The sequence below is a fragment of the Semicossyphus pulcher genome, unplaced genomic scaffold (assembly GCF_022749685.1).
Source record: "Semicossyphus pulcher isolate SPU_LCO1_2020_fin unplaced genomic scaffold, fSemPul1.0.p SCAF_3, whole genome shotgun sequence".
NCBI lineage: Eukaryota > Metazoa > Chordata > Actinopteri > Labriformes > Labridae > Semicossyphus > Semicossyphus pulcher.
Genome location: NW_027211704.1, coordinates 29,609,485 through 29,710,585, shown reverse-complemented (window position 1 = coordinate 29,710,585; position 101,101 = coordinate 29,609,485). Strand labels below are relative to the sequence as shown.

Here is a 101,101-nt window from a genome sequence, read left to right as displayed (position 1 = left end):
AACATATGATAAACCTTTCTTAAGGACATAAGGATTACACTTATTTCAAGGACCATAATTTAAAGCATTATCCATATTGCACACATTTGCACAATCAGCGACACTGAGCATGCTGCCATTACTTCGCTGCACACCCCAGAGGTTTGAAAATATGCTGCTGACACACACATGGCTTTAAAACCGAGAATAAATAGGCCCCTAGGGAAAACTGCTCGGCAGTGTTATAGTGTGGCCTTCACAAATACACATATTCTATCATTTCTGTTCAGACCACACCCAGGGCTCCAAGGTAGCTACCACAGCTGAAACCGTCATGCAGTGGAAAAAGGTGGTACTGGAGCAGATAAGGCTTTGGGTGCTAATAGGCTAAAAAAACTTTGGGTGTGTATCTTGATACATCTTTGAGCAGCAAAATGTTCTAATAAGGCTAACAGCCTCTTAAACAAACACTAAAGGTGTCACCTCATACTGCACGCAAGCCAGTGCATAATGTATGGAACTAATGATGGTTAGCTACCTGGATATGTCAGCTAGCTTCTTTGTTAAATCTGATTCATCAGTGAAGAAATGATTGCATCCCAAGTGCATCACAGGTTTCACATACACAAGCAGTTAGTAGCAACATTCATGACAGTACCTCTACTTACATGAAACGAACATTGAGCCTATCAAACCGCATTCATGTCGACAGACTTGCCTTGCTACAGTGTTTCAACTCAGTGTGGGGTTTTGTTCCATACAGTGTTAACAGCTGACTCTCACTGCAGCTTTTGAAGTTGCCTTAGTAAAATGTGCATGATATTTTGGCTTGTTAAAAATCTATATTTGATCTAGTGTAGCCAATGTGTTAGGAGGCATTTGCTTTGTGTGTGTAATAACTCTGAGTATGTGTTTGTCTCCTATTTGCACAAACCAGAAGTGTCCTCTGAAGCCTGCTCCCTTCCCTTTGTGTCTTTCCTTACGTGGCTCTAAATATAACCCCCATTTCAAACCAAAACCCCCTAACCCTAAACCAGTAAACTTGGAAAGTATGTCCGACAGGTACTTTCTGGTAGCAAATTACTCTCAGTAGGACTGACCACATTCCCTTACGTTCAGCACGCCTCCACTGCACCTATTGCAGTGTATAAAAGTATAGACTGTAGAATGCATACAAACCGCAGAAATGAAACTTTAAACCTTTCTATCGAAAGTCCAAAGTTTCTACTTACGCTCCCAAAGATGAAACCACCTCTTCCCTCCTTGTCCAGTGCTGCTGAGTGATCTTTATATAAGCCAATGACAAGGGGTTGAGGCCAAATAAAGACCTGTGAGGTGTAATCTAGGTGGTCTATTAAATTAACAGTGCAATATGAAAGAGCTTCCTCCAGCTGTTATTCTTCCAGTCACTAACACTGTACTATGCTTTAAGATCAGCAATTACTCTCCATCATTCTTTCACATGCTTCTTTAAATACGTGGACCACCCAGTTTGGTTTAGTGAGATAAATGGTGGGCTGGTCATAGACTATTTGCTTGTAATCATGATTTGATCCACAGAATCAGAAGTGGCAACTGAAGTTACTGTAGTTTTTTGAAGACATTTTGCCTTCTATCTTCTTAGCTTTGAGGGTGTCAACCATTCAAAATAAAACGCATCTTTAATCTGCTAATCATCGCACTTATAAAGACCAGAAAACACAAAGTAGGTAGATAACGACACACATGGTGTGCAACAGTGGCATACAGCCACTATAAAGGACATGGGAGCTATCATGGTGTGCTTTTTCGGCTTTCTTTTTCTACAGCAGTCCTACTGCGCCCAAGGTCCTGCCTAAAGGAGAGCCATCTGTCACAAGAAGCCATTTAGACGAAAGGCTAAATGTGTTGAAGAAATGTACTGCAAGTTAAAAGCGCAAACTTACTGATCTGCTGTTCCCAACCTGTCTGAGGACTTATGCTGCCAAACGGTTCAATTACGGAAAGAAAATGTGGGTCATTTAAAAAGCTATAAATATAATTATATCTAACTGTTAATAAGAATTAAATGAATAATATTCAAGTAAATATAAAACCTCAAATTGAAATGCATCATGTCCATAACTGTTTGAATATCAGTATGTCGAACACTGCCCATCAGCAGTCACTTACATTCCCTAGGATGCAGTGACACAAAATGGGTAGTTTATCTGAACAAGAACTTGATATGGAAGTCAACCCTGCGCCAGTAAAAGCTATAAAGCTTGTGGTGAAGTATTATGACCCTGAATACATTCAGTTTGGACTCATAATGACAGGAAGTGATGCAGAGCTGAAAGCACTGAGTGCTGAAGGTGCTGAAATCCTGCACAGGCCATCCTGTTTTCAAGTGACAATGTGATTACAACATCAAATAAGATTAAGGGACAAAGTAGAAGCAACATTGCACCATCACCAGATGTTTTCCCTGAAGCATGCCCCAGGGTCTCACTGAGGGTTAGGCAGAATATTTATTTTGGTTATTCCATCTAACTGTGTCGTCACACATATTTACGGTTTCCAGTTTATTTCTTCTTTCTTGTGTATTTTGGAAGGTGGCCCTCAGAAACGTTTTAGCAGTCTGATTTTGGCCTTAACTTACAAATGATTGAGAACCCCTGATCAAGGCTAATGAATCCACAGGATTGAACAGGTCGTACAGTAAGGGCAAAGAAAGCAGAGAGATGTTAGCTTGAGCTTCATGAGCAGAGTTTAGTCATGAGAGTGGAATACAAACAGGTCAGAGGGTTTATGTTTGTGTGTGCATGAAGAGACAAATGCCAGTGAACGTAAATTAGCGGCTGAAAGTTTTTCTACCTCCAAAAGTGAATTAACCTGATGAAGGAATTATGTAGTGAAGCAAAGGTGATGTAGAGAAACCCAGTTCAGACCTGCTGAGACGTCAGAGGGGTGTACAGCTGTGGATGTTCCCCTCCCCCCCTCCTTCCCTCAGTGGCACAAGTATTGCTGTGTGTGTTATAGTTGTGGTAAATTCAGCTATTTTAAATACTGTAATGAAAAATAAATAATATATGTATTTTAACAGATGTTTCCATTTTTCTCAGTGAGTTTGATGCCATAAAATAGAGCACTGTATTTAAAATAAAAAGACTGCAGATGATGTCTAAATGTTTTATATGAGATAAGTTTAGATTTTGTATGAGATGTGATATTTTGTGTGATTTGTCTACACTGTTATAAAATGAGAAATTGAATGTACTGTGACTGCCAACGGGCGTAAAATTGATCGAATAATTGATGAATTAATGAATAAATAAAATATTGAACTCTGGAACATTCTGTCATGTGCAATAGCTTTTTTCCAGCTACTTTCACACATCATTATATCATTATGAGTTGATGTGACACACGAACTTTCCTTTGTAGAGCTTGATAACACATGAACAGAAGATGGCGCTATTTGTCCTTAGATGTATGTATTTATTTACACTTGGTGAGGCATGAATGTACAGCAGAACAATATAATTACAATACTTTGATCCAGTGTTTTTTATAAGCAGTGACAGTTGTGAACTTTGTCTTGCTTCTATTTTCAAATTAGCATAAACACAGAAATGAAATCTTGTACATGTCCCATAACTTAATTTACACTCATAACAGGATGATACATTTCTGTTAGCTGAGCCAACCTCAAATATTGACTTTGTAATACAGTAATAATATAGGAAATCAAAGTACTAAAAAAACAAAACAAAGAAAAACACAGATGTATTTTACGATTTATAAATCCTTTGTGATAATATATTATTCTAGAGCAGCTCAAGTTTGTAATGCTATACACACAATTAAACTAAATATGAAGGAAATACAACTATACTGTCTACTGACATTCAGTTTAACCCAACTTTTTTGTGTGCCCTTTTCATTAAAAATATACGAATACTAATTTAATGTTCATATTGTTCAAAGTTTCATTCAAAACGTGTATGTATGGTGGTCTCTAGACATAAATAATGGGTATTTTCTACTTTTCTTTTTCATTATACGTCTGCAGACTCCATGATACTTCTGTTTGGTAATGAAGCCACTCGCTATTTCCTCTGAAATATTACGTCTTGTCAGGATAAACTGGTCTGAAGCCAGTCCGTAAGTGGGCGTGGCCCTGAGATATCAGCCAATCAGGGTCATGTCCATCGGTAGGATAAGTGGCACTAAAGTGACTCGTGTAGTTGTGTTTACTTTCTCCGTTGGCAGTATAGTTATGTGTGACCCAGCTGAATGAACAGCTGGCAGCCGCTCGGCCCCTGCAGCGCTCAGGAGTTCAGACAGACATGAAGCTCCTGGACGGGCGGATCTGGACGCTGTTTAAGCTCCACTGGCAGCACACGCTCACCTACTGGAGTGTGTTCTTCAGTTTCGGCCTGTGCATCGCCTTCCTGGGGCCCACCATTCTGGACCTGAGGTGTCAGACCCAGTCCACCCTGCAGCAGATCACCTGGGTCTTCTTCTCCCAGCAGTTCTTCCTGCTGGTGGGCAGCAGCCTGGGAGGACTCTTCAAGAAGACGTGAGTGTGCTTAAGGGATGTTAAACAAGAACATTACCCACAGACTACAATCAGTCAACAGTTATTTTGTTTACCTTATCATACCTAAAGAAATCTAATATTCCTTTAATGTTCCGATTAAAGACTAATTATGACTATGGTATACTTAACGGGGTATCGTACTTTGTCTAATCGAAAAGTTAAATATTATTATATATCATCCAATACACTTCGGTGTCTGTAAATGACTTGTCTACATACAAATGGAATATACATCTTATGTGTTCATGCAAAGCTAATTATACATAGAAAACATTATGAGGTGTAATTAGTAATTTTTAAGTGTAATAATATAACATGGTCATTTCTAGAATTTGAACGTGCAGGGAAATGACAAATGTTAACACACGAATACTTTCATACACATTAAGTTTAAAAAAAAGAAGAAGAAAAAAAAGACTTCAGGGAAAATGAATTTAGAATTTGTAGTTTTTTGTACAGGTTTAATATATGTATTAATTTTACACATGAAGCAGGCAGGTCTGTGGGACAACAAACAGTCAACAAAGAGAGAGTCTTACATTCGTAAATGTGCCTACAGTTCAGTTTGTAATTAAAGTCAATGAAATACTTTAAAAAATACTGAATTAAATATTTTTTTTCCTGTAAAATGTTGCAAAGTAAATAAATAAATGGTTCCCACCTCTGCTCAACCTGTAAATTAGAAACCAGGCAGTCAAATATACCATGTATGATATTTATATTCTGGGCAGTAATATGAGTATACTGTAACATTAGTATACTGTACCAGAATCACATTCCTGGCATTGTAGAAAATGTTTTGTTTATTTACCCTATGTTTACATTCAGCCCATTACAGGGAGATGGAAATACAAAGAACACATCACAGACAGAAGATAGAACACAGACTATTGTGATTAAAAAAACTGGACAAAAATTTCATAAAGTTTGGTTGGTGGAAGGTTAGAAGTTATTTTGGTGGGTGGGGTCAGCTCAGGAATTTTGGACTTTCTCAAATTCTGACAGCAGCTCAGCCCCTGGGGTTAAATAGTTAATGTGTTTGACTACAAGTAGGGATTTGAAGTATTTGAATGACCATTTTGAGATGTTTGCTGTAGAGAGATGTAGACAGACGGTTCTAAATTTCTAAATTTGACTGGCAAATGTTGAATATTCAAATGGGCTGATGGCTGCGTCAGGTCTGTGCCTTTACTTCACACATTGAGCAGCCTGTGAAGCTAGCTTAGTTACCTTAGCTTAGTTTTCTGTTAAATGACAACTGGTCCATTACACTTTTTGTCTGCCATCTGCAAGCTCTGTTGGATAAAATTAAGACAAAGATTGCGACATTCTAGTCTTCAAAGCACTTTGCATTACTGCAACATTCACCCTTTCACACGCACATCGAAACAATGATGACAGAGGCTGCCCTACAAGGTGCAAACCTGTCCATCAGGATCTAATCTGATTAATTCACACACACCTATAGCCATACCTTAGGGAGCAACTTGGGTTTCAGTGTATTCCCCAAGGATACTGCATGTAGACTGCAGGAGCTGGGGATCAAGCCTTTAATGCACTCTCATTAAAGGTTTATATTCTCACTATTCTGACCCTAAATATAAACAGGAATATGCGGGTGGCACTGTAACACTGTGGTTCTAGCTAAATACTATGTCATCATTCTCACGCTCACATGACAATGATAACATGCCGTTACAAAGAATATTATGTATTTTATATCAGTTACAGTTCTTCTTGATTGCTTTGACCTGCTTAAAAAAACTGGGATCCACTCGGTTTTCATCATCACTGTCTCAGCAGAGCACAAGACACCTCTTGCAAATGTGTTAACCTTTTCTCATTGGATTGACACATTTTCCAAACCCTTTACAGAACAGTAAACACGGACGTCATTCAAGCAGTCCAAACTCCATTGTTTTAGCTATGCTAACCAAACAGAAACCATCTGTTCCTAACTATTAGAAACTACCTACATCAGTATGAAATCACTGAAGCACCTGTTTGACACTCCTTTACACAAATCTTTTTATTATTTATTTAATTAGCAATCAGTCCGCAGGCCTTCAAAGGTGCAGCGTCTGTGTTGTTCTTTGGCAAAATGGATAAAAGAGGTCTAAGGCAGATGAGAGTGAGTATCAATTGTGGCTATTTCTTATACTCTAGTATAGAGTATAATAGAATAGATTTGTATACTTTATTGTAATGGATTTTATTTTTATTTTCGTAATTTCTTATACTCTAATAGATTTTATTTTGGTTTACATGTATTTTGTGTAATATTTACAGTGTTTCAGTTTTCAGCCACAGTTTGAAAAAAAGAATCAATGGAATCAATAAAATTTGCATCAAAGCATTTCTGATTCTGGATCCAATTCTTTGCAAGAAGGCATATTTGACAACAAATGGCACTGGCATGACAGCTACGTACAGTAATAGGCTACAATGACAAGCAATGGTGCACTGATTCGCACTGAGTGCTGTATTTTGTATTTTGTTGTCCACTGTGTAATGGTTGATTGGAGGAGCTCATACACTTGTTTGCAAGTTGTGTTGTTTGAAGGCAAAATTTGCTTTTGTTGCATATTTTAAATGTTTTGGCACGGTTAGAGCCTTTTGCATTCATTCGACCATGAGTGGAAAAGTTTCGGCCTGTGTGTTAACTGTTTTGAAAATGTGGAGTTTGAGTTGACTGCTGCATAAAAGCAATCAAGAAAAACTGTAACACAAACCAAAGCTTAGGCTGTTGAGAATGTTGTTACTTTTGCAGAAGTATGGCCAGAACCAAATAAGAATTTTAAACTGATGTTGGCGCCAGCTGAAGGTTTCGGGAATCTCTATAGTTGTTTCAATTTATACTAAGGAGGGCTTAAATGTATGTAGCACATTTCATGATTGAAGAAAAGGGTTGCAAAGTATTGTTAGTGTTATAGTATTATAGTTATCCAGGGACCATGGCAGTCTGTACCTGGGAGCTTGGGACCGAACCTCCAACCTTCTGATTGAAAGACAACCAACTCTACTGCTGAGCCACAGCCAACATACATAGATATCAAAATATTTGTGGCCACCAATAAAAAATCGGTCAACTGATATGTCAGCTTCCTCATTGATGCACGTAACAATATGTAGGAACAGCTCTGAAATGCTGTTTAATTCTTTGAAACTGGTTTGATATGTAGCTTAAAGCTTCATGATTACTGCTACAACCTATTCCAGCCACTGAACTTATTATATCCGTGCCCCTATGTCTGCGGCTCTGGGTGAAATGTGCCCTTAGCAAAAGTAATCTAGGACAAGGTTAAAGAGAGTGTGGAAAGTTGGCAGGAAAGAATGATAATACAAGGTGAAGATAATGTGGAGGTGTATTGCTGCTGCAGGGCTGTGATAAAACCACTGGGTAAATAAAGGTTAGTGAAGCAGCAAACCATCAAGGTGACTCAACTCAAACAAGAGGCTGCTCAATTTGGCCTGAGTTCCAGTTCCAGTTTTATAAGAATATGCTGAAAACTAAACTCCGTCTATTTTATTATCAACTCTGAATACAGTCTTTAACCCTGTCTTCTTCTGTGTCCTCTCCAGCCTCCTGTGCTCCCTGTCAGCCCTCCTCTGCTGCACTCTGCTCATCTCGCTCGTGTTTGCCATCATACCATTATGCAACAACGTGGTGCTGTTATCTATCGCCATGGCTGTTGCTGGTAAATCCATGGGAGTGATTGACACCATCGCCAACCGGCAGCTGGTGAAGCTGTACCAGAAGGACTCTGCCACCTTCCTGCAGGTCAGGCAGGGGACTGAGGGAGGGGAATGCATAACTATGTAAACAATAGGTAACATGACTATGTGTGCTGACCTTTATAAGGTTTGTTTTAGTCTCAGTGCTCATCAGCAGAAATAAACAGAATGAAAAGGAGTGTGAATATCTCACTTAAATTCATCAGGTAAACAGAACTCCAATTTAGTGCTTATATTGATTTTTCTCTGCTCAATGTGGAAACAGGTCATAGTTTTCTAGCATATTAGCCATATGAGCCTTAATGAGGCTTTAATGAGTTGGGTTATGTATATTGTACAAAAAGTTTTAAACAACATCGACGTGTTATCTCCTTTATGTCTCCTATATGACAAATATGGAAGCAAACATTGTAACAAACTAACACATCCAGTCATTTCAGAGCAACATATTTATCAGTTTTGAGTGGTGTTCCGCCAGCTAAAGTCCAGTATTCACTCATGTTTAGCTCTGTTTTCTTCTACCAACTCTTGAAGAAAATAACTGGCTCTTTAGTTTCACTCTTCTCACTAGCAAGCTGCCAGCTGTTTGTTGTTTGATGGTGAGAATGTAGCATACAGTTTTTGCTGTATGCAAGAGGGATCAAGAGCTGTAAAGTTTCCGGCCTTGACAGCTAAACACAAACTGAAAGTCACTCTCAAGTCCTTTCAAGCTGCAGGGGAGCTGGAGAGACATCTCTCTAGAGGTTCATCTCTTCGACACGGTTATTTGATAGATTGGTGTGAAAGTATTGATTACAGCCAGTTTAGAAAGGAGTTTATGTAAAGAATTAGCCTTAGGCCTTTTTGACTTGTTAGTTGGTATAACTGATAACATTTAAAAGTAAGACATTTGTCATCTGTTATCTAGAAAATGATTCAGTCTTAAATCATACAAGATGAAACACTAGATGAGGAATATGAAATACTCTTTCCAATCTCTTAAGAAAACCTTAACAATAAAATGGACACAGTTCCTCTTGTAGGCTACAGTAAAAAACATACTAATAAGATGCTTTTCGATCAAAAGTACCAGGAACTTTTAGTTCCAGGAACTTATCTTCAAGGAACTAAATAGTTCCTGTTGCCCATTGTTGTCTGCGTTTCCACAGCGGTCTAAAGTCCCGGGAAGATTATGCAAATCTGGTCAAAGATGTGTGGAGAAACTGTAAAAGTAACTACACCACCAGTCCAGTAGGTGGCAGTCAGAAGAAAGTCGAACAGGCCGGTATCATCATTTGTTCGGCACTACAGTAAGCTTAGCATGTTAGCATGGAGGAGATCTGTTTTGGATCATGCTTTATTGCATTGCAAATGGATTCATTGGATCAACACTGGAAAGGAGACAAGCGCAAGTAGCAAAGCAGATTCAAAACACCCGAAATGCCCCTGGATTAAATTTATACCCTGGCTCTTGCTATCGAAACACACAGCGTTCCTCAACAAGGAAGCTACAAAATTAGCTACTACTTCTATGTAGCTAATATCTATAGTGTCCACTTCTAAATCAGTCATATCTTTCAAATTGTCTTTTAGCTTTCTGGCTTTGTTGGACAGCTCACACTGAAATTAGGAGGAAAGAGAAAGGTGTATGACCTGTAACATACCCTTAAATCAAACCTGGGATGCAGCATTATTAGGATTCATAGTCAAAGAGTTTGTGTCTTAACCACGAGGCTACCAGAGGCCAATGTGATATAAAGTTAAGGGGACCTTTGTTCATGTCTCCTTCTAGGCCTTGCATTTCTTCATAGGCCTGGGTGCCCTGGTTAGTCCCCTGGTGGCTGATCCTTTCCTGGCAGAGGACAGCTGTGTCCTGGGTTCCAACTCCTCCTCTTCCTCAGACCTCGAGCACCTCCGCAGCAGCATGGCCGGGCACGGAGCAGCGCCTCACAACATTTCCCAGTATCCTCTGCACACAGAGGGCGTGGTCATCACCAGGGTAGCGTATGCCTTCTGGATCATGGCCCTCATTAATGTGAGTTTATGTCAATATTAATGTTATATAAAAACTGACAATGGCATATGATTGATTGTCCGTTATGTTTAATATAACAGCTCAAATGTGTATTACTTGTGAACAGGTAAATAACAGTGAGTGTTGTAGCTGCAGATAAGACGAGGTATGAAACATGCTGTGTTGAGTGATTTGACTAAGAGGAACCAAATATAACCAATGATAAGAGGTATCTTCCAACGAAACAGGCTCTCTTCTAATGAGTGATAATGGTGTATTGGTCCAGTTCTCATGTATCTCCATTTAAATATATTATGTGTGATTACACTTACCTGAGTATCACTTTGGAAAGTGACAATATGTTTTTACTTACTGGGGCGATGGTTAGCTTAGTGGCTAAAGTGCGCGTCCTAGTATGAACAGAGGCTGTAGTCCTCGACGCAGCAGCCTGGGCTAACACGATACCGACTCTTGCTGGAGGTCATCGTCGCCCACTCTCTCCTCCCAATATTTCTCATCTCTCTTAAGCTGTCCTGCCAATAAAAGCCAAATCCCTTCAACAAAGTCTAACAGGGAAAGAAAACACGAGCAGGTTGTGAAAAAAGCCAACAGCTCAGCCAGACTGTTTAAACAACTTAATTTGGAACGTTGACCTGAAATGTTGGTCATAGCTCTTTATAGCACGAGAAAACTACACATTACATTATCAAAGTATAAAAAACATGTTAATTTTACTATTTGAAATCGTTTCTTTTCACTTCTTCTTACCTGTGAGTCTGTTTACAACCTGTCTGATCATCTGACAGGTCGCCCTTGGAATGTCTTAGATCTCATTGGTTACCTGGTGGGTATGAAGTGTTTATTAGCGATGTGAAAGGTGGCTAAAAGAGATAGCCTATCTTGTACGCATTCTGTCCATTGGTATTGATAAATCTAATTTGTTTCTCAGATGTTTGTTTCGGCTACACTGATATGGATGACATTGATTCCAAGTGCTTATTTCTTCTTTTTCTGTAAAAGAAACGTGAATCTATCATAAGAACAGCAATTTAATACATTAATTTTCATTTTACAACCAGAAGAGAAAATTTAACACCAGCAGAACTTGTGATAAAAAGTGACAGCCCCACAAGTTGTCACCAAGATGACTCTGCAGCTTTGCTAGCAGCTCTGTGGGGGTTTAATTAGGCACAGCAGAGCTCTGAGCTAAATGCTAACAATAGGACACTCACATGCTCAAATAGACTCAACGCTACTCAGCTGGTATAGATTTTATTACGAAATTCACTGAGCATGTAATCATGGTGAAATTTGCCAGATTGCACAAAGCACAGCAGAGGCCAATGGGAATATATGTAGTATGCTGGATGAAACATTATCAAGGTATTTAAGGCAGTGGTTCTTAACTGGTCTCGCCTCAGGACCCACCACCAATGACTAACCGCGACCCAAATTACTGATTTCTTCAACCACTCAATATATTGAATAAAAACTGGTGTAATTTGGACCTGAGACGGAACGAATCATCAAAGTATGTCAACATCACAAAACACAACAGTGTAATAGTCAACCAAATTGGTGCAGCGGAAAATATTACCTTTACAGAAATATGCTAAAAAGTGCAACATAAATACTATTACTGTAGGACTCATCAAGTTTCAAGAATGTAACTGTAGCTTGGATTACCCAGTTAGCGGGGTTTTTTTCCAAGGACACATCCGCGACCCACTGAAAACTGCTCCGCAACCCACTTTTGGGTCCCGACCCACCAGTTGAGAACCACGGATTTAAGGCATTACAATTCATCTGTTAGAACAGGAATGGCTCAGCAAGGATTAAAAACATTGTCATTACTAAAGCCACCACACTAGCATTACTAAAAACAGCACAAATACTCATCCGGTGTTCACTTTTACATCATGTGTTTTAACCTGAAGACAAGCTCTCCCTCTGTTTACACTCCGGGTGTACTACAGATTGTTCTACAGTCAGTAGAATCAATTGGTTTCATTATAAGATTGAAAGGCAAAGCATGTAATTACATTTAACATTTAAACATCACTGTACAAATATCATGTGCAATTGGACCAGAAGGCCAACGAGTAAAGCTTAACTCAGCAACACTGATGTGTCTTTTTCTGGTTAGGCTTTGAATGAAACACAATGGCTGTATTTCCAATTCAGTGTTTCACAATCGAAAAAAGATACATGAACTTCCTCAGTGCTGCTGCTCCTGAGATGCTCTTCTGTTCAGAGCCAGTGAGGATTGTCCAAGTTTCCAGTCATGTTCTCTGGTGTTTGCTTTTATTGTAATGCAATTATTTGGATTTCTTTACATGCTGTAAAGCTTGATATTGCCTCTCAGATAAAGGAGTAAGCTCCCACCTGATCAGAAATACTGCTGCTAGTCTGTTTGAGCTGGATCTGTTCCAAGCAGAGGGAGAGATACAATGACAAGGATTCTGCTTTTATGAGGGGAATGTCTCAAATTTGAATCAGCTGACAGGAAACGTTGGATTACAAGACTCTTTGTGCGTGTGTGTGTGTGTGTGTCATTATGTGTGACCCGGCAGCTCCCTGTGCCAGCAGCAGTGCTCGCTTTGATGTCCCATGAGAGACTGCTTCCCTGCTCCAGCAAAAGTCCCTGTCTGCTCGAAAAAGACTCTCTGGCAGGCTCAAACCCCTCTGGAGACAGTGATGAGGGTAAAACATTAACTGTAAATGTGTGCTTGTGAACACTTTTTGAACGAAACAAGACCTCTCAGTGTCCCTGTCTCTCCAGGTCATGGCAGTTTGTTTGGATGCTGTACCCCTGCCAAACTCAAAGGTCACAGTTTTACTTTCTTCATCCTCCACGTTCTGGGCGGGGCCATCCTCTTCATCACTGACGGGATAATAGTGAGAATTCCTACTCAAACTATACACTATACTGTATATATACAAAAATATTAAACACTATAATTTATGCCAGAGGGTTTTCAAACTATGAGGAGTGCAGGGAAGTTGTTTTGTTAAAGGGTGTGGAGGATTCTTTGTGAGGTGAAGGCGTGGCATGAGGTAAAATAGATGCCAGTGTGTTAAAAACAAGGTAAAGGTAGTTATTGTAGTTTTTCACAACTTCCGTGAGTCAAAAGTCAGTCAAATCTGAATAAACAGACATGATGCACTTTTAAAGTTCAGTACAGCTGACATGTCAAGAAATTTTGTTAGAAATCAAAGAAAAAAAGTTTTCTACAGTATCAGTAATCAGGAGATCGTAGCCTGTGCATCCATAGATACACTGCAGACAGAAAATGCTAGACTTAAACATCTGTGCTCCGTGACAATATCCTGCTGTGTCCTTGTCCTGCAGGGCTCCTACGCTGGCTTCATCTACACCTACGCGGTGTCCCCTCCTCTCCTGATGGGTCATAAGACTGCGGGATGTCTGGACAGTATATTCTGGGCTGCCATCACGCTAGGAAGACTGGCTTTCATTTACCTGTCCTACAAATACACAGCACCCAGGCTGCTCACCTTTAGTCTGGTAAGTCACAATAGGAGTTCGCACAGTACTTAACCTCACTCTGTATTAAGAAAAGATACTTGTGTGTCACACTGAGCAATAATTTCTTGTAGAGACAATACAGCAGATGTCATATGAAAGTTATGATCAAATATTTGAACTGTGAACGCACATGACGGCATCAGGTGGTGTCATTCAGAGAAGGATCAAGTATGTACACAGACAACAGGATCTTAAAGCATAACTGCTTTGTCACACTCAACACTTAATTTGGGGAACTCAACAACAATAGATTTTTGTCACTGACTGAATATCTCCGTTTTTGTCACTCACTGAATGTTTTCCTTTACTTTCTGTGTGTTTTTAACTAAGCTAGTAATTTTGGCAGTTTAAAATTAGAAACTTATTTTCAGGCCAAGGGTTAACTCATTAAGATTTCTGGTTACTTCTACTTTCTGATTATTTGGGCATGAAACTTGCACTGGTTTTTATAGATGCAGAAATATAATTTTTCACCACTTTTGGGCAAACTTCTTAAATTGAATCACCTTAAAAAAGTTTTTAGCAACTAGTTGACCAGTTTTGGTCTCCATCGTCTCTGCCATATGGCTGCTAACTTTGTCTGTCTGCAGTTTGATGATACACAGCAAGTGTGGAATTGGTTCTTTAAGTTGACAAGAGTATTCTACCAAAACAATAGCTTGATAGTATAACGTTTGGCTGAGATCCAGAGTTTGTTAGTTTAGTGTTAGCCTCACTGTTAAGTAGTGTCACATCTACAGAAAACTAATGTCTTAACAGCCTGTCCAGAGTGCACAATGGACAGTATACAATGAACATGTTATGTGCATGAGCACATAGGTATCACCTTGGTAGCAGCAACGACAACAGGATTGTAACTGAAAGCCAATATACTCATACATATAATGATGCCGGGGCCACAGACTCTGTGCCTGCAGGTTGTAGGTTGTTTGCTTTGCATCTGTATAAAATACTTTGATTTTCTACGTTCATTCATTTCTTATTTCTCCAAATGTCATGACAAAAACAAGAAGTCTTGGTGGATGTAATCAGAATTAACACCAGATATGCTCTAAATATCTAATTAAAGTTAAAAGATAATACACAACATTATCTATAAGCCAATAAATATGTGCAAGTAAATCTAGAGCTGCAATAACAAAACACATTGCCTCAACTTAATAAGAGCACTAACTGTTACAGAGCTCTGCCCTCTAGTGGTATGAAAGGTAAACTGCACTGAGCCTAGATTGAAATATTATTGAGTTTATTTATAATTTGTGACGCGAGGTGGACAATTCAGACCTAATATAATTACTGTGTTTGAGTTTTTTGTTAAGGATCAAGACTTCAAAAGTCCTATTACAAACTAACCAACAAGCAACAATATGTTGTTCGTGCTGTGTGTGATTAGGGCTGTTTAAAGGAAAATGTCCTCAGCTCAAAGATACAGCAGTACAGATCCTGTCCTGACTCATGCTGTTTCTGATTGTGCTCTGAGGTTTCAACACCATGTTTTGTGTGTGTGCTTTGAGGACATAGTTCCATGATGGTTTGCAATGTGTCCTCACAGCTGATGCTTAAGGTGATGGTTAATGGTAATGGTTTTCCTCCTGCGTGATGAAATGAATGCGAGGAGAGTTGCTGGGATTGTTTCCTTTGAAATTTGATGATGCTTTGTTGTTTTGTGTTGGCCAGATGGACTTGGAGCTTTGAACAGAATCTGCTCCACATTTACAGTCAGTAACATGGTCCAACAACTCTCTGTCTTCTGCTCATTCAATGCCATATTTTGTTCTTTTTGAGCCCAAAACTATGGTGAGCAAACTCAACTAACAAAACAACAACAAGTTGTGGGAAGTTGACATTCTCTTAATTCTTTATGCATTTTTACCTTAGGGCTGCCAGACCCTGACAGCAGGTGAGCTATAGTTTGGGAATGGTTATGGTTAAAGCTGCTAACACATAGCAGTCTAGTTTACAGTGTTTTGATATTTCATTGTTGATTTAATGCTTGATTGGGCCTGTCTTCTGGAGTTTCCATTGTCCTATCTTTGTCTGCTCCCACGTGGTTGTTGTGCATAAACTCCTGCTGTTATACTGTTGTTGTGTGGGGGATGAAGTGAACTCACATAGTTGGTGCCAAGAAAATGTAAAGGTCCCTGCAGGAGGTCAGCTTTGTTTTCCAATGACACAATGCTCTGATGGACTTTATATGTTTCCTCCATCCTGTGCAAAACATCCATGCTGGTGATGTAAATCCTGCCTTTACACATTTGTACTTTTTCTTCACTAGTGAGGACAGCCGAGGACAAAGTAGAATGCAGGTCAAAGTGCAAAGTGAGTGTTCATGCTGCTTAGCTGCAGTGTAGCTGTCCCTATAGCTTTAGCCTGTTATGACTCAGTGATCAGGTCCAGTGAACATGCAGTGTTTTGTTGGCTACATTCCAAACTGCAGATAAGCCAGTCTGATTGTGTGTTTTCTCCCAGTCTCTGGATTTAGTTGGTTTACTTTTGCATTCAGGGCCAACATACACACTGCTGCAGAGCCGAAATAGCTCAGTTGGGAGAGCGTTAGACTGAAGATCTAAAGGTCCCTGGTTCGATCCCGGGTTTCGGCAGTGGAAAAGCTGTGTTTTAGGAACACACTGCCACTTTAAGGGTACAGCTGCTGGCTCATAGCCGTCTGGGTGTCTCTATAATAAGTATCCTACTTGTGTTCCAATAGGATTCAATGTTAGAGCTGATTGCGTCCTGTCTTTCTTGAATTTCCATGTTGTCCTACCCTCAAAGTAACCCATCTTGGGGAAGATTCCTTCTGCTTTACTTCTGTTATCTTGAATGATGGCACATTGCGTTGACTTAAAGCACTGTTGACTAATTGCAGCCTGATACGGGGTCTTCAGTTTCAATCTTGTCATCAGAGAGTCATCATGTTCTCCTACCTGTGTTTAAGAAGCAGAAAGAATTGCCAGGTCTGCTCATTGTTCATCATGCTGATCCCTTTGAGTTGCAGTGTTAGATGATAAGTGATGGATCAACAGATTTGGTGTATTTTTTACTTTTTTTGGTGGGAGAGAATTCAATAGAATTCAGTTCATTTAGATCAGGGGATCTCAAACTTTTCGGGGCCAGGGACCGATTACAGGGGAGAACAATTTCCAAGTACCTCCTCATAATCTGAACACAGATTAAGCATATGCTTACTACCATTTATACTCTTAGATGCCATTGTATTGTATTATTTGTATTGTAAAACATATCCACCTAAATACTTCAGACCTGTTTCATAATGAGTAACAGTAAAACATTTTGAATCATGTTAATACCACTTATATTTTATACAATTGATTTTAAATGCTTTCAGAAAATGAACAGCAGCAAGACAGCCGCAGGAACGGTTTGTTGCGACCTGAGTGAGTTGAGTGATTCATGACAGGTTGACTTGATGAGTCACAATCATACCAGTTTCTATTGGTCCAAAGTTAACGTGGCTAGGAGTAATGGACACAATATGCTTGTTTCATGTTTCAAATGGTCCTCATCTTCAGACATGCAGTTTTAAAGATACTGCACAATTTGATAACTTCTTATAAATGTATTATACTTATTTCGCGGACACCCAGGCTGTGGTTCGCAGACCCCACTTTGAGAACCACTGATTTAGAAGTTCTGACCTGGAGTGAACAATCAATCAACAGTCCTGGAGTGCTTCCTGGATTTGCAGAGTTTTTCTTTTGCATTTGGTTTGTGGGTTTGTGCGTTTTTAACTTTGCATCGTTCTGAATCTGAATTTGCAGCGCGTTTCATGTTAATGCATCTGTTTCGGCCCTTTGCAGCATGTTTTTCTTCATTTGCAGCACGTCTCTGTCGTTTCATTTGTTTTGGACTATTGCATGTTTTTTTGGCATCGCTTCTGAATTTCCAGCCTCTTTCTTCTAATAGAAACCATTTTGGCCGTTACAGCGTGATTGCCCTTGTCGACCATCGTAGGAAACCTATTGCATTTTTTTTCCTCAATGAAAGTTTTATTTTAACATCAGATAAGGGATATTTTTGCTACACAAAAGGTACGTTTGTAATTAGAATCATATACAACAAGTCAATTATTGGATTTAAAAAGTAAAACTGCTGCTGCTGGTCCTGGTGTTATTCAGCAGATCAAACCAAATCATGATGATTTAACATACTTTAAACAAGGGGGACTATTTATTTGAGGGAACTAACTGCATGGCACAAATATGAACCTGCAGTCTACAAATTCGACAGTTTACAGTGTTTGCTTAAAAAATGTGTTTTTCTTTGTATTGGATGAATTGATTGATGAATAATAATTGATGTCAGACGTCAGCGTTTAAGAAACAATCTTACAGAAAACATGACATTTCAAAAGGCATATTTTATAAGGTAGACGTGCTATCTGAGTGGTATTCATTGCATGTTTCTCTCACACGAAGTAGAAAAAAGGGTAAAGGGCGCTGAGTGTTCACACTGCTACGCTGCAGAGTAGCTGTGTTTTAGCTTTAGCTGAAACTTTATGACTCAGCAAACAGGACCTGTGAAGCATGAAGCTGTGTTTTAAACCTGCTTTCCAAACTGCAGATAATCCAGTCTGATTGTAAGCGACACAGAAACAGCTCTTGGTGTGTTTTCTCTCAGATTCTCTGGATTAAGTTGGTTTACTTTTACATTCAGGGTCAACATACACCCTGCTGCAGGGCCGAAATAGCTCAGTTGGGAGAGCGTTAGACTGAAGATCTAAAGGTCCCTGGTTCGATCCCGGGTTTCGGCAGCAGGAAAGCTGCGTTTTAGGAACACACTGCCACTTTAAGGGTGCTGGCTCATAGCAGTCTCTATAGTAGATATCCTACAGGTGATCAAATAGGATTTACTGTCAATGTTAGAGTTGACTGAGTACTTTCTTTCTTGAAATTCCTTGTTGTCCTACCCACAAAGTAACCCATGTATCTTGGCGAAATCCCTGCTGCTGTAGTTCTGTTATCTTGGATGATGGCACATTACCCTGGTTTTTAGAACTATTACCTAATTGCAGTCTGATATGGGGTCTCTAATAGGTCACTTTTAAGCTGAAAAAGCTTAATTGGGAGACCCTTGGACGGAAGATATAAAGGTCCCTGGTTTTATCTTGAGCTTTGGCAACTAACCTCACCCTTCACGTAGAGTTCCCATAATGTTTGGGACATAACTTCTGCCAATGCATCTCTCTGCTTTGGGTAATATAATCTAGATGAAGATGTGTATTATATCAGGTTTAACAAGAACAAATTAGGCCATGGTGTGTTCGCTATGTGTTTAAAATCAAACAATCTTTATAATCTTTAATGCTTACAATAATCTAGTTTAAGGTGACTAGATTAAACTAATAATCTAGTTTAGGATGAGAAACAGTGAGTTTCAGTCAGTGACATTATTTGCTGATAAGTTGTGATTTTGATGTATATTTGGTATATTTGCATTGTGGGACAGTGTATATGTCTTGTGGCAAATCAGTGTCAAAACCAGTTGTGTTCTGTCTGTTTGCTCTGAGGGAGGTGTTGTGCTTTGTTTGCTTTGCTATATTATAATTATATTGTTTAAATTCTGCACAGCAACATAACTGTGGTCTGTTTTGTACAGCGCACACAGACTTCCTCTAACTGTCTGTCTGTATCTGTATCTGTCTGTGCGTCTCAGGTGGGGGTCATACTGGTGCAGTGTCTGCTGATGATCTTCTACACCAGCTGTGTGTTCCTCTTCATCGGCACTTGTGTGTTGGGACTGTGCATCAGCAGTGTGTTCCCCTCCATGCTGGCCTTCACAGAAGACATACTGGACTACAAAGGTGAACATGCTGACAAATATGCTCTTGGTTTGCAGTGAGTGAGTCGGCCTCTCCTTTTGTGTGTGTGTGTGTGTGTGTGTTTGCATTAGGGGCGTATTGTTATTATTGAATATTATATTGTTAAAATAGCGTGATAACAGTCAGAGACGGAACAGTTTGCATCCTGGTCATAGTTCACTTCTACAGTCCTGGCCTTGGTATTTACACATTGATGAACTCATTTTAACTTTCTATCTCTTGTGTGTTAAAGGTTGTGCCACAACAATCCTGGTAACATGTGCCAGCACAGGAGAGATGATGCTGCAGCTGCTTGTTGGATCTGTAAGAAATGTATTTGTCATTCAATTCATGCCGACTGCCATGATTTTTTCCGAGGTTATTTTATTTATTTATTTATTTTGGTACATTAATATTTGCAGCACAGGTCTGTTTTACAAACTGCCTCTGTATAGCCGGACTTCCATAAATAATGCACATTTGATAAAATAAAATAACCCAACCAGGATGGAAATCCTGCTGTGGACCATCACTTTAACCTCAGCATTGTTCGGCACTTCATCAGGGCATTATTGTTCACAAGGATTAGTGAACACAGTGACTGCTCGCTGTGTTGGAATGAACTAAGTGTTAAGTAAACATTTTAAACCTGTTCTGTGGCTACATTGCTTTCCAGTGTTGATTGTATAGTTGTTTGATAATTAGAAACCTACAGTGTGTGTGTGTGTGTGTGTGTGTGTGTGTGTGTGTGCGTGTGTCTCTTCCTGCAGGTGATCCACAGTCGAGGCAGTTACGCGTTCCTGTTGTGTTGTACAATAGCGTCATTCATTGGCTTCGGCCTGTTCCTGCTGTTCCTCTATGTGGAGCACGTTCACAGAAACTCTTATGCAGGTAAGGAACAGATGGACACATACAAAGACATTGAATGGAATTGCAATTATAATAGACATTAGAAATCTTTTCTTGAGCTATAGCTTAAAGAAAGAGCACTGGTTTAGCTCAGGTTGTAGAGCAAGTCTCTGACGCAGTGGCCACGGGTTGGACTCTGAGGCCCATCCCAATCTCCACCCTAAAGCCCAAGCACTGAACATTCACAGACTTTAATAGTGTGAGTGCTTGAGTCTGTGAGGGTTTGAGAACTGCATAAGAATGAGGAATGGGACACACTATCTTGGCATCATACGCTGGAAACCAGATGGGCCATTAAATCGAATAAGAAAAAAAGCCGACCTCAAGCATGTATTTGTGTCTTACAGTGTTTACATAGGCATATTTTAAGATAAGATAAGATCAGCTTTATTTACAAAACTATCAAAAGTCAGAAAGGCATTAATGTTAATCATTTGTGAATATATAATTGTTGCCACTTACAGATAAACATATTTGCGGTTCCCGTCACTGTCGATGCTTGCATTGTTTACATTTCTTTTTTTTTTGGGTCAAACTTTATTGAATACTACTTCAGTGTATGAACATTTGTTTACATTAAGTGGGGTCTGGACAATTGCATTTGTATACATCACCAAGTTCTCTATGAACCCTGGGTAAGTTCCACAGGAAAGTCTGCAGATATGTGGACTCACGGAAAGTCCGTAATTTGGCATTGTAAAGTCCCCATCAGAGCCCTGACACACTCTGTGATTTGACAGTGGGACGGCACTAAAAACTCGCGCATTTACCGGGAACGCGCCTCAAAGACCAAGAGTGTGGAGATTGGGATTGGGCCCGACTCCTGGCCCTTTGATGGATGTCTAGCCCCACTCTATCCTCCCAATATTTCATGTTTATCTTCACTGTCCTATCTAATAAAGACAAAAAAAATCTTAAGGAAAGAGGCTGTTAAAATTACTGTAGAAAAACTCACTTCACATGCAACTTAAGTTGACTTAGAAAATTAATCGCTGAATACAAACAGTGAAAAGCAAAGCAGAAATGTGTAAAAAGCAGCAATTAGGAAACCAAAGTAACAGAGTAAATCTCGGATCCCATTGGCTATAGTCTGACGATGATATAGCCTCCGGGGACAGCAGTGAACATGTCGGGCGTGTAGCCAGCGGTTAACTACTAATTTAGCAGTAAACGACTTCTGGTTGAAGAATTCCTTTTCCGAGTGCTGCATTGCAAAAAAAAACCTGTTTTTCTTGTGATTGACTTTAATTAACAGGTCTTAAGTTTTAACATCATGAAGCAGATTAGTAAAAAGGAAAAAATGAAGCTTTGTCAGGTCTGTCCTCAAGAGGAGAAGAAAAGTACTTTTAAAATGCTCGTTTGTTGAACGGAGGTCGGATCGATCTGATGCATTCGAGGAAGTCAGCAAATCTGAACGCTGAACGGCTTTCGTGACACCGCGTCAGGGCATTTATCTCAGGTTGAATTTTAGTTACAGAGCGGATTGTTAGCTGAACTTGCTGCAGATATCCGTTTCGGGCCGCTAGTTTAGCTCAGTTGGTCGAGCAGGCGCCCCATGTACAGAGGCCACAGTCCTCTTCGCACTGATTGCAGGTTAAACTCCCGGTCTGTGATTAATTGGTGCATGTCATCCCCCACTCACCTCCCCATATTTCCTGTACATCTTCAGCTGTCCTAAAAGCAAAAAGCCAGCCACATTTCTAAGTAGAACCTGTAAATAGAGATTACAGAACAGTAAATACGAGGCATTTTTTAATACAAAATAAGAACAAGAGAATGTTTTGGGCCCCTGGATGTTATTTGGTTCACTTCCTTGCTGTGCGTCCATTAATCAACACTTTTTACTTCTCAGATATGTCTAACAACACAGAGATGGAAGAGAAGTCAAAGACACACGGCTCATGATCTGAGGATCAGTAAGAGACTCAGGGAATGATCAGACGACACAAAGGACAAAGTGTCTCTGCTGAGGAGGATGGAAAGGAACCATGGGATCAACAACCTCTGACATTCAAACATACCAGTGTGACAGAGCAGCACCTTTATCCTGGTCTCCTCCAAGGGAACAATTCTGACCAAAAGCCTAATGATCAAGCAGCTCCCTGGATGACCAATACTTGAATTAATTATTTTTTGCACAATCACCTTATGCAGAACACTAGAACTCTGCTATAGCTTGATTTTAAAGACCCTTTAAGGATGAACTATTGTCTTTTCAGAGACACAGACATGAAAGAAACATGACTCATACCAGCCTATTTATGGACTACTGTTGTGATTTCCTGTTGGTAAATGAAGCCATCAGACATAAAGAACACGATTCATGTCAGAATACAAAGCTGTGGTTAGAGGTCATTTATTATTGGTCTCACCTATGTCTTTCATTATAAACACTTCCTCTACACCTCTCACATATCATTACGCCACTTAAGACAAGCAGCTTGTAAACATTTGAAGAAGCATGAAACAAACAGAAAACTGGACAGAACAAAGCAGGAAATGTGTCGTTTCTTTTTCTAACCAGATCTAATTTTTCAAGGTAAGTTGAAGGAAAAAAACATCATAAGAAAATACAAACACAAAAAGTCTGAGACGCCTTGATGGAGGAGAAGTTTCAAATGGGCTCTATGGTTATTATCCAGCTATTTTATAGTTTTCCATCAAAGTTGCTGCAAAAATGCAAAACTGGCAACCAATTCAATCGGGCTCTTCTATAAATTCAAATAAATAAATATAGTATGGTAGTGCCTAATTACAAATCATTTTAAATCTTTTGATATATAATGTAAAAGATTACATTTACTGTATAAAATACCAAGTGCATAAATTTATCCTCCCTTTGGGGAAATATACATTTCTCAGTAAGCAAACATCAACAACATTTCGTCAAAGAGGAAATCTGCGTCTTAGAAAAGCGACACAATCCAATACTACAGGAACCCCGAAAGTTTAAGTGCAAACGTCCCATCACAACATCTGCATGTACAATATATCAACACCATATCAAAACACTTCACATACAAAACATGGATTCAGATTTCTCCCCATAAGGCTTTGATTCCTAAAAACAGCCAACGCCACAACGGGGCAGCCGCCTCCCAAATCCACAAGAGGAAAACAACATAAAGAAACACATGCACAAAGAGAACATTAAATCAGAGAACCCAAAATAGTAGATCTAACTATCTGGCCGTTACAAAAATAGAAATTAATCTTAAAATTCTATTGGAGTTACAGGAAAAATTGAAGGAGATTAAACAAAAATAAGACAGGTTTCATATATATATATATTTATATACTTTGAGTAAATTTGTTATCACAAACATTTATAAGCAGGTTAGAAAGAGACACGGCCTGATTAGATTTACTAACTCCTGTTGATGTATGTACAGTTATGCATCCTGAAGAACACTGCAGCACATTTAAGATCCTGCTGTACAAAGTCGTGGCAGACCACACGAGCTGCAGTGTACTTGCACATAAAACATCACTGTGAAGTTTTACTGCAAACTTCTGGGGCTGTGGTTTGGTCTATGCAAAGATATGGCATAAAAACATACAAGAATGCTGTCGTATTCTGTTAGTCCTGTGCTAACTTTTAAATGATAGAACTCCATCCACTTTTAGGAGATAACCTTGGGCTTGGCTGTGGTAAGGCACCTTATACACCATTGTAATGGACTGCAGGCTGCGGGGGTAAATGTGTGTAAGTTCAGTAAAAAGGAGCATGCGTGTCCCCCTACAAGATTCACTGGTCGTCCATCCCTGGGTTAGAAAGGGACACTTGGGTAAAAAAACACTTTAACATGTTCTATCCAAGTATCATGTAAACATGTGTGATGCACAATTTACATTTTTAACAACATAGAAATGTGGGATCTACCTCTTTAGTCTGTGTTATGGCTTCAAAGTCATTTACAAAACAGGTCTCATGGCTGATCATTTAGAGATGTTTAGGGTTTTTAGGGTAAGGAAGGAGCTTCAACACTCCAGAAGGTTTCTATAGTCCTCAGGATTAAACAATGATGTAATACAAACGGCTAAGGCTAGGCAAAGGTAAAAGCTAGCCCCTACTTTCTTGAGGTGCAGTCGCAGAGAGAGTAAATACAACATTAATTATTTTGCCAGTTTATGTACAAAATAAAAAATGCTGCTGATCTGTGGACAAGCAAGTGATAATCTTGAAGATTTTCATTTAAATAAATGTCTGTTAAGTCACTATCTATCACCGAATGAGGTAACACAATGGTGATTGAGCCAATGGCCCACTGATGAAAGCCTTGCATTTGCAGAATTTCAGACTGGGTGTCAAGCGGCGCCTAGTTAGACGCATTTTCCGTCACCCAGCAGTGGTTGGTCTGCCAGAGAGGGTAGGCCGAGCTAAGCGGCTGCTTTTCCAGTGTCTGCAAGTGTTGCGAGTAAACAGTAATCTACTATGGCTGAACAAACAAAGGTCGATGACTACAGATACAACTTCAAAAATAAGTGAAAATTCAAAGACAAAGGAACTAATTTGACGCTCGGATGAAGGCAAACAGTCAGCGGAAAGCGACCATCAGCGAGGAAAATCAAGAGTTACAACTGGAGGCAACTGTGGACGTCACACATGCAACACTGTCTGGATATCTGGAAGTGTGCTCCCGCAATGGCGGTTTATCGCCATAGGTGCCGCCAAAGAGAACAAAACTGAAATCTTCGAGATTACCACTTTAAAGGTTGTGTGTGATTTTGCTTTATAAGATATATCAGACTGTACTTTCAGGAATAGTTTGACATTTTGACCCTGGGTAAGAGCCAGGCTACTGTTTCACCGTTTCCAGTCTTGTCTCACTTTGGGCAGGAAAGATAACATTTTGTTCGCCAAAATGTCAGACAATTCCTTAAAAATGTCATTAATTCACACTTTTAATTTCAATGTTTTTAAGTGTTTTACATAAAAGCTACCTTTAACAATGTAAAGTGAATTTAAAAAGGCATCATCAGAGAAGAAATGAATACAGGATGTTTTGTTGTTTGCAGAGTCGACACACAGAAAGAGTTATGGCTTCATTTTCTTTCATTCCCACATGAAAGCTTACTGGCTGGAGGCTGACCAGACCACACTGGCTATCTGGCTTATTCTACTGTATATATGCATTAGAACAGTTACAAAAAGGGCATTACTCAAGGTTCATCTTGGCTTATGGCCACATGTCACGATAAGACCATCAAGGTAAAAGTCCCATTTGATATGGCGATACTAAGCCAACATTTCAGAGCAGCAAACAGTACACACTTAGGCAGGCAAGTCGAGGTTGAGAGCTGGGGACAGGATAGAAGTGGTGGCAGATTAATGGGTTAAAGCACTACCCTTCAACAAGAGTAAAATTCAAGGACAGAGCACAAAGGGGGACAGAATCATTGTCAGCTGAGGTTAGAAACAGATAACAAAATGTCTTTTTTTTGGCAGTAAGCCTGTCGCACAAGACAAGAAGGACAGTCTTTAAAAGGAAAGATTCAGATATCTGCAATATCACTGCTCTGTGTGTCCCAGTATGAAGCAGATTGTCGCTGCTGAGGGTCCAATCCACATGCAGCTACTGTTGCCATGGATATTCCTCCCTCATTTGAATTGTTATGACTGAGGATCCCAAAAAGCCAGACGTAATAAATCCATGAGTGCATAAGGAACAATGGCACCAGTGTGTATGAGTACAGGATAGCATCCATGGGGTGTAAATTGCAGATCCTCCCTAAAAACAGGTGATTGTAGTGCGAAAGTTTGTTGCAGTGAGCTTTTAAAGCACCGGAGTGATGAGGAATGGCAAAGACAGAGCTCCAATATAATTGTTCTGGATGTGGGAGAAGGAGATGGAGCAGGAGGGGGGGATTTCTGGCTGTCAGGATCCAAATGCTGTGGGGATTAACCCTATGTCTTCTGAGGGTCTGGGGAAATGGGACCTGGCGTGTTGGTCCCATCCAAACTGTGTACAGGGATCTGGAACTGAGGGGTGAGGACTGATGGAAACTGGAACAGAGCAGAAATGAGTGATTAGACGCTTTAGGCCCTGATCAGACAGGATGCAGTGCATGCAGTGAGAGGTGTCTTTTTCTAGCTGTTTGTAAGGCTGTAAGCATTTTGTGCACAGCTAATGCACCCTAAGCACCTTGTGTTTCGGCAAGAGATGAAAAAACACCAGATCTCATTTGCATATTTGCAATTTTCTATTTGAAATTATTGATGAATTACTTCCTGTGATTTCTCCTCTTTATTATGGGTCCCTTGTAGGGCTGGGCTATTAAGATCATCTTGATGTAGGGTCGTAACCTACAATTTATGTGGATAAACATGATACACTTTGGACATTTTTTCTTAATATAGATATATGTATTATGTAACAATTATATGGGATAGATTTGGATGTCTCAAAAGATACAAAGCTTAGTTTGAGCCAGTCTGCTAAAGGTAACATCCCATCCCAGACTGTTCGAGTAAACATAAATCCCACTGTTACAAGTCACAACACCTTCACTTTTTAGATCCTGTTGGTTTTTTCTACACTATATCTTTTAACGGGATCAGGACTTTAGTCATCAGATCTGTGGATCTTAAATGAACATTAATAATCTCTTTGTCCAGCTTACTATTTGGGAACAGCCTCTCACCTTCTATCAGAAGAAGAGCATGTGCCCTCCTGGGCTCCTAACTACTTCTAGAGAAACAAGTTTATCGATGAGTTTTGTAGCAAAATCACAGTATTCTGTGTTTGCCTTGCAACAGTGAAAGTAAATCTTTGTCTGGTGCCTGTAATAAGTATAAAGGAACACTCGATGAGAGCAAAAACAAGGCATAAGCTCCAATATACTAACTTGGAACAGGTGGGCTCCTTGGCGTCGTGTGGCTGGGCTGAGAGGAGCGACCGGGCTGAGCGTACTCCAGAAGTGGATGTTGGACAGCAGCGGACTTGGAGTAAGCAACAGAGTGGGAGTCTGTGGAGGAAAACAAACAAAACAGACTCAGTGTTATTGCATTAGAGCCTGACTAATGGAACAGCATGGCCGATAGTTTCTGATTTTAGATCAGCATTTATGACAGCAAGTCACGAGAAACTGCAGTAAAGAAATGCCAAAGTGGAAAAATTGTCTCCATGACAAAAGTTTGACAAAGAAAGTTTGTCTTTTAGAGAGCTCTTTTTCATCTGACAGTATCTTTGTCACAGTTCTTTAGAAGCACATTTTCAAGGATCCTTCAAAATCTGGTGATGTTTTTTGTTTCTGTTAAAAAGGGAATATCTGAAATGTTATTGTGTTCAGAGTTTTAAACTCCAAAATATTGATGTTGGTAACAGCCCCTAAAGGCTGGTATCGGTGAAGCTTCAGCATCTGTGAGACATTTTAAGACCCCCCACTGTCCTGGTTCCAGACCTCTGAAGTGTTCAGGAATTTAAACAGGTCTAGTGGTGTTGTGCCCATTGGTAAAAAGCCTGTCAACCAACCAGTCAACCAATTAAGAGAGGGTATGCCATCCTCCCACATAACTACGTAGCAACTTCCATGAAAAATGGAAACAAGGTGAATGAGATCATCTTGGATTATCAGTCAGATTATCATTGTGTGTCTACTCATGCTTATGAATGAATATGAAAAATCCTAAATGTCTCAGTTTGAGACACTAACTTTTGACGATGACAGAAACAGTGCATAGTTTATTAACTATTACTGATTTGGTGTTATATTAAAATGTACTGAAGACGGCAGCTTTACAAGCGATAAGTAGTTTTAATCTATATTTATCTGGATTAACCACTTAACCGATTAAGCGGCAATGCTTAAAGTCAAGTCTAGTGTAGCAGAGAAAGGAAGTCATACATATATGAGTTGACTGGCAGTCAACACAACACATTGTCTGAAACAGCAAATCTCAAAGACTCATAAATTCTATACATCTATTGTAGAGTCATGTAATCTCATCACAGGGATCAACAAGACACAACAACAAAAAAGAACACCTAACCAGATTACTGCTCGCACTGCTGTCACCTGCAGGTCAGAATCAGTGACTGCAGGAGGTTCTCTGTACACTGTCCTTTGTGGCTTGTCTATTGATTCCTTCATACATTATCATTTCAACACACTGGAAATCTTCACTGTTCCAAAAAGGAAATGAAAAGGCTAAAGATGCAAAATTACTGAAGAAATGAAGAAGTAAATGCTTGTACACCTGGTGAACAGATGGAAACTTTTAAAACACATGTAAGCTATTATTATTTCCTATTCTTTTATATGCCTATAAATTAAGTAGAATTATCTCATCTCTATTTACAGATTCTACATAGAAATGTAGAATCTGTAGGCAGGGACGTGGATTTCCCGGGAAGGCAAGTGTTCTGTTTGAACTAAGCTTGTAGTCCGAGTAATAATGACCAATCACGCATCAGCAGGCTGCGGCGTATGCAGGAAAAACAGTCCGTGAGGAGAGCAAAAGCAGGCGGAACGTAATGCGCCATAATGACATGCCGGCTCCCATCAGCGTCATCTGACGACGATTTAGCTTCCTATTAATCTCTATAAACAGCTAACAATCTATTCTAGATCTAAAATTTTACTTGATGAATTCCCTTGACGCTGTCACGAAAGCCGTTCAGCGTTCAGATTTCCCGACTTCCTCGAATGCATCAGATCAGTCAATAAATTAGCATTTTAAAAGTGTTCTTCTCCTCTTGAGGAGAGACCTGACAAAGCTTGAATTTTTACGTCTTACAAATCTGCATCATGATGTTGAAATTTCGGCAAAGGTAAGACCCGTTTATAAAGAGTAAATCACAAGAAAACGGTTCCTCTTTCTGTAACAATGCAGCACGTGGAAAAGGAAGTCTTGATGGGAAGTTGATTATCGCTTACCGCCCGGCACGTTCACGGGTGTCCCCAGGGGCTATATATTCTCAGGCTATAGCCGATGTGATCCGAGATTGAAAATAAGAAAACCATGTTTATAACTACATTATACATTTGGTATAGATTTGATATTTCTTAATCTAGATCTGGTGTGAGAAATGAGTAATACTCTCTCTAAAATAATATATGAATGAATGAGGATGTCCCACTATTAATTACAGCTCATCTATCCTCTTATGTTTTCATTGCATCTATAGCCCCTTATGCACTGCCAGTTCAAGGTGCGATTATTACATTCAGTCTTCTATGTAAAACGCACGGAGGCGTAATGGTGGGGAGAAGTTGTTCCGCCTCTGAGCCGGCAGGGAGGAACAGCATTGTGTGTGTGTATTTGAAGCACGAGTTGTTTATATCTCGCACAAGTTTTTCTTCCACAACACCAGAGCACTATGTAAAAACACACACTTTGGCGGCTTTACGCCGCCGTTGCTTGGTCCAATGTAAAATGGCAAAGGCAGCATAACGGTAGAGCTTCATTATGGCGCTGAGGCGGAACCGCAGTGTAAGAAGGGCTTTTGTTTTCCAATAGTATAAAGTTGGAGCTAAAACAGGAGGAATGGAAGCAACTGAAGCATGACACAAAACTAATGAACACACAGGAAATAAGCCTCAACAACCTGCATCGAAGGCTTGTATCATAATGCAAGTTTGACTGAGTCTGTCTGGCTCTTTACGGCCCCCCTGGCGAGGCTGGATAATGGGTCTATTATCAAGCTGGTTATTAGGTGGCTCAGGTAACTGAAGGTTTTTTAATCATGAGTTTGTGCAAATGAAACAGTCAGAGCTCTTGCATAAAAAAGTCAATCACAATCACAGCCAACCACCAGCTCATTTAAAATGTAATAAGATTTATCAGTGTTGCCTAGATGGCAATTAGGTTATTATGGAGGGAAAACTAAGTTTAAATAATCAATACCATCACCGCTTGACTAAAACAACCGTTAGTGCAGATGGTAAAAAAAATAAGCAATTTTTTTAAACGCTTTCAAACGCTTATAAATGAAGGATGAAAATAACTGTATTGGCCATATAAAACACATTTGGCACTTTTTTATGTAGTCCACAGTCAGTATGAAAAATATATAACAACTATCATTTCTGCTCCTCTGTCTTGTTATTAAAGAAACTGACCACAATGTTGGGTTTATAAACTACAAGGTGCTTAACATTATAGGTATTTGTTACATATTAAAAGGCTACAGTGGCCATATTTTGTCAACCGTCATTATATATTACTTGTACCTTCTGTTTTGTACTGGTTTTGTTTGTATAAATGTTGCTGCATCAATACTCTCACCTGTAGCATTGCTGGTGTGAGAGAGGCAGTAGGCAGAGAGGGGCTGCAGAGGTTCATGGGAGAGAAGTCAGAAGCGGTGACCAGCAGAGTTGGCGGGCTGATTTGCAGGACTCTGGGAGGCTTGCGTGTCTTTCCTGAGCTCTGGGTGCTGACTGTGGTGCTGCTGCTCACCGAGGATGAACTGGTTTCAGCGTCCACCAAACTGTTCTCCTCTCCAGACAAACCGATGCTGTTGTCCACCTGGAGGTTCAGTATTTGACATTATAGAGGAACAAGAAAGAACACAGACAAAAACATAACATTGTTTAGAATAAACAAACACGATTTCTATATGACATGTTTTTTCAGTTCCTGAATGACCACCATACATTATAAAAGCCTTTTAAAACACATTATCCTGTTACTACAATTAATGAACCATTATTTTGAGAGATGTGTTTGTATGTATACTTGCCTTCTCCAGTGCCTGGGTGTCTGCCGGCTGAGAACATCCAGACTCCATATCACTGTCAATCATCAGCTCCTGTGAGGAGTCAGGCACTACGCTTGGGGACGGGCTGGCTGAGGTCAGGTCTGGTATGCTGAACGTTGGTTCCGATGGACGGATGTGTTCAAATGAGTAGACGGACTGGGGTGGCAGGGAGGAGTGTGTGCTGATGTCTTCAACCCTTGTGGGCAAAGCTTGCAGAGAATCCAAGTGGTTGGACATGAGGGTGGGCTCTATGACAACCTGAGGAGGCGGTGCTGGTGCTGGCTTCAGAGGGGTGTTTCCAAACTTGATGACGGATGGTAAAGCAGATGGCTGTTGCTGCTGAGGCAACTGCTCCAGGCTCTGGGCTGTGGCAGTGACACCTCTCTTGTCAGCCATCTTCTCTGCTGGGTTCTCTATTTTGATGGACTTGAAGAGCTGGCGTCCATTTTGCAGCGAGTTGAGAGTAAAGGATGTGTAGAGGCCAGAGTGGATGTAGTCATTACGGTTTGACTGCTTGGTGCTGGAGCTTAGAGCTGCATTACTACCTCCTACCTTGCTGTGGTCACCAGAGTCATCCTCCTGCAGGGTGCTGTCTCCTCTCTTTGACAGGGGAGGGATGCCCCCTGCACCCACATCCCCGCCCTCGGTTCGGGTAGTAACATCTCCTTTCAGGATGTCAGGATAGGACACAAAGCGATAGACGAACTTCTGACCATTCACCTTCTTTATGATGTTCTGGAAGAAACACAGAAGCAATTTAAGATCAAGATATGTTGGAAATGTTTATATTCTTGCGCATAAAATAAAAAACGTTTTTTAGACAGAAAACAGCCAGTGTGAGCAGAAACAAGACTTTTCTTTATGTACCATAGTTTGCCTCTACTAAAGAGGCACAAGGAGAAAAAAATAGAAGAGTGAGACCACAGCAAAGCCTTGTGCGTGGGACAGCTCTGTCCTTCCTGTCTGTACCAGACTAGCAGCCACACTAATGCTGCTGCCAAACATACCAGAGCAGCCCTGCCCAGAACGCCCACAGGGTCAGGCTCTGCTTCTGTCAAACCACAGTCAGAGTGGGAGACTGACGGCACTCTCCCCCTCTGTTGCTTGTCTCTAAGCAGGACTTTGACCATCCTGAGGTGCAATTAACTTGTGTTTTGCTATGTACTGTGCACTCTTTGGAGCAGCTGTCTGAAGGAAACTCCCACTACCTCAAAACATGTGTGGTTATGCAACTTGGGCTTCATGTAAAAGGCTTAATTATGACTGACGAATAATGCTAGACCAACAGATTTGAGAGGGAAAGATGATCACAGTCAAATAACTGTATTAAAGAACATTTTCTTTTATTAAACATGAAAGACCAATTCTAGCACTGAACACTGCAAAAATACAGAACAAACACATATGAGAAAGTTAAACAAATGTCAATGCGATAACATTAACGGTCATAAACAATAGCTCATGGTTCACTGCTCTCTAGTAAAGTGAAGACAGCAGTAGTAGTGCACTATATTCCGGTTTGCATGTTTAAGGGGATACTTTAAACAGAAAATGGTTAAGACTGAAATTTCAAGTATTGTAAAGGCAACTACTAGTTGTTTATTTTGAGATATACAAACAAAACAGCTTGGTTTACTCACACATTAGCTTCTACTCAGCATATGAAGTATGAAAGTAGCCATGTTGTAAAGGGCAGTAAAATATGGGAATGTTGTTTATTAACCTTTCACCAGTGCATCTCAACAAACAGGTAACAACTTCCTTTCCCTGAAGTAAAAAACATTGCCAGTAAAAGCCCAAATTTGATGGCCTTTAGCACATGTTAATTCCATTATTCCAACATAAATCTTAATTGCAGGCATGATTAAAGAATGAACATTAACTTTAACTCATTATACACTTCCAGTTCAAGGCGGGATAATTACTGTTACGTTATGTCTTCTATGTAAAACACACGGAGGTGGAATGGTGGGGCGAAGTTGTTCCGCCTCTGAGGCAGCATTGGAGGTAGTAACAGAGGCAAAACAGAGTCTGTGTAAACAGCGGAGCCGGCAGGGCGCAACAGCAACGTGTGTGTGTGTGTGTGTGTGTGTGTGTGTGTGTGTGTGTGTGTGTGTGTGTATATTAGAAGCACGAGCTGTTCACCTTGCGCACGTTTTGTTTCCGCAATGCCAGAACGCTATGTAAAAACACACACTGGGGCAGCTTTAGGCCGGCATTGCTTGGTCCAATGTAAAATGGCAAAAGTTGCATGACGGCGAAGATCGTTACAGTGCTGACGCGGAACCGCAGTGTAAGAAGGGTTCAAACTACATAACAATCCAAACCCAAAATAGGTACCTAGCATGACTTGGTTATTAAATGACCTTTGACGAGTATGACATAAGCTGTATAATTGGTCCAAACAGTAAAATAACAGTGTGGGTTTGTAGCCTACATTTGAGTATTACCCTGTCTTTGTTATCAGTGCCAATGTTGTTTTGACTTTGATTACTTTACTATTGTAGGTCCTGGTGCTGTCCCAGGCGGCAGCCTGCTAGAGTCACTCCTCGTTGTCTGTGTCTGTTATTTATTGTATTTGATATCTTTTACCTTCTTCGATTTTCTTTTTTATGAAAGTAGTTATTTACTTTTTGGCTTTAAAATGAATAACTGTCAATACTACTGTCAATTTAACTGCCACCATTACTTCCTGCCTACTTCTGTAATAACTATTGTAATAGTGTATTAACCCATACACTTTATATTTTATATTTTCACTGATATTCAAGTTGTTTTTTGTATTTCTCTTACTTGTACGGTATTTTTTGGAGCTATCTGGCACTATAATTTCCTTCGGAATTAATAAAGTTCTATCTTATCTTATCTATTTTGTAAAACAATTAGGATAACTGTCTGCTATCTAGTGGGATGGACACAACCTCTCAGCTGAGCATGCACACATTTTCATATAGAGCAAGTTGTAATGTTACCGTAACAAAGACATGTTTGTCTTTCATGTTGCAAGACTAGTGTTTCAGACTTTGGCTTCGGGTAGAAAAAATGTTTACTTTTTGGAAGCGCAACATGTCAATCGACACTCTTTGTAAGAATCAAGAATGATATAATAATGTACCTTGTATGACTTAAATGACTCATCAGCTGTTCTTTTTTGTAGAAACTTCTATTTTTATTTTGGATACTTAAAATAGATTAAAAAAAAAAGATTTCCAGTGTGAAAAGGGGCCGACTTTGGTTAATGGAATCAAAGACAGACTAGCAGAAACATGTGACTCAATTTAAAGCTACAGCCCACCAACCACATTGTGGCCAATCCACCAGTCTGGAGGTTGTTATGGCCAACCATATTCTGACATAATTCTGTCCACAACATCCAACGATGAAAAGGCTGTAATTGGTCCAAAGATTGACAAAGTTGAAGAACACCACATGCATATAGTTTGGGTCAGGGCTAGGGAGGCTTGGTGGTTAGTTAGGGAATAATATGTCCAATAGGGTTTCCTTTGGGAATGACAAGGCAAGGAGATATAAGAAATCCAGAATGTGTGAGGGGTAGAAAAACAGCTGGCTGATGGTTGACCCAATATTGCTCTTGTGGTGATAGCATAATTATTGTGCTATGTAAAACTTAAAACAACACCAGGACTGAGCTAAGGTATAAAATACAAGGCAGTGACTCTCAGTTACCAAAAACCCACTGCTTTGTCCTACAGGAGGGAAGAGTAGATGAGTTTACCTTGTCGTAGTAGTATCTGAGGGCCCTGCTGAGTTTGTCATAGTTCATGTTGGGCTTGTTCTTGCGGGCTCCCCACAGCCGGGCCACCTCCTCAGCCTGCAGGAGTTTGAACTCCCCTTCCTCATTGGTCCAGCAGATCAGCTTGTCATTACTGGGATCCAATAGGAGCTGGAGAAGGAACTGCCACAGGGTGACAGAGTTGTCCATGTCTCTCACTAAAGAAAACAGAAGTTGGAGAGGAGAACAATCATAATGTTAATAAATCACAGAACTGCTGTTCACCCCATAACGATGTGCAGTATATGTACACTACTGTAAATTCAGATTATTACGACAGCTAGTTTGACAAAGTGCTGTAATTTAGTTCTTGATGTATCCGCACTGCTCTGACTTGTTTCATTTAGTTACTGAACTGAAGAATGGGTGCAAGCTTCAGCATACAGTATGTGCACAGATAGCAGCCCACAGAAGCACAAATAAATGCAGTATATGAGTAAGTCAGTACACAATGTAGATTACAAGAAAGTGCACATGTTAACAGTATGAGCACATGTTGTAATGAATGTAAATAGTTATCTAACAGCCAGTGAATAAGAGGCTGTTTTACAGGTCCAGGTGCACCGTCTTGTAAAAACACTATTCAATCACATGGTTCCCACATTCCAGCGAGATAATGCCACCATACATCCTGGGAAATTAAATCCAGAGTGATTACATTAACAGCTGGATGGAGCCAAAAGCTAGACTTCCACCTTCATTATCCCGTGGTAAGCTAAGGTGGGTATTAAAGGCTATTCAGATGGTAAAAAGTGAAACTATTCCTGTTAGGCTGATGCTTCCCAAAACTGTCATATATGTAGACCTGCTGCCACATTGTTCACATAAGCCAATTACTCAGAAATAAGAAATAACACCTCATATAAATACCTGTCCGCCTATAAAATGTGGCACTGTGATGTGGCTACTGTTGATTCCTAGTAGAAGCTTAACATCTTGTTCACATCTGGCTCTCAAAGAGTGGCAGAACACCATATGGTATGAAAAATGGTAAGCCCCCTCACAGTGACAGGTAACAAATTATCATGAAGAAGTTGATTTAAACAAAAGAGGCTGAGGAAAGACATTCAGATAGACCCTGCTAGGATAATTATATTGACAAAAGGGCTATATCCCGAAGAAAATAATAGCCTAACACATATTTCCTATGTATTCTATATTCATTACAACAGCACCAAATAATATCACAAAGAAACTTTGACCTGCTTAGGCTGACTATGTTCTTGCTCAGAAGGTGTTATACATAGCCTATTTTAGCAATGCAATCAATTTTCTATTTTTCTGATGTGTTTTTGAATGACGTCATTTGAGAAATTCTATAGGCCTACATATTTTAATTTCATTTCCGAGCCTCTCCTCCTGAAACAAACAAGCCTTATTGCCATTCAAAGGTTAGACCTAAGCCACGATTGGCTACGTGTATTTGGAGTGACCGCGTAGCCCCTTCCCCACATCGACTGTCCCACGTGGGTGGGCAGCCGCACTGCACTGTCACTCCAAAGTTGTAGAAAACATGGCTGCTCTATGATAGGTTATTCTGCCTGATGTACAAGCCAGAATTGCCAGGAGGTATCGGAATGGTAAGTTGAAATCTTGACAACTACTTGACTACAAGCTAGTGCAAGAAGGCAGCCTGAGGTGAATGACAGTGAATGACGATTGGTCGGTTTCAGGGAAAGCAAGGTTCTAACTAGAAACCTGCAGCCATTCTGAACAGCCTATTTCAGAGGCGTCCTTTTTAAAAATGTCATTCTGGATAAACTGAATTATGCAGTTTTCACTTTTTCACTGTGAACAACAAACTGCCAAAATGTGACACCCTTGCAAAATATGAGAATATCTATTCAAAACGTATGGCCCCTTTAAATGAACAGGGTGGATAGTGAAGACCTGCCAATACAAAAACTTTTACAACAGACTTTTTATTGGCCAAAATTTAAATGAATGCATGTCACATACGGACGTCATTATGCAGGCCTACTGGGGCCTGTGTTTAGTATTGCACTACTTTGTTATTTTTTTTCTTCACAACATCCAAAAAGATGACCAACACAATTTTGGGGAAATTCTTGCTGCAAAGGTGCTTGGATTGCACTATGACAGCTAACCAGCCTTCATTGAGTTAACTGAAAGAGTCACTGTTTTTTATGAGATTGCATAGAATATTATACAAAAAGAAAACCTTTGCTTACTGTATTAGATAAATGGGACATAGGGACGCTGATTATTTCAGGTTCACGCTTGGTCTCAGCAGCATGCTAGTTTTGTTGCATCCCACCACAAACATTAAAAAAGGCCTTATGAGATAGAATAATTAAAGCCCTGATTAACATATTAGCTCATCCAACACTCCATCTAATCCATTGCCTTTACTGATCACTGCAGACCGACTGTTTGTTTTGTATTCTTAACTCACTGAGGAAAGTAGAAAACTGGAAATTTCAGACTGAAAAATCAACTCCTTTTTGAACAATTTCATGCTTGAAAATCTTTCACACCCAAATCCAATATGCACCTTGACCAGGCCAAAAACAGCAGGGCTAACTGGTGCCTTCTACACGAGTGTCTCAAACAAGTCAACCTAAACTTCTGCAAGGAATGCAATCCCTCCCGTCTGTCATTTCAGGTAGGTGCAACTCTCAAAGGTCACATGAGGCTTCTTATTTCTCTATTTTGTTCCTCGTCATCCCCTTTGTCCTCTATCCTGTCACCCTTGAATAGATCTCTGTTCACCACCATGACAGATGTTTCAACTTCTAAAATGCATCTCCAGAAGAGAGGAGTAAGGAGAGAACAACAGTTATGAGCAAGATGCACGGTTGTATCTTGTGTGGCACTTTTTTTTGGCATTCGTGATGTTATAAAGAGGCGGGACACAAAGTTGGGATATATAATATACAAAAAGTTTTCATTAACACTGTGATGCTCATCTGATGATAGTAGGGATGGGGACGAATACTTGAGTACTCATTGTTAACGTCATTATTCGAGTAACGTTACACTACTCACGCACCCATGCATGTGTTGTTTTAGGCTAAAGCAGTTTAACTCAGTTACATGCACCATGTCAGCTGTGACCAGGAAAAGTGATGTCTGGAAGTACTTTGACAAAAAAAGACGATGATAATGTGTTGTGTATGATACGTGGTGTTAAACTTGTATGTCATAGAAATACTAGTTTGATGCTTACAGCACAAGGAGAAGCCTGTGGAGACAGACAACAGGCAGTCTCGCATCACATCATTTGCTAGCCCTGTTAGCACACAACGTTGTGAGGATACCAGAGTGAAGATTGACCTACTAATAACGGACATGGTGACTGTAGATATGCTCCCATTAAGCGTTCTGGAAGGAGAAGGCTTCCGTGAGCTGATGACGTTTGTTGAGCCGGAGTACAAGCCACCATCACGCCGGACAACAGCTACTAGAGTGGAAAACATGTGAGGTACGTGTTCAGCAACACAGAGCAGAAGTCCACACAGTCCCCTACCGCTGTGACGTTTGACAACGGAATGTAACAACAACGTTAATTGAAGGGCCTGTTAAGGTTGTTTAATGCATTTGAAATTGCATTTGCTTTCTAATGTTGGCCATTTATTTACATCAATGTGAATGTGTTAGATAGTAATGTTCTCTTACAGGCATATAGCCTACTATTTCCAGGCCGGGAGGTCCGTGTCTGACGTGTGTTTTTTTAATGGTAAAATATAAAATTTGCGAGTACGCGATTACTCCTTCATGAGGTAATTAGATTACTCGAATATTGAGATTACTGGAAATGCCCATCCCTAATTCATAGGTGAAAAAACAAAAACAAAGGGCAGATTATGCAGCTGTACCACACAAAATTAAATTAATTACGGATTAAAATGAATGCGCTGATGTTTCATTTTCTTTAACACTCTTTCCCTCTGCTCCTATCTCTTCCTTGCACTGGCATCACAGGTAGGAGGGACTGAGACAGGAGGAGGGGAGGCAATAAAAAGGTCTGGTATAAACAGAGTTTGAGAAAAGGCTATAGTTTCTTGTTTTCTAGGGCAAGGTGTGATGTTCTTTTCAGCAGAAGAAGGGCTACCTGCAGATAAAAACAGGTGATAGATGAGAGGGTTCATGCTTTGAGGAACGATGTCTCATATAAGTAGGCCCACCCCTTGTCTTCAGAACAGCTTCAGTGCTCCTTGTCCTGCTGTTTCCCTGCATCTAGACTGCCTGTAATTGTCAGACAGATGAAAAAGAAGTAAACGGACTCCCCATGAGCTGTTGTTGGAGCCTTCAATTTCTTAAAATTGAAGGCTAAGCATATGTCCTGATATCTGTTGCGTAGAGCATGGGTTCCCAACCACCTGGCAACGGACTGGTACCGGGTCTTGGGTTGTTTAGTACCGGGCAACGAAAACCCAGTCTCTGACATGTTCCAAACATACACAGATTACACTGGAGAGAGGATGCCCGCACCTGATGGCTCTCATCCTGGATCACCTGTTGACAGAGTTTGAGAGATTCTTCCCCTCTGCAAAGAACCCACAGATCAGGAATGAGTGCCGAACCTTCATCTCTCACACCAGTACAAGAGGACAAAGTACTGGAGTTAAAAAAACAATGAGGACCAAACTCTATTCGCATCCCAATCTATCCCATCCGTCTGGATTAAATTAAGGGAGAACTTGCCACAATGATATTGAAGACATTGTTGCCATTCCCATCAACATATGTGTGCCGGATTTTTCAGCTCTGACCACCACCAAAGCAAGCCTCCGCAGCAGATTGGATGTTAGAAACACACTGCCCTTGTCACTCAAAAAAATAACACCATGCTACGACCACCTTGTCTACAGAAAACAGGCTCAGGGCTCACATTGACGGTGAGTTAAAAGTTGTGACTTTTTGTGTGTTGTACAGTAGTTTCTGTGGCATTTTGGTTTTAATATGCTTCATATATTGAAATTGACAGTGACATTAGAATTGATATCGGTATAAGGTATAAATGTGTGTGAATCATTAGTAGATCAGTTACCTTGCATGGCACAGAATCAGTGTATGAATATGTGTTTGAAAGGGTGGCCTAAAGAGAAAGGCTCTATAGAAGTGCAGCCAACTTGCCGTATACATAGCCTAGGTTTTATGTAAAATACCCTGCAAATCACACCCCAACTACTGAGATGTTATCCACACAAGATCATTATTTTCACCAAGTTAAATTCCATTTTAAACAAGCTGTATGTGACTTGTGCTCTCCATGTTATTATCTGTCAACAAGTGTGTGTGTGTGTGTGTGTGTGTGTGTGTGTGTGTGTGTGTGTGTGTGTGTAAGCTTCTTATGGATACAAGTAAATCTGCCCAGATTCATCCAGACCTGCTGGTATGGGGACACACCCCCTTCACACACAATCTGTCCCAAACTGTCATTTTAAAACCGGTGATATTGGGGTAAAAATAGGACAGCGTCAAAACTGCTGCCAGAGAATAAGATAACAGATGAACGTTATGTAACGTCCCACATTAGCAGCAAACGTTATCTATGAAGCAATGAGATATCCAAGGCTAGGTCAAATCAGTCATATAACATGGGTTATTCATGCGCTCTGACTTGAGTGACTGGTTTCCACTGTCAGAGAGCCAGGCACCCACACAGAGCAAAATAAAAGACCACTTGTTGATGAACAACGATAGTTTCGTTATCTTCAACACAGACAATCAGTCATTTCCCAATAGTATAAAATCCTAGTGTCACCCCCAAATGCTAAACCTTTTGTTTAGCGTGTCTGTAAACAACAGAGGAGCCAAACAAATCAGGGTATTTACGTTTAGTTTGCTAACAGTAAGATAGCTGTGAGCTAGCTTCGTTAGCTTGTATGCTAACATTACCTCGCTCGCAGAGCCCGCTGAATTTCCGAGTCGTCGAGCCGCGTCGAAATATTCCCCAAACATCGCTGGAAAGCTTTCTATTGTGCCATAGCTCAGTAAACAAGTTTTTAATAAAGTGTCAACAAAATACCTGGACATAAAATACATTAAACTGCCTTGGGCTCTCACAGGCGATATATCCTTTAGAGAAGAAAAAAATGTTGCATTCAATGTGACTCGTTTACCACAAAATCGAGAACCGTCGCGTTTACTCAGAGACAAAAATGGGATTTTGTGTGCAAATAGCAGGGGGTTTTGTAAATCAGAAATCATGCCGCATTTTCTCTTATTATTTAAACCAATGTAAATGTGGAAAAATGGTCTTTGGTCATACACTTTTTGTTATCGTGGTTATCACCACACCTCAAAGCAGTGACAGCGATGAAAGAATAGATAATTTAAATTTTGATTAAGGTTATTAAGGTTTCGCTATGTAGGCAACACAACTGTCGTCGTTTCACTCGTTAATATGGCTTGCACGTGCTTCTGGCATACAGGTTACATATGATAGCAGCACGTCCTGGAAGAGAAAATAACTACCTGTTTTCTCCTCTGTGTATGCCTTTCAAATTTCCGTTGCTTCTGAAAGCACGCAAATCTGTCATTTAACTCGCTGAGATCACTTCCTCTCTCGTTTCGCTGGTTATGTCTTTTATTTTGTTGTTACTTTCCCACCCACTTACAAATTTCCCAGAAATAAAATATAGCAGTGTGTGATGACTCTTACTTACACGATTTGCTATTTATTTGTCTAGTGTAGGCGTTTGGTTTATAACGTGTAGCCACCTATCTAGGCGTCTAACTATTATTATACGAAATCAAAACAAGGAAATAACATCGTTTATTAAATATGATAAAGCTTAACTTTTTAATTACACAAACTTGTGTAAAGATAAATATTTTCTCTGAAGAGCAAACGACTAAAGCTGTGTCAAATTGCAGTTAGTCCAACAACTAAAGTGGAGTGCTTATCGATTTATTCAGCACTTTAGAATCAGAGTCACTGAAAGACCTGTTTGCACCTATGGGAAATTATCCCAGTAATGAAAAGAATGAAATCAAACAGGTGGGCGGGGAAGCTGCCTAATGCCTGAGCAGTATACTACCACACTGCATTTCACATGTTTTCATTCTCATCTTGATTTTCGATTTATCCAGCATTGGTCTGGAGGGGTCACTTGTCTAGGCTATCACGCACAACTGGTAAATCCCCCTTTCTGGATTTGATGCAAAATATTTAATGGAATTGTAGAGGAACTCATTAACTTGCAAACTCAATCAAGATTTAATACACTGTAAATTCTAACAAGTTTACTTATAAAAAAAAAAGTAAGTACTTCCTCACTTAAGGAAAAGTAAGTAAAATAACTTAACTATGTCAAGTTGTGTGAAATTATCATGTGTTTAGAATTAACATGCATTATTTGCTGTACTTTTTAAAATATGTGAACACTTAATGTATCCAAGTAGCTACACTGTAAAATCTGATAAGTTTAACTCATACCATTTGAGAACTCTTTCATTTATTGTTAAGGTAACTTAAATAAATGAAGTAAACATACCCATACCATTCAGTGTATGCAACTTAAAACGAGTATTCTGAACTTATCAATTAAGTAAGATGAACTTAGTTAAGTAGTTTATCTCAACTTAAAACTCTCTTGTGTCTACACATTTCAATTGAGGAAACTGATTACTTTAAACCTTTGAAGTTGTATTAACACAAAACTCCAACACTTTATTCAGTTCAATGCTGTACAGTGACAACATGCACTTAGCCACACAAGGTAAACATTTCAATGTAAAGAATTATTCACAGCTCCTGAGATGAACTGAAATACTTAAGATTTCATGTTACAATCTATAAGAAAAAGGTGTTTAAATATTTTTTATTTTATTTTATTTTTAAAACCCTTTTCTTTATTATTATCAAAATGCACCATTCACTTTATTCATACACTACAGTAATTTACTGTTGACTAATTAAAAATAAACAAACACTGGTTCTACATATTAAACACAGCAGTGAGATACTTTTAAATGCAAAGGGATGGTAAAGTAACTGGACTGGTGCATCCACACAGATTCATGCTGAAGCTGGTGACTACAATGTTACATGCTTAGGATGTTGGTAAAAATCTATTTATTTAAGACCGTCATACAAGTATTAAGTAATGAGTTGAATAAAAAACGCCCTTATCCAAGAAAATGCATGAGGCAAGTGTAAAGATGCCACAACCAAATATTTAAACAACACCACAATAGAGTAAAGAGTTCATGTTATTAACAGTTTGAAACACAAACAGAAATATGGTCCGAATTTTATTTTAATGGTTAATTTTAAGTTTCGGAGTTTCATCGTTTTGAAACATACAGATATAAAACTTTTTATGTTCACGCCGACAGGTAATTTAGAGTAACCAATTAAGCATGTCTTAGGACTGTGTGAGGAAGCCAGAGGGATCCCACACATGCACGGGGAGAACATGCAAACTCCAAACAGAAAGGCCCACTTCATCCGAACCTAGGAACCTTCTAGCTGTGAGGCGCCAGTGCTAAGCATGGCACCACCGTGCAGCCCCTGTAATTGTCTGATTTTTAAAAATTAATTTGGGAAAGTATTTGGAAGGGGAAATGAAATTGACCACCAAGAGCGTTAACAACATTAGCAATGAGCAACAGCGGCAAGGAAAAACTTCCCTTTAACAGGCGGAAACATTGGACAGAACTGGGCTTTGGGTGGATGGCCATCTGCCTCGACCAGTTTGTTTGGGTGGTTTGGGGGATATTTTTTTTATATATGGAAAGGAGTTGAGAGAGGAGGGGGGATAGAAAAAGGAAGATGAATGGGATAAGGGAGATGGGGGGGGGGTAAAGAAGGGGACAGGTAGATGGCTGGGATTCAGCTGGAATGGCTGAAGGAAAGGAGGGGGGAGAGAGGGATGGGTGAAGGGGGGTGGAAAGAGGGAGGAGGTGAGGGAGACGGAGATTGTTGGGGTGGAAAGGATGGAGGATGGGGTGATGGATGGAGGATGGACAGAGGAGGGAGAGGTCGAGGATGACAGAAGACAAGGATGGAAGGAGGGAGAAGGGGGAGGAAAAGGAAGAAAGAGGAGGAGGATGAAAGGAAGGAGATGAGGGAGGAAGAGGAAGCTACTGTTGCTTGGCCTCGGACAAACAACAAGCAGCTTCCTCCATCTTCGTGTCCTTATCACCTTTCTTCCTTTTTTAACTTTTGGTTTCTTCTGTTCATCTGCTCATCCTTTTCTTCTTTTCCCTTCTCCTCCTTTTCTTTTTGTTCCTTCTCCTCCTTTTCTTTGCATTTATTCTCTTCTCTTTCTTGTAGTTTCCTCTGCTCCATCTCTTCCTTTTCTTTTTGTGTCTTCTCTTTTTCTTTTTGTTGTCTCTCCTTGTCTTCTCTTTTATGTTTATTTTGCTCCATCGCTTCTCTTTCTTTTGGTTTCTTTATTTCCTTCTCATCCCTTTCTTTCTGTACTTTGAGCTTCTTCTCTTCCTTCCTGATCCTTGTTTTCTTGTCCTCCATGTTCTCCTCTTCGATGTTTATCTCTCCATCTTTCATGTCCTCATCTTTTTTTTTTCATCTTTACTGTTTCGCTTTCTTCTCTGTCTTTCTTTTTTCTTTCACCAGCTCCAATAAATAAAACAATTTCTTTAATCCGATATACTTCAGTATTTTGCTGTTACAAAATGTTACTGCATTTAAAAATTCTTGACACGTGTTTTTAAGCTTCAACAATAACTGCAGAGAGACAGCAAATTATACATTTTTTAACTATTAATTCTTAATCGTAACAAGCATAACCATAGCTACCACAAACACAATACACAATGAATCTTCTAAACTGTGCATAACTGACAAGCAGCTGTAAACTCTGCACATTTAAAATGTTAGCAGTCATAAAACAATTGATATAATTATCCAAAAACACAAGGGTAGCATTTAAAAAAACACTTTGAATAGAAACAACCAAATGCAAAAAATGGTGGCAAACAACTTATTTCCAATTAATTGCAGTAAGGGTAGTACATGCAGATGAAGGATGTTTGGCTTTCCTCCATGTTCAGCGCCCGGAACACCATTAATCTCTGCATATACTACCCACAGTGCAATGACACAGAGCCGTTTGAGAATCTGCAAAGTTTCACTTTAAGTATATTTTATGGAATTTGGACCAAGCATCCTCATCCATAACAATTCTATTTGAAACGTATTCAACCTTTATAACTTCTTTTAAAAGTACTTACATCAAACTACTGCTTACATGAACGTCTTCATAACAGTGTTGTCTCCTTGCTTATTGACTTAGCTCCTAACTTTAGTTGTAGGTTAGCTTTAGCTCTCTTAAACTTGTTGTAATTGCAACCTTTTGTGAAAGAGGCTTATATGTTCTTCATAATCCTTGTATATATATATATATATATATATATATATTTTACCAATACACCAATACTTTTACAATACGTTTTTATTCAGTGTAATGGCCTTTTTTTCCACAGATGACATTTTGCCTTCTAACAGGAGGAAAAGCATAGGTGTTAATAGTAACTTTAACAATGGTTCTGTTCTATTCAGGTGTCTGATAAAGCCATGACAGGCAGTCAGGATGCCATGAAATTGAAGCAGCTAAATGGAATACAGCCATCACTAATGCTAGTATAATACTACAATACCCTTTTCCTACTGTGATATGCTAAAAAGTCTTCTGTGAAAAAGGCCTATATGCCTGTCGAAAATAAAAAAACAACAACAAATATCCTTTTAAAAGTTTAAGTCTTATAGCTCCAAGAGAGCAAACCATGCTTTCAATCGTAAAGACAATCTCATCATTGTGCATTTAAAATGCAAGCAGGAATTTTGATGGCTCAATTCTACCTGAATTTAATAAATAAGAACTGTTTAGGGGTTTGTGAATGGCAAATGTATACTACATTAAGCTACGTGTGTTATGTAGTAACCTAAATAGAATCAGTGCCATGGCCTATGGGCAGACAATTGCAACCAGAAACTCCTACTGTGATGTATATATCATCAAATGTAAGATAAGGCAAAATATATTTCCCTTTCTCAAACACACACATACATAAACAGAAACACAGAAACCCACACACACACACACAGTTGTCCTTCATTTTTTCTGTATTTTTTTTCTTCCAGAGTGGCTAAAGCATGGGTTGGCCTATCTTTATCTGGCCATTTAGATTTTTTTTTTTCTCTTGGTGACTTTTTCCTGAGCAAATGTTTGTGTTCTTACTCCTATTTACTGACCGACGATTAAATACATGTTTGATAAACACTGAAGAGGCTAACAAGCCAGCAATAGCGAGCACAGTATACCTGCTACTTAGTGCTAAAAATAGATATCATTACAATAATACTCGCATTTAACTCACCGAAAAGCTGGAGCACAGTCTTTTTGCACAGCCAGAAAGTCCCATAAATCCCCCAGAGAGAGACAGATTATTTGTCCAAATGTTGAATGATAAAATCCCCAAAAGGCTCCAACAACACAAACAGGTGAAGTTAAGTTCAGTGACTTTGTGTCTGTGTCTGCCAGCAGCTCCCACCTGTCACTTGAGTGAGGCGGCTACTATGATTTAAAGCTTAATATAATTAAAATGTGTGTGTAATAAAAAAAAAATCAGCCCCCGTACGTACGTTATGTTGAACAATAAAATTAGCTATTTATAACAAAACAGTGGACACTTGAGGAACTGCAGTTTTTTGCACTTCCGCATGGGCTTCATTTTTCAACACCGGAGGTTGCTGCTTGTTTATAAAGTGCCAAAAAAGGCAATGGATGGGCCAACAAACATGTTATGTGCAAACTGCATGTACATAATTTAACTGATGTAACTAGTTTGTGGTTAGACCTCAGCCATGACTGGCTGACAGTATAAGAAGTGACGGCATAACCCCCCCCCCCACGAGGGATCGGCCACACTGCACTGTCACTCCAAAGTTGTAGAAAACATGGCTGCTTTAGGATCGGTTATTTGGCCTTATATGTACGAGCCAGAATCGCTAGAACGTATGGTAGGTTTGGTATCATTACTGATACTCTAAATATATTACAACCCTCAGCCTGATGTTTGCTGAAGTTTGATTCTCTTGTTTCCTTATGACCTTCTTCTTCAACGCTGAACACAACTGTTCCTTCAGTGATTTATTTGTACACATTATTAGTGATCTGTTCACATTAAACACAGTAATTGTAACGGGTGTGGTGAGGACCCAAAAGCAGCACAGGCAGACGGGATATCAGTCGGTAATGACCTTTATTATTCACTGCAGTCTTTAACAGTTTATACAGTGGCAGGGTGAAAAGTCTTGGCTCACAGTGATCTTCTGCGAGATCTGAGAAGGAGTGAGCCTGGTGTCGCTGACTGAAGGCAAAGCCAACAACAGGTGGATTACCTAGCTGGCAGACAGGTCCAGTGGTGAGCTGTGTAGCCACAGAGCCGAGCAGGTGTGTAACCAGGAGGGAATAGGCGAAACTCGTGGTCGAAGACAGAAGGCTGAGGTAATATCCAGGGCAGAGACGAGGCAGGCAGGTCGGGGACAGACGAGGTCGGCAACAGGTGATCAGTCCGGGGAAAAACGCTGGAAAGTCAGGCATAGTACAAGAGACAGGAGCAGGCTTAAATGCAGCCAGGGCTCTCACAGGTGTGGAGAGTTGGCCTGATGAGGAGGCGTGGCTGACAGGTAGAGTGGAGCAGAGACAGGTGTAGGGAGTTGGTCTGATGAGGAGGTGTGGCAGACTGGCAGAGTGGAGCAGACTGTGACAGTAATGTAAGTCCTGCTGTTTACAGCAACATGTATAAAACAACCTTTTGATTTTTTATCAACCATCACTTTTATTTAGTTGTTAAAAATCACACTCTGGGATACTTGTATCCCAGAGTGTGATTTTCTTTCATTTTTTTAATGAGCACTGTTACCACAAAGTTGCATAGATGAAAGTCAATAACTTTATATGCATTTATTTTATGTTTACTAATTATTTATTTTTTGGGGACAATTTATAGTAGCCAAATAACCTGCTCTGCATGTCTTTGGATGTGTGGGAGGAAACCGGAGGGCCCGGGGAAAAACCTCCACACAGGAAGTCACCAGCTGGTCGGCAGGTTCTCCCTGTGAGGTGACAGTGCTAACCACTGCACCGCCATGCCCCCCTTACATGACACCATGTTTGTTTTGATGTCATATTTTAGAATAAACCTTTCAAACAGCAGATATTTTGGATTGTTACTATGGCAACTCAAAATGTCTGCTGTGAGATTTTATTGGTGAGGTTTATTGAGGTGGAGTGTGTGGGGAGGAGGGGGTGAAGAGTAGGGGGGAGAAAGGAGGAGGGGAGAAGGGAGGAGGAAAAATGGAAGGAGAAGGAGGGGAGGGGGGGAGAAGGTGGAGAGAGAAGGAGGGAGGAAGAAGGGAGAAGGAGGGAAGGAGGGGGGAAGAAGGGAGAAGGAGGGAGGGAGGGAGGAGGGGGAAGGAGAGGTGAAGAACAAGTAGAGGTCTTCTACTTGTTCTTCCACCTCTGAGGCTTCCTCAACCTCGAGGAAGTGTCTGGCCTGCTTCCAGATGGACGGTCTGTTTTCCATCTTGGGAACATTCTCCTCTGACACTCCCGGCTCCTCCACAGCTTCAGGTGCGGATGGACCTGGGAGGTTCTCTTCCAGGACCATCTGCTCCTCCGGCTGCTCCTCTCTCCTTGCACTTTTCCTCTTAGGAGGCAAGTTCGTTGTTCAGTTTTCAGGAGCTGAACATCGAGCTGAGTTCCTGCAGCTCCCTTCCAAGCCGGTTGGAAGATCTGCTCCTCTCCTGTTCCTCTTGGAGACTCTGTGTCATCTCCTTCTGCTCCTGGAGCTCAGCGGTGAAACGTGCCTGGCTGAGTTTGTGCTCCATTTGAAGCTCCTCATAGTCCTGTTGGATGATCTTATGAACACTCAGTGGAGTCTTCTCCTCCAGCTCTGTCCAGAACATCCTCTCCTTCTCGAAGGCATTCTGATGCAGGACAGCCACCTCCTCCACCATCCTGTGACGGAGGGCGTCCTGCTCGCCTCTCAAGGTCAGGATCACTTGCTGGTCCTGAGATGCTCTATCAGCGTGAGCCTGCGTTTGCTGCTGCAGCTCACACTGAAGGCTCTCGGCCTGCTGTCTGGCACTGAGGATGTCCGTTTCGTATCTGAGGCTGAGCTCATGTTGAGAAACTTTCATCTGGTCCAGCTCTTCTTGGAGGAGCCTCTTCTTCTCTCTCTCTGCCTGGAGCTCTGCTGCAAACTTTTCAGTGCTGATCAAGTGTGCCACTTGCAGCTCTTCATAATCGGCATGAAGGTCTTTCTTCTTCTTCTGCCTGTTGGTGTCCCTGACTTGTGTGGCGATCTTAGTCGTGCTAAGAGCCACGTCAGTGCTGTATTTTTCTTTGTCTCTTTGCCCCTGTTGATGAACATTTCTTTTAGGCTCTTTTGTTTGGCGAGCTGCTTCTTCATCTCCTCCAGCTCTGCGACAATGAGCATCCTCTCCTTCTTCTCGTTGGTGCAGTGAGCCCTCTCTGTTCAACAGGTCGTTGAGCTGGCTCACATCCCGACGGAGAGTTTCCAGCTCCATCGAGGTGTTCTGCCGAGCTCTTCCTCCGGCCTGCTGTTGGGAGGCGTTCTTGTTCCCTTTGGCGTTTCTTGCTCGCTGCATTTTTTTGTTTGTTGATTGTCTTTGGAGGTCTTGACAAAGTGTGTCTCTCAGTAGTGTGATTGATTGAATGGTTGGGAACAGTCTGACTGTGGGACAGCTGCTCTCTTTTATAGGGATCTGATGATGATGTCACTGAACAATTTTGTCTCTCATTTTTCAGCTACAAACACGAATATTATCGAAATAGTAGTTGATATAAACTATAATTATGAAATAGCATTATGTTCTGTTGCAGCCTAAACTGACCAGAGAGATCGGGTGCCAGACAGAACCTGTCAGCACCAAACATGCTGCTGGACAGGTGAACATGAAGCCTAACAGAAGAGGCAAGGTGAGCCATAATGGGCAGCATTGCATATGATGTGCTTCTCCACATTTCTGTCATGTCAATTAAAAGATGTAATTTAAATCATGATCTTCAGATTTATCGAATCCATGTGTAATAAATGTATTATAATAATATTGATAATATTGACACTGTCAAGACATGCACATCCGTTTCAATTGAACAGATTTTTGTAGGTGTGACAGTTTTGGACCTTAGCCAGTTGTTTGGTTGCAATAAGCCTACTCTCAATAGAACTTCAGCTGGTGCTCCCACATTTTACTTTGTGTCGCTAGCTGCTGCTCAATGAACATAAAGTTAACTGTAAAGCCCTTTCTCTGTGCACAGCTACTCAGGCCCAACTCCTAACAGGAGTGTGTTATGTGACACGGGCACACTCATGGCTGTTCCTGAGGCTCTGGCAATCTCTGAGGTTCTAAGGACTAGCTCCACTCCAGTCAACAGACCAAGGTGTGAAGCGTCAACTGATGACTCAAGCTATCAGCTAGATGGCACAGACACCACCATTACAAGGTAAAGGATTTAGTTCACAATATTACTGCTGTTTCTGCTATGGTTTACAGTTTTAGCCATTGTTATGAGTCTTTTATTTAGAAACTATGTTACTGTTGTTGCATTATTATATTCTATTATATAGGACTGTGCTGTATCATTATCAATGTAAAATTACAATATGAGTTCATATTTTACTTTGACATGCAGTTTTGCATGTTATATAGTATATATAGTTTCCTGGCGTTTGCATTCAATAAAGTTGATTTTATAGACATATTTATATTGAATTGAGTCATCAATTCAATACATCAACAGTAAAGGCAATAAATATTACATAACAAAGTTGCTGTTACCCTTCAAATACTGCTGAAATATAATATGATTGAATTGCAACAGCTAATACAATAGATTTTACATTTTCAATACACTAACCCAAAAGCAAAATTTAGTTTTACATGCCATTCTCCAAAAGGAAAAACCTTCTACTTTTGGCTAATGTCTAGTTTATTTACTCAACTTTATGTTAAAAGTAGGTGCATATTCACTTCAATAATGTTCGTCAGCAAGTAAGTAAGTAATATACTTTCGTCAGTGGTCTAGTCAGCTAATATAGAAAAAAATACCAGCAGGGAACCTTCAACTGTGTGCATCGGTTCTGTTCACAGGCTCATCGTTTGTCAAGATATCGAAGGTGAGAGAGGACCAATTAGTATTAGGATTAGTAATAATAGGTTCTGTTCCAGTTGTACAGTTTAGTTCATGGATGCCTTCAAGATCCAAGGGATCTCAGGAACAACCTTCCACAAACACCAGGCCAAGCTCCTTTTCCCCACCATCAACTGGCAGTGGAAAAGAAACCAGGAAGACATCATCAGAGACACCATAGCTGGTGGGGATGTGACACTCAGTGGTGACATGCGTGCTGACTCACCAGGTGATAATTTACTTTATGCATGAGTATGTATGATAATTATTGTCGGCTAAGGCATAGAAAGAAATTTAAAAAAAATAATACATACTATATATATATATATTTCTCTCTTATATTTTTAGGACATTCTGCCAAGTATGGGAGCTATACTATGATGGATCTCAAAGCAAATGTGGTCACTAACATTCAACTAGTCCAGGTAAAACACTGATACACTGAAAAACGGTTGGAAATAGGAATTCATATTAGTCCTTTTGTATAATCTGTGAAGAGGCTATGTCTATTTTCTGTTATATCAGCAGAGCAATGAACTTGGAAACAGCTTACAGACTGAGTGGGAGGGCAATTGGGAAAAAAATGGACGTGTTGGCAAAAAATAGGAGAACTCAGGATGTCGCCTTGTGGAGGAAGAGTGTGGTGACCACCTTTCCTGGTCAGCATCAACCTCAGCATCAGGAGAAGAGGTTGTGGCCAAGTGGAGTTCAGTAGCCAACCACATCCAGAATGTCCACACCCATTACAACACCCTTTTCCCCAATTGTCTCCACCATCCCCTTGTCGGTGAGCAGGCAAGGCAGTGGCTCACGCCAAGTAAGTACAGTAATTCACCAACCAATACATAATAGTGATCTTCAATTGTATATCCACTGCCCTAGGGTTAGAAAGATTCTTGTATGCAGAAATACAGTGTTCTGAGATTTCGGTCTCTTAAAGTCAAGTCTCTCTTGGTGGTTTATATATGATCATGTTAACTTGTTCACAGTCTCATCCTGAAGTTTGCTCCCAAAAATATGTTGTTCTCCTTCATGGGAATGTTGTGCAGGTATTCAGTAAAGAACACAATTTGTTATATCTAATACAGTTTTTTCTTTATTAGTACAAACAGTTTAAGTGTTTTGTTGGCCATGGTAATGTAATGTGTTTCTTAATAGACTCCAGCTGACGGCGATGCACTACGATGAGAATGCACACCGACTTCATGCATCCACTGCAGCTAGAGAACTCAGATACTCCATTGTGTCCCCAAAATATAAACATGGGGACTTCACTGTGCGCCCACTGAAGAGTCAGCCTACTTCAGGTCATTTGTTTTGAGACATATGAGCAGCATAATGATTAATTTGTGGAAAATTGTGTTATAACTCTTTTATCTGTACACTGAAGGCTACATTGACACACTGATGGAGCTCCTTTTAACCACGTTGTGGAGGACCGGGGTCCATATCAGGAGCTTCTGGACCAGAGAAACTCTGCATCCAGTTCACAAGACCTGATAAAAAGGAGGCAGTGGTGAGACACAAGTCATGGTTCTTAAAGAACATCTGAGTTTGAAGCTGAATCCAAAAGGCCAGTGGACTTGGTTTAAGTACTTGAGGACGTTTCACCTCTCATCTGAAAGGCTTTTTCAGTTTTTAAACTGACTAGTGGACGGAGTTAGAAGAGAAGGCTTCTAGAGGCTTATATTTCAAGAACCAGTCCACCAGTCCACCAAGACTACCACTACTGGATTGGCAGCCACTTCACAAAATGGCCTCTGCTGCACAACCTGGCAAGAGGAAAGGTGAGCAAATTTACCATGTTAACCTCCTAAAGAAATGGCATGATCGAGAAGCATTGTTTAGTTGTCTTCCCCACAGAGAAGCAGAAGAACCTGCGCGGGACGAAGTGCAGTTGGGCCCAGACCTCTCCCCGCGCCAACGGCAGAGAGCAAATGGGCTAGTGGATGGTAATCAGGATGTCTTTTCATCCCTTCCAGGCTGCATCCACCTGATTGAACATGAAATACGCATTCAGCCAGGAAAAACGGTTAACCAAAAGCAATATCAAGTACCTGAAGCCCGCAAGAAAGTAATTGAGGAAGAGGTAAGGAAGATGTTAAAATTGAATGTCATCGAACCCTCAGAGTGCCTGGGCAAGCCCCATTGTCCTGATAGATAAGCCTGATAAGACAGTACGTTTCTGTAACGATTTCAGAAAAGTAAATGAAGTATCTGAGTTTGATGCATATCCCATGCCCCGGGTAGATGAGCTAATTGAAAGATTCATAACCACCCTGGATCTCACGAAAGGTTATTGGCAGGTTCCCCTGTCTGCAGAATCAAAGGAGAAGACTGCCTTTGCCACTCCGGGGGCCTCTGGCAGTACCGCATGATGCCTTTTGGTCTGTTTGGAGCTCCTGCCACGTTCCAGCGCTTGATGGATCAGGTACTAAAACCACATCAACCCTATGCTGCTGCCTATCTAGATGATGTATTCATTCACAGCCCCGACTGGGAAAGTCACTTACCTCGGGTGCAGAGAGTTCTTGAGTCCCTCCGACAAGCAGGCTTGACAGCAAATCCCAAGAAGTGTAAGCTAGCCTACAGTGAGACAAACTACTTGGGATACACTTTTGGCCGGGGTCTCGTCAAACCCCAGGTGGCTAAACTTGGGGCCATCCAGAATTGGCCATATTACCGGCGTTTCATCCCTGAATTTGCCATGGCAGCTGCTCCTCTCACAGATCTGACGACAAAGAAACATTCCCTTATGGTGAAATGGACCCCGGCAGCAGAGGAAGCTTTTGACAACCTGAAGGCAGCCTTGTGTTCCAAACCGGTCCTAACTGCCCCTGACTTCAGCAAGGAGTTTGTGGTCCAGGCTGATGCCTCGGAGGTGGGTCTGGGGGCTGTCCTAGCCCAGGTCAATGAAGGTAAGGAACATCCAGTTCTTTTTCTGAGTCGGAAATTGCTACCAAGGAAGAAGAACTATGCCACAGTTGAGAATGAGTGCCTAGCCATAAAATGGGCCCATGAGACTCTTATATATTACTTCTTGGTAGGAGGTTCACGCTGGTGACGGAACATTCTCCATTACAGTGGATGGCTAAAAACAAAGAGACAAACAATAGGGTTACTAGATGGTTGTTAAGCCTCCAGCTTTTTAATTTCTCTGTTGTTCACAGGCCTGGGCGGCGGCATGGAAATACAGATGCACTGTCCCGCCGTGAATCCTTCTGGTCCTCATTCACCCTGCCGAGGACGTCAGGCTCGGGGAGAGGGATGTGTGGCATCACGAGGGGACATGTAGTGGAGGGCCGCTACATACCAGTACTGGATTGGCAGCCACTTCACAAAATGGCCTCTGCTGCACACACTTCATTTCCCAGAATCCAGTCAGCTGTCAGAATGGCCACCTCAGCACACACTTCACCTCCCAGCATGCCTCATCCCTTGGACAGCTGTGGATGCTTAAGCCCACTAATTGAGGCTGGGCTGAAAGGTTTGAAGGAGGACAGAACAAGAGGAGTGGGGGAAGAAAGAGCACACGGTTGGAAGACGTGACAAAGGCCTTGGGAAAAGAGCACTGGAAGGCAGGAAAGTACCTTAAAGACGGGTTCTTGGTGGAAAACGGACACTTTTTGTTGAACATGTGGGGACTTTGGTTAAGTTAAGAAATGTGTTATTCTCCATGATGTTTTAAGTTTGTTAGAGGATTTTGATTTGGACAGAAGAATTAACCTCAGCTATTGTTTTACCCCCACAAAACCCAGAACTTCTGATTGAACCTGCATTGTTTGCCGTGTTTTGCTTAATCTTGCACTATCTCATTATAACCTGCCCTAGTGACCTCTCATGATCCTACAATACATAATATGTTGTAAAAACACATTACTTGTTATTGATGATTATGTGACTATGTTTGCCTATTTTTTTTTACAGGCACTGAGTTCCTGTCCAGTTAAGTATAGGCCCAGATCCTGTGACTCCAAATGACTACATTTCAGACTGCTGTGTACTGCCTGGTTGCACTCTTCACATGGAGCATAGTGTCTGAGACATTAACACTTTGCCCCTCAAGCTGCACTACTCCACCAGGCTATGGTCTATGGGTGATGAGGCATTTGGGGTCTCTTCCTAGTGTGTTGAATCATTTAGCTGTTTTGTTGTTTTTGGATGGTACTCATGAATTGCTTTTTGATCACTCAGACATATTTGAAATCAGTGTGGTTTATAATTTAATCTGTGAAACAGAGAAGAGTATGTAATCTAGTATCTCCCGCAGTATTTCCATCCAGGCAACTGCCACATCCAAATATATCTAGTTTAAAATGTATGTAAACAAAATAAGGTAATTGAATTCAAAGGTCCTCCTACAGAGACAATTATTATTGAACCACTACTGCTATTGAAACGAGTACAGCAACAACTACTGCAGCTGGTATTGCGACTACTACCACTGCTGCTCCTACTTCATATGATAAAGGGCCTTATGACATTTTTTATGATATGCTGTTATCACCATGTGAAGTTGCTGCTGCCTCTTAACCAGGGCCAGGACATTTCCATCTACATGAAAAATATATAACATGTCTAATTCCTGCTCTATTTTCCAATCAAACCTGTATTGCATTAAATTCTGTTGTATACTGTAAACCATCCTGCCCCAACAACAACTGGTGGAATGGACACAGCTGTGGACATGGTAGAGCTCCACCAATATTTTTATTGAAGGGGAGGGAGTTAGAAACTGGTGTAAGTTTCCCCAGTTTCAGGGAACTCTTGCCTGATGCCGGTGACAGCACAGGACGGGATGACCACCCTAATGTGCTGGACCAGGTATCCCCAGCACCACCGCACAAAGTTTCTGTATGCCAGGTGTCTGTAACAACTGCGAAAAATGAGTATACTATATCAATGGCAAGCCTTTTTGCAGTGCTTTGTCCAATATGGGAATAACTTTGTGTATTCCAAAACAAGGATAATCAGTATGGAAAGAAGGTTGGTGCTTCTACACTTCATAGAGTACTTGCTGACTTTGTTTACTACATGTTATGAATAAAAATCTAAATACTATTCCCTGTATAAACTGACTTTGATTTCCTAAAACTGTACTATTGAGCTCTGGTTCCTGCATCTCCCCGTAGAGCTGCCTGTATGTCCCATACACAGCCTGCAGCACATAAGGGTTGAGGGCAACTGGTTCGAAACCTGGGTGAGCAGTCACGCAGGCTGCACCCCCAATCTGCTCACACCTATGCATCACCTGCATGAAATGAAAGGCATCATTTTGTGGTGGTGTCTTGCATAGATGAATGTGTAAGTACTCGTGTAAATTACTTTCCTTCTGTTTTCAATACACACAGGCTTATAATGCAGTGTGGTCGCTATGTGTTTATAGACTTTGCAGTCTTGTCAGGTCGCAATATTACGTCAAAGATATGTTGTTTTAGGGTTCTTGGTGAGCCGTTACCTTTGCCACCTTCTTGCAGCAGATATTCTCTCTGGGAGAAAGCTTAGTGCAGTGACCACAAGAGCACCTGTTGTAAATAGAAAAGAAATCTAAGTGTTTTTCCATGAAAAGTGCAAAAACAGGGCTTTATGTTGAGCCATAACCAGATGTGAGGAGAAGGATGAACAGACATGAAAAGTCCTGGAACAGTTATCATGGGGCAAGACAGTTTTTTCCCACCTTTAATATGAAACTGGAGATGCTCACATAAGGTTGAAATATGTACTGACACAGAGCTACAACACTCAATTTTGCTTGTTAAAGCATCTCCTTCCATGTGCGTTTGTGGCACTGGTTTAACCGTGTGCCTGTGGAATCAGTACATATGCTTTTGAAGTGCACCAACTGTCGTAAAAGCAGCAGGGCACTCTGCATGTCCGCACTGAAATCTAATATTTGCCAGATTTCTGTGAATTGTAACTTGCCAAATCTTACAAACCTTACACGAGTAAGACATTTTGAAAAGCTACACTTAGCTTAAGTTGGAAGGAGTTGGCCCTTCATTAAGCTGACTGACGGCTGACTGTAAAACTTTGGCTGCCTAGCAAACGGTAACTAAAGTTGAATTTAGTTAATCAAGAGAAAGCATGCATTATGACACTTACATGCAATGGTGCATTTTGTGCTGCTGCACTCCTAAACTGTGCCCCACTTGTCAGTGAGCGCCGTGTCCCAATCCAGGAGCTGCGTCCTGTTTTGTCTCCTGCATGTAAACTTTTAGCATGCGATGCTGCAGCTGCTGTCAAATGCAGTGTCGGCTAGGTTACGCTTTCAGGGCTTTTCAGTTACATGAGGCAGCTTTTCAGTGAATGTATTCCGTTATCCACACCTTGCCCTGGTGTTGGATAACGCTGTGGCCACATAAACGAACCATCCACGGAGCGTTTACTTGTAGCGGCTGCACCTGGCTGCAGCACACACGGTGTGAGGTTGTGTGTGTCGACAGGCATCTCTTGTTGATTAAACATACATTTGAATGCCATTAGAAACGGTAGATGAAGTGCTGTATAACACAACTGCAGTTACTGATTTTCAACAGGATGTTATAAGTTACTGTGAAAATTTTAACATTTTAATGCAAAAAATAATAAACCACCAAATTGCAGCAAATCATAGCAGTGTTGCACTACACCATACACCAGCACTCACACAAATTTTAGTCTGATTTATTAAACAGATTTTTTTGCTATCTAATGTGAAAACAGAATAAACATAAAGCTAAAGCCAGTGTAACCATTTTTAAATGACATACAGTATTTAATTAATAAGAAAGGATACACAAATCACCCAAGAAGAAAATATCTGAGCTGCAGCAAATACGTTTTGTTGCACTTGGCAAAGATGCTGTGCAGTCAGAGCACAGCATCAGTTCTGATAGTATACTGACATTCAGCCAGAAAACATCAGGACTGTTGAGCTCTTAATGTGATGCTGTCAAAGACTGAGGGTGATTATTTTTAGAGTGGCTGTTCTGGTTTCACTTGCTGAGTGACTCATCACAGCCTCGGGAACAATCTCAAGTATTTTGATTTCCCATATTAACATTAACAAGAACATCTCCTGATGTTTTACTATGTGCACATATTTTATGATATGCTGTGCATTTGCTAGAGCCCAGTACTGTACTTATAGACTTGAATGCACTCAATTCTTGTAAATCAGTGGTTTGTAAATGAATGAGTCCATTGAGACCTATCTGAGTACAATTTTCAGTCAATGTCATGTTATTGAATGTGGTGGTGACGGTCCTTGTATCCAGTTTAATCCTTTTGAAATATGACTTAACATAATGTACACGAGACAGTTACACATGAGCAACGTATGTATATGATTTACAGTTTTTCTCAGTCGCTTTGGTGCATTTCTCACATCACTGTTAACATTTGCACAACAGTTAGTTCAACCTCCACAACATTTAGTCATTTGTGCACATCATAGTAGCAGTTTCTCATTCCTTCCAACAAATTGCAAATGCTTTTGGACATGCATCAATTGCTTTCATACAACTCTCTGCTGTTTTATAACATTATCTTTGCTTATGCCATGTCAGTCAAAATAAAATATACTTGTGAATGCTAAATAGTCATTCCCTATAAAACTAATAGTCCTCATTTCATTGTTTGAGTAATTACATACATAATGTTGAACTAGTTGTCAAAATCTGTCAAGCAAATTTTATAAATTTTTTAATCATTTTTTTCCTGTAAATGTCTCCTAAATTGAACAATTTCTCTCAGGTGAACCTCAGCCTTCACTGATCGGAAGAGGTGTGGGGTCAGCTGGTGCAGCCATCTCAGAAAACGGCGTCCTCACCCATACCCCCCGTCTTGGTCGATACAACACACAACATCTGCTGACTTTTTTAGACACTCTTTACAGGGACATTATCCCTGAGAATGAGAGGGGTCTAACTGGAGACCATCTGAACAATTATGTTGTTGTTTGTGATAATGTGCGTTTTCACCACTCAGATGTGGTCAGACAGTGGTTTGCAGCACATGATAGGATGCTGGTGGAATATCTCCCTCCCTACTCACCATTCCTAAATCCAATAGAGAGTTTTTCTCTTCCTGGAGGTGGAAGGTATATGACCGGCATCCACATACCCAAATGGCCCTGCTAGCGACCATGGATGCAGCATGTGATGACATCACAGCAGAGTCGTGCAGAGGGTGGATTCGCCACTCGAGGAGATACTTTCCTCGCTGCATTGCAAGAGATGATATTCGCTGTGATGTAGATGAAAATATGTGGCCAGACAGACAGGAACGTCTGGATGTGCATGAATGATTTACAGTACTGTGTATGTAGTATGTTCAGTTCCAATATGTACTGCAATATTGTTTACAGTTGTGCACAGCTCTACCCAAAGGGAGTTTATGTTTGTTTTTTTGCATTGGAAAACACTTACAGAGTAAACAGTCATAATGAAAACATGACAAAGCCATTTGACTATCTTGTTCATAAACAATGGTGTCAGGACTTTTCATCTTGATGACACTGACACTTTCACTGACATGAATACTTGCTTTTGAGGAATGAACTATCCATTTTGAGCAAGTGACATGCTTTTGCAGGTTATCAACTAGGTTTTGCAGTTTGTACTAATTGTTTTGAGAAATGCATTAACTGTTGTGCAAATGTAAATAGTGACGTGAGAAATGCACCAAAGCAACTGAGAAAAACTGTAAATAAAAACAAACAACTGTAATGCAACATTATTTTTGGCCACTTGAGGGCAGTGGAAGAAGCTGTAAACACAACATGTATGACCTTACATGTATTTGTTATGGCTAACAAGTTAGAAAAACACTTATATTCATTCTCTCTTCACCACCTAAAAACATGTACCTCTTTAGATGCTACATAGTTAGCAAGCCAGTCTCCAGCTTTATCTGCCAGCAGTTTTGGTTCTGTGTGTGTAGTGCACAGCTGATTCATTAGAGCATGTTTGCTAAATACAGCTGACTGCTGCTCAAGAGAGTCCAGTACAGTACTATAGCAAGTTGAGCATACCCAGGGTTTCTTCGTGTTGGCTGGCTCAGCAAATCCTGAAACCCCAGTTAGAGATAACATGTATCAGTTCCTCCCTTTTAGTACAGTCAAGAATTGCATTTAGGTCTGATACTGTCAAACATTAGGGGAGTAATGGCCCAATGATTGAGAAAAAATATGTGATAAGTACCACTAGGTTAATCAATTTCTAATCAGCGTTGTTGAGGCTGTACTAGCAGGTGTAAAATTGTCTGCTGTTTCTGCAACTTCATCATTCTTTCACTTTGGGGGTAAAATGCTTTGTGAAGCGTTAATCTCACCTGCAGAAAACAGAGAAAAATGAGAAGAGGTAGTCTGAAGGGGTCACATTTTCTTCAATGCATTTAGTGCATATCACAATGCATATAGTATGTGCTGCTGTAACTGCACAGTTTTATTAATGTTATGTGACATTTAAAAAATGTTGCATATGCATCCCTCAGCTGAAAATCTTCATCACTCACAGAAGATAATATCAGGAAAATAAGTGAAAAGTAAGTGCTTTAAATCCCAAACTGTGAACATAACCTCCACCTGAGCAGGTCAGGTGTGCAGCCTTCCTGGCCCTGAAAACTGTGGCTTTACCTTTACCATACCTTGCTCACCAATAAAGTTATTCATAGTACGACCCTCATGTCTATGAGACAGTGAGACCAGAACAATAAACCATACAAAGCCATACAACCACAACAATGAGCTTAAAGATACAAAAATGCTTAAAATAAAATAAGTAAAAGGGGGAAAAGAAAACATATGAGGGAAGGAGGGACTTTGTATAAAGACTACAATACAATACTTGTTCATTTTAGCATTGAACATTCCATTAAATTAGGAAAACAAACTTTGTCTCAGTTTGATAGCTTCAGGGTGAACTTGTTCTTGTCACAGTAAATTACTGGAGACATCTAGCTTTTTAAAGGCCCCACTGTTGCCTTTTGAAGACAGTACAGCACTCAGTCATACAATAACCTCTAGCATGGTTGTAGTATGCTAGTCTTATCAAGTTGCTGTGGCCATCCTCCCTGTTTTCTCTCTGTCCTAGTCCACTTGCACTTTAGATGCCAGCCTCAGCTAGAGGTACAACAGAAATCATCACAGATTAGCAACAGTGTGAAAAGCACAGCAGGGAAGGAGTCAACACATATTTTTGCTTTGAAGCTGGTCTCAGTCTCCTCTGCGTGCTCCATCCCAGCCAAATACAACTGGAAAGCACCAAAAGCCAGAAATTCCAACCTGATAAGCGTGCAGACAGAGCTGCAGCCGCCTCTCTGCAGCTTCCTCTCTGCTTTCTAGAACATTCAACTAAGAGATATTACATCGTACTGCAGCAGCCGGATGAGTATTGGAAAGTGATTACAGGATTGAAACCTGCCTGCAGCGTTTCATTTTTTTATTCAGTGCATTGGTGGAGTGGCCTTGATGTGGTTATCCTGTCGCCCACTCTGTGCTGTAATCCCTGCTGTCATTCAGCACTGCAGGGAGTTCAGATTGGTGTCATTTAAATGCAACAGTCACTGGGTAGATTACCGCAGAGGACGTGACTAAAAATAATAAAAAAGGTAACGTTGTCCGCCATTACAGCAAAGATAACAAGTATAAGGAGTTTTTTTTCCGGCCTTAAATAGTAATTATTTATGTTTTATTTCTTGATTCTGGCTGATGCTTTCCTCTATTTAATTAAGATTAAGATTAGAGTAATAGTCTTTGGGTAAAAGTCTTGTTTGTTTTGGTTGTTTGTTTGTTTTTTTGCAACAGGATGCAAAAGTGCATGAAAGCAGCTTGCTGAAGTGGAAGTTTAAAGTTATGTATTCAAATGTAGGATTATGAAATCTTAAATTTGCACAATTTAAAGAAATATGCCTATTTCACAATGACTGTGTGATGTTAAAAAGCATCTCAGCTTTGTGGAGCTTTTCAAGAAGTTTATTGGACAGCCTGCATTTATTGGTTGGCATTTTTGAGACAGGAAAGTCTGGAGAGAGAGGAAATGACATGCAGCAAAAGGCCTGGGTTGGAATTAAACTCATTTCTTGGCTCTTCCAGGAGAGCTACCAGAGCCCCTATAGAGCTTTCTAACCTTTTTATCTTGTTTCTTTAGCTGTTTTGGGTTTCCAACCTACACGTGTACTACTTTGTTTCAGTCTTTGTATCCTCATAAATGTTGTATCATGTCACGGCAGGCAGTTTTTTTCTGTTCTGATAAACCTACTTTACACTACCTTCTGAGCACCGAACAGCAGACGGACAGTCAGTGAATAACTTAAGAAGATAGTGGAGCATTTAGCAGCTAAAGGCCAGTTCTATCTCTCAGCGGTGTGTAAAGACAGTTTGGAGCTAAAAGAAGAGTCAATATTGGATTTTTGTGTTTGGTCACCAGAAAAACAACTTAAACTAAATGCTAATGTTGTTTCCTGACTGCTAGATTTTTAAATAGCAAACTTGCTAACACATTAGCTATATTAACAAGGTCTTTTGTGAGAAATGTTCCTTTAAATCTGAAAAAAAAAAAAATTTAATCTACAGAAACACATGAAATATAGTAGTGAAATTAAAGTATAAAACTGCAGTTATGTGTCTGAAATGTAATGAGTGGCACAGAGAGTAAATACTTTATGCAAAGTACAACTACCCAACCTCTATACTTAAATCTGTATGGTAATATTTTGGCGAGCTGAAAACATATCCATCAACTGGCCAGAAACATAAGTCCAGGATTGACTCTCTTTTTTAAGTTCTATTTGGGTCTACTCCATGAGCAGCCTCTTTCACATTACACATGACCATTTGATTAAGGGAAATTAAATTTTATATGCACCTAAAAGTACATTAAATGTCCATAATCACTCTCCACCCCTGGTGTGAAGTGTAATTCTTGTCAGCAAAACATTTAGTTGTAGATGTCAAAACATGACGTCTCATTTTACACAATAGGATCATTGTAGCAGGCAGGAGTGGAGCTTTAAAGGACCTTGTCACAATACTGCAATTGTCAAATTTCTGCCACTCGTGTGTGCAGCCAGCTATAACTCTAACTCCCAGAATTATCTTTAATACGAGTGGTTTAAATAAAAGAGAAAAAGATACAATAAATAGATTTTTTTGCTTTTTATTTTTGCAAATAGGAAAATAGCATTTCTGGTATTCAAAAAAAATACAGCCTGTGTTCAACCAGATACACAGACAGGACTGAGAGAGAGAGAGAAGAGAGAGAGAATTGGATGATGATGATGATTAGGGAATACAGGTCTGGATGTAGGTCAGTAGAAGCAGCCTGGGGAGGCTCAGACACAAAGACAGCGCTGGTTCAGACAGATAAACACGTCTGCCCGTCTGTCTGCTTTGAATGAGTTTTTACATTACGAAGCATGGTTGTTTTTTATGGAGGGAAACCTTATGTATCCATAATACTAAGTGATAAAAGACATGAGGACGATTGCGTACATGGCTGTGCACTGCTACATACAGAACTTTAGAGTGTATCCAAAAAGCACCAATGTTGCTGAGCTAAGTTAAGATTGCAAGTAACATACGGTTTGTAGTAACAAGTGTCTGCTGGTTCAACAGAGACAATCCAGTTCTATGAAGCGTTGCACTGTTATAGTATCTTCATGTGCAGCACTGGTAGATTAACAAGCACCAAAGAGAGAGAAGATCAAAGAATAAATGATAAGAGCGACTGCACTGCACAGTGCAGTTAAACGCTACGTAGTATATATGTGGTAATTTTGGCATTTCAAGGTTCCAATACATTTTATGGAACTGCCATATAAGAGCACAATGACTGTTTCTTACTCTCCACTAACACAAGTGCACTTGAGACCAGCAGACTCAGCTTAATGGTTTGTGAATGGGTAGAGTGGGACTCCAAATCCCAGACCATAATCAGTCTGACATTCCACAGATTGATCACGCTACAATCAAACTCACGTAACAGACCAAAGAACCGTTCCAGAAAACACGACTGAATAGCTTAATGCACTGATTGAAGATCCTCTTTGATAAAAAAAACATCTATATAAAGGCTACAAGCTGTACATGTTATTTTTGTCCTTTATGTTCAGTACACGTTATATTAAGTATGCTAATACAGATGATTGAATAGATGTTAGCTGCCTTGCCAGCTGTTTAACCGATTAGCTTTTCTTGCTGCTACAACCAACCAAGAAATGTTTTACAGTAAAGGCTACTGTAAATAATAAAAAGCAGTGTTTCACATCACTTCTGCACCATTGAGCCAACACATAACATATAGACCGAGACGTTTTCTAGGCCACATACGTCGGCTGCACAATTATTTCAAGAGAATTTCTGAGAACAAAGAGCTTATAAACTGTCACGCACCAAGGGTGTCGTTTTCATGCTCTCACAGGGCAAGAACAGGGATTTCTGGTTTGGCAACCCCCACTTCAGAATCACAGTTAAATAAGAGCAGTCATATGATAAGAGTAGGATCAAGTGAGGTTTTGTGATATGGACAAAGGCATCGATAGAGATTAGGGCATAGTGGGGCTGAGAAAAGGCATACGAGTCAAAACAGGGAAGATTAGGATTGGACGAATGCAATAAAGGCCAGGCTTGTATGCAAAAAACATCGAAAGCTTCTCTCGGCTCGGCCAAATTGTAAGCTAAGCCACAAGTTTAGTCTGACGAAAACAAGGTCTCAACATGAACTGCTTAGATCAGCAGATCGTTCAGAGTGAATTTTAGCTCTGACATGTCCATTGCAAGCCTTTTCAATAGAACATACAATAAATGTTACATCAAACAGAGTACATTGTCATTTAGTAACGTACAAAAGTGTTGGGAAGCTATATCCATGTGGACCCTGAAGTTTGGCTTTAAGGAAGAAGGGCGGTCTCAAAAGTAGAAAGCAAATTATTGAATACCTACTTCTAACGGATACACCCCATTTCACCGATAAATCAGTTGCGGTGCGTTCGTCTCGAGTGGCGAACATTACAAGTGGCCAGTACTTCGACATCAACTACCGCGAGCACAACATACCTCGAGGGGAAACGCCTTTGATGCTATATTTCAACGAACGTTAATAGAAATGCCTGAATGGAGGCTCCTGTTTCCCAAAACAGTCATTTAAATATGGCAAGGCCAAATAAAGAAGTCAAAGCAAAGCCCCCAACATTTTAATTCGCCAAACCTTTCACGTAGCCTTTTTAACAACAGACGCTGTCACTGTTAACAAAGAATCCAGTCTGCTGTGTAGTTCATATATTTCACACAGAGCTGTTGAAGAGCATCAGGCTTCATGATCAAACTAAGTTTTATGATCATACTGAAGTTTTATCATAACTTCAGATTAAGATTAAAATGTTGGGGGATTTCTTTATCTGTTTCAATGAACATCGGTGCAATTAGGCCTCGTTGTAATGGACATCGTGTTTCCCCGCAGGCGTGTTGCATCGCACTCCTTACCCCTGGTAATGGTGGGGTACATCGAGGTATGGGGGCACTCTTGGCTGCACCGACCTATAACAGCACCTGGTAGCTTGGTTGCAGGAACAGTACTGCAAGCAGGGATTGCAAGAGGGGCCTCTGCAAGACTGTCTCCTGTTGTGTGTTTTTATTGTATGTGTGCGTGTGGGTGTATGAAGGCCAGGAAATCCACTTTCAGCAGAGTTCTTCCTGAGGAGGCTGTTCCCTCAGTATTAGACGAGCTGCTCAGAAGGAACAGTGAAAGATAAACAGCGGGAAGGAGGGAAAGGAAGGAAACTATGAGGGGACAACAGCAGCCAGCTCAAGATTCTTCTGAAAGTTCTGCGTGAAGCACCAAAAGTCCTGAGGAAGCCCCCCTGGTCTAAGCCGAACCAGGTCAGGCCAGGCTGGGTGGTTTTAGGGCCGGGCCGAGGCCAGCTGAAGGTGTCACACAGTGGCTCTGATAATCCTGCTGGGCCTTGAGCTGCGGTGGACCTTCGTGTGTTTCGATAAGTGGTCGCTGCGAGCAAACTTCTTCTCGCACAGCGAGCACTCATACGGCTTGACTCCGGAGTGAGAGCGGCGGTGACGGGACAGTTCGTCAGATCGGGAGAACCTGAGGACACAAGAGCAGGCGGGGTAGTGAGGAACTCAGAATCAAAGAGAGATAGACCAAGATTTTCATGTCAGCCCACTGGTTCATTTATCTATAAACTGACGAAAAAAAAAGTAAGTAAGTAAAATAAGATGCATGCTCTGCAGCTGAATAAAGAGTTTTTTTTACTGGGGATTGGCAAGGTGTGCTCTTGCCATTTTGGTGCCCAGAAGTGAGATTAGGATTTGGTGCCCCCACCACCACAAAACCCAAATGTGCACTATCTACAAATAATTGCACAAACAACATAGTTGAACCTAGGATCACTTTCTCTGTTCACACTGCCACTTGAAATTGCTAATGCTAGCTAACAAGTACAATCTCTATTAAGCAAATTAACATGCGACTGCTCAAGTTAAACCCATTTTACTATATTTGGTTTTAAAATAAATTTTAAATTATAAAACTACATTTTAAGTAGTAGTCTTTAATTCCTGTCAACTGGTAAGACACTCTTATGCTAGCTAAAGTTAGCAGATAACCATGTTAGCATTGGAGAAATGCTCAAAAACATATATTTCTGTAAACTTGTGTTAATTTTCATGTTTCTATCGTTCTATCATTTAATCAAGTAGTTGACTTTAATTTATCCAGCAGAGATCCTATAATGTGAATGTACACCGTATCTGTCCTGATCAATGATAAATCAGCAATAAATACTGTCCATGATTTTAGCTGCACAAACAGCTTCTCTGCCTTTTTCAGTTTCATTACATATAAACTGGATACTGTAGGGTTTTGGATTACATCTCACACGCAGAAAAATTATTAGTAGTTGTTCAAAATCATCATTTAAATGATTGATTCAGCCCTTTTTTTGACTAGTCAGTAATTTTGAATAATGTTTACATCTTATAATCTTATATCTTATATAATCAAATATAGTGTTAACATGGAGCCCTTAAGCTAATAATAAGACACTTTTTGTTACCATTCACATATTACCTCATGGGTATAGAAGAGTTTAGACTAACAGCAGCATTGAGTGGAGAAAAGACAATGACAACACCAATAAGAGCAGTGGTATATTAATGCGAAGTCATCTGGCAAGAAAGTTGAACTTACTCCACCCTGAAAGTATTTGGCTACATAACTATGTGCATCTACATTCCAGGTGGTTTACAATCTTTGAGACAGAAGGGGGAAACGATTGTCACTATGATAATGTTTGTGAGATGTTTAATCTTTCCTCATAGCTTTATAAGCCACCGTGCAGTTTTGCTATTATATATCCCTTCAAACTCAGTGATCTCTTACCTCTACTGTACTTCCTTAATTTATACACTTGCTGATGTTATCCGCTCACCAGAGCAGCCCATCGCATCAACCAGAGTGAAAACAGTTAAACCTTGCACAGTGCACACAATGACACGTACCTCCAGCCACACTCAGGCCAGCTACATGTGTAGGGTTTCTCTCCTGTATGCCGGCGAAAGTGAGCTTTCAGGTGGCTGCTTTTGGTGTACATCTTCCCGCAGCCTGGGTGGGAGCACTTATGGACCCTCTCTGTGGGCGGCACTCTGGTCACCCGGGGGGCCACGGCCTTCAACAGACCATTGCCCTGGCCTCCAACCCCAGTCACACTTGTGATCTCTAGAGTCCTCATAGTGATGGGCAGAGGGGCGATCTTCACATACTTCTGGTCAGCTGACTTGGGGTCTCCACTGTTAAGTGCTAACAGAGTGGTAGGGGTGGAGGGCACCTGCGGGGCCAGCAGGGTGACATTTTGTCCTGTTGTACCCTGGAGCCCCATAACTAGATGAGTGAGCCAAATGCCACTTTGGGCCCCAGGAGGAGAGACTGCTGGGGTCTGAGGCTGGGTCAGAGGGAGGGGCTGAAGCTGGAGGACCAGCGGAGCACCAAGGAGCATGGGCGGCGTTGAGATGGAGGGTGAGGAGTTAACTTGGGCAGAAGGGGAAAGGTCAACAGGGCTGGGGCTGCCCTGCTCATTCTTAGGGGTGTTTGGGCTTGAAGTGCAATGAGATGCTTTAGTCCCTGGGTCACTGCCAGTCTCTGAGGAAGCAGGTGGGGCTGCAGTTGAGGATGGAGTGTTACTGCATGGTAGGGGACAGGCCTCCTCCTTAGGGGCCAGAAGCCCCTCTTTGACCACTTCCATCTTTTCCCTCAAGAACTCCTCTATGTCCTCCAGGGTCGGGGAGAACGGGGAGGAGGGATGGAAAGGGAATTCTGGCAGCTTAGGTTCCTCACTCTCCGGCTCCTCTCCTAGAAAAATATGCAGACTCGTCCCCTCTTCTTCATCTTCATCTTCATCTTCCTCCTCCTCCTCCTCATCCTCCTCTCCAGGGCTGGAGCTGTGCATGGCCCCCAGCTCCCCTGCCTCTGGGCTGTCGCAGGAGGCTGAGCTGCCCCCCTCGCTGCAGGCACCGTCTCCCAGGCTGAGGGATAACAGGCTGCTGTCCCTGAACAGGTCATTCTCCAAACTCAGCGTTCTGCTGCTGAGAGACACCATTGATCCAGGCCGAACACAGGGGAAACACTATCCAGAAGCAGGATCACAAAAACCTGCAAAGGCAACAATGAGATTAGATTTCATTACCAACAGAAAGTAGAAGAGCAGAAAAAGCAACATATTAACCCCAACTCTGGATTATAAACTTAAAAAGGTAGATGTGTTCACTGGCAATGAAAATTAAAACATTTTTAATCCACAGGCAAAAGTTTGATAAATTCTACACTCAATTTTGATCATGATGAAGCACAAGCAGTTAATTATGTTCCACAGTTACGTGTAACAAAGGATTGTGTTTACAACAGAAATTTACTCTGAATCATTCATTTAGGGGGAAATAGTAGAAATAACATAGTTTGTCCTTCCCAAAACACTGTTCTAGTGAAAGATGATTCACTATTATAAATATTTATTGACATTTAGCCATGTTACAAAAAATGAACATTACACAGATGCCAGGAACCAGGAACCCAACCAATACACCCTGCGATTGACCAACCATCTAATGTCCAAACTTCTACTGAAATAATACTTTATTCGTGTCAGTTTCCAGTACTTTGCTTAACTACAGTTCTACCTGGATTCAAGCACCACATTAACACAATATAAACTAAGGTGAAGATATTTTAGGCCCCTCTACAAGACATTCATAATTAATGGTATTTGAACATAATCACTTTTGGGTGTTTTTGCACTTTAGTGGTGCACAGTGTCAACTAATGAGAAATAACTGGACTACCACAGCATGTTTACTTATGGGGAACCAGAGACTTCTGAGGCTCCTGGAAAGTAACCCATTTTGACCTGGTGGTACCTTTAACTTTACTAATAATTTCAGCCAGTTGCTTTATTCTGATGTTACATATCCCGTTTTAATCAAGTATTTCTTGTCAGATGTTTTTTTTCTATGTTTACAAAAAACCCCGCTATATATAGACAATAATAATAATAATAATAATAAGATTAAATATATTTAGTTCTGTTTTTATAAAACGATATGTATACAAAGTTAGACGATGGTTAATGATATTGAAGCTGTATAATGGAAAATAATGCTGTTATGCAAATTGACGGTAAACTAAAGTTACACTTTAAATGGGTGGGTGGGGGGGTATCTAAGACCCCCTCTAAGTACGCAGACCTCTTGTTTGAAACCAAAAAAGATACTCTTACAGTGGTCGGGAACTTCCTCTCTGCTTTTGTAAAGCATGTTTGTAGCTGCTGTCAGACGGTCAGGCACATGTTGCAGCAGGGCCTCATACTTCACACATTGCACGAACAAGGCGCTGGGTAAACACGGCCCGCACTGACGCGCCCATACCCGTATGGTGGGGAAAACTAACACGAGCCGACAATCGCTCTGTCAAAGCGGACAAAACGGCGCTCTGATTGCGTTTATGAAGCGGGAGCGATCGATCACATGGTAATCCGCCTGAATGCAACTGCTTGACTATAGGAATCCACGGGTCTCAAGTTCGGCTGGGTCAAAAAATGTTCTATTTATACTCCTCCGTATCTCCGGAGGGTCGGAGCAGGAGGATCCCGGACATTTGGCTCGACCTACCGTGTTTAGTTCGGAGGAGGCTCGCTGGAGGAAAGCAGCGCCGTCGATGGGTTCTTGAATCTTCGTGTTTTCCTTTTTCCTCCGTCGTGTTATTGTCGTAGCACACTCACATCCCGTCCTTGCCACGGGTCCATGTTGGCATTCCTTTTCCAAACGTCACGTGACCGCATCGCTGCACAACTCGGAGGCACGGGTCCTGATCCGCGGATCTGATTGGCTGCGTGCGTCGGAGGCTCGCCCTGAAAGGAGCGCTCTCATTGGCTGCCGCTCGATAAATTCTGATTGCCATGTGTTGATGGAGGGGCAGCTTTACCACGACTTAACAGGATACAATGTGGCCTAGTGACGGTGAACACAAGTGGTGGAAAATAATAGAGACGGTCATTTAGTAGCAACTTACCGCCTAAAAGAAAAAACAACCTTTTTCATCAGAATCGCTTCTGGGCCCTGTGTCTTGTACCTTAAAACCTGCAGATGTTTTTGAGAAGAAAGGAGAGAATATCTATAGGTTGTGCTGTTTTGTATTGTGTATTAGGCATTGAAACAAGTGAACATCATCACTTTCAACTCATTGCCTGATGGGACTTATTTTGGGTCTTGGAATTATATCACAATTCTCAGACCAAAAACAGAGGTCACTCTTGGATTTCCCTCATCAAGAATGGTAACATGGAGAGCAAAGTGCCAGTAATAAAAAATTAATTGAATTATATATTATCCATCAGTGGAGGTTACTGCCACTCTCTTTACTTGGAAATGACAAGTAATTCTGGCTGTTTTATAGAGCCTGTTTTCTTCCCCATGAGATCATGTGGATCAGGCCTAACCTTCTATGGGGCTCTGAGGAAAAACAGCTTCCACATTGGACATGATTGAATACAAATGTATTTCAGGATTGAGACAATGTAAGCATAATATCAGCTGAAAATGAAACCCAATACAAAGAAGTCCCTTTAACGCATTTATAAGCAGAATACGTAATTTTAATAAACGGTTTAATAATGCATTATAATGTAATCATGCACAGCTACATATCATTCCTGTAGCTGTGCATACCATGTTGCTCATAATATTTTATATAATTTTTAATATAGTCTTTCTTTATCTGTTTAAAATGCAGCCTTCACAAATGGGTGTCCATCGGCGGTATATTTATTAAGGAAATTAACAATACACATATATAAGTATCAGTTTATAGCTTCATTATAGTGTATTATTTGCCAATTATTGCAATGCTTTATATTGCTGTTAAATGTCAAATAGATGGGACTTACTGTGAATCTTTGCCAAAACAATCAAAAACAATAGTTTGTGCTGGAGGTGGCCTACTGAGTTTCAAATGTCCAAAGATGACAAAAAATCCTTCATGTTACTTTCATATATCAAAATAATATATACGTATATAAATGGACTGCATTTTTCTAGTCTTCAGACCACTTAAAGCGCTTTTACATGCACTGATAGCAGAGGCTGCGTTGCAACGTGCCAATCTCCAATCAGCTAACCAATCCCACACATTAATGTTGGATGGCTATGCCTTTGGCAGCAATTTGGGGTTAAGTGTCTTGCCCAAAGACTTGACATGTAGACTGCAGCAGCCAGGGACCAAACCGTCAACCTTCTGATTGAGAGACGACTGACTCTACCATAGAGCCTCAGCCATCCCAATTTAAATTTTTTAATTAAAACTAGATTCTGACATTAAAAAGAAATGTGACCCTTTCAGTTAAATGTATGAGTTAATCAAATTACCACCGACCAGACATGAACCTGGGGCCTACAGAGGCTCTGAAAGACTCCCTGGGGTGGCAAACAAATTAACCCGGTTATTAGTCCAATGTGATGTGGATCATTTATGTAGCTCTATGAAAACTGAGAGACATATTGGCTCAATCCATGTGTCATGAATGTCAAATCTGAAGTGTTGACCTGTTTTATTTATTGAATATGGGTTTCTGGATTGTTACCATTAAACTTTGGTCCTGTAATTATACTGCAGCTGTTATGTGCTTCTCCGTTTTGACTGACAACTCGAGGATTCCCCAAAGCTTGTAGTTTGTACCAGGGATGCATGCACATTTTCCAACCCTTTTTGCTGGTTGCCGATTTCAACCCGATATATAAGGCACATGTTTTTTTCTACCTAATTGCAGAGAACATCAAGTCTCCCCTGTAGTGGAACTGATATCATGCCTACTCCTATTGTAGCGGCCCACTGGCAGATGCAGAAATAAGAAATCAGCAATATAAGAAAACTACTTAAACTTAAAGGTTATGTACACAATGCCATATTTATTTGTTTGTTACATTTTCTTTTCCTTTTTAAAGGAATCACCAAGCATTTAGGCATGATTAAAGCGTTATTTTATCGGCGGAAAATATTGGCAGAAAATACTGGCAGAAAAATATCTGCAGATGCCAATATGTATAAAAAAATGTGCACATAACAACAAGAACTTTGTCGAATAAGATTCCTTCTCATCCAGGGTCCCTTGTTGAACTTGGTTAGACAACACCTTATACTGCCAGAACAGTCTATGTTAGGTTAAACAGTGACATGATAGTTCATGTTGGGACAAATGATGTCAGGGTAAATGCTTGGAGAAGGATTTGTGTGGCCTGGAACACCAAGATACAAGCAGTGCAATCATCAATAGCATCTATAACTGGTCTGTTATTAGAGGAGAGGGCCTCCTGCAGAGGAGGGGAAGTTTTGTGTAAAAAGTACTGCAGGTGAGCATTTCTCAAGATGATGGTAGTCTACAACCTCTTAAATGACCATCTGTGTTGAATGTCTATGGTTTGAAAAGTCAGAGTTGTAATATGTATTTTGAAAGTGCTAACAGTTTGAACCAAAGGTAAATTAGGTAAAATTAAAAATCAGAAATGTCTTCAATATGTCTTTAAAAGTATGAAATATACCAAGAATGAAAGTTGTGGAGGTATAATAGTGAAAAGCTTTGTTTAGTCTTAATACAATGGAAAAGCGTCTAAAACAGAACTGATCACCCTGAAACACTCAAATTGTCCAATGAAAATTATTATAAAAGTCCTTTTTCAACAGACAAATCTTTAGTGTTCTTTATTCTATATTTGGTCTTAGGAATGACCACATGAAAGTGATGTATCCTTCTGCACCTATTTATCCGTCACTGATCCCATCTATATGAAGCACACTGCCTAATGAGAAATCAGTCCTGACTTGTGCTGTTGCGGAACTGCTGGTCTGTGGTACGAAGGCGCCCTCTGGTGATTCAGCAGAGCCACAAAAATCTGAACGTCAGTTGTCAATGGTTGTAATCACCCCCCACAAACAGGTACATTTTTCCAACTTTATTGAACAATGTGTCACTTTACGAACATAAATGGACACAAGGGAAATGATAATATAACTTTCCCTAAATAAGTAAAAATAAATAATCTGGGACAAAAAGCTGCATCAGTGTACAGTTGGAAAATCATAAGAATATGGAACTGAAAAAGACACCAGTTATTCCTCTTTAAAAGGCTCATTAAAGAGTTCCACTGTTTGGTTAATTTTCAAATATTTAAGAGTTTGACAGTTTTAATGTATTGTTTAAATCCAAAGACCTATCAACTTAAACATAGAAAATGTCTTTACTAGTAACTGGAAGAAATGGATGATTAACGACACAATGTGAAATGCTCATGGACAAACTGAAACAAATTACAAGATATTGGACATGTATACTCACTTCTTTGGGAATGGACTCCTTTAACCATGGATGCTTTATGTCTGTTTTATGTTTTTTTTTTAAATATACTTTTAGTTTTTCTTTGTCAACCCTGTTGGTTGTATAACTGTCATAAGCTATAATGCACTTTACTTTTTTGTATGCATAACAAAAATCAATAAAAATAAAGTTACAAAAAAAACCAGTGGGGTTTTTTCAGATTCAGATTATCTTTATCGTGCCACGAGGGGAAATTTGTTTTGCAGCAGGAGAACACAGAACAATACACAAGGACAACATCAACAGTAAAAACAGACTCAATTAAGACACAGTACAAATCCTTGCTCCTTGCAAGTAGAAATATGCAAAAGTGCTTTGTGGAGGTATGCAATGTGCAAAAAAGTAGTGCTAGTTGCATGAATTGCACTATGGATAAACAAGACAAAGACTATTTTAGTCTTGTGCACTGGTGCCCTGAAACGGCGGCCTGAGAGCAAAAGCTCAAACTCACTCTGAAGTAGTGTAGCATGAGCCCTCCTAAAGACCTGCCTGAAGCCTAGCCTTGCACAATTCTGACACAATTAGACTACCACTTAGACTACAATATATAAAATATGATAAATAATAAAAGATGATGAACATCCGGTGTTTCCCATGCAGTCTTTATCTAGATGGTCAACCCAGGTATATCAACGGCCGCAGTATTTTTTATGACCCATTTTAGCACATGATCAATTTTAGATTTTTTTTTTTCTGAGAAAGGACGCTCGAATTATAAGTGGACATAGAACTGGAGCAAGCAGCTAAATGCAGCAGCTTAAAGTTTTGTTAGGAATACACATGAATATAGTTGATAATTAAAGCTCCTGTTCTTCACTGGCCATGAAACAGACTGAAGATAACAGGATTGATTATTTCTATAAAGTTATTTTAATGCCTGAAACTGCTGGCAGGGGATAGGTAGATAAAGCGATTAACTGCACGTTGCCTTTGTTTACATTTTTCAGGGCAGAAATTTAAAGTGAGTGATACATACAGGATGAGATTTTATGTTAAAAACCACCACTTTACCCTTAGATGCATAAGTGGGTCAAAAATGACTTAGTGAGGTCGTTTTCTTGAAATATCTTCACAATAAAAAGTTGTGAACATTTCATATTGCAGGCATTCCTCAAAAAACATATTTTTCGATATTATGCCATTTAAATTTGGAAGTTACCTTAAATACAAATTAAGAAATTTCAGTTTTTGTAATACTACCCCAAGCTTCCATAAGTGGGTCAAAAATGCATGCATTTCCTATGGGATCTCATGGAAACCTTTGATTCTTACCAACTGTGACTGTGGACCACACAGATTATTTCAGAAGTGTCACCTCTCCTGAAGATCATTTACACAGCAAGACCTGATACATGTTAGTATTATCTTCATTTTTACCTTGGAACATATTTCATGTCATCAAATTCATATATGTCAGCAACATACTTGCACATTCATGTATGTGTGGATGTCATATATGACTATTGTGTGAAAGAGTATGTTATCATGTATTATCATGTATCAACAAATAAGCTTACTTTGTAGTTATCTAAGACTAGCTAGCTAACTACATTACTGTATGTATTGTATGTGTTGTGCATGCATGTGCGCATTTATTTATATAGCTACATATTGATCGACAGGTTTTCTTTTCATTCAAAACATTCTCTTCCACCAGAAGCAATTTAGGGTTCAAGGATACTTTGACATGTGACTGTAGCATTCCGGGATTGAATCACCAACCTTCCAATTGAGAGACCACTGACTCTACCACTGAGCCACAGCCACTAAACAATTGCGGGGACTATCACATCAAAAGCTTCTGCTAACACGGTGTCACTTACCTGCAAGAAATAAAAAAGATAGAGGAACTTTCAATGACTGACAGGACTGAGGGTGGAGAAACAACTTGAAACCTTTGTCTTTGACCTTGATGAATAACCTTTAAACTGGCTTCATGTCAGAGGTTAATCTTATTTCCTGTTGAGTTATTAGCTTCTTAGTTGTTGCATGCACACTGTGACTGATCATCTGTAGAAGCCAAACAGAGCATATACATGAGGGCACTGCAGCAAAACGCAGCACACAAGGAGTGTCAAGGCTCCACTGTGGTTTCTTAGCAACAGTACACAGCAGGATATCGCTCCCTATCACTGCCTTTACAAGGATTCAAAAAAACAACTCAAGTTAAACATCAACATAGTTTGTCATCTCATTTCTTCCTTTGGGAATTTGTTGTTTTAAGAGATGTGTTTGAATTGCAATGACAATATAATACGATTAGAAAAAGGCATAATTCCATCAGTAACTGTAACCGTGTCAGAGGTTATCACGTCTCCTGCATTAAGGAGGCATGGTCAGTGATGGAGGTCAGCATGGCTGTAGACAGTCCTGGAAGGCACGAGAATCCAGCAGGCTGAAGCAGCAGGCGGAGGCCATGTTAGTCCTCACTCTGCAGACAGCTGCACTATCGAGCCGAGGCACATTGCCAGCAGCACCTGCAGGTGAAACAGAATTACTTTATAAATGGGTGATCAGGGAAAGTTCTCAGCCATAGGCCTAATGGATAATTTATTTTGAAAATGTCATTCAATCACAGAAATAAGCTCTTGTGTTTGTTTTTCAGAAGAATCACAGTTTGAAATATAGTCCAGTTTGAGTCCCCGAGGCTCATCAGCTGACATGGATGACACAGGCAAGTGACGCACACTGAATAATGAGTTTTTACACAGAAGCCAAATATCAAAGCGTGAATTCATAAAAGTTTAAACACAGGGCTTATCTGACTCTAAATCGCAGCCAGTACCATTCATCCAAATGCCTCCTTGCTTAATTTAACCCATTAATGTCCACAGTGGAATTTTTATAATTTCCTTTAGAGCACTCAAAGTACCAGCTGAGCTAAGAACAAATCCATTAAAATGTTTCAAATCGGTCAAAGCATGAGGCCACAGCACCAGTTATTGTGAAACGACTATTTTTAGTTGTTAGTCACAGGCTGGAGCAGGTTTTATAATTTTTCACAACAAAACATCTGAACCAACAGGTTAGGAATATCACATCTTCATAGTTCTTCATTCACATAGTATAGACTCTTACAATTTATATTCAAAAATAATTGTGATTATGCACTGCTTTTTCTTTCTCCAGTTGTCATATTTTGCAGAACTTTTCTCTGGTATTCTATAATGTTTCTGGGTTGTCCTGTGGGGATTACTCTATGAACAACATGACTGTTTTATTCTCAAATTCATCCAAACAAAATATCCCTGTCACTTTTAAGCATGCATGCATGCATGCGCACACAAACACACACACTCTACTACTACTACTACACAATAACTACATAATCCTCTGAAATCTGTACAAAAAGTAGCTTACATTTTACGTTTAAAGTATAAAAATAGGCCGGCAGTGGCCAACTGAGCAACAAACGATAACAAAAATAAAAAACTCCTGCACAAAGAGCAAATATGTTTGCAAACAAGTTTCCACAGCAAATGTTGTTTCCACCTCCAACAGAAAAAACATTCTGTGGGACTCTTCATTAACAAACTAAATGTAGTTATTAGTCATTAATGGGTTAATCCCCTCAGTGTCTGAGCAGCTACAGCTGTACATGGTGTGGTATGATCACTGGCTTATTATGTCTACGGTTTTACCCCAAACTTTTGTTTTGATTCTTTTTTTTTTACGTCAATCTTAACTCTTTAGGACAGACTATAGAAATATTAGAACACCAAAGGCAATATGATGTGATGTGTGTTGTTTCCTGAAGACATCAAAAACCTTTACAGCTATGTTCTGCTAATAATAACCTACTGCAAAGGAAAACCTTTGTAAAGAAGTGAGTCAGACTAACAAAACATGATTATGATATATCTGAATGAATGGATGGGAGGACAGAAAGCAGTGATGTTCTGCCCGTTTTGAGACTGATGAGCAGATGGTGATGAATAAAGCAGTTTACTCACTTTGTTGTTCTCAGCATGAAGACCATGTTGCCGGCTGCTTTCTGGACACTTGTCTGTTAAAGGGTGACCTCAAATATCGTTTAGCATGTGAGTAATACTCAGAGTGAAGTGTTAAAGCCCCTGCAATTGAGTGTTGAGGAGCGGATACACTCATCCACAACTTGTAGAAAGGAAAGCAGAGGGAAGAGACATTCACGGCTTAACACATAGACAAACCACTATTACTGGAAGAATATGAGCACTTCTGTCATACAGACACGTTTCCTGCAGGTGTGAAATGTGTGGGAGAGGGGAGACATTACTGATCATTGTTGTTTCGACACAGATAAATGGACTCCCATGCGGTCATTACAACTGCTTTTTACTGTAATGATGAGTTATTGTAACATCTGAGTTCTGCTGTATATTGATCTGAAAAAACATATTTGCTGTTAGTTGATGGTGTTTATTTTTTAAATCCATCATTGTCTCCTTCTTGACCTTCTCAGTGGTGTGGTGTCATTGGAATTTAAAAGTGAGAAAAAGAAAACAATTGAGCAAAAATCATCAGTAAAAATAAAGTCAGTCATTTGTTTCAGGCGTTTTTAACCATTAATTATGGAGAGAAAGCTTAATTAATTTGAGCAATTCCAGTACATTCTTTCTTTAAACTGCATTAAATGTTCAGGGCTGTTTTTTAACCCCCCCTTTGCACCACCAGGGGGCAGTAAAAATGAAAAGATCAAATTTTGTTGAAGAAAAGGGCTCATTCTGACAAAAAGCAAGATAACATCTTATGAAATATGTTGAAAGACACTTTCAGTGGTTGATATTGTTACTTGTAAGACTCTGCGTTCATTAGATGACTTTCCAGCTACGTGGAAACACCAAAACAAGATGTTGGTTGTGGATTTTAGAAAGAAAGCAGCCACACGCGCCCCCATCACCCTCGCTTCCTGGGGACCATCATCAGCCAGGACCTCCAGTGGGAGCTGAACATCGGCTCCCTCATCAAAAAGGGACAGCAAAAGATGTACTTCCCGCGGCAGCTGAAGAAGTTCAACCTGCCAAAGACAATGATGGTGCACTTCTGCACCGCCATCATTGAGTCAATCCTCACCTGCTCCATCACCATCTGGTACACTGCTGCCACCGCAAAGGCCAGACTGCAGCGTATCATCTGTTCTGCAAAGAGGGCAGATTGGCTGCAACCTGCCATCTCTCCATGACCTGCACACCTACAGAGCCTGAGGCGTGCAAGTAGTGGTCGACCCCTCTCACCCCGAAACACAGATCCTCTCCTCTGGCAACAGGCTGGGGTCCATCAGGACCAAAAGCCCCCCAACACAGGAACAGTTTCTCCCCCTTAATTTTATACTGTAAGCTTTTTGCACTCTCTAATAACCTGCACACCTGAACAGTTTTTAGTTACACCTGGTGTACATATTTTGTTTTATACGAATAGATTTAAAAAAATTCTTATTGCCTATTTTATATCTTATTCTATTTAAGTTTTTTTTTTACATATTTTTATTCGAGTCCTGTAAATTGTTCTGCACCAAAACACAAAAACAAATTCCCGGTATGTGTAAACCTACTTGGCAATAAACCCTGATTCTGATTCAGTTATGGCTATTCACACCCAGCAGCCACCTAGCAGCAATAACGGATATAAAGAATATGGAGTTGTGTTTGTGGTACCTTGAAACTCCAGAGAATAAACTCTGGCTGTTTACAATAGATACTATTTGCTTTTTCTATCAGAACTCATCCTCAGAAAACTGTGGCCTGCTGCTGGTGAACCACAACAATGAACTGGAAGATATTAAAATACTTACCTGATGTTAAATAATTATTATTTAATATAATTATAGTTTATAAACATTGATTTTATCTGCATGTAGTTTTTGTGTTTAGTTTTCACACAGAGTGGTCTATCGTCATAAGTTGTTGTTCTCAGTTGGCCTTAGTGGTTAAACTATTTCCTGTTGTGGGGAAAGGGGGAAATTAATATTCATAGATAACAGTTAGCAGGTTCCTACATTAACCAGAAAGCAACTCAACAACCCACAGTTACTGTGATGCGAGTAGTTGCTAACTGTAGCACATACTCCAAACCTATGCTGACTCAAGTGACATCATTTGAGGAGTTCTCAGGCTTCACACACATTTCTCTGGAGCAACAAAAAGCTTTATGAACCTTTTTAAAAATATATTGTGAAACACCTCCCCAACATTTAAAAACAGACCTTCAATTGTAATGTGCTCTTATTTCTTTTCTGTTTTGTTTTTTTAAACCAGACTCTACCTTTCTATTTGTCTTCTTCTCTTTATAGCCAACAGGTGCTTCAGTATTGTTTTGATCTAAAATTAGTATATCAGCAGTCTGTTCATTAGACTTAAACACAGTTTGCTGTTGTTGCACACAGTGCCACTGAGTGGCAGACACAGAGTACTACTCATCCTTATAAAATATGACCAAAGGAACATTACACAGAGCTCAATGTCACAAAACAAGTAGTTAAATCCTTATAAAAAGTAGGTTGCCTTTATTAGAAGCTGGGAAACCAAAACATTATCAACATCGTTGTTGTTAATACTTTTTTGTAAGACCACAATATTGCCATCACCAGCATCATTATAATCATCATCGCTTCGCACTTTTTCCACAACATGCAAAAGATTCAAGAGTTCAGCGTTCCTTTTCCACACTGACAAAAGCTTCTCTTGGTCTCCTGTAAGAATCACAACTTGGCTTACATTTACATCGCCAGTACAACTGAAGGTAGATAGAAAAAAACATCAAAAACAGTACAACAGAAGAAATCGTAGAATGGATGAAAGAGGAGGAAATTCACAGCCTTATGCCATGTGCCTCCTGTGAGATGACGGAGAGGACCCTCAGTCAAGCCCTCAACGCTGTGAACTACAGGACAGTATCTGATCCTACTGCATTCAGGGTTCTCTGAGCTTTAGATTCGTATAAACAAACTTTATTTTTTTATATCCAATTGCCTTAAAACGACATTAAGGATTGGGTGCCAATTCAGGACTGAATGTAGAAAAACACACTAACCTGCTAATAAGGACATTTGTAAAACAATTGAATGTGCTTCTGAACCAGGTACTCGGTTCGAGTGTGTCCTTTACACATCCAGGACTGATTCGTATTGCAGCCTTGGGACAAATCAGAATTTCACCTGACAAAAGCCTAATTATTCATGTTCCCAAGATCACAATAGCAGCCTTTTTCTTCCTATTTTTTTTTTCCTTTGACATCAAAACACTACTCAAAAAAAGGACAATCTCACAAGTGCTGCACCTGATCTCTGAGTCACTAGTTTTGAGATCATTTATGGCTTTGGATGGTCGGCTGATCATACAAATTGTTGACTTGTTCTAAGGCTAATTTGCCGCTTGTAGCAAAGACCGAAAAACATGAGGACAGGTTACATTCTCAGGCCTCCGACGACATTTTCAGAACCACCGCTAAACTACTGAACTCAATGAAATTAAGGCATTAAAAAATAAATGAATGCCAGATATTTACTGAGCTGCCTACTTCAATGGTTTAATCACATCTGAGCCTCAGTACTGTATGCTTCTAAACTGAAAATCTGCTTTTAAAATACTAATGGGTGAACGAAAAGCTCCAAGTAACAAATGGACATGGATACCAACAGTAACCTTTAAGCTGATGGGACTATGAGAGAGGGAGAGAAAGGGATTGGATGAAAGGACAAGAGAGATTACTGAAGGATGGCTGGTCCAACCATCAGGCAGAACAGATTGGATAGGGTCAACTTTTTTTCTTTAAAATCAAGATACATTTTATTTCTTTTCTTAAAAAACAAACATTACAAAAAAAATCTGAATAGAGAATTAAAACAATGAACCAACAGGAGAAAAAACAACATTCATTTTCTTAACTCTCAACAGAAAAAGAAACATCTCTTCTTGCATTTCTTCAAAATAAAAACAAACAAAAAAAAAAGATTCAGGGGTGCCTGGCACAAGGGGTTGAATGTTCAGAAGATGCTGTAGCCATGCAGGGAGGTGGGGGTTGTGTGTGTTTAAAAAGGTGGAGTCACTTAGCGTGGTGCATCAGCCCAACATACAACAACAGAAACTGTTTCATACAAGCAGCTGATTGGCTGAGAGAAAATTAGAAAGCCCTCTAACAGGATGAACCCCTATCCGAAGCATATATTAAACAAGTACATAAAAACACACACATGCTGGCTTGAAACGAGTGATAGTGATGGTTCAAAATGTAGTGAACACTAAGCGGTGACCCACCAATCAGACAGCCTACAGAACACACCTTCAACTGTTGGACTGACCTACGAAGCAGCAGCTACAAGCGAAAAATCTTTCTAAATAACACGCTTTAATTAATTCTCCACACAGCCACAATACATGGGGTCAGGGCACCAAATATAGTCTGATACAAGCAGAGCGATGTTAAAAAATGAAATTAAGAGATGCAGCTTTAACTGAACGAACAGATTTAAAGGTTTTAAAACAGCTTCCTAACTAACGCTGCCCTGTTAAAACATGCTGCTGGTTTAAAAGCACAAAGTACCAAAGAGAGGGTGACGGCTTCAGCCCTGTGTGTGTTGACGCAACGTCGCTTAGTAAATACAGCGCTTTAGTTCCTGATACTGAGAAGCTCTGAACAATTCTCCCTGTAATCACAGATATCAGTAAAATAAACAGGAAAATTATTGTGTGGCAGTCGTGTCAGATCACTGATAATCCCAAGGGAGGAGAAAAAACACAAGTGAACTGGTTTGTTCACACTCAGGACGGATGCTCACTAGCTCTGAGCTGGTGGAAAGGCAGATTTGTCTGGGTTAACACTAATGCAGAATGTAAAGGATAAAGACAGGAGGGTGGGAAAGGCTGAATGTTGTGACTCGGGTGAAAAAAAAGAAATAAAATCCTCACATACACTGTGTGATCACGTGAGTACGATATCTTGGTTGGATGGGGGGAGAAGCAAACCAAGAAAGAGCACACCAAGTCCAAACCATTGAGCCAGGCCACCAGGAAGTAAAAACAACCAACAAAATAAAAAGGGGAAAAAACTCTGAACTTAGAGCAACAAAAGAACATTGAGAAGAGACAGAGAGAGAGAGACATGGAGGATGGGCTTCAGTGGGTACCATCTTCTAGTCTTCTCCAGACGGTGCCTCCTCTTCCGAGCCGTCCTCCTCCTCTTCATCTTCCTCCTCCTCATCTCCACCTGCAGGCTCCTTTGTCGTCTTGGGGGCGGGGGAAGTCTCCTTCTTCTCGACCTCTTCCTCTTCTTCCTCCAGGGGACTCTCGGGCTCCTCTTCCTCCTCCTCTTTGGGTGAGCTCTTCTCCAGGGCCTTGGCACTGGGGCGCCCCTTCCCCTTTCCTTTCATAGGGCTGGGGGTCACTGAGGGGGAAAAGACAAGCAAAAATGTAGGATAAATAAAAAAGATTCATGCTACTTTTTTCCTCAAATTCAAATGGCATACAAATACAAATGGCTTGTTTACAGCCTGTGCTTCTATCGACATCTTGTGGTGGTTCAATGTTTTTGTTGTTTTAACACCTTCAATAAAACATTCACAAATGTCCCTAATCAACGCCCTGCTTTTCAGTCTTTTCAGACTGACTCAGCTCAGCCTAACCTTCATCTAATAACAGTCAAATACTTTTTGGGCAATTCGCCGGCTCGCCTTCTTGGCTTCGCATAACACAAAGACAGGGGGCAAGCATGGATCTGTACAACCTTAAAGAATCCGTCCAAACAACTCCTCTTGAACACATTTATTAACACTAATGTTATGTTGTTATCTTAGCATAAAACCATTAATCTGCAAAGATATCTTTAAGTCTTATTGTAAGTTTGGAACTGCAAGCATTTAAAGGTGGAACTACACACACACGTACCGTAAAATTCGGTATAAGACGCATGTTTAATAAGTCGGCTGCGTCCTATATACCTGTGCGGTACCAATATACTAGTACAAAATGCAGAGAGGTACGTTATTGTGTTACGATGTTTTACCCAGACTCTGTCGCAAAGGTTGTGCATTAAACTGTTCCCAGGTCCAAGCCACAACAACGTCCCCCATTTACAATATGCCACAGTGCTGTTTTGTGTTTTCCTCGCCGTTTTAATTGAGAGAAAACTAACTTGATTGTTGCTAACGCTTCGTCACAGACATGCACCGTCATGATCGCCATTGCAGCCGCCACCCTCACAACAATCAGCATTACCGTACCGCTGGCTACTGCACCAGTAGCTAGCAGGATGGTGAAAACGGTAGGTTGTAATTTGTGTGTTTTCAAAGTGTTTTAAATGAAAATAAAGTGTAATACTGTTGAAATAACTTGTATACCAATTTTCATTAATAAATAGCAATAGAAAACCTTTCTCCCTCTGGAATACCCCCAAAACAGACTGCGTCTTACATTCCCGTGCGACTTATATCCCTGATTTTACAGTTCTTGGTGTTAAATAAATGTAGATGTTAGAACTGCAGTTTCTCTTTAAAGTGTGACGCTGGGCTTCTCACCTGTGGCCTTTAGTCGGGGTTTGGGGCTTTTCTTCTCCTTCTTGTCCGGTCGTCCCCGTCGAATCACCTTCTTGCCTCTCTTCTTGGAGTGACCATAGTCACTGTCATCATCGTCCTCCACCATGAAGTCCTCATCACTGCCGGACTCGTCAGCTGCAAACAGAAACAGGACAAAAAAGAATCTTCAAATAAATAAATAGAATCGTGTGCATAAAAAGGGTGTTTCTATAACCTCTTATGGGGAGCAGACTGCTGAGTTGAGCATCACTGCTTTAAAGTAACTTTTAATGTGATACGCATTGTTGGCTTTGAATTAACCTTTATGAATCTACGACACATCAGACATCTACTTCTGTATACTGTGTGACCGCTTGCTTATGCTTTAAATGAAGCATTTGGTGAAGGTTTGTGCTGCTGAATCAGTATAAAGTGTAGTTCAACTTACGGTCCATATAAGACTCCTCTTGGTCTTCGTGCTCCTCATCCTCGCTGCCTCCATCCCCCAGCAGGATCTCCCTCTGTTTGGACACAGCCTTGGAGGCCGCCTGGCGAACTGTACGCTTTCGACTCACTTCCCTTTCATCGTCACTGTCATCTGTGCAGAAACACACACAGTCACACAAGGCTGTGGATTTAGCAGGTATATATACAGTCTTAGACTTGTTGTTGTGACATGTTACTGTATTTTTACAAGCTCCATGCTGCTGTTTGCAGCAGAGCAGACACCACTGAGCTACTCAGCACCTCCACTACTGTCATAACACATTAACGCCCTTTTATCACAACACCAAGAACACTTTATTATATTTGTAAGTTAACTGTGTTGGTGACAATGACATCGATTTCAATAAAAGTGATACACAATTGTTCAGTTTTTTTCTGTTTTCCTCTTTTTGTTCTTTTAAGTGTCACTCTCTATTCTCTCAGAGTTTCTGAGCAATGCATGGTGACACAAACAGTGTCACAAAGAATACACGATTGTGGCTTATATTTCCGAACGCTTTCAGTGTTTTCCTATTACCAACTGTCATCCTGTTAAAGACCCCCTCCAGTGAATATCAAGTGTTTAACCTTGTAAACATCTCCATGTGGTGTTTTTCATGTGCTACAAGACATATCAGGGACAGTCATCTCCATGGCTGGGCCTGTCTGCACAACACGTTTTCAGATTGGCAGGTTTGAGACGTCACAAACCTAAGGAGCCAATCCCGTTAATGGACGGGACTAAATACATTTCAAGCTAGCTAAGTTTCAACAAGGTGCCACTAAACGATGGCATGACAGGAGAAACATAGTAGATAGTGGGCGGGGACTATGCAGATTGGGAATTTTCAATGAGGGAGAAGGATGATTTTTACGAGGTAATTAAACATATTTTGCAGAAAAACATATCAGACACAATGCAGAGCATGCCTTAAAACATGACTGGAGCTGGTCTTTGAACAGTGATTGTATTCTGGTTAACTAAGCAAAGCAGTACTGGATTACAATCCCTGTAAATGGAACCTACAGTTTATCTGTGTAAAGAAAAGCCACAGTGAAGACAGCTGAGTGGTTTTTCCTGAGTAAGGAAAGGTTAGTTAATCATTTGAACACTGATGAGGCAGAAATATAAAGACAATTATTTTGGCAGCATAAATCAGCCACATAAAAGACTTAAATTAAAACCCACACCTTTAAAAAAACAAAACAAAAATCCTTAAAAAAGGGATAAAAAGCAGAGTGTATATTTAATATGGATCTTGTTTAGAACATCATTTAGTCATCATTAAGATGGGACGCCATCAACGTCTATCAGACTCAGCTCAGCAGATGACAGTGATTGATTGATCAGGCCTATCAATCAAAAGTGCGTCTCACAGTAATAAATCATAGCAGAGCGTCACAGTGTATAGGAGCGTTTAAGGAAAACAACTCAATCAGTCACAATCAGCTGGAGATGTGAGAGGAATAAATTCAGAGCATGTCTGACAGGGTACATGCAGCGCCGCCCGTCAGACGCTTAGCTTAGACATTCACATGTTAACATTTAGGTACAGTATGATTAAACCCTTCATAGTTCTTTTCAGTGATTAACTCAAACATAATTGTGTTTAATCTTAAAACTGGGATCTTTTTTTCAAGAAATACCATTATGGAAATGTATCCAGCAAAGTGCTCCAAAATTTAATTCCCATCTCATTTACAGGACAACCTGAAGAAAAGGTTTGAAGCAGGGCTGAAGTGTAATCGCTTTAAATCAACATCTTAAATGAGTGCCAATTTAAAATTGCAAGTGCCGAGATTTTAATTTTCCCCTACATGGTTATAGGTATGTTAAGCTTCTTCTCAATCTGCTGTCCTCAAGCAGGGATGAGGATTCAGAGGTCTGGTCAGCTCACTTTTTTATAACTCCACACTTCCAAATACTTCTAATGTTCAAGCTTGTAGTCTTCAGTGCTATGCTGACTTCAGTGACCTAACTTGAGACCATTTATTTAAAAAAAAAACCCAGATTTTTCCGATTCAAATTGATTCTCATTTGAATGACCCAATATCGATTAGTAAATCCCGTGATCGATCTTTAAAAATTTGTATAAACGTGTCTGATCACTCACATTTCTGAGCGCTCCTGAACGCAGCAGGAGTCGGTGCATCCCCTCGACACGGCAGTGAGGGAGACATGCCAGGACTTGTTTACTGCAAACTATTATGGAGACATCAGTGATCGACTCTTTTTATCGCGTGTGCGTCCATGAATATGTAAGTTAGTTTTGCACTGTGTGTTTATGTTACTCTCTGTTAGCATCGGCTTTGGCCGCGAGTGTATTTTCGGCATGTTGTTATACAGTATAACTCTCGTGTGGCTTTGTTCTTCACGCTGAGATCTCGTGGCCACATTTCTCAGAAGTTGAAGCCCAGTTGGTTTAATCAAAACCATGAGCCAGATGTCAGTTGACTGCTGTGTGTTGGTCATATTATATAAAAAGTACATGATGCAACTTCTTTGGGGTCAATTCTTAATGTAAACATTAAACATTTTGATAATGCACCAGGTTAGAGGTGCACTGATATTGTAACTGAAATATCCCTAACAAAAATCAAATCAAATCTGGACCCTGTGAATCGGAATCGAATCGAATTGAGAAATCCATATCGACACCCAGTCCTGCCCAGAACCTTGTACCACATGTCCAACTATGTTCCAACTCCTGTAAACACACTTTGATAATTAGCACCTGACTGTTTTATCTGTACGTAAAGTTAACTTTTAGCATTGGCTTAATAGTGGGTAACTTTACAGCTAATGGTTGTAACTTAAAAAAGCTTCTCATCCATTTAATTTTACTTTTATATTCAACATTTATATCCTGATAAGTGTTTTTATTTTCATTTGTTATATTCAGAGCAACAACTCCTGTTGGCTAAGTCAACTGTGCCGCTAGCAACCCTATTATCTGACTCTACAGTCCTTACTGGATTCAGGATATATTCTATAGCCATATTTATCTGTTTCAACGGCATATGTACTTCATATTAAGCTGTTGAAACAGTTAAATGTGGCTATGAAATATATCCTGAATCCATCAAGGACTGTTAAGTTAAACAGCTTTATTCACTCATCAACAGTCATCAAGGAATAACCCACATCATCACTTGGGGTTTGTAATTAACAAGTGGACAACTAGTCTGTGTTTAATCTAGAAATGTAGGAGAACAAAATAAATTGGTTTACCACGGTACTTACGGTACCAAATTGATAAACTCTGGATCAAACTTTTAATCATGTCTTGTTATTGAAATGAATGGGTTCGTATAAATGTCTACATGAACATATGATAACGCTACATCTCGCATAACATGTATAAAAAGCACTACATTTTATAGAATATAATCTTATGTGATCAGGTTGATATGAGGAAGGAAGAAAGGGGATGGTTACCTGCAGCCCGTTTCCTTTTCGGCCCTCTCTTGGTGGGCTTCTCCACCTTGGCTTTCTTTGCCTTTTTCCCTCTTTTCTCTTCATAGTCACTTCCTCCATCTTCATCTTCCTCCTCTCCAAAGTCATTGTCCTCATCCTCACTTCCGAAGTCATCTGCAGCAGCAATACAGAGGGAGGTCAGTGAGCTGGCTCTCCAGTTTTCAGTGTCCAATAATTAAATTCTACATGTTCATACAGAGCGCCTGAGCCAACCTCCTCGTCTAAAAATCAGACAATAGACCGACTTACCTGCAGAATCATTTTTGGATTTGGAGAGCTTGTCATCAGACTCCTCACTGGAACAAAGGAGAGTATGGGTACATTAAGAGATGTTGCACAAGGCAAAGACCTTTACCTACATTTCACATTTGCAAAAAGCTCGAGGAAAAATTTAAATGTAGCATTTTTTGCTCATTTATAAAAAAAAAATAAATAAAAAAAAAAAACATTAAGGAAACAATCACATTCACATCACAACATCACAATCACCTTGTAGGGTTCCTACAAGGTAAACTCTCTCAGACTTGGCACTCACAATTGTTTACAGGCCTCTGTGATTATTTCATATGATGCCTACCAGGCAGGTATAAAATACCAACATGCTAAGACAGCATGATCATCACACAGGTGGTCATGGGGAGGATAAGATTGTGTTGGTACCAATGCGTACTTTCTAACACCAAGCAATGGGTGCCATAAATTGACAGATTGTGCATCGCACTGTTGATTGCAGGAAACTCTTTAGATCTGCTGACCATAAGCTGCCTCTTAAGTTGTTTCAGTCCCCATTTGCACTTGTCATTTTAATTGTCTCCATCTGGATAAGATTTAAGACTGATGAGATTTACTCTTAGTCACATATGTGTCTCTGTTTGTCAGGTCACAAATCTGACCTGCGTGTATTCAATCATACACTTGAACTGTTTGGTAACTGTGAAAAGCACCAGGAGAAAAGAATATTATTGGTTACAATAATAAGTGTTTTCCAGCTAGAAAGTATCTGTGAACTCAAACAAAGATGTTAATGAATCACATTGATAAACGGCAGGCCAGATGGCTAATTTTCTGCTATTATCACAGTGGCTATTTTCAAAGACCACTCAAAAGTAGGAGATGATTAATTGGTGCATGTGCATCAGGCAGTTTTTGCCAGTTCCTAACCATATTGATGAAGTTTTTAGTCCACTGAAGAGAAGAGTGACAAAATCCCACAATCCTCTACCAACTCTGGAAATCTACAATCTAACAAGCACCCACTCCATGAGTACAGAGATGTGAAAGTGGACAGGATTTGATCTTCTCTATTAAGCTCTCTTTTTTTTAACTCGACACACAACTTGTGTCTGTAATACTGAATTCAAAACCATCAACGCCTGTGAGGAAAGACTGTCCCAAGTGCCTCAAATTATTTATTGTTTATGTTTTCCTTTTTGTGACCCTTGATTTAATAAATGAGGCTGATATCTTAAATTATAAACAGGAGCCAGGGAGGAAAACACAAAAGCTATTAAGCGTGCCGACCTGGGCTCATGGAGAACCCCTATTAGATTTTACAAAAGTAGTTAATCACACGCTGCACCCGTGATACATCGAATGCAGCTCCCCTTTCTCCCCAACAGCTACCTCCAGCTGAGTTTCTTTCTCTCTGCACTCTTCCAGCTCACCACTGCTCTACCGAAAACACTGCTATAGCACACCTTGCCGTCTCCCATCTTAAACTACACTCCATCAACTAGCTCTTTCCTCTGTAGTCTACCCAAGACTATGTCTCCTCCCTTACTGCACCTGCTCTGCTACATCCTGCTGCTGACTGTGTGCATCTGCCTCTGATGGATCAGAGCCTGAATTTCCGTGCAGGATTGTGCATTAAATATTAATTTCTTTAGGTCTTGAACGTATATTGCGTAAGATTCCTGAACACATACACAGTATCGTTTCATAATGCTCCAGTAAGTCACACAGCCAATGTTTGCATGGTTGTGTACAGGACGGTTAAGGTGTCGCATCAGAAGGAGCGACTTCAGCCTGGAGTGTGGACTCCGAACAAGCTTGCTCTGATCCTCTCTCAAAATATTTGTCACAATTTTTAGGATTAATTTTGGCTTGTAAGCAGTGAATAGGGGAAGTGACCACCTGATAAAAGTACACTATGCCCTTCTTGAACATATATACAACCTTTGTGTTTCTACAGTATATATATATATATATATATATATATATATATATATATATATATATACCTGTACTATCTCTACTTTTTCATGTGGGTGTTAGGATCACTGAGTGTGGTTTAAGGAGGATATTCAAATTAAAAGTCCCAAATAGTCAAAAAATATGATCGTTAATTGTATACTTACATGAAAACACTGCGCTTATCTGGTATAATTGCCTGTATGTTTTAAAGATCGTAATAAACATCACAGAACAAGAAGTAAGCACAATGTCTTTTCCCCCCCCAATATCATGCAGCCCTACAATCTAACCAAAACTACAGTTTTTTATGTGCTCTGGGACTGTACAGAGCTAAGGGAAGCTGATCCGCTGACCAATGCTGACTGTAGCTAATGTCAACCTTCACTGTAGTGCACTGTATTGTTGACCACATGTGTGTTTTACAGTGTTCAGTATTATTCCAACAAATTTCCATCCTTAAGGCCTGCTACTGCTTCTACAATTCTAAATGTGCCATACATTCAAGAGAACCACAAAGCTACATTATGTATTGAAAAGGTCATAGCATAAAACCTACTGTTGAAAGCTGGTATACACTGCCAGTCAAACCAATCTACACCAAGAGCTCACCTGTCATCCTGTGAGTTCTTTGAGCGCTTGTGCTTTGGCTCACGAGGGGCTGCGCGCACCTTCTTAGGCTTACTCTCACCATACTCCTCATCTGCAGAGAGAGAAAAAGCTGTGAGTCTTTCACTCACATGTGTCCATACACAAGAACAAACTCTCTTAATGTGCTTCTCAAAGAGGGACATCTGGAGGTCCTCTATAAGGTTTATGGGTGAAACATCACAGGCGACAGAAAGTGCAAGGACTGGCACAGTAATGTTTATATAGCCTATGTTGGCAACCACAACTCTGTGCCCAACATTAAGTTTTTACTCATCACTTGTTGGTTTAAATCACTTTCAGTATAAATTTATTAATATGCCAGATGCCACTATAAATGCATGTTTTAACCACTAAGTAAAAAATATCATAAAAATGGAGGATTTTATCCAGATCGCCCTCCCTTACTACCACATACAAAAACACATGTTGAGCCTCTCTTACCTGCATCGTCAGACTCGTTGAATTGTGAGTAGTTCACCACCTTCCTGTTCCTGTAAAGAAGTACACACATTGCATCAGATTACACCTACAAAAAGGGAAAAGACACGACATGATAATAGACCTAGACGTGAATGGGTGCTGGAGTGTGATGGTTTACAAAAGCTTTTTTCTTTTCATTTCATGTAAAGCAATTCATAAGCAGGCAACAAGTAACTGTGTATCAATTATTTCTGGATTCTATTATTTGGTTTGAAAAGCCACAAACTGCCTCCATTTAGGAGCCCTGAACTGGACACTGGTCGGCCTTCTACAGTTTCCAAGGCCAATTTGGCAAAGTGTATGAAGAGAGCTTCAGGTGACAGCAGCCAACTAGAGTTCAGGTGACACACACCTCTAGAAGCGGTTTCTGTGCAGGATCCCCCATCTTTCCGAAGTGAATAGCAATTAACAGTGCTCTACATACAGAACATAAAGGCTTTAAAGCATCAAGAAGAAAACAACAAGGTCAAATTAAATGAATTAAATCTGAAAATAAAAAATATATCTTAAACATGTAGAGGTCTTAAATCATTGGCACACAGGGATCTGGTGCACTGATCACACTGAACAACTGAGGGCACCACAGATCATTTGCGAGTGCTGCCTGGAAAACTACCTGTGGATCCTAACCAGGTTATATATCACTGTTGAAAATATCCCTGTTCTGTGTGTGTGTGTGTGTGTGTGTGGTGGGGGATGGAAGTGAGGGGGAGGGGTAACAGTGCCATAAACTTTTACAAGCACTTAGATTACAACACAAGGCACACATGCCGACACTGACCACAGTAAAAGCCTCACATGTGTGCAACAGCAGCAAGTGACAAACACACTACACTTTCCAGACATTATCAATCACATCGTACTTTTGCAAACAGCTCAATTTTAGTGAGTTACTAAATTGTGGAACATTTGGTGTGTAAATCTGATGAGACAATTCATGATGTGTGGAGGATCGATACACAACAAGGTAGTTTTAAGCACACTGCATGGCACAGTGTTAGGACTCTCTCTAGGAAATCTATGGTTTTCTTGTATTTTTCGATTAGGGCTACATTTTGGTTTCAATTCTTAAAGTGCACCGTTCCTTTCCCAACCTCTGCTTTCAACAAGAAACTGAAATAGATTATCGATGTAAGGGGAAGTTTGTGATTTCATTTCATGAATGGATGGTTATGTAGCCAACCGTTTATGGTTTCTTTTGCTCCCTGTCTTTTACTAAAGTCAAGCTGAAACGGCACTTTGAGAGTATCTAGCTTCCGTATCAGAACGTATTTCCGAGAGAAACAGGACGTGCAGGCGGGACATATCATTAGAGGGATTTGATTTGATCGTTGAGAAGTGGGCGTAGACAGACGTTCTCCACAGCGCAGGAGCTAGCTAACTGACCGAGCATTCTTGGTGCTCTGCGGCTAAATGATGCAGATTGATTGGTTGAAATTGTTTGGTGCTAACTTACGTAAGCACGCGTGAAATTTAGTTTTACTGGAAGAAAAAAATATCGGATTTTGATATAAGAATACGAAGAAATTGATTTTCTGTATTTTTTTGGACTGTAATGTCAAATAGATGCACAATATTACCGATGATGTGACCTAAAAGGATTAAAATGACAATGATTTTTCATTTCACCTCGACTTTAAAGAAAAAACCTGATAATGCTGCATTATATATGTGTGAGATAGATTTTTAGGAAGAAATAAAAGATCAAAGATCTGACATTACATTTATTGCAGGACCACAAAAGGTTTAGCCAAAATGTTGTAACCCTATTAACTTTGATACAATACAAAGCATTTAAATAAACGACAGTCAATACCAAGGGCAAAAGGAGAAGCTGTTTCATCAGCTGACCTCTTGATAATTGTTAACTTGGCACAAAAACAAAAATCTATAAAGAATCATACAAATAAATCCCTCTCATCATAAATCCCTGTCTCTTCACTAACTCTTGAAGTGTTTAACCAACGATGCTTTCACTTGCACGCAGCCTTGGATTGAAAAATCAGCATGAAGATCTGTTTTGTCAGCTTCATGTCTTCTGATACTAGCTAATGTAAAACTATCAGAGACCGTATAATTTTAAACACCAGGTATTGTTAAAGTGTCTAAGTATCTATGCTTTTGTCAAACCTACGCCAGAATAATGGGTTGAGGGTCTTTTTAATGGAGTAAGAATTGCTTATTGAAGAAAATATTTCTGATGTAGTCTACAGTTAAAAAACTTAATTGGAGTCTGTAAAGGAGGTACGAGGGCCAGATTTTCACCAGGAGATAATCTCATGCACTGAGGTAGTGGTGGCCTTCAGTTGATCATTTATGGTTTATGGTATGATTGGCTCTTAGCTGTGCTTCCTTAAACTTACAATTACCTTAATTGTAATGACCAGGCTTGCCATAAAAACAGAGAAAGCATCCTTTTGGCAGATGATTAGTTATCTAAATCTTAATGATTCTACTTCACAAACAAATCAGTCTTCTATAAAGATGTCTTTTACTAAAATATTATCATCTCATTTACACAATGACATTTCCTTTATTTCTTGTAAGGAGCCTGCATGCAAAATGGTGGTGTGCGTCACCCTGGCTGTGTCTAGTGGAGACTCACGACTATTGGAGCAAAGTTTTGCCAAAAATGAAACTTTTTATTAGCCGACTTTAAAATAGTTCAAAAATACTCGAAACTTTGGATATCAAGTTGTTGACGCCACACAAAATTTTAAAGACATTACCATGGGCTGTGGAAAAAAAGTTATTCGTACTATTCTATTTTCTAACAATTTATAACCTAAAGAAAAATAATTAGCATAGCCATTAATATTCATTAGCAGTTCTTAGAGTCATTCAATTTACACTTGGGATATTAAACCAGCCAGGGTTAGGTCCCTTAATCAGTTGTTCAGGTATGTCAGCCACGCTCATTGCTGACATTGTTGCACTGAAGTTAAATTTTGGTTAAAAAAACATTAAGAATTGGACATAAAATGCCAGGCTAGTTAAGATACTGACATCGGTAAAATCACTGAATAAAAAAGCTTCAGGAGAAGCTGGTGGTGTCGCTAACTTTAGCTAAGCAGAACCATTCATTTTGATTAGATTGCTACCATCCTGTGCACACTCTGCCTGTGCTCTCATTGTACATAAGTGGAGTCGTAAACAAGCTAAAGCTAGCAAACGCGCTTTACAAAAAATACAGTAGGGTAGTTTAATACATTAAGTGATGGCGATAGTATGCTGTGCTCCTCTCCCAAAGCTCTCTGAAGGGCTCGTCCTGCTCTGTAAGAGAGGGAGGGCACGGTCTTGTGTTTTTGGGAGTGAATATGATCACTTACTCTGCTGTTTGTTTTTTCAAAGTTGCCTACCCCAGCTTTAATATATGTGGTCGAAACATTTTTAGAAATCAGAACTGGTTGATTTATTTCAATAGTTCAAGTGGAGGCCCCAAGAAATGTATTTATCACTGGCAACTTGGCCTTTTTTTCTTATTTTTCTTTAGTAATAAACCTAAGCTTATTATCTAGTCTCCATAATTATATAAAGCCCCTAAATAATTTCAACTAATCACAAATAAAATAAATTAATTCTTAATTATCCCATAAAGAAAGAACTTATAGCTCTGAGTGAAACATTACATTTTGAGAAACACCGAATTTTGACACTTTGTGTGAGATTTGATCACATAACATGACGTCTAATCAAGTTTAAAGGACGTTTAATTTAGATTGAAAGTGGCTGGAGACAGCTTATGCATTATAATCACACTGGGAATCTTGCATTGGTGGGGGTGTGTGGCAACTTTTTGTAGTTCTCCGCCTTCTTGTGACGTCAGTAGTGTTGGGTATTACGACTCAATGAAGGGAGCCGGATCTTATGGCTACTTTTCTTTCTGAGAGCCGTTCAAAAAACAATGGAGCCATAAGATCCGAGGTGAGAGAGTGCTCGGACTCGCAAACGTGCCTGCACTATATTCTCCTGTGTCATGCATATTAAAAATTCCACACTTTTAAAATTGACAAGAAAACAGCAGAATAATAGAGGAACATTTAATCAACATCAATGATTTGCCAATTATTTATGATACAACTCTGTATGACTACGGAATTGTAAACAAAAAAACGACAAACTGGGCCAAGAGTTATAATGTTGCTCACCGTCTGCAATATGTTGTGAACAGTGGAGTTGCAGTTGAAAAAAGTTCTGCCTGTGGTAATCGGCATAAAGGGCAGTGGATCAAGGGCAGGCAGTGAAATTTGGGCACAACTATGAAAAGAATGGCTCTTTGCTGCGAACAACTCGGCTCCCGTCGTTCACACCAAAGAGCCATTCAAAAGAATCGGATCGTTCCCGAACGTCACAACACTAAACGTCAGCCAGCAGCGTTAATTTACTGCCAGCGCTAAAAATGTAGAAATCCGCGCTCCCTTTTTCCAGCGACGATTCTTAAAGTAATACATAACTGTCTCTCTTTTTGAAAATGGCAAAAATAATGTTTAACGTGGAATTAAATTCGGTGTTAAGCGGGCTACATCACCGACATGCCTAGTCTGCGCGGTAACAAGATCAAATCCGGAGGCCGACACCTCCTCCTCCTCCTCCGACCGTTTTTTTTTTTCAGTTTTGGTGGGGGGGTTGTGTTAGCGATTTAGAGCCTCCCCTGTTTGAATGGGTAGCCATATTCTCATTCTCAGCCAGAGAGGGAAAATATTATAAGGCCTGGCTTAAGTGAGCCGTAAAACATAGCTGGTTAAATCACAACGCCTAATTTTCCGCTTGGCCTACATAGCAGCCAACAATGCACATCATGGGTCCGTGAAAAGCATGAGAGACACGACACAGCAGCGGGCTGCGCGTATCTCCACAAGACATGGCGAACAGTCCACACCGCTGGGATCCATGTTAGAAAAAAGAGGGTGCACACACGAGAAGGAAACACACACGCACACATTCCCATTATTTTTTCATGAAATAAACAAATTCCCAGCTCATAAAAAACAGCATGGTCGAGACGTGCATGTTATTTGCAATGGCTGCCAGCGCGGTGTCGTTATTAACTTACGGAAAGCAGAGGACAGAATTAGCACACCTACCTCACTGGTCTTGACATTTTGCAGGAATACTGTAGAGGTTACGGATGTAAGAAAGGGGGGGAGAAGAAAAAGCACAGGGAAAAAAAGAAATATAGATTCCCGCTCTGCAAAACACCGAGGGGAGCGAGGTTGACGCACAACTCCACCGTCCGAGCTAGTGCGTGAAAATAAAAGAAGGGCAGCGACCTTTCCTCCACACGCAAATATTCTTAATTTTTTTACCTTCAGCTACTCAAAATGGTGAATAAAACAAACTGAAACTGCAGCCTGTGTGCAACCAAACCCCGCGGCCTTGAGGGGTGGGTCCTCGACGAGAAGCACCGCCCCTACGGGGCCCTGAGAGGAGCAGCGCGGCATTCCGCTCTTCTCATTGGCTGATTTAAACGACGAATTCTCTTTCTATTGGCTGCTTTAGCTGCTTGTTACAACACTTTTAGCATATACCTCCCCGCCTCCGTAACATGGTCGGTTGAATTAGCACTGTTAAGAAAACAAAAAGAGGCCCTCAGGTTTGATGCAAACATTGAATTCAGTGTGGGTCCCAAAAGACCTAAATGCAATATTCCAATTATAGGTTACAACATGCACAAAGATCATGCATATCATGATAGAATAAAAAGTATTTCAGTAATGAGATTGGCACTAGTAATGCTGCTAGCTGAGAGCCTTTTTCTGTTTCACCTGGCAGACTGCTGCAGCAGGATATACAGGTAGCTTTACAGCTGTAAATACTATAATATTACAGTTAAAGGTTCATCCTAATGACAGATTTGATCCAAATATACCTCATTTAATTTTTTAGACTGCAATAAGAATATAAAGCTAAATTTCACAATCCCAAGTTCCCTGAATCCATGCACAAAATTGATTTCATAGATTTCGTATACTCTGAGCCAGCATATGCCCTTGTTATCTGGCCTGAATGGGTAAACATGTTGTCAGGCCTGGCTTCATGACGCTGCTCCTGACCAGGGTCCAATACTTGTATGACACTGCTCCACTCAAGTAAGAAAGGGTGGACGGAAGTTTTTATAATAACTCTCTTTATTTATTATGTGCATTATCCATGTTTTGTTTCTAGTAAATTCTACATTTTGCTGTTCAAATTTCTGATGATTTAAAGGTTAGTAACTTTTTTATGCCGAGATATAAATCTGTTGCTTATCATGATGTATGTTCTCAGAAGCTGGTGCTTTAGTGATAACCTTCTGGATTTGCTGTGACAGCAGAAAGAGTGTGAATTTATTTCTAAAGCTAGCCACCAGGAACAAAAGACACAAGGATTAGGACCAACAGCTACAAACATATTCTTTCAAATGACGCAGTCTTTATTAAGGGATTTCTTGTTTGGCAGCCATCCAGAGAAACATAAAGTAGTATGAAAAGTAACTTATATCACTGTCCTACACATGAGTGTGCTCATGTGCCATATACAGATTTCAAAACACACACGCAACCATTGATGCTTCTGTATTTCATGACAAAATACAATTCAATTTATATGCCTTTCATATTTAATGAAATGCATATTAAGGGGTTATTCCTCTGAATCATAGATCTCAGTGTACGCATGAGCTGACACCTGTGGATTTGTTTACATTTGTGTGGAGGGTGTCAATTTTTTTAATATTCTCAAAAAATGTGAATTTTACAGTATAAAGCTGCTGGTGCAAAACTCCAATTCAGCTGTTTAACAAAGACAAAAAAAACTCCATTGGGTCAAAATTTTCTTTTTCCTTTTCTTTTGCACGGAGCAGTCAAGGACTAATTCAGCTGAGTCATGGGTTGCAAACATGTCAGGCTTAGAAACAAAGACTTTAAATGCACCTTAAATGCTCATTGTGCTAGGAGTCTTATGGTGACTTTTCAAATACAACAGGCTTTTCAGTAGAAGCTAAGTTGGAAACTGCTCACAACAAGGTTTTCCTACATGCTAATATTACTATTATAACATGCTAAATATTGCATACTGGAAGGGTAAAAGGCCTGATGAACCTCCAGCTTGCTTAATGATGCTATTTAGAGATTGCAGAAGTTGACCTTGTTATAAAAGCGGCCACGATGCAAAAGAACAGGCTGCTAAACTGGTGTGTGCTAACTCTGACACGAAAGAGATGAGCCAAGTCTCAGTCAGAGGTCAAGGTTTCTTGTCAGGTGTCTAATGACTGCTCTCCTGGCTGTATAGGTAGGTTGTTTCCTTTCTAAAACACAATTTAAAACCAATACATCTCACCTCTTGATGAAAACACTAAATGTTATCTGATGGGATGTCATTTTACTTCCTAACATTTAACCAAGCATTACTGGGATACATTTAGATATGTCACTATAGGCACACATCCACCCCTCATACTTCTGTTGCTCATTCCTTTGTTATTTATTTCTTCTTTACTGCCTGTATGAAGCTTTATCCAACACTGGATTACCTGCACTCTCAGGTATACATTTCTATCAATCAGTATCTTACAGGTCCTTTATTCTATCTTTCCAATACTTTATGAATTATCTATACATTTGTTCCTAATTTTGAATGTACTTTCAATCATCTCCTATTTAAGTTTTCGCCTTTTATGCAGTTTTTATAGATGGAACTAATTGTTGAGTACATGTTTACCATGGGTCCTAATATGAAGTATCACAAAGTATCAGAGTGGGAGGGGCACTCTGACAAATGTGCTTTATAAATAAATTTGACTTGGCTTGACTTATCTCTTTGGTTTGGAGGGATGAGGGTTAAGCTGTGGGGCTATAAAGGTGTACATGTCTTATCTATTTAAACTGATTAAGTTTTTTCATTTGAGTTTGTTCGCACACCCTAACAGAAACTAGCTTCGCAGAGCCAGAATGCCTCTCTTTTCAACAGAGACCCAACAAGGTCATTGTCAGTTAAAGTGGAAAATGTTTTGGCTTTTGTAAGTCTCCAAATGAGATGAAATATTTAAAATTCAATAACCCCTTACTCAAGGGTTATGCATTTAAAGTTGTTACAATAATACTAATAGTTCTGCAACGATCTTTTGTTGAAAATTTCAGCTGCGTTTTGAAAGCTCTGGATGGATGTAACCTTTGTTTTTTTACTTTCATTGAATTTCAGGTCCACCCACTCATGAGGAGGTCGAGTAGGTTCTGTCAAATTGTAAGCTGTGCTAAAGGCTTGTTTGGAAGGTGAGTTATTCCCATCATGCCTTATGTGTGTGTGTCTTTTTGTCAGTGTTAAACAGTTAGAAAGGATGACATATTTAATGTTGAGAAATAGCTGTGTAGTCCTGATCAGAATGTGAGATATTTGTCTGTATTGTATTTTGGAAGTTGTTTGTGTGATCAGAAGCAGTAATAATGCATGCTGGGTCTGTGCCTTTCACTGTGTGTCTGTTGGTCTCTCTAGCTCTCTTGCTGCTTCCACATCAGACAGACTTCTGTCTCTGTGTTCAGGGATGATGCTGTAGTGAGGAGCAGGTACGTTGTCTTGGCAACCAGGGAAGTGACTCTCTCTTCATGGCTTCTCAGTTGCCTCTGGATGATTCTTCAGTCCGAGCTCTGCAGTCTTCAGCCTGCAACAATAGAGACGTGAGACTCCGAGACATGTTATTTCATACTTTCTGGGGAAGATGACGAATGCACACTTTGTGCACCATCACTTTCTGGCTGGAGGGAACAGGGCTATCCCAAAATATTATAAGATATTGTTTGTTTTATTCACTCAAATCCCCGTCACATATCCTGCTTTGAGGTGTGAAAATAAAGATTTACACTTAAACACATAAGACATTGGACGGCAGCCAAACATGATCACTTGGCAAAGTTCCACACCATCTCCTCACCTGTGTAATACTGCCCCCTTGTGGCTTATAGGTTAAACTGCAATGCAGTAACGAAAGACAACCTCATTTGACCTAGAAGCTCAAGTAGACAACAGAAGAGTTTTGAAAGAAAGATACTTCTCTAATATATAATCCTACAATTGGTGTTTTGTTTTCAGTGAATAGTAAATGAGTGGAACTGTGTTGTACTGGATCACAAGTACATTGGATTACACAAGCTGGAAATACTTGCTTGTGTTTCTTTTACAAATATTCTCCACAATTTTAGATATTTAACATTTAACATATTTGATAAATATTTTTGCTCCACTTCACTCATATG

The 101,101-nt window shown here is 40.2% G+C and overlaps 4 protein-coding genes and 2 non-coding genes across 6 annotated transcripts; 3 read left to right on the top strand and 3 right to left on the bottom strand.

Moving 5' to 3' along the window:
* The first annotated feature begins 4,232 nt into the window (after positions 1-4,232).
* Positions 4,233-20,589, top strand: mfsd4aa (major facilitator superfamily domain containing 4Aa). The gene is made up of 9 exons (XM_069677420.1): positions 4,233-4,522; positions 8,126-8,324; positions 10,050-10,292; positions 12,845-12,974; positions 13,054-13,169; positions 13,624-13,797; positions 19,492-19,639; positions 19,890-19,960; positions 20,407-20,589. The coding sequence occupies exons 1-9, from the start codon at positions 4,290-4,292 to the stop codon at positions 20,587-20,589; spliced, it is 1,497 nt and encodes a 498-aa protein (XP_069533521.1). The 5' UTR covers positions 4,233-4,289.
* On the top strand, positions 16,346-16,418 carry trnaf-gaa (transfer RNA phenylalanine (anticodon GAA)). The gene has a single exon. It is a non-coding gene; the product is annotated as a tRNA-Phe (tRNA).
* On the top strand, positions 18,517-18,589 carry trnaf-gaa (transfer RNA phenylalanine (anticodon GAA)). Its single transcript has one exon. It is a non-coding gene; the product is annotated as a tRNA-Phe (tRNA).
* Positions 20,590-22,885: 2,296 nt separating the features above from the next.
* elk4 (ETS transcription factor ELK4) lies at positions 22,886-41,072 on the bottom strand. Its single transcript, XM_069678836.1, has 6 exons — positions 40,907-41,072; positions 34,985-35,199; positions 31,231-31,983; positions 30,777-31,016; positions 27,395-27,514; positions 22,886-26,552 (listed from the first exon to the last, which is right to left on the bottom strand). Exons 2-6 carry the CDS (start codon positions 35,189-35,191, stop codon positions 26,454-26,456), a joined length of 1,419 nt encoding a protein of 472 aa, XP_069534937.1. The 5' UTR covers positions 35,192-35,199; positions 40,907-41,072; the 3' UTR covers positions 22,886-26,453.
* Positions 41,073-66,109: 25,037 nt separating this feature from the next.
* On the bottom strand, positions 66,110-68,787 carry LOC138606368 (Krueppel-like factor 15). Its single transcript, XM_069678835.1, has 2 exons — positions 67,694-68,787; positions 66,110-66,278 (listed from the first exon to the last, which is right to left on the bottom strand). Exons 1-2 carry the CDS (start codon positions 68,785-68,787, stop codon positions 66,110-66,112), a joined length of 1,263 nt encoding a protein of 420 aa, XP_069534936.1.
* Positions 68,788-80,559: 11,772 nt separating this feature from the next.
* On the bottom strand, positions 80,560-97,240 carry nucks1a (nuclear casein kinase and cyclin-dependent kinase substrate 1a). Its single transcript, XM_069678463.1, has 8 exons — positions 96,959-97,240; positions 91,836-91,885; positions 91,356-91,446; positions 88,803-88,849; positions 88,515-88,667; positions 85,038-85,187; positions 84,593-84,745; positions 80,560-83,463 (listed from the first exon to the last, which is right to left on the bottom strand). The coding sequence occupies exons 1-8, from the start codon at positions 96,973-96,975 to the stop codon at positions 83,213-83,215; spliced, it is 912 nt and encodes a 303-aa protein (XP_069534564.1). The 5' UTR covers positions 96,976-97,240; the 3' UTR covers positions 80,560-83,212.
* Between the last annotated feature and the right edge of the window lie 3,861 nt (positions 97,241-101,101).

Excerpts from the sequence above, each read along its gene's own strand:
- elk4 (XM_069678836.1), bottom strand. The coding sequence starts at position 35,191 with ATGGACAACTCTGTCACCCTGTGGCAGTTCCTTCTCCAGCTCCTATTG. Across the intron at positions 31,984-34,984 it reads TCAGATACTACTACGACAAG|AACATCATAAAGAAGGTGAA; the intron begins GTAAACTCATCT and ends TGTTTCTTCCAG. Across the intron at positions 31,017-31,230 it reads ACACCCAGGCACTGGAGAAG|GTGGACAACAGCATCGGTTT; the intron begins GCAAGTATACAT and ends CTGAACCTCCAG.
- mfsd4aa (XM_069677420.1), top strand. The coding sequence starts at position 4,290 with ATGAAGCTCCTGGACGGGCGGATCTGGACGCTGTTTAAGCTCCACTGG. Across the intron at positions 19,640-19,889 it reads AGACATACTGGACTACAAAG|GTTGTGCCACAACAATCCTG; the intron begins GTGAACATGCTG and ends TGTGTGTTAAAG. Across the intron at positions 19,961-20,406 it reads TGCAGCTGCTTGTTGGATCT|GTGATCCACAGTCGAGGCAG; the intron begins GTAAGAAATGTA and ends CTCTTCCTGCAG.
- nucks1a (XM_069678463.1), bottom strand. Across the intron at positions 88,850-91,355 it reads AAGAACTCACAGGATGACAG|TGAGGAGTCTGATGACAAGC; the intron begins GTGAGCTCTTGG and ends CCTTTGTTCCAG. Across the intron at positions 83,464-84,592 it reads ACCCCGACTAAAGGCCACAG|TGACCCCCAGCCCTATGAAA; the intron begins GTGAGAAGCCCA and ends TTTCCCCCTCAG.
- LOC138606368 (XM_069678835.1), bottom strand. The coding sequence starts at position 68,787 with ATGGTGTCTCTCAGCAGCAGAACGCTGAGTTTGGAGAATGACCTGTTC. Across the intron at positions 66,279-67,693 it reads TGGCCTGAGTGTGGCTGGAG|GTTCTCCCGATCTGACGAAC; the intron begins GTACGTGTCATT and ends TTGTGTCCTCAG.